The sequence below is a fragment of the Rhipicephalus sanguineus genome, chromosome 10 (assembly GCF_013339695.2).
Source record: "Rhipicephalus sanguineus isolate Rsan-2018 chromosome 10, BIME_Rsan_1.4, whole genome shotgun sequence".
In the NCBI taxonomy this organism is placed as follows: Eukaryota; Metazoa; Arthropoda; class Arachnida; order Ixodida; family Ixodidae; genus Rhipicephalus; species Rhipicephalus sanguineus.
This window is the reverse complement of record NC_051185.1, coordinates 7,259,453-7,387,578: the sequence shown is the minus strand read 5'-3', so window position 1 is coordinate 7,387,578 and position 128,126 is coordinate 7,259,453. Positions and strand designations below refer to the sequence as shown.

At 46.8% G+C, this 128,126-nt stretch overlaps 3 protein-coding genes across 4 annotated transcripts; all 3 read right to left on the bottom strand.

Moving 5' to 3' along the window:
- Window positions 1–24,175: 24,175 nt before the first annotated feature.
- Window positions 24,176–48,761, bottom strand: LOC119406936 (neuroglian). 2 transcript variants are annotated; one of them, XM_049419623.1, is made up of 8 exons: window positions 48,697–48,761; window positions 42,440–43,699; window positions 40,715–41,025; window positions 38,831–39,074; window positions 34,944–36,232; window positions 31,747–31,972; window positions 29,935–30,142; window positions 24,176–27,464 (listed from the first exon to the last, which is right to left on the bottom strand). In XM_049419623.1, exons 2-8 carry the CDS (start codon window positions 43,695–43,697, stop codon window positions 27,239–27,241), a joined length of 3,762 nt encoding a protein of 1,253 aa, XP_049275580.1. In that variant the 5' UTR covers window positions 43,698–43,699; window positions 48,697–48,761; the 3' UTR covers window positions 24,176–27,238. The 2 variants fall into 2 exon arrangements, with proteins under 2 accessions (XP_049275580.1, XP_037529652.1); XM_037673724.2 differs by having other exon boundaries at window positions 48,513–48,698.
- A 12,431-nt stretch (window positions 48,762–61,192) lies between these two features.
- On the bottom strand, window positions 61,193–78,657 carry LOC119406935 (neuroglian-like). Its single transcript, XM_037673723.2, is given in 8 exon segments — window positions 61,193–62,691; window positions 64,249–64,474; window positions 65,981–67,269; window positions 68,449–68,692; window positions 75,136–75,243; window positions 75,245–75,453; window positions 76,365–77,648; window positions 78,554–78,657. Coding segments are annotated over 8 exon segments (4,074 nt in total). The 5' UTR covers window positions 78,597–78,657; the 3' UTR covers window positions 61,193–62,020.
- A 3,388-nt stretch (window positions 78,658–82,045) lies between these two features.
- On the bottom strand, window positions 82,046–89,455 carry LOC119372315 (neuroglian). The gene is made up of 3 exons (XM_049419833.1): window positions 89,362–89,455; window positions 87,882–88,187; window positions 82,046–83,452 (listed from the first exon to the last, which is right to left on the bottom strand). Exons 1-3 carry the CDS (start codon window positions 89,453–89,455, stop codon window positions 82,737–82,739), a joined length of 1,116 nt encoding a protein of 371 aa, XP_049275790.1. The 3' UTR covers window positions 82,046–82,736.
- Between the last annotated feature and the right edge of the window lie 38,671 nt (window positions 89,456–128,126).

The window sequence follows — 128,126 nt, the reverse complement described above, 5'->3', positions numbered from 1 at the left end:
ATACGAAAAAATACGGTTTTCCCTTTAGTAAAATGCAAGTATACGGCTGCTATTGCATTTCTCCCTAGTGTAAGCTGGCCTCGAGCATGTGCGTTTCATTTGTAGTTTTGTATTACAGTGTGCAAGGACGACCGTTTCTCAGTTGGTTTTCTTCTTTTTCTTATTTATTATTATTATATTAGTCTTGTTTTTTTTCGAAGGGGGGGGGGGTGGAGCGGAGGAGTCAGCACTAATGGATAGAGAGAAGCAGTACTTTATTGAAGGTCCTTTGTGGGGTCAAAGGAGACTGCAACTATAGAGTTACAGTATGAAACCTGAAACCTTTAGGAGGCATATACAGTTACTGTATGGTACAGTATGGTTCTTTTGGTAGCCGTATGAGGTTACTGTATTATACAGTTACTGTGTATGGCTCGCTTTGGGAGCGACATACAGCAACTCGTAACTGCAACCATCTGTCAGCGCACCGTTCCTGATATACTGTTTTCTTAAAGCATTTGTCTAATTGATCTATTTCTAGTGGTTTTGCTCGAGTGGCTGCGCAGCATAGTTACTGCTTACCTGCCTTAGCCGGCGAAGATGTCACGGATCTTGACGCTGAAAAAGCAAGAGCCCGAGCGTGAAGCGAGCCAGCCTTTCAATTCCCCGTTAAGGCCACAAACTATCGATACCGAACTACGCTGAGAATTTTTTCCAGCATTGTACTTGTAACCCTCCAGTCACATAATTTTCGAGCACGCGTGATGTCAATCGCGTCGAGTTCATTGAAAACACATGCTCTTCCGCGCAGCGTGACCGAAGTTTCGACTTTCGTGCTGCTGTATACGCAGGAGTTCGTGCTTCACTCAGGCTCGAAAAGTGCTATGCTGATCGACAGGAAAAAGGCGCGGATAGGCACAACAAAGTATTGTGCTTCTAACTGGTGTCGAAGTTGAAAAAAAAATATGCAAAGAACAAGGCAATATACATAGTGCAAGGATAGAAAAAAAAAAACAGGAACCTGTTGCTCTTTTGGGTGAGATCTGACACATGTCACATATACAACTGTCTTCAAAGATACACACTAACTCTCTTTTTGTGATCACTATATTCTCCTCGGAGAGTCATGGGAGGCGTGACTCTGCAAAAGTGAGTTAACATGTACACTCTAAGAAAAAATCGAGTATTTGGGCAGTATTTCTGCCACACAACTGTGATCATCATCTGGCTTGCTGCGTTTCCTTTCTTGAAAAAATGTTTCTGGAGAGCTTTGATGAACCTGAGGCATGTACGCGCTATGTGCAGGGAAAATATTTGGGGAATAAAATTGAATATAAACTTCGCAGACAACATCCACATCGGGCTCAAGCCGACGCACTTTGTAATTAGAGCTCGGGCTGTCCTTTCTTTCTTTATTGCTAAATAATACTCTTGTAATAAGATTGCAAACAAAGCGACTTACTTGTCGTGGTCGTAGACTTGGTGGTTGTTGCGGTCGTGGTCTTTCTTTCCTTATCTACACCAAGTTATAAGAAGAACAAAAGGTCTTACGTGAAGGGCACAACTCTGGTTTCGCTATTCAAGTGCATGTTAAAGGCAAAAATGCTTTTCTGAGACAACCGTAGGGACGATTTCGACAAACTTCATTTCCTTAAAGTACAACCTCCCCCGCCGTCCTTCCTTCCCTCTCTCTCCCAATCTCTGGGTGACCGCCTCCGGAAACGCAACACAAAGCTTTGGAATAATAATAACTGTTGGGGTTTAGCGTCCCATAACCACGATATGATTATGAGGGGCGCCGCAGTGGAGGGCTCCGGAAGTTTCGACAACCTGGGGTGTTCTCTAACGCGCTCCTAAACCTAAGTACAGGGGCCTAAACCATTTTTGCCTCCATTTAAAATGCGGCCGCCGCGGCCGGGATTCGATCCAGCGACCTTACGGTCAGCACTCGAGCACCATAACCATGCTCGACAACTGTGGCGGGTAAAACTGCGGAATAGCTATTCAGCCAGTGAAATCATCAAAGTTTCTACTGTCAAAGTGTAATGTATGGGGCAGCGCTAGAACAAATACAAGGACGAGAAAAGACAGGACATGCGCTGACAGCGCATGTCCTGTCTTTTCTCGTCCTTGTATTCGTTCTAGCGCTGCCCCATACATTAGACTATGAACCCTAACCAACTCGCCTACCTTTCCGTTTTTCTACTGTCAATTCTGAACAAGTTGCTTTTACTGTAGCAGCGAAGAACATTGGACTTAAACTTACCTGTACTTGACACTCGGGTAGTTTCTCTAGCTGAAAAAAAAAGAGCTGTTTTACAGTCGTGTGTTTTTCTTTATGACGTAGTGCTATGCTTTAACCTTTGCCGGAGGCACAATCGCCTATTTTACAAAGGATACGTTAGCAAGGTCTACGCTCGAAGCAAGTACTAAAAAAACGATTATGCGGCGATCACGCTATGCTTAATTTGTTTGCTCGCGTACCACTGTTAGAGTAGAGACTTAACTACGTAACAATGCTTTTATAGTAGCATTTGTTTCTTTTCCATGGAAATAGCCGTGCTAAGCGAAACAAAAAAAATTAATGCAGCTTCGCACTAGGGGTGCCAAGGCTGAAGGAAGTGCGGAGCTGGGCAGTAGGGATGGGCAAATAGTGAATTTGAGGTTCGAAGCGAATCCGAAGCGAATAGTGATTTGGTCGAATATTTTCGAATCGAATAGTTCGAATAGTATTTGCCGCATATTATTAAAAAAAATTAGCATTTTTGTCATGACCCTTGCACAATATTTTAAGGAATGGAAGTAGGTATGAGTCACTTTTTGGTTTGAAATGAAGCAGCCTTGAATAGTATCAAGATTTGAATAGGGTGCAAGTTATAAGTGGTGCAATACGTTACAAATTTGAAAATTACTATACTTAACGCATATAAGCCCGTATAACACGCTTTCAAACTTAAAAAAGTATGTACATTTAACCTTGAAGTGTGGCTTCGCGGCAGTGCAAATTTCTCCTGGATAACATGTTTCACGGCCCAGCAACTAAATGTTGCAGTGAAACCACCTCTACAGGGGGTTATGTGCAGTCAGATGTGTACATATATTCGTTCATTTCGAATACTTCGAAATTTCGAATAATCTAAATTCGTATCGAAGCAAATTCGAACACTGTAATATTCGTTCGAATATTCGAAGCGCCCGAATATTCGCCCATCCCTACTGGGCAGCCTTCTTTTGTTCCCTTCGGTTTTCTCTTTCTTTCCTCCTCTCTTTCTTTCTTTCTTTTTCTCCGTTTTTTTCCGTCTTTTTTCTCTTTATGTCTATTTATTTCTTCCTCTCTCTTTATCTATTTCTTTCTCTTTCTTGCTTTTTCTATTTTTCTTCCCATTTTTCCCCTTTCTTTCTCTCTTTCTATTTCTCGCTTGCTTCCTCATTTTTTTTCTATTGTTATAAGTGGTTTTGCCTGCGTTGCGCCAAGCGACGACAGCATACGACAGCCGGGCCCCTAAAGTGTTCCGCACTTATCATCATCAAGGCGCTCCAAGAACAAGAGGAAGAAGACTTCTCCTTGGCGCGAACGCGCGCTCAATATGCTACAGATGGCTATGCTATTCGTGGTTTCGCCTGCGTTATGCCAAGCTACGACAGCATGCAATGACAGCATACGACAGCATACGACAGGCCGTGCCCCTAAAGTGCTCCGCACTTAAAACAGCTTTGAAGGATTATAGTAGATAACAGCGTCCCCAGGTGAATCGTCCCAAAGCTAGGGCATGTGCACTCTGACAGATATTCAAATATACTTCGCGACGCCTGCTTGATCCATCCACTGCTTTCAGTACCTCACGAGCATTTTAGATCTGAACGGCCACGTACCGAACATTTTACATATTAAAGAAGTCATCCGCAGTTATGAAAAATTAGGTGCGTCATTTCTTTTTTGTCACAGTTAAACTTAATGTCGCGCACACACATACACACACAAACACACACACACGCACACACACACGCGCACACACACACACACACACACACACACACACGCACGCACACACGCACGCACGCACACACACACACACACACACACACACACACACACACACACACACACATACACACACGCACGCACACACACACACGCGCGCGCGCGCGCGCGCGCGCGAAGCTTTCACTAAGCACTAAGCCACGCAAGCCTTGAAACAGCGAAACTGGACGATTATGGTTGCTTCTAGGTTGTTTCTATTGGCCTTAACTAGGTGATGAAGGTTGTTTCTAGATTGCTTCTAGGTCGTTGCTATGCTTTAGCTAGGGGATACTAGGTTTTTTCTACGTAGATTCTCAGCGCAGATAGCTTCGAGTTAAACCACACAGTCACAGGCACGAAACGGATGTCCAAGCTCTAGAGACTGAAACTCGCGCTGAAACCACGCGTTCGCACCTCTCATAAATCTACGGGCAACGTCGTCGTTGGTGTAGGCCTTCCATCGCTTCGGAGCCTTTTCGGAGCCACCGTTGCCTTTCCAGTTCCCTAGTGTTGGGCTAACTGTTGTCTTCTTCATTTTTAGCGGACCAGTGGTGAGTAGCGGGACTTACCCAATATCTGTGGCACATACCCCTTTATGAATGGTGATACGGCATACAACTTACGGCTAGATTAAACAACTTTGCTGCAAACAAATATTTTGCGAGTTCATTTCTGAGTGTCATGTTGGCGTATACCTTTTAGTTTACTTCATGTGTAACTGTCCTAGCCATACCATTTAGTGATTGATTTAAAGGGACATTAAAGAGGAAAACGATTTTTAGGGGCGAAGCTCCTTAAAGCGGCACCCGTTCGTCCCTCGTAATGCGTAACCAGTCGTAACGCTAGTACCAGATCTTGACCTCCAAGGTGGTGCCGGTGGGAGATTTCTCCTGTGCGTTGCTGAACAATAAAAAATTCGCAGCGTGCGCGTTAACTAAAAGCCGAATTCTTCTGTCTCTCATTCCCCATTAGCAGCCATTGGCATGTTCCAGTAAAAAACGTTAGTAGAAGTAGAAGCGTCTAAAAGCCGACTTCTTCTGTCTCTCATTCCCATTAGCAGCCATTGTTTACCTCCAAGGTAGTGCCTGGTGAGATTTCTCCTGTGCGTGATTAAACAATAAAAATTTTGTTCAAAACGCCGTTGATTGATGCAATAAACCAACGAAAGACGCCAGATGTTTTCTAAAAGCAAAACGAAAAGACGCCAGATGTTTCTAAAGCAAAACGAAAAGACGCCAGCTGCTTAACGAAAGACGCCAGATGTTTTCTAAAGCAATGGTTTTCTAAACAATGAAAATTCACAGCGTACGTGTAAAATTAAAGTGATCTGCAAGTCGTCATAACTCTCATCGAGCCTTTAGTATAAACGCGCTCGATCTCACGTCGGTGATGATGTACTGGGCAGAATTCACGGAAGATTCACGGTTTACCGATGAACCTCCGCAGCTTCGCCCACTCATCATCATTCACTCCGTGGATATGCTATGATTTTTTTCTATTATTGTTGCATTACTCTTTCACAATTTCAAAATCACCACGCTTGCCGCGAGAAGACGCTTGGTAAGCGAGAAAACGCGCAAAAATGAAATGCAGGTAGTGACGCCACCTTCAAATTCACGCACCGAACGCCGTGACGTCATACATTTTGACGACCTCTACTAGGGCCTACGTAGCTCCTAATCGGTAAAAATTAATTAGATTGACCTCTGAGTTGGCCGTACTCTTAACATACCAAGTTCCAGGAAATTTCATTTGTGCCAATGTCGCCAAATACGACATACATTTCGAAATCCGTGACGTCACGCGCGGAAATTTCTGCGCGCAATTTAAGAAAGGTGCTTTGACTTTCACTTTCTCCTCTATTAATAAACTTGTGATGGTGAAATTAACGACATTGGAATTCTAAGAGGACACTTTATCAATCTAAACTCATTCATTGTTTCATGTTATGTGTCCCTTTAGGCTCAGATTTTATGTCCTCGCTTTGATATTCCAGTGCTGAAAATACGTGTATTGGTTTTCCTTTCATTACCGCTGCCGGGCCTGTATATTTCCTTAACTCGGCACAAGCAACCAGCACACCGTTTATGGCTAAAATGAACTTATTTTGTCAAGGAAATATGTCTAATTACGACAAACATCACCAACAGTTTCTTCCTGAATTTCTCGGTGCCACAGTGTGTTGCTGTCGCTGAAACTTACAATGTGCAGTCGGCTTAGAGGCGCTCGTTCGTTTTCCTGCAAGTATTTGAAAAAAAAAAAAGGGAAGAGCCACCTTTACTACGAATAAATTTTAACACCATCTAGTGCAAAAAAAGAGGTCATTTAAGTAAGCAAAATAACCCACTGGCTGAGCAGAGCTGAGGAATATAAACGGCAGTAAAGCACTGACACCAACATCAGCATTTCAGGGAGGCTCGCACATGCGCAGTGCCGGCAGCTCCACAACGCAACCATACCTCGTTAATTCACAAAGGAATGTTGTCCCGTAGTCGATGCATACTACCATGTACTAAAATATGCGTGGGCACCTACGTTGTGCAAGCGTTGTCAGTGCAAACAAAATTTATTATATTAAAAACATTCATTAAAAAGTCAGCGTTTCGCCGCAAAGACGAAACCATGAATGCGATAGCAACGAATTGGAATGTGATACGAAGAAAGGTTAGCAGCTCACTCTTTTAGCAAATGCGGCCGCCGAAGTGAGCGAACTGACCTTCGTGCTGTCAATGGCTTCAACGCAAACTTTGGGGTGAGAGCACAACACGTACAAAGCTATGAGCCATCTGCCGATCCCCTCTAGAGATAAGCGCGCGAGCATACGCGACTGCGCCCTGTAAGCGAAAGATTTTCACCCGGTGGCGCGCTAGCCCCTCCGGCTCTTAACTTCAAACACCGTGACGAAGGACGGGCAAGGCGACGCCCTTTTACCGCGCCCTTGGGCGCTTCGCGCCATCTTGCGGTTGAGTGAACAAGCCTATGCGACGCTCAAGCAGCCCAAAAATGCGCGTACCGCGAACTGTAGGGGATCTCTAAAATTGCTCGCCACTGGCACTGAAGAGTGTCTATGCACGCGTGGCCGTGATGGCGGGTCGCTGGTTGGATAGCAGCGATGAAAAAAAATAAAACGTCTCTGCGTAACTACCTAAAGGGAGAGAACGAAATAAGGAGGGACGCACTATATGATAATTCAAGGGGAGGCGCTTTAGTGTTTCAAGCGAGGTCGGGTTGCCTTAGAACACGTAGTTATAAAGCGAGATTCAGTAAAGAACAACAACAACGCACATGCTGTGGGGAAGATAAGGACGACGGAGCATGTTCTGATTGAATGTGGAGATATCCACCCAGATGTTCGGGCACAAAAGCTTTGGGTTTTAGGGACAGCAATGAAAAGCTGAACACGTCCGCGATATAAATAAGTATAAGAGACGGTTCGAGTATTGGTGGCAGAAAAGTAGAGAGAAAGGGCAAAAATAAATAGTGGGAAAAAATAATGTAAGACCATTCTGCCGTAAGGGGTCGAAGGCTGGGCTGTGAATTTGTGCTTTTTTTTCTATGGTAAGGTAGAATTAATCAAAGTAGACAATTCATTAGGCCGACTTTTAAAAAAGGTGTTCTTTTTTTTCTTTTTCTATTTTTTTTGTCGAGCCTGGAGGCACACGTCTGCCCCGTTATAAATGGGACGCTCATAGCATTCATCAATATAGCAACCCCATTTCCTTTTCCATTACTTTATAGACAGCACCATGTTTGACGTCTGCATCCCAGGTCAGTGGGCATGGGCTGAAGATTGCCTTTGCGAGTGCTTCATGCCGCTTGAGTTACGTCGGCGAAAAGCTGGTGGAGATACAAAATTTCAAAAAAACATTTCTCATGTTAAAAAAATAATACCGTTTTGTAACTTTGTCTATGTTCAGCTAATACATAGAGCTTTCAATAGAAGTATCGTGCATATTTTTAGTCCGACCACCAAGGCAAGTTTTTTGGAAGTGAAATTCGCAATTTTTTTTTCAGACGATTTGCTACACCTTCAGTGACAATTATTTTTCCTTTGTAGTATGTCGAACAGGCTTCCAGTATATAATTAATTTCTACCCTTTGAGTTTGCCTTGTTCCTGGAAAAAAAATCAAACTTTGCAACTTTATTCAATTTTGCTCGTGCGAAAAGCCCTCGAAGAATCGATATACATAAATAAGTCATTATTTTTACAGTTACATCACTTCATTATCTTGCCGGAAATACAATTTTATTGAGTGCATCCTATAAGCGCCCTTTGAAAAAAATTGTTGTTTGATGCCCTTTAGCTCAGTCGGCGCAAAACTACACTCTCTCACAAACAGGCGGGAAAGTTTTTGGCAACAGAAATAAACAAGCATAACGAGTTTTGAACTTCAAGAAAAGTGTGGAAATTTTTTCAGCCATATTTGTGATGGTCGGAAAAACGCTGGGTGATTTGGCATGGAATGACCCATATGTGTTATCACAATAATAAACAGACGGAGACAGATAGATAAAGAGGTCATTTTTCTTCTGACGCGGACATCGTAAAACTTTGCCATACGGATATAGAAACTGTTGGATGCCACGATAGACTGGCGGGCTACTTGGTTCATGATCACAGAAACCAGTGCAAAAAGCCGCACAGTAAACCACTTTACACCATTAAGGGGGTTTTGCCCTGTCTATAACACCCTTACACCCTAGGAAAAGGGGGTTTTCACGTATCAAAACATCCATACCATAGGGTGTTTCCAACAGCCTAAACACCCTTATCACTGAAAAATGTGAAAAATAAAATCTACCAATCAGGGGACAAGCAATTACAAATGACATCAGCACAAAAGGTGCAGGCGCGCGCCAAACCGCACACACAACAGAGCGTATTGTAAAATACTACATAGACGGAGCGCTCGTGCAGTCGTGCTACACAGCCTTACACTGACCATCTGGTATATATAGCCATAGTATCTTAAGCCGCCGTTCAGTGCCGGTGGAGATATTTCTGTTCCGTATAAATGAGCATTAAATATTAAGAGAATGGGCGTAAATTTAATGTACGCTTGTAGATATCCCTAAAAGAGACATAGCTTTTAATCTAAACTCGCCTAAGATCCAACGACATTTTAATCAGCGAGTCCCAGTTATCATCTGGCACGCTGTGGTACGGGCCATGGGTGTTTCGATAACCCATAACGCCCTTACCTCCTAAAGGGTGTTTAGTTAGAGCATTACCCCTTAAAGGTTATTTTGGGGAAGGAAAACACCCTTACACCCTAATTTTTGCAAATTTTGGTTAGGCGAAAGGGTGTTTTGCTTGCTTGAAACCCCCTTAAGGGTGCAAAGTGGTTTACCGTGCGGGACAAAAAGTGGCTACATAAATAAGGTGCTGTATAACAACTGCATGCATTTATTATCATGATGTGCCGTTTACAGAGATATGTGGCATCAAGGGAGGAAACGCATAAAGCGACAGAAAAGAAAAATTTATCACTCACAAGGTACTCTGGTCATTGTGTTTGCGTACGCCTCTGCGTGTATAAAATTATGCTTGTTAACTCAATTATAGCGAGGGTGTTTACTGTAATGTAAACAGCCGACAGAAAAACGAATCTCGCTTTGTATCGTTGGTTAATGCGCTGCTGTCGGTACATGTGCTTTGTCTTTCGCCGCAACCGAGCGTTTAACATGGCATGCACGTGTTGCAATTGAAGTAAAAAACGCTAAGAAAAACGCGAAGATTTGCAGGGGGGGGGGGACTTGCTCGGTTATGGATCAAATTTCAAGATGGCGGCGGAAGAGCCTCTAGGAATAAAGAATGCACACCCGTGCTTCTAATGAAATGTTTTATTGAATACGCATGCATTCAAAGACTAGACAAGACTTGGGACACATAGTTACCGAAATCTGTCATACGTTCCTATAGTTTACGATTTTGAGGATCGCCAAAGGGACATTTTTCTTTTCCTTGGCATGCAAGTCTTAACGCTCTCCACATCACAGCAGGGCAACACGTATAAAATATTTTAGTTTGATTTTAGAGTGTTCGTCACCTAGCATTTGCAAGCCAGCCCCACCACATTAGACACTATCATGACCTGTCAACACAGTCGCCGAAATCGCTGTCGGAGTCACTGGACGACTATTCACTCATACTTACGGGCACCACGTGCAACTGACAGCGGACGACGGAGCTGCTGCTAGTACGTCACGATACCCCGTGACTTAGACCTACCTTCTCGGTATCAAAACTAAAAGAGTTTTTTTTTTTTTTAAGATAGGGGTATTAAAAATATTTTAAGTGCGTTCAGACGGAACGCGATACTCTTGTTGAGCTTCCCGACACAAGGGGTTTTTATCTGGAGCAACAATACGAAAGTTTCTAAAATTAATTTCAATCCTCCTCTAGCGAACCTTCCTAAAAAGTAAGCGAGGCGCTGTTCCGTTTCGAAGCAAGTTACAGGGTTTTACTTATCAAAACTAGCCTCGGGACATAGTGGATACATGCTCAAGCGCTCGCAATATTTCAAACTTTCAATCGTACGTTGAACGCAGATGACTATATACATACCTATAGTAGAACCATCCGTGACACGGGTTGGTCGCGCTGAAAATGTGACAAAAAGAAACGTTCCATGTTTTTCTGTAATTCCAGTGACTGGTACGTCTCTACTGGCAGCGCAAAAAAGATAAGTACAAGATGAAAATTCAGCAGTCGGCCGTTGCATCGCATTTTAAGAAAATAGATGGTGGGTCCTTTTTTGACCAAAAAGGTAAGCCTTTGCAAATCCTGTATTTTTCGATTTTTCATTAATTTGTAGCGCCTTGGCACGCGGCGCCGGTCAAGGAAGAAGTTGACTTTCGGCCGCGCGGCGGGTGCAGCGCAATAATAATAATAATAATAAAAACAGTTCGAAAACTTAACGCTGTCAGAGCTGGATCTTTCTTGTATTAGCTCCGACAGTTAATGGTGACCCGGACGTGATTAGAACACGCAACCTTCTGATCCAGCTCTGACAAATTCGTTGCGTTTTAAGAGAATTGATTGTGGGTCCCTCTTTGGACCAAAAAGGTAACGCCTTCGTCTTCGCGAAAAAGGCCTTCGCAAATCTTGTATGTCTCGATTTTTCATTGTTTCGTCGCATTTAAAGAAGATTGATCGTTGGTCCTTTTTTTGACCAAAAATGTAAGCCTAAAGCCTTTGCAAATCCTGTGTTTTTCAATTTTTCATTGTCTCGTCGCACTTTGACAGAACTGATTAAAGATACTTTTGAAATGTTGTATTTTCGATTTTTATTTGTTTTTTCTTATTTTAATAAAACTGATCATCGGTACCTTTGAAATGTTCTATATTCGATTCTTATTTGTTTTTTCTCATTTTAATAAAACTGATCGTGGGTACCTTTGAAATGCTGTATTTTTCGATTTTTATTTGTTTCCTCGCATTTTAATAAAACTTATTGTCGGTGCTTTTTTTTTTTTTTACAGCAAGGGTAAGTGCCTAAGGTGTGAAATTTCTGGATAACTGTAATACTCCATGTCGGCTTTACATGGGGTCCTTGAGAGTGGTTTTATTCAACCACCACTAAATATTTCAACAAAGTCATCATAGAAGGTGTTCTGCTTTTACTATTTTTGCGTCAACCATTCATATGGTTGAGATACATTCCCACTTAGCGAGCGTTGGTGTTTAGCGCAGTGGGTAAGACGCTCGCCTATGGAGCGTGAGGTCCCTGGTTCGAAACCGAACGCCCCCTAAGTTTTTTTTTTTTTTTTACAGCAATTCGTGTTACGTAAAAGAGGGATGGACAGATAGCCATAGCTTTCTCGTTGAGTCGGCATAGAAATGTCTAAGCATTGTAGCAACCCCATAGTCATCGACTGTGTTCATATACAGTCGCATCAACACTATTTCCAAGGTGTGCTAGTTGTTCATTCTATAAAGAGCACAACTACTCAGTAAAACGTTAGATCTAACCCGAATGTACTCAGCGTAATGAATCTGTGATAATGAGCACACTTCCTTTAATCAAGCAAACCTGCTTGGTTCATTGTTATGTATTTAAATAGGAGCCTTCTGAGGTACAGGTTGCCCTGGTGCGCTTGCTTCACCACAATATATGTGACAAGCGACAGGAAGTTGGCTTCCCAACAGCACAGATCGTGGGAAAATATTTTGGTACGTTTCTTGTACCCGTGGGACCGAATAATACGCATAGGAGGCCGGTCGCTGCAAGGTGTGACGTCATACAAAAGTTGAGCCTTATCAGGGGCGATAAGGGCCTAAACTTTTACGACTGCTTTTTGACATCGATTGCGGTGAAGCAAGCGCATCAGGGGAACCTTAGGCTCGGGAGGCTCTAATATGCGTTGTAGGTGTCAAGGTGTGACGTCAGACAAAAGTTGAGCCTTATCAGGGGCGATAAGGGCCTCAACTTTTTCGACTGCTTTTTGACATCGATTGCGGTGAAGCAAGCGCATCAGGGGAACCTTAGGCTCGGGAGGCTCTAATATGCGTTGTAGGTGTCAAGGTGTGACGTCAGACAAAAGTTGAGCCTTATCAGGGGTGATAAGGGCCTCAACTTTTTCGACTGCTTTTTGACATCGATTGCGGTGAAGCAAGCGCATCAGGGGAACTTAGGCTCGGGAGGCTCTAATATGCGTTGTAGGAGTCAAGGTGTGACGTCAGACAAAAGTTGAGCCTTATCAGGGGCGATAAGGGCCTCAACTTTTTCGACTGCTTTTTGACATCGATTGCGGTGAAGCAAGCGCATCAGGGGAACCTTAGGCTCGGGAGGCTCTAATATGCGTTGTAGGTGTCAAGGTGTGACGTCAGACAAAAGTTGAGCCTTATCAGGGGTGATAAGGGCCTCAACTTTTTCGACTGCTTTTTGACATCTATTGCGGTGAAGCTAACGCATCAAGGGAACTTTAAGCTCGGGAGGCTCTAATATGCGTTGTAGGTGTCAAGGTGTGACGTCAGAAAAAAGTTGAGCCTTATCAGGGGTGATAAGGGCCTCAACTTTTTCGACTGCTTTTTGACATCGATTGCGGTGAAGCAAGCGCATCAGGGGAACCTTAGGCTCGGGAGGCTCTAATATGCGTTGTAGGTGTCAAGGTGTGACGTCAGACAAAAGTTGAGCCTTATCAGGGGCGATAAGGGCCTCAACTTTTTCGACTGCTTTTTGACATCGATTGCGGTGAAGCAAGCGCATCAGGGGAACCTTAGGCTCGGGAGGCTCTAATATGCGTTGTAGGTGTCAAGGTGTGACGTCAGACAAAAGTTGAGCCTTATCAGGGGTGATAAGGGCCTCAACTTTTTCGACTGCTTTTTGACATCTATTGCGGTGAAGCTAACGCATCAAAGGAACTTTAAGCTCGGGAGGCTCTAATATGCGTTGTAGGTGTCAAGGTGTGACGTCAGACAAAAGTGGAGCCTTATCAGGGGTGATAAGCGCCTCAACTTTTTCGACTGCTTTTCGACATCTATTGCGGTGAAGCTAACGCATCAAAGGAACTTTAAGCTCGGGAGGCTCTAATATGCGTTGTAGGTGTCAAGGTGTGACGTCAGACAAAAGTTGAGCCTTATCAGGGGTGATAAGGGCCTCAACTTTTTCGACTGCTTTTCGACATCTATTGCGGTGAAGCTAACGCATCAAGGGAACTTTAAGCTCGGGAGGCTCTAATATGCGTTGTAGGTGTCAAGGTGTGACGTCAGACAAAAGTTGCGCCTTATCAGGGGTGATAAGGGCCTCAACTTTTTCGACTGCTTTTTGACATCTATTGCGGTGAAGCTAACGCATCAAAGGAACTTTAAGCTCGGGAGGCTCTAATATGCGTTGTAGGTGTCAAGGTGTGACGTCAGACAGAAGTTGAGCCTTATCAGGGGTGATAAGGGCCTCAACTTTTTCGACTGCTTTTCGACATCTATTGCGGTGAAGCTAACGCATCAAGGGAACTTTAAGCTCGGGAGGCTCTAATATGCATGGTAGGTGTCAAGTTGTGACGTCAGACAAAAGTTGAGCCTTATCAGGGGTGATAAGCGCCTCAACTTTTTCGACTGCTTTTTGACATCTATTGCGCTGAAGCTAACGCATCAGGGGAAGCCTTAGCTCTGAAGGTTCCTATTTAACCACGCAGGCACACCAAAGCGGAAACACCAAGAAAGGAGGTATGGAGAGGTTTGCTTGATTAAAGGAACTGGGCTCATTATCGCATGCATTCGTTACGCTGAGCACATTAACCGTATGAATAAATATCTTAACCGTATGAATAAAAACTCCCAAAAATTAATGAAAAAACTAAAATTTTCTGGTGAGGCCGGATTCGAACCCACGCCCCCCCGCTCCGATGGCGAGTGTCTTAACCACTCGGCTACGCATCCACGCTTGCAAGAAGTGAGTATATCTTAACCGTATGAATAAAAACTCCCAAAAATTAATGAAAAAACCAAAATAAATTTTCTGGTGAGGCCGGATTCGAACCCACGCCCCCACGCTCTGAAGGCGAGTGTCATAACCACTGGGCTACACACCCATGCTTGCAAGAAGTGAATATCTCTTAACCGTATGAATAAAAACTCCCCAAAATTAATGAGAAAGCCAAAATAAATTTCCTGGTGAGGCCGGATTCGAACCCACGCCCCCCCGCTCCGAAGGCGAGTGTCTTAACCACTCGGCTACGCATCCATGCTTGCAAGGAGTGAATATATCTTAACCGTATGAATAAAAACTCCCAAAAATTAATGAGAAAACCAAAATAAATTTCCTGGTGAGGCCGGATTCGAACCCACGCCCCCACGCTCTGAAGGCGAGTGTCATAACCACTGGGCTACACACCCATGCTTGCAAGAACTGAATATCTCTTAACCGTATCTATAAACTCCCAAAAATTAATGAATAAACCAAAATTAATTTCCTAGTGAGGCTGGATTCGAACCCACGCCCCACGCTCCGAAGGCGAGTGTCATAACCACTGAGCCACACACCCATGCTTGGAAGAAGTGAATATATCTTAACCGTATGAATAAAAACTCCCAAAAATTCCCCCAAAATAAATTTCTCCGAAATTCGACGAAGCTTTGTAAGCTCAAAAAATACAAGATTTACAAAGGCTGTAGGCTTACCATTTTGGTCGGAAATTCCCCCAAAATAATTTCTTCGAAATTTGACGAAACTTTGTTAATTCGAAAAATACAAGCTTTAGAAGGGCTATTGGCTTACCATCTTGGTCGGAAATTCTCCCAAAAATAAATTTCTTCAGAATTCGACGAAACTTTGTTAACTCGAAAAATAGAAGATTTACAAAGGTATAGGCTTAGCATTTTGACCGGAAAATTCCCCCCAAATATATTTGTTCTAAATTCGACGAATCTTTGTAAATTACAAAAATACAAGATATAAAATTAAGGGCTATAGGCTTATTATTTTGGCCAAAAATGGAATCAATATCGATTTTATCGAAATTACGTCGGTGTCAAAAAGGCAGAAAAGTTTAAAGAGTTGAAATAATCATGATATAGCTGGAATAACACATCTCGAGCTAGTTGGTTGATCATAACGAGGCGAAAGCAGTGCACACTTGACGAGGACGGACAGAGGGAACACAGCGCCTGTGCCCTGTGTTCCCTCTGTCTGTTTTCGTTAAGTGTGCGCTGTTTTCGCCTCGTTGTGTTATTTTAGACAATACAGATTTTTTAATAAAAATTCTATGACAGTCGGGCTCCTGTCGTTTTCGCACATGAACTATATGTCGAGGCGGAAATACTTCCCCGCAGCTGAAATTACGTTGACGCCAGTAATGCACAAAACCTCGTTAATTAACTTTTTAATTATTGACTTGAGAGCAGGTGTTTATATTACAAAGTTGTAGTGCGTGCCAATTTATGGCATACCTATTTTTTAGAAATTACAAACGTTGCACATAGTTTGAGCTACTCATCATCGAATTTTAAGGGCGAAATCGAAACTGATATCGTCGCATGACATTCCACTTTGTTGCTATCTTATTCATAGCGTCACCCTTGCAGCGAAACTGTGACTTCTTTACTGCACTCGTGTGCTTATACACAGTGCGAATCGCCAGTGTCCCTGTTGTCCACAAATATGCAGCCGCCCGCTGCTGAATATTGGAAGCTTTGCACTTGCATTCGGCTTGCGAAACCTACGTGGCGGATGGTCCGGCAGGCCGCCCGCTGACGTCGAAGTCGAAGCTTTGGCAGGTGTGCTGGAGCTGGAATTGTCCAAACCCACGCCGCTGCCGCTGCCCGACTTCAAGTGCTGAGGCGTGGCGACTGAGTAGGAAGTAAAAAAGAATGAAAACGATTCAAGAGCGTACATTTGATGCATTGGTATTAGGAGTTTCATGAGTGAACAAAAAAAAAAAAAAACAGTGGTCACGTTGAAGCCGGTCGAGACTTAAATTGAACAGAAATAAATAGGTAAATGCGAATAAAGATAAATAATGTGAACTGAAGTTAAACAAACGTTCAATGAAGCAGTCAACGCGTGTCGGTCAAGACAGAAAATGGAAATCGGAACTGAAATAGGGAAAGCATCACGAGTAACTGGATGTGACGTGGCGGACTGGAAGTGTCATGACAGTGTTGTGTGACGTGGAAGTCACGTGACGAATTCGGGAGGTGACGTCAAGGGGGAAAGAAAACAGAACGGGCCAGCGAGGGCACCGCACATGTCCCCCACGCGTTGAATCCGCTCACGATCTTGTCCCTTTAACACGATGTAATCTATAGGCCAGGGGCGTAGCCAGAAATTTTTTTCGGGGGGGGGGGGGGGGTTCAACCATACTTTATGTATGTTCGTGCGTGTGTTTGTATGTGTGCGTGTATATATGCGCAAGCAAAATTGAAAAATTTCGGGGGGTTTGAACCCCCCCAACCCCCCCCCCCCCCCTTGGCTACGCCCCTGCTATAGGCATAGGCGTGCGCAGGGTTCCCCATTAGGGGGAGGCGAGGTCTCACCGCAGCGCCGCCCCCTCCTCCCCCTGTTGTTCGATTTCGAAAAAGAAAGCTTCGCAGTGCATGTGAAAATGAAAATGAAGCGATGACGTGCCTCTCACAACGGCCTGCCTTTGGTCCCTAACTTTCTCGGGGTAAAGATGGGTATAGTAAGCAGCTTTTGGAATGCAACATCAGTCCTCGGCCGCCATTATTGTCAAAAACCTACGTGGTCATAAGCTTGCACCTAAAAGAATGACGGGACAGATACCACTGAGCAAAGGTATGGAGCAGACTTTGCGCCCCCTCTGCCGCACTCGTGCACACGCCTATGACTGTAGAAGTACGATAAGCGGCCCTGTGCGGGTGTCAAGAACCTGCACCAAAGAAGCTCACCTCCTGGCATTGCCAGCAGGCCGACCATGGCTGTGAGGAAAACGAGCAAGACGGCGACGCTGAAGACAGTGAACGCCAGCATGCCAAGGCCATGCCTGCATGTACCGGACGCAAAAGCGATAGTTGCGATAGGATGTTGAGATTTAACAGGCAAGATCTATCTATCTATCTATCTATCTATCTATCTATCTATCTATCTATCTATCTATCTATCTATCTATCTATCTATCTATCTATCTATCTATCTATCTATCTATCTATCTATCTATCTATCTATCTATCTATCTATCTATCTATCTATCTATCTATCTATCTATCTGCTAGCCAATCCTGCCGAAATTACAGCACTCGTGGTCTGTGCAAGGTAGCCACAGATAAAACCACAATAGCTCCCTACTACATGTCCTGTTTGTTTGGCCTAGCTATCCTTCCCAGCATGACAACTGCCATGCTCCATGCATGATTGCGGTACAAATGTCCCGGGTAAAATTACGGTATACCTCTATGTCAACACACCGGTTATTGTCAGGGGCGGATCCAGGTGCCTACTTTGGTCGGAGCGGTTCCATCATCCGATCGAATTAGGGGGGAGGGGGGGGGGGGTTGGAGTACAAAGGCTGAGGTCGCCGCCTCAGCAGCGTATTTTAGGGGGGTCGCGCCAATTTTCAACAGTCCAGAGGGGATTATGGCGGCGCCTAAGAAGCCTTCGTTGGTATTGTGCATATGGAAGCAGAAAAGGGTAGAGAGATGAGGAGCGAGGTAGAGAGCGGGAACAAGATTCTCCATCCCCTTTTTGGGCAGTGGTAGCCTAAGCCAACCTCTATAAAACTTGTTTGGTTCTAGAAACGTTGGCTAAAGCATCCTGACAAAAGGGGGCAAACTCAACAGGAAACCTGACAAAGGAGGTGGACGACACACCCTGAAAGGAGGTGGGTGGGGAGGGTGCGATCGTTCCTACCACCTCCCCTCTGGATCCGCCGGTGGTTATTTTGCAGAATACTTTTCTGCGGTGATAAAGAGGCGATTCCTCAGGTGGTTGCATAAATTATTCCTTCCGGCAGAAGCCATAAACCCTAAAATCACTCAACTCATTTAAATTTAATGAATGTCACATATTACAATGAATACTCACACGCGGAAACGTAATAGACCACGTCGAATGTCAGAGCCAGCGAATGACATGGTATAGTGAATCAACTCTTCTTGCGTTCTCAGCTGATCTGTTTATTTTCGAGATAATGACATCATATATGTTTCGTCTTTGCTTAGATTAAAAGCGCGCTCCGTCACTTTGAGTGCCGAGACCCATAAAGAAACCGATTGGAATCTAAGTACAGGTAAATTCAGTAATCGATTTACTAAATACACAACTGAAAGTGGCACCATCTACATACTACATAGCTGCGGAATATCGAGCGAAGGGATACATACACGTATACTTACATGGGATCTTCCGCCGCTGTAATTACAGGGTAATTTGCTTTTCTTTCTGAAGTGCATGTATGGAATCAGATGAGATCGACGCAAGCCGCCTGCCATTGACAAACACATACCTTCATCCCAATCGGGCGAACCATGTTCTCCCTCTGCTGCTAAATTAGTGAAAGGGGGAAAGTAAATTCGGTTACTCTTGCCCTCGAAGGAGGTATCTTTCCTTTTTTTTTTAAGTGAGAATCGCTACCACAGCTCAGACTTACGCTCGTTGTTGTGCATATATGCAAAGGAATCATCCTCTTCAAGGTCTTCACCTGCCGAGTGTTGCAGGGAAGAGATGACGTCCCCATTGTGTTTTATTTACAAGGTAATAAAGCGCACTCTAAACGCATGTACTTGTGAGACATGAAAATTCGAATAAGAGCATCACGCGGCTAAAACATCTGTTAAAGGAACACTAAAGTGAAACACTAAATAAGCTTAGACTGATAAATTATGCTCTGAAAAGTCCAGTGTCGTTAATTTTACCACCATACGTTTATTAATGAAGAAAATAAATGTCAAAAGTCTCACTTATAAATTTCCCGTCGAAATCTCCGATGGCGACGTCGTGAATTTCAGTGGGTTTTTTTTTTCTTCTAATTTGGCCATATTGGTTCTATGAAATTTCTTGAAACTTGGTATGTGCTCCATCAGAAGATAATTTGCTTCATTTTTACCGATTAGGAATTACATAGGCCCTAGCAGACGCCGTCAAAATCTATGACGTCACGGCTACTGGTGCGGGAACTGCAAGGTGGCGTTTTCTTCTTGCGCGTTCTCTCGCTTACCAAGCGTCTTCTCGCCGCAAGCGGGGTATTCTTATTTGGTGCAAGGTATGTGACCGAACTAGTTGGTATTCCATAGCTACGCGAACAACGCGGGAGAGGCACAAGGACAAGGGACCGACGAGGACTAGCGCTGGTCCTCGTCGGTTCATTGTCCTTGTGTCTCTCCTGCGCTGTTCACGTAGCTGCGTTTTTGGTATCATGAAAGAGTAACTTACAGTACGAGAAAAAAACATTGTTCTCTTTAGCGCCCCTTTAAAGGCTTCCTTATCAAGGGCGACAGGTCGAAGGGGCAGGCACTTTGTTTTAGGTACTTCAAAGCTTCGCTCACGTCTACACGAATTTTTTCAAGTTTCGCGTCATATTGATTGTACCCAGGAGGCGCTGTGTGGAGAAGTATTTCGTATGAGCCATGCACAGTAGAATGTGTGCGAGAAGCAGTCAGGGGCGGCGCCAGGATTGTTTACAGGGGGGGGGGGGGCACCCATGACAAGTGAGTTCTTTCATGTGGGCAGGGAGGCGGGGAACTTATGCGTTGTGTCTTGGCTGTGTTTGCTCTGGCTGCAGGGGCGTAGCCACGTTAGGGCACACCGGGCCCGTGCCCCCCCCGAAATTTTTTTTTGCCATAGCATACAGAGCAGAAAATGACACTCGACCACATCTGCCTGCTCGTCCCCACTACATATTTCTGCCTACGCCCCTGTCTGGCTGTGTTTGCTTTGACACGGGGGGGGAAGGGGGCGGCTCCCCCCCCCCCCCCTTCCCCCCCGTGCACCCTGCTGGTGCCACACCTGGAAGCAGTGCCTGTCAAAAACCGGTCTCGCGTATGTTTTCGATCCCGTGTACGCTACCGCGACGAGCTCTTGCGGCGGACGTGGTGTAAAGTCTGCATATTAGCACCGTGGGGGATAGAGTGACTTTAGACGGTAGCAGTGTCAGTACTCACGCATCATAGGCGATCGGGACACCAAGGCACAGGATTAGATGCTTCTTTGGCTGCCCGCTTGATGATGGTGATGACGGTTTCCAGATTATGACACATACCCACAACGGAGGGATGGAGCAGGGGCGTAGCCAGAAATGTTTTTCGGGGGGGAGTTCAACCATACTTTATGTATGTTCGTGCGTGCGTTTGTATGTGTGCGTGTATTATACGCAAGCAAAACTGAAAAATTTCGGGGGGGGGGGGTTCAAACCCCCCCCCCTTGGCTACGCCCCTGGGATGGAGCAACGTGTGGGAGCGGGCCAGCTGTTGGAAAGTAGACACGTAGGTGCCATCTCACCTGTGCTGCTGCGTCCACTTTCGCGCTGTCAGGGAATCAATTTATTAGACGCTCGCGTGGCTAGCTCCTCCGTCGAGTCCCCGAACTAGACAGCGTTACCTATCGCGCTGACATGTGGTGGGATGTGTGAAAGCCAGGGGTGACATGACAAGAACTTTATTGGAGTCCTGAGGAACTCGAGTCTGGGGAGCCGGAGGCCCCCAGATAAAGCCAGGGGTGTACCAGAAATCTTTTTCGGGGCCGGGGGGGGTTCAGCCACCCTTCATATGTTCATGCGAAATTTCAAAATTCGGGGGTAAGTTGGACCCCCCCCCCCTCCCGTTTACGCCAATGGTATGAGCTATCGGGCTTGCGCATGCTCATTGAAGGGGGAGGGGGGAGTGTTCAACCCCACCCACGCACCTTCAAAAATTTTCACTTTTGCATGTGTACAGGCACGCAAACGCACGCACGAACATGCGTAAACTATAGTTGAAGTCCCCCCCCCCCCCCCCCCCCCCCCCCCCGAAAAAACATTCTGGCTACGCTACTCTGCCACGCAGTACAGCGTAGCGCTTTCTTCGAAGAGTGGGCATTTATACATATACAGCGTAAGGGTGTATGACGTCACTCGAGTGTGGTAGGGAGGACTGGCCAAATACCGGTCGGTAATCTTAAACGTGAAGGTGATACCTTAAATATGGAGATAACGACCTCGTTTTCGAAATATCTGCATAAAACCTTTGAGGACGACTAAGTCAAAAGATATGTTACTGTCCTCAAAGAACCGTAAAACCGTTCTACCGGCGACCGCCCAGAAGGATATATATTAGGCCCATGTACACGGTTAATGTGAGCTCACATTCTGATGGTTACAGACACGTAGCCGTATAAAAAACGTAAGTGTACGCAGCAGGTGCCGCACGTGCTTAAGATGGTTGGATGGTATTCTCCAGGTCCCAAGGAAACGCCTCGGCGAGCTTAAAGGGGCCCTGCAACACTTACCCAAGTAATTGTCGAATGGTTCCATTAAAAGAGCTTACTGCCTCACGAATCGACTGCCGCAAAAATTCTTAGAATCCGCCAAGTACGAGCGGAGTTACAGGGATTTGTCGCACGCTGCAAGTGCTTTCTCTCCCCTTTCGTCCTAGCGAGCGCGCTGAAAGCTACGCAAGGAGGGGCATAGCCTCCTCTAGAGGAGGCTATGGGAGGGGGATGACAAGGGGGCAAGAAGATGCGTCCCTGCGTCAGCGCATGTCATGACCGTGAGCACTTTTTTATCTTCTTGAAAGAGCGTGTGTTTGGGCATGTTGGTAATTCATGTTTCACTTTTTAGCGCACGAACGAACAGGGGCGAAAAGCGACGCGGACACAGCGCTTTTCTTCGAACGCGCGGCTTACTTTCAGTGTGTGGCGGCATCCCGCGGCGGCCACGGTAACTATGCAGCTCACGATGCTCAAGTCAGCCAATGGCTGTAGGCTTTGGGTTTATGGAGCGGCCATTTATAGCTGATTTCGAGAATTGTAAATTCCAGGTGCGTCTCGCATGTTCTCGGGAGCCTCGACATACCGATCAGCAGCGTTTTCTGACCATGCTGAAAAAGTGTTGCAGGGCCCTTTTAAAGGACTTGTATTAAATAGACTTCCCTGGCGTTTCTATACTCGTGGTGCCACCAATACTTGACAGTGACTTGATGGTATCTGAAGGGACGCTAAACACAACGAATCAGTTCAGATTGATCAATCATTTTTAAGCACTTTACTATAGTTAATTCCACGATTATGGGTTCATTAACTACAGAAAAAATGAAGGTCAGATTTCCTTCTTAAATTTCGCACCGAACCTCTGCACACGACTCGGCGTAACATCACGGACTTTAAGGTGGTTTTTCATAATTTAGCCAGATTAGCTATAGAAAATTTCGTGAAACTTGGTATGTTGTCTGTGGCCTCCTTAGAGGACAATGAGCCTCAGTTTTAGTGATTAACAACTACGTAGGCCCTAGTGACGCCGTCGAAATCTATCACGTCACAGCAAGCTGGGGCGAAGACTTCAAAGGAGGCGTCACCATCTGCATTTTCTTTTCGTGCGTCTCCTCGTGTCAAGAGTCATGCTTTTGGTAATGGGAAAGAGCAATTTCAGCGTTCTGTTCAGTGTCCGTATAACAGCACATTTAATTCATGACAAGTAGAAACAGCTCTAAAGAAAATTACATCAGAAAGGGACAGACAAGGCTGGTTAGATGATAAAGAAAATGACATCAGAGAGGGACATACAAGGCTCGATAGATAAGGAAAATGGCATCAGAAAGAGACAGAATAGGCTGGTTAGACGATAAAGAAAATGACATAAGAAAGGGACATACAAGGCTGGATAGATCATAAGGAAAATGACATCAGAAAGAGACAGAATAGGCTGGTTAGATGATAAAGAAAATGACATAAGAAAGGGACATACAAGGCTGGTTAGATGATAAGGAAAATGACATCAGAAAGAGACAGAATAGGCTGGTTAGATGATAAAGAAAATGACATAAGAAAGGGGCATACAAGGCTGGATAGATGATAAGGAAAATGACATCAGAAAGGGGCAGACCAAGGCTGGTTAGATAAGGAAACTGAAATCAGACAGGGACAGACAAGGCTGGACAGATAAAGAAAATGACATCACAAAGGGACAGAAAAGGCTGGTTAGATGATCGATTGGTGCAAGTTTACATTTTGGCTATACTTCTGAAAGCAAGCTATTCTCAGTGATTGACTAGAAATTAAGGAAATGTTGTGTGTCATATGTATTAGTTCAGGAACTGCTGCTCCTAAAGAACCACAGCTATTTTTCAGAAGGATCATTCAGAACAGTTATCACATTCACAATTCTCTCTCTCGATTCCGATATGTGTTAGGCCTTGCATATTTGAAAGGAACAAATATTCAGCAACTTCTAATAGCGATTTCTGTAATTGAATGTCAATCTAAGAGCATGGACTATTCGATTAATGTTTGACATTTCGAATATTCGCACACGCCTTCTATATTTGTAATGTAGCATTTCAACAGTCCCACAACACACTTTTCAGTGCTTATGCGAGCATCGGCAACTGTTGACAAAAGCGAAATTCCTGAACAAAAGTATGAAAAAAACCCATAAACTGTGCGCTGTGCATTGCAGGCTGTGCAAAGTGCTGAGGTGAAGCGATGCTGTATGGTGAAACTTGAGGCAAGAACAGCAGCAGCGCCAGTACTCCCAGGGTGACGCTTGGGATTAACAATGGATCTGCCCGTAAAAGAAAAACCGACACCAAGTCTGTAGCGGAACGCCAGTTCTTTATTTTCTTCCAGCAAAATAACACAACTTGTTTCAATCGTGCCGTCTCTCACAAAGCTCAAAATACAGATCTGCAAAATGATGTACACCACGTCACATATTAAAAGTGGACACATAGTTACCTACCACACAGCAGACATCATTGGCGCACAAAGGACGTGGGATGGAACAAAAATAAATCTAAAAAGAAGGCGCGACGTCGTGTACACCTACTACTAGGCGAGAAAGGTACTCCAATATGAAACAGCTGACTCACAACACATGCACACAGAAGAAAATATGAGATTCGGCAAAAACAAAAACGAATGAGATTCGTCAGCCTCTCAGTGCGAATACCGTTGCGTACCCAACTGGACAGCGTGACATCACAGCTGCCCGTTGCACCACGAGGCCCGGCCAAATGAGCCAGGAGTGCATATATGAGAAACGTAATATATATGTATAAAAAAAAGATGCCAGCAACACTGTAGCCTTCAATGTCGCTCGTGAACAGATGCCCTACGTGACAACTTGCTCTTAAGTTTCGCTTAGGCAGTGAGAAAAAATGTCATAGCTGCTTGCCCTGCGCATTTGCACTGGATGGCATGGGTGCTGCTTCGTACTTCTACCGCATTTGATGTCCGTTAGGCACAAGTTATTCACTTCGGCGCCTTTAACAGTTTACATTCACTACCTTCTGAGCATCTGAATGAAATTCGTTTGACTCCACATGAACAAACAGTTGTAGAGAGCACCTGTGTCACAGCACAGAGCTTAGGAATGTTGTCTGATCCTGGTACTTGCGCAATCACGCCACTTCTAACCAATGATCTTGCTCGGCATGTGCTAGGTTCAGCTGCCTTTAGAGGTAGGTGACTGTAGATGTCCAGCTGAGCTGGTAGATACCTGAACTTTAAAAAAGCCTCACATGTGCTTTAATACCTCGGGAAACTGCCACACGTTAATAATACACAATGTAATAGTAATAGCTAGTAATACACTATAGCAGGCAGGCAACCAGATGCCTCATCTGCCCACCTTTTGTCCGACGTTAATAACAAAGCCGTGCTGACACCTTTTTGTTCGACTTGAATAAAAGTGAGACTGTTATGCTGCAAACCTGCAGTCGTCAGAAGCACTGACGTTTAAAAATTCGGTTATCTTGCAAACACCTTGCAATGAGATTCCCTGTCCTCAGATCTTGACCTCTTCACGACAAAAAGTAGTGTAACGTTACGGCCTTATCGGCATGACGATCAGCTTGCGGTGGACAGCCGAAGCATACACCCAAGCTGCCTTAGGTCGGATTCACGCGGCCATCAACTGCTCCAGCACGGCATTGTCGTCCGTCACGATGCAACGTTCTATCACCCTCGTCTCTTCAAAAACAAGACAACAGCGATGTTGAGAGCATCAGATAACGACAATGCCGTTATTTCGGCAAACCAATGAGAAAATGTCTCGTGACGGACACCAATGCCTTCGCGACGACGTGATGGAGCGTGACGGCTGCACGAGTCGGGCCTTACCCTTCCCCTCCCGTAGTTCCCTCCCGAGCAATGAATAAGGACGACACAACGGCACTGGTAGGCCTTCCTCAAAGCTCCGGGCACAGAGGAACCGAGATCAGCTAGCATAAGAGCAGCTGCCTTCTTGCAATATGTTTTTGTGTTTGTGGTGCCATCTAAAAACATGAAAAACGCACGTTACACTATGTACAAACTAAAAATAGCGCAGATAGCCTCTCAAAGACGATAAAAGACTCGTAAAAGAAAAAAAAAACGGGACGTGGAAAGGAACACAGTAGGCCTATCTAGAGAAGACTCTATAATGGAATGTGCACTGCAAGAGGCTGAAGCCCGGGTCTGTGCTTGGGCCCCCCCCTTCCATCAACCACACCTCTCTTCGGGGCCTTGTGACCGCGGAGGACGGTAACTCTCTTCCGTGCTGGGGGCCCGCGCAAGGTTGCCGGCAACAGCGCGGAAAAGCCAACCAGCAGCGCGCTGCACTCCCCCACTGGCTGCACCCCGTACCACACGCAGCGCACACCCGGCTACTTTACGTAACCCCTCAAGTTCTCGACACTGGTTTTTCTTGAGGTGCACTTTCGATGCGCTCCGAAGGTGTAGCAAACTTTTCGAGGTGAACACACTTTTACAACCTTTTGAAATACAACATGCCAAGACAATCGGCACTTATCCTGCACACACTTCCTTAAATTATCGTTGCACGCCTGATCATTTTTCACCAGGATCACCATATGGATGTGTCCATACTGCTCGCGACTTGAAAGTACCGGAAGCACATCTTTAAAAAGAAAGTGCTTGAGAGTTAGATTACGATTATTGTTTATAGAGACAACATAACATAAAAAAGGAGTACACTTTCTTTCTGAGAGTGCCGTTCTAGCTCACAGTAATCAAGTCAGCATGAGCCATTTTTTTTACATGTACCTGTCCAACACATACCACGTACCTGTCCATAAAGCTATCCATGTACAGGTAGATGGTGACAGGAGTGCGACTCAATGTACCACCGGACACCCAGTGTCACTGCGAAAGAACCTCAAGGATCTCGACAAATGTCATCATAAGACAAGACTACACCACGAAAAAGTGCTCAACAGCATTCGTTACTCTTGCAGACGTTGCATTTCCTTCTGCCGGTGCACGTGCCCAGCGTTTTCCAATCACTAGCACTTAAGAGGAGCAGAGGAAATGCTGTATGTTCCTGAAACGCTAAAAGTACACGCCTAAAAGAAATAAGACTAAAAGTGTTTAACACAACCTACGATATCGCGGCACAGTGACGATCCCTAAAAATCGCGCCCGAACGCCAACTTTACGAAGTTACCCTAAAGGATGTCCCGGTTGTCGAGAATCACTTGGCTATGCCAAAGGCAGTGATGCAATAATGCCCACAAAATTGAGGGCTGACAGATTGGCTGCAGCGTTTAACGCCTTTCTCAACCTTGCTCGGCTGCGATTCGAGACGGCAGGCAGGGTCGGAATGGGTGCAGCCAGTGGAGAGAGAGATAGCGGGAGAGCAAAGCCAGAGAGCTTTCAGACAAATGTGGCCAACGCCGAAGGGGACGTGGTCTCGGGCGGCCGTTGCTGTTGCAGTTGCTGCTGCTGTCGGCGCTTGGGTCCGTACTCGCCAATGAAGGAGCCGTCCTCGCCAAACTGGCCCGGGTCGCCCTCTCCATACTCCGCCATGCTGTCGCTATCGCTCTCCTTGGTGCTAGAGTGCAGCGAAGTTCGGCTGCCACGCACTGGTGCCTGCTGGGCACTGGAAGGCAAATGAAGACAACCTTGAGACCAGGCCATATCTGTTGCTGTTCATTTGCAGTCGTTACTGTTCGTATACAGTCACTGACTGACGGCTTATTCGGACATGGTCATTTATTTCGACACCTTCGCGGCACCACCACTCGTCCCATTCAAGTAATGTGATATCGCGACCGAAAATTCGGATGCCCCAGAGTGCGCAGTTCGATTTTTTAGACCCTGGCTGGCTGATCGGGTGTGTCGTGGAACGCCATGACCAGCTGTCAGCAATGTTCACAATATTTTTGCTAAGTTGCCAGCACTGTACGGTTGCACTGGCTATGGATGGAGGTCGCGCCAGTGTCAAAATACATGCAGCAATTACATTTGCCAATCTTGAAGGCTACGTTTGTTGGCTACGCATAATGGCTGTCTTTGGCTTTAGCCAGTCAAGTATCCAATGAATGTCTACTACGGCCAAACCACAGGCCAAACCAAGCCATGCTCAGAGTCAGCTGGGTGTGGCATTTGAGGGTTAGCATTGTTTGAGCGGTTTGCGTTATCAGTTGTTTCTGTGGCTAGGCCCAATGTGTGTCTTGTGCTCTTGTTTGTAGCTTGGTGTGCGAGGCCTGATCTGCTGAAATGGCTCCGTTGCCACCCGTTCGATCGGCGCCCTTAGGACTAATGAAGAAACGCGGCAACTACAAGACACTGACAATGGCCGAAAAAGCAGCGATCATTCATGAGGTGGAAAGCGGCCGATTTCAATCCGAAGTTGCTTGGTAGTTTTCGCCGAGTTGGACTACAGAGAGATTGTCTGTCAGGTTCTCAAACCAGCACAGGTGGACAGTGATTCTGATGATGTCACGCCACCCACACCCCAGCCATCAAATGAGGATTTAGCGTAGGCCATAACAGTGCTCTTGTCGACCTACAGCGATGGCCAAACACTGGTTGAAATACAGACCGACTTGGCCGCGTATAAGCGTGCATGTGTGCAGATGTGCACTGACAAGTTTTTCCGGCCCACTGGGCCAATAAAGGTGCTTTTTTCCTGGTGAATCCTTTCTTTGAACTCTATTATTCGAACTTTTCGGAGGTTACCGCCATGTCCGTATAAACGGTCAACGACTGTAATATAGAATATAAGCTACGAAAGGGGTAATTGACAACCATCCGTTTGTAGCATCAAGCCACAAGAAAGAAAAGCTTCTAGCTGAAGAAACATTCACCTGGTACGAGGATCGAACCAAATTGTAATATTCTGTGTCCATGTGCTTCGAGTTGTTGACTAATTCCCCTTCGTGCTACCTACTGCTAGCATCCTGGTTAGCTCAATTGGTAGAGCAACAGCCCTGAAAAAGCGCTGGTCCAGGGTTTGATCCCGGACCAGGGCGAAGTTTTTCTTCAACTGGAAGCTTTCCTTTCTAAGAAATACCTGTGGATTTCCAAGTAGCTTCGTGCTACTAATGGGTGGTTGTCAATTACCCCTTTCATAACCCTTCTAACACCTTGTGGGATTCCGCTGAATCCATTCGGAATATAAGCTGTAACAAACACAACACTGGCATCAACTTCAACGCATGTGACATGCTCTTGTGCTGATCGGTATAACAGCCATACTAGACTCAAATCTTAAGTCATTGCCAAGCACATGCATGTACAGTCATGAGGAACTGGAATATTGCAGCAGCGTAAGAAGAAGCACATTTATGATGGACGTTTAGAGGAGGCAGAATGGCAATGTGGTATAGCTGCAAGTGACTACAGTAACACCTCGTTAATTCAGAAAGTCGTGTGGCAGTGAAAAGCCCATCTGACAAGACACGTGCAGGTATAATGTGGCTGTACCGAGAAGGGAGTTGTGAGATAAGAGCTGCAGCTGCCACACTGCTTTTGTGCAAAATAAGAACAGGATTTGCAGATTACTTCAATAACTAAATGTGTGTTAATGCAGTAAGAATTTGTTTATTGTGTACTCGATACCCTCAATAACTTGAAATTCAGACAATTTTTTCGTTCTCACAAAATGCGAACTACCAAGGCTTTACTGTTCCTCAAGGGCGCTGGCTCAAGCTTGTCAAAACTCGAAGACTGGTTCGTGGTCAATAAGAATCATTCTGAGTACATTAAGTGCAAAAACAGTGACAATATGCAGATGACACGCTGACCTCTGATACATTAACATTGGTCTCAACCCTACAAATTCTGCTGAGGGCTGAAACGCATACGGTGATCCATACATTCATTGCCCAATGTCCTAATGAAGTACTTTCACAGCAAAGCAGTTGTTAGTGCACACTCTGGTGAACTTGTACATGCATCATCCGAATCCAAAGAATGCCACAAAATACTGAAACACAAGGGACATATAATGCGGCAGAGCTGAGCACGCGTTTGTTTGCATGTTGACATACCAAATGCAGAGTAAACCAGCCACGGCTGCACATCATGTGGTAAATTAATGGATCGCAGAGGTGAGGAACACTCACGGCTTAGTGTACTCGTGGAAGCCACCGTCATAGTCAAGGTCACGACCCTGAGCCACTTCCTTGTCGTGGACTGAATACTTGCCACCACGGTTACGCTTCACCAGGCACACAAGGATGAGAAGCAGCAGAAGCAGGGCCAGTGCACACATCATGCCAATGAACCAAGCTGCACCGGCCACAGCGTCAGGACTGCCTGGCGCCCGGATGGCTGCAAATGCATGTGCACAGGGCATCACTACAAGCAAGAACTGAGGCATGAAGTGCCACTGCAGTTCTACAGGTCAGGGGACAATGTAAGATGCTATAAACATGAGTCGCCTAGCTTCAGAAACAGTTCTGACAGATGGAACAACCTTTCCAGGCATGTACAGTAGAATCTCGTTAAACGAAAACTGAAGGGACCAGGAAAATATGTTCCGTTTAACAGCAGTTTCGCTTAATGAAAGATGAACAGGGGTGTGGAAGTCAAGTATGAAACCAATCATATTAGAAGCAGTTGTTCCATTTAGGCAGTGATTCCATGTAAGAGGTTTCCATTTACTGAGAGTCTACCGTAGTTATTTCTGACGATCACTTTCTTAAAACTCATTTTCAAAATTTTATCAGCTTTTCTTTACTTCTTTGTGTTGCATTTAATGCGGCATATGTATGCCACTGTGCTGTAATAGTATTTGCTGTCATTTTTTTTCTGCTAGTACTTCATTATGTATACTTGTAAGACCGCTCTCCTCTTCAATGCCTTTGGCTCCTGAGGATAATTAAATGAATACATAAATAAAGGATGTGGTTTTCTGCATGCAAAGTTGCAACTGGTTGTCAGCTCATTTCAACTGCATCATTTTGAAGTCGGCCATATGCCGGATCCATCGCATCCGTCCTATTATTCTGGGAAGAAGGTTTTCAAAGTGGTAACAAGGCATGGCTAGAACAATGTACATTACACTTGGGTGGCAAGTGATAACACCTGCTCTCTATTTTTTCCTCCAAATACAGTTAGAAGTCTCGTAAAACTTGTTGCTGGGCCAGATGGTGAATAGTTAAATATAGGAAAGCGGCGCAACACGCGACAAAGACGTAGACGAGGGAACAAGGGCATTGTATTTGTTCCCTCGTCTATGTCTTTGACCCGTGTTACGCCGCTTTCCTATATTTACAGGTAGAAGCTCAAGAAAGAGCAATACCATATAGGTGTATGCGAAAAACATGCTCTTTAAGCATAACAAGTTAATCTTTGCACATGGCACATGGCTGCAAATGCATGCACACAGGGCATCACTACATTCAAGAGGGTCACAAGTCCCATCGTCAAAACCCTTCCTGCAGCAACACTTCTTGTTCAGTGGATTCTCATCACATTATCTGACAGGTTTTTTTTCTTTCTTTCTTTCTTTTTCAGATCACAAAAGTTATGTACACTTTACAACGAGGTTATTGCAGAACTTAACATTTTCACACAATGGGATTCTGTGGACCCAGTGACCTTCCTCGGCCTCTCATGACATCCTCCAACCTTGTGCCAATTTCGTTTGCTATTTATTTTCAATACCGTTACTCACTCAATAGAGGAACAATAATCCATCACATCACCACTGAAGAAACAAGATCCGCAATAGCACTGAACTACTGAAATGTAATGCCGCGCCTTATTCTCATTACTTTTACAGCTGTAATGAAGTGCAACTGCCACTGCAGCTGAAACTTCTGCAAACGTACACCTAGCAAGTCCTCCAGTTTAGACTTCCTCGATTTGTGAAGGTTTGCAACTGTACTGAAGTGCAACTGTAACTGCAACTTCTGCAAATGTACACCTACCAAGTCCTCCAGTTTCGACTTCCTCGATTCGCGAAGGTCGTTGGTGTTTTCCATCAACGGCAATGACGCGCATCTCGTACAGGGCGCCTGTCTCCAGGCCCTTGACCAGGATGTTGTCCTCGTTCTTCTCCACCATGGTGGTCTCCCACGTCTCGTCACCCTTGCGCCGGTACTGAACATAGAAGTGGCTGCCCGGGTGGCCTGCCATGGCTGGCAACCATGTCACCTGCACATAACATTAGCCTACTTAACGGGTACCTATACCAATCTTTAAAGCCAAGTTTACTCTGCCATACAAATCTCCCCTATACAGAGATGGCTCTGAGCAAGTGGGAAGCTCAGTCAATGCTCCTCAGACACTTTATTTTGATTTTAAAGCCAACTTTCCCATGGCTCACACACTCAGATTGATGTTAGTGTGTTGTCAGGCTACAGTACCGATGCTGGTGACTTCATACGCAAGTATGCCTAGTTGCAATGACATCAGGTGCCAAAAAATACAAAACGGCTGCCTGTGCATCACCAAAACAGCCACAGAGCGAAGCATCCCTGGAAACGTCACGATATCTTGTGCAAGCACGTGACGAGAAGCTCATATTCTGTCGTGCCGGCAGGGTACAGAAGGAACCGAAAGTAGTTTTTTAGTTTTTATGAACACAATGTAATTGATTTTTCAGGGCACACTCACACTTACCAGCACATTTTCTAGGCCCAAAAACAGCATTGGAAAAACACAAGAAACAGCATTGGAAAACCTTCGTCGCAGTATCCCTTAACATGAAATTTCTGGCCGTTGAAGCCATCAACGTATCATCGCAGGAATAAAAACATTACTATACAAACCCAGTTCAGACTGTCGTATCATTAAATATCATGGGGCACTAAAACACAGCCTGATCTGGTACAAACAACTTCCATCTCCTGAGTTTGACCTTTGAAGTCCTCGGCCGTATCACTGCTATCAAAATAATCGGGGCCCAAATCAACCAAACGTAAGGTCTTACGTGACCCTTGTCAACAAGGACCAATTCCCACTGAAACTGTACTAGTCAGCAGTACTGACTATTTAAAGATGTGGATCTCTACAAGTAGCATGGAACAAACGCATTAAACAGAACGTGCTGGGTTTTCTTCAGTCAGATTTTTCATCTTAGTTGTACATTCTGTTTCAAAATCAATATTGCCATCCTTTGTGACAACTATATGTTTATTGTAATGACTTTTCATGCACCGGCTAAACATTCATTAATATTCTAGGGTATTACACGTCAAAACTACATGATTACGAGGCATGCCATATTGGGGACCGGATTCCTATCACCTGGAGTTCCTTATCATGCACATAAATCCAAGTACAAAGGAGTTCTTCCACTTTGTCCCAATGAAATGTGGCTGCCGTTGCCAGGAATCGAGGCAGTGTCCTAGAGCTTGGCAACACCACAGCTTAATTGCCGATACCACTCTGGGTAAAACAACATTTCAACACGTGTACACACCATATTTTCCACCCGACTGCTTGCTACAAAGGGCAAGACACTAATATTTATCATCATGAAAAGTTACTTCCAGTGTGCCCGAGCATGACTTGTACACACCTGGGCCTTGACTAAGTTTAGTACTGAACACATGGTCTGGACCGGCACAGGCTTAGTAACATGGGCCTGGGCCAGGCTTCATAAAGCAGACTTGGGCTGGGCCTGGGCCAAATTTTTTTTATTCGGCCTAGGTCCAGCCCAGCTCCAAGCATATTATTCAAAACACAAATATTTCGGAATTACGCAGCTGGTTTCCGAACGTCTGCAGCCTGACTTACATCCTGTAGGCATCACTATGCCTTCAAATGAAATACAGTCAACTGCCGATTTTTCGGACTCCCTAGGGACCGCAAAATCGTCCGAAAAATCGGGCAGTCCGAAAAATCAAATTCATGCTTTTTTTATTTAGCTGAAGCGGTCAAATCGCCCCAGCCACGTCTGAAATAGCTTTAATGCCTCCCAGTACAATTATCAGGCATTTTGGTGCGCGCCCAGGCTCTCGCAAATACATTCGGTACCTGCCGCGAACCCCGCTTAACTACGTACGTGCCAACCGCCACTTCTGCATCTCGTGATGAGCGCCGCTGATAACAGCAAAGCGCGGAATAGATTACGGCTATCTCGCATGAACGCTGTCAAATGTTCACCTTTAAGCGTTTGTAAACGATGACGCGGAACACAATGACTGTGGCGGAAGAGCGGACGACTCGTCCGGCTTTCTCTGATGCTTGTGCGCATGTAAACGATGTGCACACACATCGCCGATACGCAGCATTTGCTGCCGTGTGAAGCCGATCGTTTCTAGTTGTGTGCAGCACATCGCCAACTAAGCTGACGCTGTCACTTTACTGTTGCTCTATCGTACGCACGCATTTATCATGAAAGGGTTCGTGATGCGCACTTAGTTCCTGACCGCACACGGGCGCGGCAATGACGAGTTGGTTTCGTCCGCGAAGGCAACACGTCTATGCGGCGCACTTAGCGGTCTCGCACAAAGACGCAGCAGGAATGGCGGCGCGGCGTATTTGGGTTCTCGCCTATTAAATGCGTGCAGTACGCATGCAACTGCGCTAGGCCACCTGCACTACCGAGCAGTTAACTGAAGATGCTTATCGTAAAGGTTGTCAGCGATTGAGCCGTACTGGCGCGTTTGCCAGCCGCCGCCATCACGCCTCCTTGCATTTCCGCTGCTTATCCGTAACATCGCCGCACGGCGCCGCGATAGCGGCCCCTTTGAATTTCTGGTCTGCTTCACCCCATAACACTTCGGCATTGCGGCAAAGCTGACTTTCGGACTCTGCTACTGTCTCAAACAGATCGACTCGCGAAAGCGCTGGTTCGAACCTACGAGATAATAGACGCGGCAGAGGTGGGGGCTTCAAATAATGCCTTTCGGACCTGCAATTTGGGCAGAAAGTCCGAAAAATCGGACGCGGAATAGCTTCAGCGTCCGAAATTTCGGGCGTTCTAATACATTGAAGTCTATGGGGCTGGTGACGGTGCCGCGAAAGCGTCCGAATTTTCGAGCATGTCCGGAAAATCGGGCGTCCGAAAAATCGGCAGTCGACTGTAAGATTCACCATAGTTGCACGTCATCATTGAACACAATGACACTACTTTAATATGAAGCGACACATAACAACCTGCCAGCATTGATTTTACCTGCACAGCTGCATGTCCATCGCGGTCTGGCAGGTAGGCCCAGGTAAAGTCCGGCATATCCGGGACACGTTCGGACTCATCTGCCGTCTCCAGCTCGATGAAGTTGGGATCACCTTGACCTTGCGCAGTAGCTGCATGGATGGTAATACGGTACTTTGTGCGTGGCTTGAGACCCGCCAGTTTGGCACGTGACTCCAGGGGGTCACGCACAGGTGGCTGCCGCTCCATTTTGGGCCCAAGCTGGGTGCCGCGAACCTCCTCGTAGTAGATGTGGTAACCCGTCAGCACACCGTTGGTCTCCAGAGGACGCTTCCAGAGCAAGTAGATGCCCGTCGAGCCCATCGGGATACCCTCGAACGAAGCGACGGGTCCTGGAACGCCCTCAGGCGTCGAGAACTCTATGCTGTCCGATGGGGGACCATTGTACATGTCGTTGAACACCAGGACGTGAACGAGGTTGCGCGAGAATGGCCGGAACAGACTGACTGTCGCCGTCGTCACGTTCGCCGGAACCACCACTTCCCGCAGCTTCTCCTCGCCTTCGTCGGGGGTCCACGTCTGGATCTTGTAACCACGGAAGTGGCCCCGCACCGATTCGGGACTGACAGGACTCCAGGTGAAGTTGGCTGTGCGGGCGTCGACGACATTGGCCAGCTTGAAGTCCTGAGGAGCGGCCAAGGGTACATTCTCGCCTGAGTATCCGATCACTTCAGTGGCTGCCGTGTGCGCCTGGCCGCGCCGGTTGTGGGCCTCGACCTTGATGCGGTATGGCTTGAATGTGGGTTGGCCGTACTCGACGTGTCGGTTTTGTTTCCAGTCCTCGATGATGCGAGAGTTCCAGGTTGCGTCGGGGATATCGTCGCGCTTCCACAGCACCTTGTAGAAGAAGCCCGGTGCGTTGTGCTCTATGGGGGGCATGGGTGTCCAAGTGATGAGCAGATTGTCGAAGCGGTCCCCGCGGCCCATGACGCGGTCTGGGTTTTTGTGTGGCACGTCTTCAGGAGTCGTGCACCTCGACGATGCCCCTGAGGGCAGCGAGGGCCCGATCTTGTTGCGAGCCACCACCCGGAACGTGTAGTTTGCCCAGGGACTCATGGACACCTTGAACTTGGTGTCGGGGGCGGGTATGTTCACAAAGGCGTCCTCCCAGGTGTCGGGGCTGAAGGAGGTGTTGTACTGAATGGAGTAGGACAGGATTGGAGCTCGCCGATCTCCGGTCGGCTTCCACTCCACGAGAGCCATAAGGCCGTCACAGTCGATTTTGACCATCTGTGGCGGATTGGGCACATCTGCAAGATTCGTGAGAAAGCACAATGCGGCAAGTTTTTGTCAGAAACATGATATCAGAAGCATGTCAAAAACAAGCCCTTGTTTCTTTATTTTGATGTGATCGGGTTTCACCCAGAAGAACTGTTAGCACCGCTCAGTGCAGACTGCATAGCAATGTTTGGGAAGCTTTGCGATTGTTTCAGATTGTTCAGTTAACCTTACGCACAGGATGCGACTAGCCCCAGTTTATTCGAGAGCTTATGCGATCACCAGCGATAGCGCTGGAAGGTTAGATCACTAATATATAAAAGACAACGCGTTCCGCCGATAACCAGATTACCGACGGCCGACGACTGTGATCACCACTGTCAGTGTACGGCGTGACTTGTTTGTACTTTGCATTTTCATTTCATGGGCACAAGTTTGTCCAACAAAGCCTTTCATCTTAACCGACTGTATTTGCTTTCTTCATTGTCCCACCCACGTGACAGTATGCTACAGGTAGCCCAGTCGAAAAAGGCTATACGTCGGTATTGTTTATGGACAAACTTGTGAAGAAACGCACGTCAGTCTCATGCATGCTGTAGAACAGAGACTGCAATCAATGAAATCGTAGAGGGAGCAAACTTTTGAATGTTTTTATCCATTATGCATACAAATATGCATGAAAGAGAATGGAAGAAGGAAGATGTCCTAAGTTTTGTGTGCACACAAAGCACATGGGAAGAGAGACAGGGCGTGCAAACACAGACACAAGAGAGAAGTCAAGACACCACGGCGTTTGTGGTGTCTTGACTTTTATCTTGTGTCCATGTTTGTACGCCCTGTCTATTTAACATGAATATACTTACCAACTAGCTGAGCTCTCTGTTATTCTAAGCACATGGGTTCATATCATGTATTAGCCAGAAAGGTGTTGAATAGCAGCCTTGATGGTTACGTTTATGAACCTATGTACAGGACTGTCGCTCAATCGGTACAGTACACAAGTTAACGTTGGGGGATCATAACCAACTGACCGTGAGTCAGCCTTGCTTCCCTTTTTAATTTCAAATCTAAGTGTATAAACTGATCCGCAGTTAAATCTGTCATACATTTTCATTAGCTTCAGTGACTGCTGGGTTTGATTGTAGCCACTGCTTAATGTCACTGCTTGCCTAATTATTACAGTAATAACCAGTGGCCATGCAGGAAAAGTCACCCATATGGCCACTGTTACCGACTTTAGGCATCCAGCTTTCTGCAAACTTCTCTCTCGTTTAAAATCATTCTGGGAGAAACAAGACCCAAAGAACAGCTTTTTGGCAGGAACGGGACATTTGAAGGGTGGCGAACACATACTTTCAAAAGGTTCACTTCGAATTATTATTTGCTTTGATACTCCTTCTTTTCCGGCAGCCTCTCTCCAACTCATGGTACAGTTTTAATTTATTGCGCACATTTCACTTCACTGTCACGATTTTATCAGTAGAACCCCGCTGATACGTTTTTGAAGGGACTGTAGGAAATAAACGTAAGAGACGGGAAACGTAAGAGCCGAAAAACAGGAAAAACGGCAAAAAATTTAGTGGTACAGAATTTTATTTCAATTCTTACGAGCAGCTCGAAAATTGGCGCGCTCAGCCGCGATCTAGTCGATGGATAGAAACGCGGAGCTTAGGACGGCCTCATCCACAGAAATGTAATCAACGTATGTGATTTTTTTAACACCAACAGCTGTAGGCATGAAAGAACTAAACACACGCAATCACGACCGGCGCGGCGAGTCCGACCGCGAACCGCACGCACGACCATGCGAGCTCCAACCAGCTCGAACTCCTCCCGTTTTCCGACAAATAACGATGATGATGAGTCTACGCCAACGCGATGGCAGAAGTGAATGCCAATCTCGAAGGCCTTGCTTTCGCAAGCAATTACGTCATACACGCCATGTTTGTGCAATACAAATCTCAGAGGCTATGCTTTTGCCAATAGTAAATGCCAATCTCGAAGGCCTTGCTTTCGCGAGCAGTTACGTCATAGACGCCATCTTTGCAATTCGAATCTCGAAGGCCATGCTTTTGTTTGCATCAATTGAAAGATTCTGTTGCTTGCCCCTCTCATGCGGCTAATATTACGGTCAAACGAGGCCAAGCTGCGTGAAAATGCACCATGGCCGCTCTCTCTGGTAGTCACTCGGTCGGCTCCGGGCGCACTTCGTGACGTATCATACGGGAACGGTCCGACAGTTACGATGTAACAGCGGGGTTCCCAATACATTGTATCCTATGGGAGCTATGCCGGGACCGGCGGAAAATGACGTAACAGCCGGGAAAACGCAGCAGTGAGGAACGTAACAGCGGGGTTCTACTGTATGTACTTTACTCTCTTTTAGTGCATAAGAATTTTGGCCCATATATAGCCACCTTAAACTACCATTGATCGCACACTATATCATGCCTTGTTGCTCTTTAGCCATCACTGGCCCATGTGCCATAAAGCATTATATGTAATCGTGATCATCATTCTGGCAGTCTCCGCGACAATTCAACCACATTAAAAATGACGCCTACGATATTCCTGGTGATTACACCACTTTCAAAGCCACCAGGCACACAGGAAATGTGGTGAGCACTCACCCTGGACGGTGAGGGTGGCCTGTGCCCGATCGCTGTCGAGCTCGGTGCGGGCGACGCAGGTGTAGATGCCTGAGTCGAGCTCGATGGTGCGCGTGATGGTGAGCGAGTTGTCACCCGCCTGCACCATACGTGCATCTGCCTCTGGATCCACAGGCTGGCCGTTAAAGAGCCACTCGATCTTGAGCTCCAGGCTCGGATCTGCTTCCGCGTTGCACCGGAAGGTTGCACTCTTGTCTGCTGCCACCTGCATGAAGGAATGGGACCCACTGACACACGACCACGAGGGAGCGCGGTAAGCGAGAGGCGTACCGTAATATCAAGTGTTTTCATGTTTTCATATATTGTATCAATCTGTGCTATCATTTTACAACCACTTACAGTACTGTTGCCTATTATGATGTATGTTTTCTTTGTCACTCTTATCTCTTTGTAAATGCAGACTTGTGCAAACTTTCTGTCCAGTGGTTGTTTTCTGCTCTGTGCCTACTGTTGACATGTAAGGATGGCGAGGCCTGTCAAGCGGTGTAAAATTCGCTGCTTTTTTGTTGCCATCCCCAGTTTGTATGTACAAAATGAAATAATGAGTTGACTGATTGAATGATATCTTGGAAATTGAGCAATGTTGGCAGCCACCTTTTCGTAGCACTTATATAAAAAGAAACGCATACTATGCCCTGGCCCAATGGACAGAAAAAAGTCTACAACCAGTGCTGCAGCCGAAAACTACAAAAACGCTCTGTCTTCTTTTCAAGAAGCCAAAGCTGGGCTTTGGAAATTGAAGAAGGCTAGGGCAGCATCATCCAAAAGCTGCGAAGGTGACTATCCTGCAACTTATGCTGATAACTTTCACATGAAACTTGCAAGTTAGTGAAAATGATACTTTGCACTGCAGTGTGTAAGAACAAGTAAAAAAAATGATGAGAGCATTTTTTAGTGGACTTTACCTTCAGGGTCGGTTTTTATGAAAGAGATCGGAGTTCAAGCAGAAGAAAAGATAAAATGTAACTAAGGAATAATCAAATGCATAATCTACACGTCACATGTGAAGTGCATTTCCAATGTGCAGCCAGTGACAGTGCCGACATCAACATTTTGGGGTGTTCAAGCCATATCACACTCAATGTGACAGGTAATCCCCAGGTGATGTTGAGTTTCATAGACTGTGTGTGCATGATATAGCTAAGAGTAAGCTAAGTGGTGCCACCTGGAGCCATGATGGTAGATACAGGATACTCCGTACTGTTAGTCTCCTATTACTCAGGCGTGGAAAGACCATAAGCCACTATGTAGCTTTTACAATGTCCCCTAATATGGCCCCAAGAAACAGGGCTGCTACAGCCATCTACAATGTTCGTGGACATCATGCACCTTCACTATTGGTTTGGACCAACTTCTAACTAAGAACTCACATACAAATTGTCAAATAGTTATTGCATCTGTCATGCCCAGCTATCTCTCCTGTGCAAAACAACCTAAGTATGAACTGCAGTAGGGTACAGATCTGGGCTTGTTGGTTCATGATTACAAGTTGAAAAACAGCAGAGAAAGGACAGTGTTGTGGCCTGTGTCCTTTCTTCATCCTGCCTTTTAGCGCAGTTTTTCTACTCGTGAACATAAGTATATTATATGAGCATACCTAAGCCTACAGTAGAATGATGGGCTCCACAAGAGACCTTCATTTATTGCTATTTTGCAGCAGCTAAACCTGTTCAATGCCATAAAGCTTCCTAATCATATCACACCATTTAAACCTCTAACAGTCTGAACTGCCATCTGCAATCCCTAGACAATGACTCTGTGGCCACAAAGGACTGCCAATTACCTGTTCTGCTGATTTCACGATGCAAGCATTAAAAGCAAAATTCGAGGAATCAGCTCAGTTACCTCATAATTCTCTGGTGGCTGTGTGATGAGTGTCTTGCCTTTGACCTCTAGTGACCCAGATGCCGAAGCGTCACCGAATTTGTTGCTGGCATAGCAGGTATACTCTCCTTGGTCGGTGACTAGCAGGTCATCGATCTGTAGATCACCCGAGTCGAGAACACGGTATCGGCCTCCGGTCAGTTCCTGAGCTTCCTTCATCCACTTCACTTCGGGTCGCGGTGCCCCAAACACACGGCACCGCAGGGTCACCCTCGATGTTACCACGGCCAGCGTGAGCTGTTCGGGTGCTTCCGTGATGGTCGGTGGAAGTGCTGTGAAGAAAGCACAATGACAGTGGCAGAACTTCATCATCAGCAGCAGCATGACTATGCCCACTGCAGCACAAAGGCCTCTCCCATCTTTCGCCAATCAACCCAGTGCTGTGGTTGTTACGGCCACATTATCCCCGCAAACTTCTTAACCTCATCTGCCCACCTAACCTCTTGCCTCTTCCTCACGCGCTTGCCTTCTCTTGAAATCCAGTCTGTTACTCTAGTGGTTATGACCAGTGGTTATCTTGCCTACGCGCTACATGCCCTGCCCATGCCCATTTCTTCTTGATTTCGACTAAGATGTTCTTAACACCCGTTTGTTCCCTGGCCCACGCTGCTCTCTTCTTATCCCTTCATGGCAGAATTTACCCTTACCAATTAATGTTTGTCTTGAAAATCAGCCAGTAAAACTACCGAGTGGAGGCTACTTGTATGATATTGTGTGTAAACAGTCTCCAGTGTAATTGCAACGAAATGTTGGACTGTGGAAAAATGCAAAATTCAGATGGCACAGATACTGAGCAAGCTTCCTGAGAAATTATACACTTGAGGCACGAGCGGATGTACTATGAAGAGAGAGCAAAAGTGTGCTGTTTTTACATCACAAACACGCTTGGTTAGAAGTTGATGCGTGTTCAGTAATACCAAAACACGCTTGGTTAGAAGTTGATGCGTGTTCAGTAATACCAAGTTCTTTGTCCATGCCATTTCTTACACCAACTTACTTACATATGGCACTAATTCCCCACAACTACAACATCTAAGCTACAAAGCAGGTTTTAGAATATTTGTTATATAGGCCACATAGCATTAACAGTAAACATCAGCAGACAAAAGTGCTTACTTTTCTTATGCTAGTAATATGTCTACTGACCAAATTAGCACTCGTGCATGTCTGTTGTCGCTTTGTTTACCATTAAGGCTGTATCTCCTAAGTTTTGAAGATGACGGACTCTTTGTATCATCCAAACAAGACAAAAACAGCTATGAATCTTTTAAATGTGGCTGTAAGTATGCAAGATACATCGACAGCAGAATACTGCAAAACAGGTTTTCATTAAAGCACCTGTGGCAGAACTGCAGATGGCTCAAAGAAATGCAGTTCAAGAGAAGAAAGCAATTTTGTTCAGAACTAGCCAGAATCAAAGACAGGCAGAAAGGTGTGCCAGTGGAACTGAAATCATCGAAACTGGAATTGAAGTAGGTTTACAGATAATATGTCTGCCACTTGATGCAAGTATAGGAGGTAATAATGAGTTTCATCACATTACTATGCAGCAAAACTACCTGCACACGCTCACTCTACGCATGTCAAGCTAATAAGAATGATCATTCAAATTTAGAATTTGTCAACAGCAGACAGCTTCTCTCAACACAACAGCAGAAGGCAGAACGAAAGTATGCCGGCACATACCCAGCACGTTGAGGTAGAAGTCCCGGAAGGCATATCCATGAGGATTGGAGGCGTTACACTGGTAGACAGCTGTGTCACGCTTGGTAAGTGCCTCAATGGTAAGCAAGGGACCCTCGACTTTGCGGCGTGGGTTTGGCTCGGCCTTTTCTACAGGCACGCCGTTCACGAACCACTGCAGCTTAGGCTCGGGTATGCCCGTTGCTGCGCACTCAAAGCTGACGCTTTCTTCTTCGGCTGCATTGGTGTTGTCCGGCACCCGCAGCCAGTAGGGTGCCGCCTCCACTTTGACGTGCATTGCGTGCGTCTGAGCCACACCCACTCCGTTGTTGGCTTGGCACTCGTACGTGCCTTCGTCTTCGAAGCTCACCGAGCGGATTTCCAGCGTCTTGCCGTAGTTGGAGTAGGTGAAGCGCCGCGACGTGGGGTTCGCACCCCGCTTGGACCACGAGATCTGGGGCAATGGTGTGCCGCCGTAGATGCAGTAGAGCTTGAGCTCGTGGCCACGAAGTGCAACGAGGTTCGGGGGCGACAGGTATTGCTTCACGGGCGCGTGCTCGGCCTTTCCCGCACTCGATGTCGGCTCGACCTTCAGCTGGATTTTGTTGCCGATTTTGTACTCGCGCCTGAACACCGACGTGGCACTGCACGTGTACACGGCATCCGAAAGCGCGTCGCCCAGTTCGACACGCGAGAAGTGCAAGTCACCCTCGGGATCGGCGGTGATGCGTGACGAGTTGACGTTGCGGAGTGCACCGCTCGAGTACTGTATGAGCCAGAAGATATTTGGGCGCGGATAGCCCGTGGGAGGGTTACAGTCGAGCGACAGTGGGTCACCTTCCACCACGTAGACTTCTTTCGTGGTCTCCTCTGCAAAGTTGTTCAGTTCAGCCTTGCGCAGGAACACGGAGTTCGACACGGACGTGCCGTGAAGGTTGGTTGCGCGGCACTGGTACAGTCCTTCGTCCACGTCGTCGGGCTTGGTGAAAACGAGCGTGCCACGGCGGGGCTGTTGTGAGATTCGCTTGTCGTACGAGACGTAGTCGAACTCCTTGTTGTTCTTGGTCCACTCGTAGGTTGGCTCTGGGTGGCCCTGAGCTTCACACTCGAGCAGGAATGGCTTGTCCAACTCGTCTTGAGATTGCGACACCTGGTATAGCTGCTCGTGCTTGGGCTGTTTCACCATTGTGGGAGGAGAGGGCACCACCGCACCCACCACCGCTGCACCCAGCAGCAGCAGCAGTGCTGGCACAAGCGCCATCCCTGAGCAAGAAATTCACAGCGTCAAAATACGTTCCAAAGAGGAATTTTCATGCTGATGATTAAAACAATCTGGGTTTTCCATCTGATTGTGCAGAGTACCACAGAGGGCACAATGAACAATCAGAACCTGGAGTTCCTTAACATGCACCCCAAAACACAATACACAAGCGTTCTTGCATTTAAAGGAGTACTGACACGATTTTGAGACATCGCAAAAAGGACATTTTCCGTTTCCTTGGTATGCAGTGTGAACGCTGTCCACACACCGGTGTCAGAGAACACGTATAAAATATTTTAATTTGACTTTGAAGTTTTCGTCGTTGAGCATCTGCAAGCCAGCCCCACTGCAATGGACATTATCCCGACGAGTCAAGACAGTTCCCCCGAGTTTGCGAGTTATGCGTCCTGCATGCAGCCTAAATCGCAGAAATCACTGTTAGGGTCACTGGACGACAGTTCACTCATCGTTATTTATGTGCACCACGAGCAGATGACGGATTTGCCACTAGTATGTCTTGAGTTTCTGTATCCCCGTGACGTCATACTGATATGAAACATCACTGAGAAGCCGCCCCCTTGATATTGCCACATACGTTTCTTATCATTTCTTTCGCTTTATTCGGTTTTTCGCCCACAAAGGCTGTCAGCAACGCTCAGCGCAAACCGCGCCTCATCGTTCCAGAAGCTTCGAGGTTATTGTAGATCATTTTGTTAAGAATGCGCGCAAGACGCGAACACTCAAGCTTATTCTAGAGATTGCGCAACAACCACCGATATCGCTAGAAAGTTTGATATAGCCTGTATAAAAGCCGACGTGTGATGTCACATCGGCTTGACCGCTTGTGAGTTGATCGACGGTCGACGCTCTGTTCGCCGCTATCAGTGTATTGCTGTAGCCTTCAGTTTCTCGGCCACAAGTTCGGCCTAATAAAGAGTTTCATCTCGACGTGCTGACTGCTGCCTTCGTTGTCACGACCACGTGACAATATCGAAACCTAAGGTGTCTTTTTAAGTTAGCGGTAATTAAAATATATACGATGCGTTCCCAGGCACCACAATACTCTAGCTTTCTCGACAAGAGCATTTTTATTTAGAGCAACAATCCGAAAATTTTTTAAATTCTTGTCAGTACTCCTTTAAAGGGACGCTAGGGAGAAAAACGATTGTTGTCGTATTAGTAAATTACACTTTCCCAATTCCAAAATCACTATGCTTGCCGCGAGCAGATGCTTGGTAAGCGAGGAAACTAGGAGAGAGAAAATGCGGGTGGCGACACCACTTTGAAATTACCGCACCAAACACTGTAACGTCATAGATTTTTACAGCACCCCAGGTGGTCGAAATTCCCGGAGCCCTCCACTACGGCGTCTCTCATAATCATATCGTGGTTTTGGGACGTTAAACCCCAGATATTATTATTAAATTTTTACAGCATCTACTAGGTCCTATGTAGTTCCTAATCAGTAAAGAGGAAGCACAGTGTCCTCTCAGGGGACCATAGACTTTACATACCAAGTTTCAGGAAACTTTCTTGAGCGGATGTCAGCAAGATACGAAAAATACACTTTGAAATCCATGACATCACACGTGGAGATTTCGACGCAAAATTTAAAAAAGAAACTTTGACCTTGATGTTCTCTGCTATTAATAAACTTGTGATGGTGAAATTAATGTTCTTAGACTTCTCGGAGTACAATTTATCAATCTAAGCCATAAAGAAAATGCAGCGCAATGACACGAGGAGAAAAAGCAGACAAGTACCACAGACAGGCACAAAATTTCAACTAAACCTCACTGGAATAAACCAGGATATTTATAACAGAAAGAAGAAGAACAGATATTACGATTGTGATGTCACAAAACCTCTGGAGCAACAGAAAGGCAATCTCTTTATCAGCAAGTGCCACTGATGTGCAGCTAGTGCCTTCGCCCCATGCAATGTAAAAGCCTCGAAAATCTCCCTCTAAACTATCCCCGAAACATGCAAGAAACTCAGACATAAAATTTCGTTGAAAGTTTATGCCTGTCTGTTGCCCACGTCTTCTTTTTACCCTCATGTTTTCGCGCCGCCTTTAAGTATGTTAGAAGTGGAAATGTCATGCCGATGATTTAAAAAATCCGAGTTTTCCATCTGATTGTGCAATGCACCTTAGTGGGCCCACTGCACAAGTGTTCTTGCACCTAACTCCATCAGAAAAGAAATAAGCTAGGATTAAACTCAGGAGCACACACTCAGCATTCAATGTCATCGCCACAGGGGGTGTCATTAAAATATATAAATAAGCATTCTATGTCTAATATCGGTATCACGTACGACACTTTTGGTCACGACTAAGCCTTGAAAGGATAAACTTTTTTTTACTTCTACTTTCTTCCTTCCGCAAGATGTGGGAGCCAATAGACGCAAGCCAGTCGTGATCAAGAAACTCTATTCTGATAGGGCTTGATTGCGATTGAAAGTGCATAGTATGACACCAATATTAAACATGGTAACATGGAGCTTGGCTGCAGGCAACCTAATTGCACAAAGGGGTGGTAGATGACTGTACCATACTATTGCTGTATGGCAAGACAGTCAGAGAAGTATAAAGAGTGTCCCAATGAAGGAAAAAGAGGATGGGTGTTTGCAGCCTAGCCTCGCATAAAAAAGATGAACACGAATGTGTGGTGTATTTTCTTTCAGACACATCCCCCATATTTGCATTGTGTTACTTTTAATACCTTACAAAACCACAACTGCTAGCAATAATTTCATTTTTCAGGTGAAGCCCTACTAAGAAGACACTGAGATCGGGCTAGTTGGTACTGATCCATATTTTCAAGCGCGAAGGACACGTTACACAAACGAGGCACACGGGACACGGAAGCCCTACTAAATGGCTTAAGTCACTTCAAGTTTCAGCTCCAATTTCCTAACAAATCTGCCTTCACTGAACATTCATCTGTCAAACAGCATGGCACAATGTCACAAGATGACACAACAGTCAAAACAAGAAATCTTCTTTAACAAGAAAGAAATGCATATTCAAGTGAGCACTTAAACACACGAAGTTGAAATATGATCTCCCTGACCATTAAGAGAAAGCATGAAGAAACAAACACATACACGCACTGTAAACATGAAACACATGAAAGGGGGACGTTGAGATCTCCACCAGCCTGTGTTATTACTGTACAACGACACTTTGGGCAATCGGTGCGCTCTGCTTGCTTTCGCAGTTGTATGCAAAAAGGCCTTCGGGCGCAATGTGTTAGAGAGAGATTTGACTTGTTCGAACAGATTTCTTTAAAAACGAGCTTAAAATTTCCGTGCATAAAATAACACTGGTGTCACACGGTGCACTGCTGATTGCGATTAAGCTCGATCGAGGTCAAATTTCTCAACAGCAATTGGCTTTTTCTGCAGCTAGAATAAAGCAGCCAATCACGCTAATGAAATTCGATCTAGATCAGGTCCGATCGCGACTAGAAGTGGCTCTGTTCCATGTGTTCATTGTGTTATGTGAACTCCCAAGCGAGTCCAGTCATCGCTGCACTTTCAGAATGAGAATTAAGGCGGGCAAGCAAGCGCAGCAGGCAGCACACGATAGATCAGTGCGCTATGCGAATCCTCGATTGGAAGGAGTGGGGGGTAAAGGGTTCGATCACCGTTACACTTAAGCTTTACAACTAAAGCAGGAGAGACAGTTAGAAGCGTACGCTAAGACAACAGCAAACACACAAGTCCACCCGTCTTGGAAACGCCCGTCTTTGTAACTAGAGCTCGATCGATCGCAGACTAAACCGGTCTCGAAGGGCAGCTGCACACACGCCGAAGGGATACATTGAACGTGCAACCATCATTACAGACTATCGGATACCGGCGCGTACAATCCGGACGGGACGCGCGCGTTGTGATCGCGACCCCTCGTACAGCCAGTACTCGACGCTAATTATAGTGTCACGTAATTCTTCCAAATATGCTGACAAGGACGCTGTCGCACGTTTCAATCAACGATTCACTTCCGGCTCGGTTTCGCAGCACCCGGAAAGCGCGGGGCAAGAATGAAGGCACGCGGGTGCGAGCGCTGACATCGTATATATACTGATGTCACATGCACTTTACATCGGGATCGAGTTTCTTGATCGCGGAAGGGTGGGATGCCAATCGCGGTCGTGAAATTTGGCCCCGATCGAGGCTCGATCGCGATCGAAAGTGCCCGAGTAACACCTGTATAAATGGCCCGGTCTTGTTACGCCCGATGTCCGCGACAGTGACCGTTTTTTTCGTAGTTTCACATGGCCGAGAGAGCGATCAGGAGCTGAATCGAGTTGTTCGGCCACGCACTGCCGGCGATCCGAGCCGAACAATCGCACAACCGAGGCGTCATTTAGAAAGCATGCCGTTGCGATAACGCACTTTTCACGAGACAGCTCGCCGCAGGATAGGAAACATCATGAACGGGACAGACGAATGAGCGGCATCAGCCAGCGTGACACGGGGTCAACTCGCTACAAGCGACCAGAGGGAGGCCCATCGCGTACAGGCAGGGCCACGCCCCGAGCACTGCTCGCTACTCGTCCGGACAACGCACCGGCAGGGTCGCGTACGCCTCATCAGGAGCACGGCTATCGCTGCATCGCGGAAGGGATCAAACACCGGCACCACGAAACCCTTGCAGCCACTGATTCCCACGAACGACCGAGGGGCGCCCGGGGAACTAGGCCTAAGCGATACAGCCTCGTTTGGTTGCACCGGTCGCGACAGCCCGGATCCCGTTCGTGCGGTTATGAAGTGTGCTTCGGTGAACGAGGAAATGAAAAGGGGTCGGACCTAGCTTGAACCTGGGAGTGCCCGGTCCCGGAGACCTTGCGGGCGCTCTCCTCGACGGTCCACAGCACACACACTCAAGCACACACACACTCAGGCCGACGACAACTTCCGAACGGTCGGCGTCCCCCTTGACACACACAGAATCGTTGCCAGCGAAACGCGGGCAACACGCACATACACACACCTTCTTTCGCGCGCTGCCGTGGGAACAAACGCACGCACAACAACGCGGGCGAGACCGGTGACGTATACAACCAAGAATCGGTGACATCACGCAAAACAAAGGGCGGTGCCGTTGCGCATGCGCTCTTTGCTCCGTTAGCGTAGCAAAAACTGTGTAGTAGGTCAAATAGAAATGGGAAAATGGCCATTTGAACGGAGCCAACTTCCGCTAGGCGGCTAGGCGCTGCTATCGCAACGTGTGCTTCTTTTCGTTAATAATGGGTCATGGTACTAGCGAAATAGGAGACGGGGACGAGATGAAGAAACACGGGACCAAGCTTCTTCATCTCGTCCCCGTCTCCTATTTCGCTAGTACCATGACCAATTATTCTCGAAACCAACTAGCCCAACTTTCCGCCTTAGCTTTTCGTTACCTATTTGTACGGCACGATGAGTAGTGGTAATGACTTGGCAAATCTATCAGGGGCGTAGCCAAGGGGTAGTCAACCCCCCCCGAAAATTTTCAATTTTGCTTACACATACAAACGCACGCACGAACATACATAAAGTATGGTTGACACCCCCCCCCCCCGAAAAAAATTCTGGCTATGCCCCTGAAATCTATCGAACATTCAAGGGTACGTGCGAGTTCGTTGTACGTAATTTGCGATAATCCATCTTCGTAGTGCAAGAATTGGCAACAATTTGGCTGTCAAATAGCATTTGACAGCTAAATCAACAAACTGCAGCTTGAACCTGCAATCCAAGCAGGGGCGTAGCCAGAAATTTTTTTCGGGGGGGGGGGGGGTTCAACCATACTTTGTGTATGTTCGTGCGTGCGTTTGTATGTGTGCGTGTATATATACGCAAGCAAAAGTGAAAAATTTCGGGGGGGGGGGGTTTGAACCCCCCCCAACCCCCCCCCCCCCCTTGGCTACGCCCCTGAATCCAAGCAATCTATTTTACGGTTACTTACTACTACTTGTCAATAAATCGTACACATGAGTTAATAAGTGCGGTTCACTCAACGTGTTCAGGCCAACACTTTAGACATTCGGTTTCAACTCTGGATCACCTTTCAGTGCAATCTGCAACTTTGCAAGCTGCAACACAACGCTAGAAAGTTCTCGAGCATTCTGCGAGAGCTGCCGCTTCGTTTTGCGAATAAATCAATAATAAATTCACATTAAACACAGTATGAGATCCCCCCATGAAAAGCAAGCAAGTCTTGACATCAAGAGCAAGAGCGCCTCGATGAGCGCGGGAATGAGCGAGCGCGCCTCACCATGTGGCACACCCCCTACCGACATTTTGCTTGCAGTGCGCTCTTGCGGTGTTTTCAGATGGAAGTTCGTAGTGGATGCCTCGAGTTGACTTACTGAGCTTGCACCCTCTACAGCCGTTCAGACGCCGTCTGCTCGCTGTTGCGCTCACGAAGCCGCATTTAGCTCCTTTCAGTGGTAGCGTGCCACACGCATGACGGTGAGCGCGTTTAATTATTAGTGAATTAGGACGCCTCCCGTGAAGGTCGAGGCGTGGGCGCGACTCAGATATTGGCGGTAAGCCAGGTCATTTTTAATAAAAGCAGCACAGAGGGGCAAGGGGACGAGGTCACGCCAAGCGTCGCGTTTGCACCTCAGCCTCACACCGAAATTTGAGGTGCGGGGCAAATATATGACGTGCACTTTCCTGAAAGCGGCACCTTTGTTAGCAACGTTGGCTACTAATGAGTAGACCCTAATTTCTTTACGGAAATCTCGAACGCGCTGTTATCATGCGCTCTGTGTGCGCGGGTCGTCAGATTACGTAAACAAATTGTGGTGTGCGAACATTCGAATAGTCGGTATTCGTAAATACAATTTTCTAAAACAGTTTACGAATATTTCGAAATGTCAACAGTTCCCAAATGAACTCAAGATTGGCGCGAAAGTGCGATAAATTTCATCCCTGCGGGCACATCCATAAAGCATGTAGTTGTAGCAGGATATGTCACCCGGGCATTCGCACTCTGCGACAAGATCTGCGCACTCGAAGCAAGGGCGTAGCCTGAAATTTTTTTCGGGGGGGGGGGGGGGGAGGGGGGGGGGTTCAACCACACATTATGTATGTTCGTGCGTGCGTTTGTATGTGTGCGTGTATATATGCGCAAGCAAAATTGAAATATTTCGGGGGGGGGGTTGACCCCCCCCCCCCCTGGCTACGCCCCTGACACGAAGATTATGCTTATTGGCTCCTCATGATCATTTTGCATTTTTGATGCTAAAACTACGAATGCAATCATGTTAACATCGTATTAAATGAATTCTAAATATGATCGTTCAACATTCGATTCGAATCGCTTCCGACATTATTCTATCCGTATTCGATTCAGTCATAAGTATCACTATTCGCACGCCCATACAAACAAATTGGTACATTCCACGACTGAATCATTCAGGAGATGACAGCGACATAATTGAAAGCACGAAACATTCAAAAGCCAATTGGCAACAGTAGTTACTGAGCACAGGAAACAATTAAAAATGCTGATAACGAGCGCAAATGAGAAAATCTGTCTTCTGAAATCCAGAAGAGGAGCCACTGAGGGAAAAAAAAAAGCAACTGGAAAGCTTTTTGTAGTTCCGAGTGATCGATCTGTGCCGGCCTCGCTATGCTTACGTCGTTAATAATAATAATAATAATAATAATAATAATAATAATAATAATAATAATAATAATAATAATAATAATAATAATAATAATTATTATTATTATTATTATTATTATTATTATTATTATTATTATTATTATTATTATTATTATTAACATCTAAATGTTCTCCATCCAGCGAGTGGAAGGAAGAGTTCAGCTTTTTTCGAACTCTCTCTAAACGCCTATATAAACGGGATCATAGTTCGTACATTGAATTCTTAGAAAAAAGCGCCTCTGACAGGCCGGCTGAGTTTTGGAAGTATGTACGTAAACGGTCTAGCAAAAGCGGAGAGTCCTTCAGACTACTAGACTCAAATGGGGTAGAAGTGCATGCCGTCGCTGACTGTTTTGCCACACATTTCTCATCCGTTTATAAGGCCTCAGACTCCAGCACTGATATCAGACAACAGCCCAAGGCAGTTAGCTCATCCAGTGCTTTGTCGCTGGATGAAAATCTGATCAGCGAATGCATTAAGCGCTTAAAACCATCCTTATCATGTGGCCCAGATGGCATCCCCTCCGCCATACTAAAAGCATATGGTACTATATTTGTCCCAGTACTGACTACGATATTTAATAACTGCCTGGACACTTCCACATTTCCTAGCATGTGGAAAACTGCTCGTGTTTTCCCAGTATTTAAGTCGGGCTCTAAGACAGATGTTTCTAATTATCGCCCGATTTCTCTACTATGTGCCACATCAAAGATCTTCGAACTGGCTCTTCACAAAATATTGTCTTTTAGTGTGAAAAACTCATTGATTCCAAATCAACATGGTTTTCTTGCTGGCCGCTCAACTACCACAAATCTTGCTAGTTTCATCTCCACACCTATTTCTCAGAGAGGACAGGTTGACGTAATCTACTGTGACCTGAGCAAGGCTTTTGACGTAGTCAGCCACACACTGATTATGGTTAAACTTGCGAACTTTGACGTTGACTTGTCGATTGTGAATCTCTTGCACAGCTATCTGCTCAATAGATCTTGTTATGTTGCCGTAAATGGTCAAACCTCTTCTTTGTATAAAGTGACTAGTGGGGTCCCTCAAGGGTCGGTATTAGGCCCACTCCTATTTTTAATTTACGTTAATGATGTTTCTTTTGCCATTCGTAATTCTTCTTTCCTCTTGTATGCCGATGACATCAAGATATTTAAGGAAATTCATTCAGTTAACGACTGTCGCTTGCTGCAGTCAGATTTGTGTTCTTTTTCCGAATGGTGCAACGGCAATAACCTTTCTCTAAATACCTCAAAGACAAAATTCATGTCTATCACTCGCAAAACATCTAGCGTGTCATTTCAATACTTTGTCAATTCTGTGCCGTTATGCAAGGTTTATGAAATCAGTGATCTTGGTGTTGTTGTTGACAGCGCGTTAAACTTTTCTTCTCACGTTAAGCGTGCTGCTATGCGGGGCCTTCGTTCTCTCGGATGTGTTTGTAGAATATCTCGAGAATTCAGGTCTCCCATGGCCCTACACAAATTGTACACGGCAATATGTCTTCCGCAACTTGAGTATGCGTCCGTGATATGGAATGGCATTGCTCAATCCAGCGGTAACACCATTGAACGAGTCCACAAAAAATTCCTCAGCATATATAACCATCGCTTTGCTAAAAATGACTCTGGATCTCGTTCAAGTACTGCTGAATCATTATCACTGCCATCACTTCACTGCCGACGAAATCGTTCTGATCTCTTATTTCTCTACAAGATAGTCCACGGTATCATATCCTGCCCTGTACTTCTCAATTGTGTTAATTTTCGAATTCCGCGTAAGTTAACCAGAGAGAACAGACCGTTTCATGTACCCGCCTGCTTCTTCCAACACTCTACCGTTCACAGAATACAAAGTTTTTATAATGTTAATTTTCTTGATCTTGACGTTTTTCATAGTCCACAATCATTGTTTTTATCCGAGCTTTGCACTGTTTTGACATAGTATGGCACAATGTACAAAGTCTTCCCTTCTCCGTCTTTCCGCATAGTTGTATATGTGCAATCTAATTTTTTATTCCCCTTCAATATTTCTCATATTGTCTAATTTTACTCCTCCCCTTTTGTGTTCATTTCTCTTTGTCTACGTGTTTTTGCTCTTTTTATTTCTGAAGACTGTCTGTATTGTATTGTTTATTTTTATTGATTTTTTTTTTTGCGTGCGCCTGCACAAAGACCTCACGGTTGTTCCTGGGCACGTTAAATAAATGATTGATTGATTGATTGATTATTAATGTTGCATCATTTACTTGTGTACGAAGCAACTCCCCCCCCCCCCCCTGCCACCGCCCCTGACATGTATTCAATAAGTAATGCGAAAGCCTTAGACGCCTCATCAAACGCGAAAAGTGACCGTCGGTGGCGTCAGCACGAATGATGCAAGAAATCGTCGTAATGTGATGACGTCACCCTGTGACGTCACAGGTCACCAAATTTCGTGGCGTCACACATGGTGGCTTCAACCATACTTCAACACATGGCATCGTCGCTTGGTCAAAGGTTGGCCGACCCCGGAGGCACTGCAAAACCACGTGAGGTACGAAAAGTCTTCGGGGGGGTGTCAGTACAATCGACTAAGAAAACGAAGAAAATATAGCTTTCGCCTTCCAGTCGTCTTAGGCAAATACACTTTTTAATGCATTGCTTCAAGAGGAGGGGTGGTTAGTTTTGGTGGGCGCTCGTAGGGGGGGTCAAACCCTCCCGAAATGTTTCAGTTTTGCTTGTGTATATATACACGCACACATACAAACGCACGCACGAATATACATAAAGTATGGTTGAACCCCCCCCCCCCCCCCCCCCCCCGAAAAAAATTTCTGGCTACGCCCCTGGTGGATGTTACCCTGTTTGCGCAGTTTCGCGACCGCATCTTGCGGTGTGTGATTTAGGTATACAATGTTAGGAAAGAGCGGTGTACACGTCGGCAGCCAAGATGGGCTAATAATAAGTACCATCGCAACGCTTTTGCCATGCCTGGCGTTCTCAGCCGATCCATTTATGGGCCTTCCTGTCTGCTGCATGCGGAAGGCGCCGTGCGCAACCTACGCAATTCAACGATCCATTGTCCTGGGGGCGGAAAGTGTGTCCGCCAGACAGGAACGTATGCGTAAATGATCGACTGAGACAGCTCATTAGTGAAACGCTAGAGCGATGCCGGTGCCGCGGGACGTGCACATTGTGAAACTCCATAACGATGGGTTTGTAGATGTGTACCGCTCTTCATAGATTGCGCAATCAATAGCTTGCGGAAATATAGTTCAGGTTACGTCCGATATCACCGTAAGCGTACTGACATCTGTCAAGCCATATTAATAGTTAATTTTTTTTCCGACAACAGGTAATATATATATATTTTTTAGTAGACAAGACCGGCAAGATAAAGCACATGTTCACCGCATCAAGCGCGTCGTGATTGTCGAAATGCAGGTTATAGTTGGACAGATATTCATCCTGGTGTAATTGTCTAGCTGTTTGTTCCTGCGTCCGATTGGTCAGGAAACTTCGAAAAAAAAAACGTTAAGGCACCTTCGCTTTATAGTTGTGCCAAGCCTGAAGGAAGTGCGGAGCTGGGCAGTCTTCTTTGTTTCTCTTCGGTTTTCTCTTTCTTTCCTCCTCCCTTTCTTTCCATTTATCTTTTCCCATTTTTGCGTATTTTGTTTCTCTCATTATTCATTTTTATTTTTTACTTTTTTTCCTTTCTTTCTCTCTCTTCCTATTACTCACTTGCTTTCCCATTTTTCTATCTTTTTTTGCCTGCGTTACGACAAGCGACGACAGCATACGACAGCCTGGGCCCCTAAAGTGCTCGAAGAACAAGAGGAAGACTTCTCCTTGGCGCGAGCGTGCGATCAATATGCTACAGGTGGCTATCTACGCTATACATGGTTTTGCCAGGAGTATACGCCCAGCTACATGAGACGACGACAGCATACGACAGCTCGGGCCCCTGAAGTGCTCTGCACTTGATATGATCATCAACTGAAGACGCACGGTAAATGTACAAATTTGCAAGGGTGGTGGCTTGGGCTTGTTGAAAATTCGTGACGGTATACTACCAACGCGAAGACACCAGGACAAGAAAAAGAGGACGACACACTGCGCTGCACTGCGCTGCACACATCGCCCCTGACATTGGCTTAGCCAGGGGGGAGGCTAAGCCCCCCGAAATTTTTCAATTTCGCTTGCGTATATATACACGCACACATACAAACGCACGCACGAACATACATAAAGTATGGTTGACCCCCCCCCCCCCCCCCGAAAAAATTTCTGGCTACGCCCCTGGCATGAGCACTTGCAAGCAATTTCCATGTAAAATTATTACATTTTTTCAGTAAACTTTCAGTTGATAGTCAGCGCTCGTCTTGTCCCCGTTTAAGATTTCGCGTTGTTCTTGACGAAGTGACAACCTATATACAGCCACTATTTATTTATTTTTGCAACGACAGTAGGAGCAGCACAGAGCACACATGTCGCTCAAATATTGGCTAAAAATGAGAAGAAATGCTCAGCTCTGAACAAAAAGCGTGATTGCGATGAAAAGCTCGCCCATCGTCATTATATAGTCTTACCTGAATGTAGTACCCCGCCAATGGTGCTGCGTCTTCGGTGTCCCTGCTCAGATGGTCGCCGGAAGCGCAGTAAACAGAAACAGTTCGTTCGCGCCGACACTCGTAAGGCATGTGTGAGCTATTTCCCACGCCTGCATGGCATTGTTTGGTGACTAACTCTCCCACGCCTATCGATATAGGAAGACGCATGAGTTGAAGGCTGAGCGCTGCCTCATCACATAGAACAAAGAAAGTTGGACTTACACAAAAGAAAGATAGAAAAGAAACGAGCTACAGTCATTAGTGTTCTATTTCCCTTTACTGTGTCCGAGTGTGCACGCCTAACTTTTTGGTGACCTTTATGGAACTTTGAACTGTCTAGCTTTCAGAACCGGAAAGTTTCTGATATCTCTCACGAAAAAAAAAAAAGCTTAGTTGTGACACTTCATTCATGATGTAAACACACACACACACACAAACACACACACACACACACAAGCACGCACGCACGCACGCACGCACACACACGCACGCACGCACACACACACACAAACACACACACACACACACACACACACACAACAAACAGACACACACACACACACAGAAATAACTGGCCGTGGTGAGCACCTTTTAGTTCAATAATGGGGACAGACAGACAGACAACAAACTTTATTGGATCCTGATGGGTTACTGACAGGACCCCCTAACGGGAGGCCGTTGTAACCGCTGGCCGCGCCCACGTAGAGGACAGAACGCCGTGACGCTCCGCCCTTTCCTGGGCCCTCTGGATAGCCTGGGCTTGCTTTCGGAGTGCCGTGCTTCTGATAGCCTCCTCCCATTCGGCTTCGCTGGAGAGAAGGGTTTTAGGCAGCGCGGGACATCGCCAGAGCATGTGAGCCATGGAGCAAAAGGTTTCACTGCAGTCGGGGCAACCAGGGTCAATGTCCGAGTACATCTTACTGAGAATGCCCCGCGACGGGAAAGACCCTGTCTGCAACGTTCTCAGAGTAGCTGACTAAGCTCTGCTGAGCTTCGGGTGAGGAAGAGGATAGACTCTCCTGCCAAGCTGGTAATGCTTAGTGACCTCATTAAATGTCAGAAGTGGATCATTCTGCTGAGTCCCTTCCGGCCCCTCCGGAGCCTCCAGACCGTCTCCCCATTATTGAGAACGTGCGCGAGAACTCAATAATGGGGAAATATTTTTTTTTAAGGAGTCCTGACACAAAAATTTTCGCCCCGCGTTTTTTTGCTGCAATGTGTTGCTGGGGGCCTGTTAGTCATAAAACGGCACATCGTTTGCTGCAGCGCGCGACAGATAATTAATTACAAGCTCCTCATTACCGACACAGCCTCAGTTTCGGTTTGACAGAGCTCCAAAAACGACAAGCCACCGGGTGCAACTATCATCACCTAGCGAGTGAAACGCTCGGTCACGTGAGCACACAGAACAGTGACGCATTTCCGCGCGGTCTGTCGTCGTCTGGCTCATCGTCGCCTGATGGCGACGATTTTCTTGCGGCGGGGATGGAAGGAATTTTCGACGTGGCGAATCACTTCAGGTTTGACCCGCTGGCGAGGAGCGATTCGTCAGGAAGCGCGTCAAAACAAAAATGGCGGCTACGACGTCATCATAACTTGTACCGGCTGCAACGGTTACGTAGGGGAAGTAGGGGGGTCACCTCAGGTCACCTCCGAGGATGTCAATGCACCAGGTGCGGCCTATAATTCTGGATCGCGCTCGCGAACTTCAGAATTCATATAAAATACCTTCCAAGGTTTATTCGCTGTCGATATTTTACAGATGGTACACGCACGTACACGGGAATCGATCCAGCAGGCTATCTCGGCCGCGAAATTTTGTGTCAGTACCCCTTTAACAAGAAAGTGTTTTATGCCGGGGTCCATCAAGACTTCAGTGACGTATTTCCGTCACGGAAATGACGTCGAAAAAATGTACACAATCAGATGGCAAAAAAAAAAAAAGCTCCGTCAACTGGCATCGAACCCACGACCGCTGGGCCCCCAACAACAGATGCCGGGCGCGCTATCCACTGCGCCACGGTCACAGACTCTAGAAGCTTTACAAACGCGCCTTTTATATCTACCACTCTCCCGGTCGGCGGGGTGGTGTTGCCCTCTGGGAGCGGTAAGGTAAAGTAATTCGTCATTACTGTGGCTTCCGTGATTAGTACCTGCAACGCGTTACACGTTCGTCCCAGAGCCGCATATTCCCTTGGTTCGTCCCATTCGGCGCGTAGCGCAATTTTGTCAATGCCTTAACACACCGCGAGGTGGCGACCTTAACGCAAGCGTCGTAAAAGCGTCGGCCTCGCTCATAGCATCACGCTAATCAAACCAAAAAAAAAAAATTGCAGTGGCTTAGCTCGGCTATATCAAAGGTTCAGCTGATTATTCTGAGTTTTCCAGATTGTCTAGGATTAGCTTGATTGTCATGCTTACTGCTGCTCCAATGACACACATTCGGCCACATCGTACAGAACCGGTAGACCTGGCGGCATGACCGGGTAACGATACCCATTGGTAACGCTAAAGAGCGGAATGTTCTGCTTAACGAGAAAGTTCTTGCACGTTGTACAAACCCGCGCCACGGTTTCACCCCACTCAGGCGCCGCCACTAAACTGGACGTTTCACGCATGGCAGTACTTAGCGGCGTCATGTCTTTCATGTGCCATAGTCTTTCACACACGTCGCACACGTATCCAAACGGATTGTTTACAAAGTCCGTCACGAAGGTTCGAGTCGCACTGGCGCTTTCGCTAAGTTTCACAGTATAGGCAGTCGATCGGCGAGCCTTGACGTCATCGACGGCGTCTTGTTGTTGCTGCTGCAGAGGTGGTCGGGCACGTCGCTCAGCATCCTGGCGACGCCGCTTTGCTAGACGTTCCTCCCTCTCCTCCAGTGTCTCCGCAGCACGTTTAGCCTTCCTCTGTTCGTTCTTCGTATGCTGAACCGCTAATTGCCAGGCAACTACTTCGGGATCCGATGACATAAGCTTCTCGGCTCTTCTGCGCCGTTGAGCAGCATTTGCGCTTTCCTCCATGGCGTTACCCGCCTGCAAACGCCGGTCAGAGGCGCTATCAAGCGGCACCAGCGCATTGTCAGACGGCGACTGCACAGCGAAGGCGAATAGCTGCGCGCCGCCATGGCTACGACGTCACCCCTCTCGAATACGCAGAGCAGAAGCGGCGAGTCGTGCGCGCCGGCGCCAATCTGTCTGCCCGGATACGACGCCACTCCTCCCGCTCTCCGCCACCAGCCGTGGCAAGCCGTGCGCGGCGACGGCGGAGAGCGAGTGAGATGCCGGCTCCGCTGGCTCCGCACTCATCCTCGCGCATGCGCAGCACGGCTCATGGTGACCCACGCGAAACCTGCTCCGGCTAGGCAAGTGTAGCTAACGCTACAAAATAGCTCTGCGACGCGCGCCTGCCTCACCTGGCTGTCACACAGCGTTCCCCGCGTACGCGCTCGCCCCGAGAAAAAATGCGGCCGGGCTACCGGGGTGGCACGACGCGCTTTGCGTTTCCCTCTAGTCCGGCCGTGGTGTTCAATCACATTTTAACATGCCGCAGGATGGCGACCAAGTTCCGCGTCCAATATGCGACGCTCTTCTAGTTATCACACCTCGTTCTCTGATTACGCTTTCACCGTTAACTATTACTGCTACCACAAGGGTTTGTTTAATCATTGAACATGGACGTTAGTCGTCGGCATGTAGATGTACCACCAAGCATCAAAGTGGGTGTATCCAGGTTAAATGGTGCTATAGCTGCCAGACATCAATATACATCGTGCAAACTCTCATATATCAATGTACAGCAAACATTCAGTTACTTCTATAAGGGCACGTTTTACTTTCGTGTTATTCCGATTCCTATGACGCAGGGATCAACCATGTTTTTTTCATTTAAGGTCATATTTAATAATGACCGTTCTGATCCGCTTGCCGATACGCTGACCTGCATATAACCGGTTGCTCCACCGTTCGCAGAAAGCCCAACGTTTCCAGATGAATTTGGTCTGTTATTCAAGGATGATCCGAACAACGCCAGGGGTATATCGTTATTATTATTGTCCTTACAGCCGTCGTGGTCAAGGTTTTTGTGTTGCCTTTTTCGCCGGTGTTTATGCGGTGAAGGCCGTGTACATGTATATGCTCAGAAGCGTTCCTTCAAGCAGGTTGATGTTTCTCGACGTGGTCTGCATGTGCCACAATTTCATCCTTAATTCGTAATTTATGCTCTATAAATTGCCCTCTTCTTAAATTTCCTGTAAATTTTTAACACGACCCAATTCTAGGCCAATCCACCAACTCGGTGTGAGCCATGGTGACTATATGAACAAGAAAAATATCAAGATTATATAGCTTAAAACCTCCTCGCATAATTATATTTAGAGTCAGCCAGACTGCATCGTCGAAGTTGATATGGTAATCATGCTTTTCAGAGTGTTCAGCGGGAGCGTTGCCCTCTACATCGAAGCTGCGAGCGACGTACGCACATGCGCATGAAAAACAGATGTCAGAAATAGTATGTTAGCTATAGCGGCCACCCAATTAAAGCAGACAAGTATGACACATTAGTTTACAACGTAAGTGAAATCCTTGCTAGGTGTACGAGAGTTTTGAGAAAAATATCTATTGTTTGAAACATAAAGGTATCTCACACGTTATGAGACAGTACTGTTATGTTTCAAACGATCGATCAAGTTACATTGTATGATAAGCAGAACGTAACTTTAGAATACATGAATGACACTGCTTATCGACGCAGTCGTCCTGTTAACTGAAACTGTTTTCGATTATCAGCCTGAGAAAACTAATGGTACATTCGACTGGTCGTTTTCGAGCGCTCCGCAGGCACTGAAAAAAGTGTGTAAAATAGCAACTAACCATTGCTACTAACATTATCGGGTCCAAACATGATCAGGAAGGAGAAAGATGACTTGCATACCTGCTTGTTCTCGTTGAAAAGGTTTAAAGCTGTTGAATTCAACAGTTTCAAACACAGTCAGAGCGCTCTCAAACGACCAGTCGAATGTACCATAAGCCCACTATGGCTCTAGTGTTGCATTCTCGTTGTTTATGCGGAAAACATTATTGACAAAGACTCGTTGCTGTTCCGGCCTTTTATGGCCCCAACACTGTGTCTGTTGGGCTGTGCAGATTTTATTTGATGTGTTGGGTTGTTAGTCGGCTAAAGCGTACTCCTAACAATCCAACATGGTTCATGGGGCAGTTAATCTATGCACTAAAACAGAAATCACTTATATATATGTGCATAATATATATAGTAAATACATAAACAAGATTTTATTCCTTGTAATGCGCTGCTCTTCCGGGCAGCCGCTCATTTTCTCGCAAATTTTCGAACACTTGAGAGGAATTGCGACCCTGATGCAAACCATAACGATATTATCCATGCATCTTTTTTCTCTTGTACCCTTTAGTAAATAAATGATGTCCAAATAAAATGAACGTGCGAATGCGTGGATGCGGCGAGATTCATCACTCAAAATAATGTTCTTGATGGATGCAGTAAGGATGCACGCATGTATGACACTATAGTCAAGAAAACGAAGCACGTTGTCACAATGTCCATAGAGAACTAGAAACAGCGCGAACCACAGGACAACTGGACAGAGACGAACTAAGCGCTGACTTAAACCAAAGTTTTATTGTGCACAAGGCAGTATATATACGCACACTGATCATGAAAGGATGCGAGGGAGAGGACAACAGTTTTATGTCGATAGACCTGACAACAAGGTGTATGCGTTAACAAATCCATGCAGTGAACTCAAAAATGAAAAAGCCGTCATTCACGTGAAATAAATTCCAGCTCCTTGGTGAGGAGCGCCATCGAAGGCACGCTCACTCACACTGACGTATGACCTTCTTTTTTTGCCGATGCAATATGCCTCATATATTTCTCGTGCTCGCTGGTCTTGTGCGCAATAAAGCTTTGAATGTAGGTCAGCGCTTAGCACGTCTCTGTCCTGTTGTCCTGTGGCTGACGCTGTTTTCTCGTTTTCTGTGGAGACGTGCCAACCGGCCCAGATAAGCACTCTAGTGTCACGGTGTGCTTCAGAACACCTTTTGAAAGTACGCAAGAACCGCGCCCATCATGTCCGCGAGCTTCGCCTTGTCAGTCGTCGGTACCACAATTTCTACGGGCAAGACGTTCGCCTGACCAAGGCGGTTGTGTGCTTCGACCCGTACGCTATAAGCGGTAGTCCTGGACTGGCCTCGTAGGACGAGCCTTTCCTGCGTCCAGTCCTCGACGTCATGCGAGCTCCAGGCGGCATCTGGAGGGTCGTGCCGCTTCCAGGACACCCTGTAGAAGAATCCCGGCGCGTTGTGATCGATTGGTGCCATGGGCATCCAAGATATGACGAGATCGTCGTAAATGTTCCATCGGCCCGTCACAGAATCGGGGTTTTTGAACGGCACGCTCTCAGGCGTCACACACGTTGTCGAGGATGGTTCAGAGGGCGCAGAGGGTCCCACCTTGTTTCGTGCCAGCACCCTGAAAGTGTAGTTGGCCCAAGGACTTAGTGGCAGTCGAAAACTGGTGTTCGAAACGGGGATATCCGGAGCGGCGTCTTCCCAGGAACTCAGAGTATTGTTGAAGGAAGTTCTGTACTGTACTGAGTACGACAGGATGGATGCCTGGTTGTCGCCTCGGGGTGTCCACTTTAGGAGCGCCATGGAAGCTTCGCATTCCACGTGCTGTATCTCCGGGGGATTGGGGACATCTGCGTTAACAGGTGCACACAAAAGCGGGAAAGCCCTTACAAGTGTACAGAAGCGCAGAAGATAAACAGAGACACCTAAACTTTGTCGGTACAGCCAGCTATGTACAAGGTCGTCCACATCTATGTGAACACAGTACAAGGACGTATTAAAGGCCTCACATAAGCGGATGTTTAATACAGAATGCAGAAAATTATTAGTGTGTTTATCGATGCCATCATTAGACGTCCGATAACCGGCATTTTCTCGTGAAGTATATAGTAAGCGTACTAATTTTACCGGCTAGATGTGGTCCTAGATGTGGTCGACCTTGTACAGTCGCGCCCAATGGAGTTGCAACAGGCTGCCCGTTGTCAAAGCGGCGCCAACACAGCACAGAGGCGCCGACATAAAAAAAAACAATCAGTGACGTAAACACTGTTTCGACTACCGGTATTTGCAAAACGAATGCCGGTGTTACCACGTTTGCCGGTGTTACTGTGTAGGCTTGGGGAACCTTTAACCATGACAACCGTGTTGCAACTCATATTGAGCGCAACTGTACATATTCCACATGACTTATTCTGAAAAGTGTGCAAGTACGATTTCGATGCCAGTAAATAGGGTGGGGGTGAAGGGGCTGCTATACCTAATCAACCGTTTCAAAGTGCTAGAAGCCATTCTAAGCGGCGTGTTTACGTATCGTAAAAAGCGCAGCAGCAGAGCTTCTAGTCGCCGTCACATGAGGGAGTGTCACGTGGCCTGAGTAGAAACGTCCCGAATGACGTCATTAATAGAGCGGCACGCAGCTGTCGACTCTGGTTCTGGCATTAGTGACGCTGGCAAAATAGTGGGAACAGCTAAGGAAGGAAAGGCGTAGATTACTGGCCCTTCGGTGACATGGGCCAACCAATGAGACTGGCAAAATAGCGGTACTCATACAACGCCAGGCAGAACCTTTGCATTTCCCTCAGAATTTTTTGGTGGTGTGACGTCACACACACGCAACGTTTCTGTGCAGGTCACGTGACTCTTCCGCATATGATAGTGACCGGAAATTTAGCTGCAACGCTTTTTACGATATAGAAACACGCTGTCAAGCTAAGTCAAAATAGAAATATCAGTAAGTTAATTTTTGTCAATGAAAAGTACATTAATAAGCTTTTGCTTTTTAGAATTTTAGAAATCGTGTGGGCGATTACAGCGAGGATAATACAATGCCGACAGTGCTTTAGTAAAGTGTGTTGGCTCAAGTCTATAACAACACTTTGCCTCAAGTCCCCATAAGCTTAACAACCCTAAAAATTAATCGCAGAGCTGCGGTATGTAAGTTGTAAAGCTTTGGTTTGAGCTAGTTCGTCATACATACTTATGCAAACTTCTAGGAGCGAAGCAGACGAGGTTTAGGAACACTGCAGGAGAAGGAACACTGACGCCCATCCTGTCTACTGTGTTCCTTGTCCTCGTATGCACAAGTACGCAGATTCCTGCATACAGACACTTCAGTGATTTTCATGTGTTCGTAAACGCGTCTATCAGACATTGGTTTCTAAGCCATCAGCAACGACGTTCTCCCTTACCGAGAGTTCCTGTCCACACCTCTTCTATCTGCGAGTACTTGCGGTACTTTCCATCGACGACAACAATGCGCACTTCGTAGAAGGCGTTCTTGTGCAGGCCCTCGAGCAGTATGGCGTCCTCATACTCCTCAACATCGGTGTTCTCCCAAGTCTTCTCACCCTTGCGGCGGTACTGGACGTAGAAGTCTCTGCCAAGGTGTTTGGTCATGGCCGGCAACCATGTCACCTGTGTATCACATCCGGGTATTTAACTTCAGACTCGTCACCGCGGCATTTGCTTATCGACGTCGGCTATTCCTGAGCATTTCAGGTCGTCATGCATGCCTATTACCATAGGCGTGCGCACGGGAGGGGGGTGGGGCAGCCCCCCCCCCCCCCAGTCGACTAAGAAGGGGGGGGGGGTGCGCAAAATCTGCCTCGTACATTGACTTAGTAGGGAGGGGGCGCCCCCCCCCCCCTGATGGGGAATCCTGCGCACGCCTATGCTTTTTACGTAATTTAACGCCAAGAGCTAGCGTCCCTGACGATAACTGCTTCTTTATCATAGCTGAAACGAAAATTGCTGAGTATTCATTGTATATAAGAATGATTAATATCATTGTTATACGTTAAAATAAGAGTTTGTAGGCTGTCTTGACACAAAGTTGCTTACATGTACCGCATCAGCGACTTCAAAACCCGGATATTAGGCTATTTGGCTGCATCTTCGGGCTATGGATACATACAGGTTTTTCTCTGATCCTGCTGTGCATAAACTTTTAACACCTGGTGGCACGTCCCCGTAGTTCTTCACTTGCTGAATGGATTCCAGCCAGTAATGTTATCGGAAGTATCGGAAAAAATATAAACAGCTTATGGTTAAATCAGTGAGCATTCATGGTTCGCGGTTACATATCCCTGTGCGAACCCTCCCTTTTAAACTACAACAGAACGACAAAAGTAGATCATTCAGTAATAGATTGATCAGTTAACTCACTTGAATTGTCATTTAACTGCCAATGTGTTATTTTGCTTTCTAGTTTTCCCTTTTGTATTGGTAATTGATATTATTGACAGTGAATGACGTTGCATCTTTATTATCAGGTTGATTATTATTGTTACTATTCGTTTGATCGACTTGTTTCCATGCCTTTGATTATTACTTGTACATGTTTTCCATTAGTTAGCATTATCATTATTGTATAATAATAATAATAATAATAATAATAATAATAATAATAATAATAATAATAATAATAATAATAATAATAATAATAATAATAATAATAATAATAATAATAATAATAATACCTGGGGTTTAACGTCCGAAAACCACGATATGATTATGAGAGACGCCGTAGTGGAGGGCTCCGGAAATTTCGACCACCTGGGGTTCTTTAACGTGCACCTAAATCTAAGTACATGGGCCTCAAACATTTTCGCCTCCATCGAAAATGCAGCCGCCGCGGCCGGGATTTGATCCCGCGACCTTCGGGTCAGCAGTCGAGTGCCATAACCACTATAGACCACCGTGGCGGGGCTTATCATTATTGTATGTATCTAATTTTTCGTTAGGTATAATCAACTACTACCTAACTAATATGCTTATTGTAAACATATGTCTTCGTATAATTAACGTATTCATGTAATCATATTTAGGATGTTGGCAGTTTTTTTTTCAACTTCTCCGACCATCTCCTGTAACATTCCTACCTGCCACATGTTTTCTGACATAAAACTTCACTTCACATACCCGCACATTTGCGCTTCCGTCGTCGCCTGGCAGGTAGGTCCACGTGAAGTCGGCTGCGTCGGGGAGATTATCAGACTCGTCCGGCGTTTCCAGCTCAAAGAAGTACGGGCTTCCCTCTCCTGCGTAAGTTTCCGCACGAATGGTGATGCGGTACTTTGTGCGTGGATTGAGACCCGTGAGCTTGGCGTGCAACTTTTGCGGGTCGGTCACACGCGGGCGCCGCTCGGTCATGGGTCCCAGCATGTTACCGCGCACCTCTTCGTAGTAGATGTGGTAGCCCTTGATCAAGCCGTTTGGCTCCGAGGGAGGCTTCCACAAGAGATACACGGCTCTTGATCCTAATGGCCTGCCTTCGAACGAGGCTACTGGCCCCGGGACGTCTTCCGGTGTTAAGAAGTTGAGTGTGTCTGATGGCGGCCCGTTGTACATACCGTTGTACGCCAGTACGTGGGCTAGGTTGCGCGAGAAGGGACGGAACAGGCGTACCACGGCCGTGTTCACGTTGGCCGGCACTTCCATCTCCCGCAGTTTATCCTTCCCTTCGTCGATCGTCCACGTTTGGATTTTGTAGCCGCGGAAATGACCACGCACAGACTCCGGGCTCACGGGGCTCCATGCAAACACGGCGGTGCGGCCATCGCGAATTTCTTTAAGCCAGAATTCCTTCGGTGCAACCAGAGGCACGTCCTCGCCCGAGTATCCCACGACTTCCATGGCAGCTGTGTGTGCTTGACCCAGCCGGTTGTACGCCTCAACCTTGATACGATACGGCGTGTACGTAGGCTGACCGGACACGACGTGCCGGTTCTGCTTCCAGTCCTCGATAACGTGTGAGTTCCACGTGGCACTGGCGATGTCGTCGCGCTTCCAAAGTACCTTGTAGAAGAAGCCCGGTGCATTGTGCTCTATGGGGGGCATGGGTGTCCAGGTAACGACCAGGTTGTCGGGGCGTTCTCCGCGTCCCGTGACATGGTCGGGGTTCTTGTACGGTACGTCCTCGGGAGTCGTGCATGTCTCAGACGTTTCTGAGGGTAGCGATAACCCGATCTTGTTGCGAGCCACCACACGGAAGGAGTAGTTTGCCCACGGACTCAAGGACAACATGAACTTCGTTTCGGAGGCAGGCACGTTCGCAAAGGCATCTTCCCATGCGTCAGGACTGAAGGAGGTGTTATACTGAATGGAATAGGACAGTATGGGCGCCCGGCCGTCACCGGTGGGCAGCCACTGCAGAAGAACCTCGCGATTACGGCACTCGACTTGCAACAGTCGCGGTGGACCCGGCACATCTGCAGGAAGAATGGAAATCAAAACAAGGTCAGTCATATCGAAGGCATATAAGAATTGGAGCTGCTGTTGCGAGGCAAATATATTCATTATTGTATGGCGCCGTTCGGCCCCCCTATAACACAGCAAGGCTACGTCTATTCCGGCGATGATGCGGAGGTAAATGTAATGAATTGTGCGAGGGAGAAATATTCTGTTCAGCTCGAATGATCTCCATGAAGCTCTGCAGCATGCCGACCGAGAGAAAAGCTCCTCGACAATGCCAAAAACAAAGCTTAGAAGCGAAGCAGTGTGTCGATGCTACGATGTTATGTGACGGTGTCATATTATGCAAGTTAACCCTATTAACGGAGCGAAATTTACCAGAAATTATTCGATTTAACCGTAGCACAGCCGTTATCTACAACATATAAATATTTTCTTCCATATTACAGCACATCAATTGTTGATCGCTAATAATGGGCGGTATCATAGGCATGCAGACGGCGGGGGGGCACCCGCACTCCTTTCCCTTTTTCATCTAAGGGGGGGCGCCAATTCTGCCCCACACCTTTACTCTCATGCCTTTACTGCACCCGTCCTGTATACATGTGCCTTCTTTGTCCCCGTTTCTTGCGCTGCCCTTCAATACTATGAGCCAACTGGCCCCAACAAAAGATTTACTACTCAGGCGGACCTTTCACCTCCTGTTTTTAATGCGCAAGGTTATGCCTACGCATGTTTTTCACGATAATGCCGACCGAGGATACCTGATGTTGCATCCACAGAACTGTTTATTAACCACCTTTACCCCCGGAAAGCCGGGGACCAATGGCAGGCCTTTGTGAGAAACACGTCATCGCTTTATTTTCATTTTTTCATCCATTGCGGAGCTCGCGTTCTTTCCGACTCCACCAAGCGGTAGAGGGCCATGCTTTCCGCTCAGGTCCACGGCATTCTTGACTAGGGACGCCGCACACCTCGAACGATTCGGCCGTTGGCTCACTCCACGGAATAAAGTTTATTCATCATCCTTCTCCTCTACTAAGCGGGAGGGGGGCTGCAATTAAACTTCCCCCCCTCCCTACCCCAATGGAGAAACCTACACACTCCTACAGGTGGAATCATCAAGGTAAGTGATGTTAATTCAACACTCAGTCAGACCCCGAAGTTTGACTGCACTGGGGGATGGGGACACTTACCCTGGACGATCAGTGTAGCCGTTGCGCGATCGCTATCGAGTTCAGTGCGAGCCACACAGGTGTACGTGCCAGAGTCGAGCTCGGCGGAGCGCGTGATGGTCAGCGAATTGTCATTCGATCGAACCAATCGTGGTTCAGCGTCGAGGTCTAGGGGCTGGTCATTGAACAACCATTCGATGCGTAGGTCCAAACTTGGATCCGCGTGGGCATTGCAGTGGAAGGTCGCGGCTTTGCCAGATGCCACCTGCACAAGGTAAAAAGACGCACTGGTGCTAAAACTTGAAAGCACGGAAGCGGGAGTTAGCTTGAGAAGAGGCATTTCACGACGAAGAGGGCAAAAATAAGAAGGGTTTATGACTGGACGAGATTTAGTGGAGAGAGAAAAAGATAAAGGAAAGACAGGGAGGTTAACCAGAGGATGTTTTGCTACCCTGCACTTGGGAAAGGGAAATGGGTGCAAAAGAAAAAGAGAAGAAGAGTCACTTAACGAAATTCATTGCTGGGATAGTTCGTACATAATCTTAAATACCGCTAGCGCGGATTCGACAAGGGACAAAGAAAGAACAGTGATGCACAGGAAATAGCGCTCGTCCTGTGCATCAATGTTCTTCCTTCACCCTGTGTCGAATCTGCGCTATCCGGTATTTAAGAAGAAGAGGCTGTGATGACACTACTAAATCATGGCTATAGCATCGTCCAAGTACTGCACACCAACTTTGTGAACACTCACAATTTGTCATTAAGTCCGATTTCTCGAAGAAACCGCAACATTCTTAGAGCGGCTCGCGTCCAAGACCGGTTGGGCCAGTGCCTTAGGATTTTGTTCTCCGTGAGAAGGCGATTGTCTGACTGGCCTAGTGTGGCTGAGAGGGCTGCTCTTTCGAAGTTAAAGCGGGTGCACTCACAGAAACAGCCTGATTGTGTCGCTGTACCCGCAGACTTAACATAACGGATTATGAGCTAATCCAATAATACATGAATAGATATTTGAGAACGAAAAGAGACGATGCCATGAGGCGCACCTATCCTAAAGCGTGGGAAAAGAAATAGGTTGGCAGGTCAGCAGCTAAAGTCATGTAATATTTTAGTTTGGGGAGATACTCTGACATCAACCAAACAAATAAAGAACTTGGAGGTCACTTAAGCTTCGCATCTAAGAGTCCAACGCGATAGCGCATCTGGGCCCCGTTCACATGTACGAGGTTTAAATTATAGGAACTGAAACTAACGGCGAAATTTACAAATGGGTCTTGACTAGCTTCTCCATAGTATAATAAACAGCGCGAAAAAAAAAAAAAAACAGAGACAAAAGGGAAGAAGGACACGGGACGAGCGCTAACTGAAACATTGATTACGCATAACCATGCTTAAGGTAACGTGCAGCTGAGGGTCCGGTTAGAAAAACAAGAAACAAACAACCAGCATGGTCCCTCAATACTTATAATGGTCATGAAACTCTCACGTAACTCAATGGGAGAGCTTCATATACCGCCCGCACTTTCCGTGCCGCGGCGCTGGTGTAGCTAGAAGTGTGTAGCAGGTCTACCGCCGCCGCTACATGTCCTCAGATGTCGCCACGGCAATTTGCAGGATACGTTCGGCCGAAGAGGAGGACATCGACCACCTCGTCCTGCACTGCACGGGTCTCTCTCCCCGACAGGCCGAGGGCACCGACCTTCCGACAGCCCTGGGGTTTACCGACTCTGCTAGCAGTGCCACCAGTGACAAGGGGGACGCAGCGACAACAACCAAGGAGAGACTGCTCCAATGGTGGCTCTAAACGCAGCGGTAGCTACTGTGCCACACCCATCGGGTGCTGTGGAGACAGGTCACGGTGGAAGGACACAAGAGACATTCACAGTGCTGAACTTGTGTGCCTTTCGTACTGCGTGTATATTTATTTATTATTTGTTTTTGTTATTTATTATTCTTATTATTTATTTAATATTTAATTTATTAGGCTAGGACGCCAATAAGAGGTCCGCCCGGTAAAAAGGGGAATTAGCCACACACATCATCATCATCATCATCATCGGTGGGATGAGGAAGCCGGCTGCTGCTGGCTGCCATTAGCGGAGTGTGGGCGCGGAATGGTGCTGTTTGTGCTGGTTGCACCCCTATTTTCTTTTCGTGGTCACCTCGTCGTGACAGCGATGCCCAAGACATGCTGCGTGCCGAGCTGTCGCTCGGGATACAAGGGCACCGTCGAAAAAGTCTCCCTGTTCTGTTTACCAGCCGACGCAGAACAACGTGACAAGTGGAAACGTGCAATCCCGCGACAGGAGACTGTCGGATTTTCGTTCAACTCCAAGTATACGTTCCCGTGTGCGAAAAACACTTCGATGCAAGTGACATTGTACGTGCGGACGTGTGCACAGTGAATAGAAACATCATTTCACTGCCTCGAGATCGACCAAGACTGGTGGAAGACGCCGTACCTAGAATTGTGCTTGTAGTGTGCGTGAGTGTGGAGTTTTATGTGAAGTGCGGTGTTCGGAGTGTGTGCGTTTGCATTCTGGATAATGATAGAAACTAAAAAGTGATGCCGTGGGCCAAAATGCAATATTTTGTTTTACTTTGATAGTGCTGTTTGCTGGTGCTGTCGCTGAATCGAGAAAATTTCTAGAAAGGTTCAAAAAGAGTAATGCAGTTTTATGTATAATTGATCAGTTTAAGCTGAATAACTGGGTTGATGGAAGCTCCGGGTTGATTTCGATTTGCGCTGGTGTTTACATAGAAGGAACAGGGTGGCTAACTGGAACGCCAACTTAGAACTCGTGGTCATTGCGACAGTATATGGGAATGGATAATAGAAAAAAAGAGCCGCGTATATTAGAACTCAGCAGTGTTAAGAAACCTGCATGCGTAAAATCAAAACCTTTCGCTTGAAAATCGCACATAGTGCCTATATCTAACAAAAGCAGCTCACAGCGGTTTAACCTCCTTATTTTTTTATCTTCAAAATCAAAAGCGCAAATTATGACACCAAAGAAAAAGAAAAGGAAAAGAACACGAGCATCCCTCTCCCTTTTGGGGTATCTCAGTCTGCGCTTTTGATTTTTAAAGCTATGTTTCACTAACGATATCCCTCAAGAGGTACTTCAAAGCTATTAATGCCAAGTCAGCCTGATATACAGGCTTGTTTATTGGCACGCGAACTTCTATTTGCAGCTTCGTGATGCCCTGTAGAATAAAGTGACAATTTTAGTCCGAAATTGAGCGTTACGTGAAGCCGGAGCACGGCTACTGCGCAACCTCTAGCGCAAAATATGTTAACCTGTCAGTCATCTAGAACCAGTCACAATGTTAGGTTTAAGCCCGAAAGCGACAATGCAGGAATTGAGAAATGTAACAATACCTTGGTTTGGGCGAGTTGGTCCATCATTAGAGAAAACTTGAAAAGAGCGAACGACGAAGACGAAACACATGCAACAGGACTGGCGCTTAACTTGCAACTGGCGTTTATTGAAAACAAACAACACGATATACCCGCGCATCAAGCTCACGCATATGCACGCATCATCCCACAAGAGATAGCGTGGGTCTTTCTTGAAACATGAAATTCGAAAACAAATCTACGGTGTGTCAATGTACGTCGAGAGAAAAGCTACTTCATTTTTTATATAGATTTACCAGCGCAAAAAAAAAGACGGAACATTTAGGAAGGACACACACGCACACTTAATCTTATCTTATCTTATCTTAATCTTATCTTAATCATGAACCAACTCGCCCAAGCAACCGTTTTAGCAAAGTTTACTTCATTTTCTTTTAACAGCAAAGATGGGCAGCTGACACACTTATCACCTACTTTCTTTATCAGGTAAGCCTCGACGATCTCGCGTTCTGTTTTTGAACTGCCTTTTTTAGAAAAGTGGTGTTGCGAAACGAAGGAGTGGCAGAACATTGTTTGCAATGTTCTGCCAAGTGGCTACCGAATCCCTTTCTGACATCGTTATTGTGTTGTCTCGCATCACACCAGTTGCAAGTTAAGCGCCAGTCCTGTTGTATGTGTTTCGTCTTCGTCGTTCGCGCTTTTCACGTTTTCTCTAACGAGAAATGTAGGAGGTGGTAGAAACATTTATTGCCAGTGTGTGAACGTGGGGGCCAAGCCCCCTACATGGCACGTGGGTGCTCCCTCAATGTGAGGGGGCACCCTTACAAAGCGAAGGAAAGTCCCTGAAGCGCAATCCTCTTCATCGCGCAGGAGATGATCCGGAGCTGATCGAAAGCAGAAGTGCTGGTCATGATGGACTCCCAGTAAGACACCGCCACAGCCGGTGAAGGGGGATGAGGGAAGGTGGGGCATGTGAGGAGGATGTGTAGGAAATCTCCTGGTTTGCCGCAAAGTTTGCATGAAGAGAAGAATTGGTCTGGGTATCGGGCGTTTAGTAATATGGGGTATGGAGCAGTTTGAGTTTGTAGGCGTCGCCAATGTGCGGACTGTTCTATGGTTAGGGATGGGGCTGGGGGGGTGTATACTCTTCGTTGGTCCCGATAGTACCAGAGAATATCTCGAAAGGAGAGCAGGCGCTCCTCGGCCGGTGGAGGGGGCTCCATTTCTCCTGCCCGGAATGTGAGACCTCGGGCCAGGGAATGAGCCTCCTCGTTGCCAGGGAGGCCGGCATGTGCTGGCGTCCAGACGAGTGTTATGGAACGCTGGAGCTGCCAGAAGCGTAGTAGGCGAGCAGCGGTGCGGGAAATGAAGCCATTGGCATAGTTCAGTATAGCTGATTTTGAGTCGCTTATGATTGTGGAGGCAGATGAAGAAACAAGTGCAAGCGCGATGGCTGCCTCTTCTGCCTCTGTGGAGGAATTGGTGATGATTGAGCACGACGTTAGAAGCTTTGCCTGACTGTCAGCTACCGCCAGGGCCATACGGGATCCTGACGCGTATTCCGCTGCGTCCACGTAGACCACGTCATGGCCCTCGCTATACTGTTTCTCGAGGGCCCGAGCCCTTGCCGTTCTGCGTTTCTCGTCTCGCACAGGGTGCATATTCTTCGGGATTGGGGGCACGTTGAGGTGAGAGCGGAGGTTAGAAGAAAGAGGGACCCCCTCGGGTGAGTGTGTAATTGGGGTTAAGTTTAATTGGGACAACAGAGTGCGCCCAGCCACTGAATTAGACAGACGAGATCTTTGTGCCGTAAAGGTGGCTTCCGCGAGTTCCTCAAATGTGTTATGTACACCTAGTTTGAGGAGTCGGGCATTGGATGTGCTGGGTGGAAGTCGTAGAGCCGTTTTCGTGCAACTTCGTATTAGCGCGTTAACCCGGTCTCTCTCCTTCTGTCGGAGGGGTAGGTAAGGGAGGGCATATGTGGTGCGGCTTATGATGTAAGCCTGGGTGAGGCGTAGCGTGTTTCGCTCGCGTAGGCCAGCCCGACGGTTCGCGATGCGGCGAATCAGTCGAGTGGTCTGCTGAGCGTGTGTTTGGAGAGTCCTTATGAACGAGAAATGTAGGAACGTCACGAGCACACGCGCCACTTGACAGACACCCCCAGTCAAAGAAACATTACCAGCAATCAGTGACTTGGGCAATTTGACAACGCGCATTATGTACCATATTGACAATGCTAATCACTGCTATGATTTATTAGCGAGAACACGGAGAAGGAAAATATCTGAAGAAGTGTATTTGACGGCAAACGCTTCCGCGAACGCGCAACTGCCCTACCAAGCGCGGCAGATCAATGCCCTACTGCTTACGGTGGCGCCTCTGGTGGCCATTTTCGTCCCTATATGGAACTTTCACGGGAGTTTCATGACTAGTAAAAAGTATTGAGGGACCATGTAACCAGTAACAAAAAGAAAAGAAAAATAGCACAGCGATAACTGTCTCCATACGCTCAGATAATCCAGCTCTTTGTCAAGTAAGGCAATCGAGGCCTGAGCGACGCATGTACCTGACAGAGCACTGATGAGGGCAGCCTCCACAATTTCCCGCTGCGTCTGCCCCCAGTTACGGTACAAAATAGTGGTGTTTCCAAACAAAGGAACCAGGGGCGTAGATAGAAATTTTTTTCGGGGGGGGGGGGGGGTTCAACCATACATTATGTATGTTCGTGCGTGCGTTTGTATGTCTGCGTGTGTATATACCCAAGCAAATTTGAAAAATTTCGGAGGGGGTTTGAACCCCCCAACCCCTCCCTTGGCTACGCCTCTGAAAGGAACAGATCCGCATTCACGACAGTGTAGCGACAAGTGCGAGCTTCTCCACTCTGAAGCGGCGTGCACCTTCAGCGTCAATTTTCTATACAAAAAGTCATATTTTAGCGCAAAAGAAGAAAACAGTTATATATGTGTATATGCGTATACTCCTGTAAGCATGATCTAGCGATACGACTTTCTTTTGTACATTGTTGTATCTACATTTGAAAATTTTCAGCTAAATGTGCCAGCAAGAAACCTAAATTCTGGGCCTTTACTCGCCAAAACTACGGTATGATTATGAGGCACGCCGTAACGGGGCACTCCAGATAAATTTTGATCCCCTGGGGTTATTAAACATGCAGCTAAATATATAAGTACATGGGTGCTCTTGCATCACGCTCACGTCGAAATGCGACCGCCATGGATGGGAATCGAACCCGCGCTCTCGAGTTGAGCAGCGTGAGAGCCACTAAGCTACCGTGGCAGGAAACTGTTCCGACAAGCGAGTGCTCGAAATAAAATGGAAGATTAAGTCACCTCGTAGTCCTGTGGTGGCTGGGTAATGCGCGTCCTGCGCTTGACCTCCAGTCTTCCAGAGAGGATCTGCACATGAGCACGAGATTTGTCGCTGACAGAGCACATGTATTTCACCCTGATCCGCGAACGTGAGGCTATCAATCTGCAGGTCTCCAGAGTCGAGGATGCGGTAACGGCCTCCGGTCAGTTCCTGCGATCCTTTCGTCCACTTCAGTGCGGGCCGCACAGATTCTAAAACGCGACACCGCAGCGTCACCTTCGACATCTCCACACCGACTGTCAACGGTTCGGGCGGTTCCATGATGAGCGGAATAGACTCTGAAGAACACAACACAGAGCATAGCTTCGCAAACAGGCGCGACAAGTAACCAACAAAAGAGAAACAAAATTATGTAGAGCGAAAGATTTAAAAAAAGACGGAAAAAAGGAAAGTAATGAATGAAAACAACGAAATTTCATTCTAAGTTCACCTCACCTAGGCATCTCGCAACAAGCACGACAGGTACTGTTTTCTATGTATCAGAATTCGCAATTAATCTTTTGCATTCTATTTAAACATTAAAGGAGGGTTTCTCTCTCTCTCTCTCACTCTCTCTCATTCGGAGTGTCGCGCCTCCCACTCCCCAAATGAGAGAGAGAAAAACCTTTGCTTAACGTTTAAATAAAACACAAGAAACTCCCCGAAATGGACTTTGGAAGCCAATTGGCGATCCTCGGCCAGGCCCAGCGAGCCAGCAGCCAGTGGGGAAGAAAGGGGGGAGGCAGCTTTAATAGGGGCTCTGCTCACAGTAACCAAAAGTTGATTTATTTTATTAAAGTGATTTTTATCGAAGTTGTTTCTCTATCTATTCTCTCATTCGAAATAAATATTTTATGATTTTTATTATAGTGATCAGCAGCACCGTTTTACGTCAACGCTGAGATAATCCACTTGTTGTAGCTTACGTTAAATTGATAACTCAGCTTTAATAGGCCAACAATGTACTATGCTGGCCCATTAAGGTTGTTTAACCATTTCCCACAGGAAGCTTCTCCTACTGAGCTACTGAATGTGCAGCATAAAAATGAAGCGCACGGTGAGAACAATCAAACTGTTATCACTGGAGGCCAAAATAATGCACCAGTCAACATGTTGCTATAGAACGCCGTAATAGCACTGCATCTTAGCACTGCATAGCAACCCAGCCTGCATGGCACTGTAGCTTAAGAAAACAAAAGTCATCACTCACCGACAACATTTAGGAAGAAGTTACGAAAGGCGTATCCATGAATATTGGAGGCGTTACACTGGTAGACGGCTGTGTCACGCATTCGAAGGTGCTCGATAATGAGCGCAAATCTGTCGTTGCCCAGCCTGATGTTGCTGTTGTCCTCCAGCATCTCGATGGGCACACCGTTCATAAACCATCGCAGCTCGGGCTCCGGCACGCCTGAGGAAGAACAATTGAAGGTGACGCTCTCTCCTTGAGCTACGATGGTGTCGTTCGGCACTTGAAGCCAGGTGGGCTCCGCCTCCACCTTCACGTGCATGGCGTGCGTCTGTACCTCGCCTACACCGTTACTGGCCTCGCACTCGTAAATGTCTTCATCCTCGAAGCTTATCGAGTGAAGTTTCAGCGTCCTGCCGCTGTTGGAATAGGAGACGCGTTGAGGCGACAGATCCCCTCCCCGCTTCTTCCACAAGACCTGCGGTTCCGGTGCACCTCCGTGTATGCAGTAAAGTTCGAGCCGATGGCCCCGCAGTGCTAGAATTTCTGTGGGTGACACGTACTGCTTGGTGGGCGACGTCTGTACTTGTTCAGTCCCTGGTCTGGGCTCCACGCTCAGCAGGATCTTGTTGCCGAGCTTGTACTCGTGCAGAAACCACGACGACGCGAGGCAGGCGTAGACGGCATCGGGAATAGCGTCTTCCGTCTCGACGTGCGAGAAATGCAAAGCACCCTCGGGGTCTACGGTCATGCGCGAGGAATTGAGAGCCCGGATGGCACCGTTCACGTGCAGGATTACCCAAGAAACATGCGGCCGCGGGTATCCCGATGGAGGGTCGCAGGCGAGGGACAGCGGGTCACCCTCCCGGACGCTCACTCGTTTCGGTGAGTCTTCGGGGAACTTCCCGAGCTCGGCCTTACGCAATGAGACGGGGTCGGACACTGCCGTGCCGAGTCGGTTGGTGGCGTGGCACTGGTACAGCCCTTCGTCCGCGCCCTCGGGGGCGGTGAAGACGAGCGTGCCACGGCGGCGCATTTGTGTGATGCGGTCCCCGTGAGAAGCGTAGTCGAACTTCTTGCCGTTTTTGGTCCATTGAAAAGTGGGCTCGGGATCTCCCGTGGCCTCACACTCCAGCAAGAAGGGTGTCTCCGGGTCGTCCGCGGAGTGGGGCACACGAAAGAACTGCTCGCGCGCTGGCTGCTTCACCAAGGCGGGCGGAAAAGACACATCACCAGTCGCTGCCGTCACAGCAAGCAGCAGGACTGCCAGCAGTGGCAGCAGCGATGTAGCCGTCATAGTCATTCCTGCATGCAACATCGCGAGTTGTAAATAGGTGGGCAGGTGGAGCAAGTTGGTGTTGCATTTTCGCAACTAATCTAACGCGCAGGAAGGATAGCAGACGAAGAAAATGTCAAACGACCCGAGCGCATTGTTCTTTATGTGCTCAAGAAAGTAATAACCGACACAATCCACGGAACTGAGATCTGTCATCGCTGGCTTCTGTTTTTCATGTTCTACAACGATGCTCGCTCCGCAGACTCGCGAGGCTTTTGTCTCTATGCCAATACGTTAGCATATCGTCACCGAACACAAGACACGGTCACGTGATTGCAGAACTCTCCTGATCTCGATTGAAGTTGTACCGGGTGTTACACGGATTCACACCAACGGTGTTCTTGGTCATTACCAACCTCTAAAAGCCGACTGAAGCTCACCGGCCTACCCAAAAAATCGCCAACCACCTCGGCTAACTTTTATGGCTAGGATGGGTCACTCTGGTACGACAACTTGTCAAACTAGATATTTGAAAATGCTCATAGTTAACAGCGCAAAAGGACAGGGACAAAAGAGAAGACGAGACGGCCCGAGCGCTGTCTTTCAACTGAATGCTTATTGGAAGGCACATGAATATAAATATACAAGCTGTTACAAAATGTAGCGAACGACGAAGAATTCAATAATTCTTTAGCTTTTGTAATAGCTGGGTACGCTTAATCCCACATGCTTCACAATAAATATTCAGTCCCCCCCCCCCTCCTCATCGAACAAAAAAAACGTTTTTGCAGTTTTTTTTTTTTAAATAAAATGGAGAAAAACTGCACTTGGACATCCATTTACAGCTCACGGTACATAGTTTGATGCACATATAGCCACTGTTCAGAATTTTTCTACTACGCGTGATGTTGAAGAACAGTGGTGAATTGCTTACTTGTTGGACGGTTTTCAGGTGGAAAGGACTTGTTTTTCGGCATCACAAGCGTCTGTCATCCCAGCCGCAGTACATGTTGGGAGTACGAATGAGCTAAGACATTTGACAGTCTATTTGCGGCTGGATTATCTCGTCAGAGGAGGTCGAATGAAACGTGATATGCGTGTTGACAGCAGCTCTCCGGGGGCTGTTGCCGCAAGCCCTTTGAGGTGTCGTTGATAAAGCGAAGGCTAACTTGCAACGTTTCGTCGTTTTAACTTGCAAGTGTAACGTTTCGTTCGTTCTGCTGCGGTGTATCACTGGGAGGAAAGGAAGAAGCCGTAGACAACTCATCCCGATATTGCAGTTGTTTTTATAAGTACCGCTTAGTCGCCAGCGACGCCTTCTGACATCGTGAGTATTTCAACGGCAATGAGGCCTGCTTAAGTACTGACAGGGTCTCTAATGCATTTGCCTAAGATGACTAGAAGGGGAAAGCCTTCTTCTTGTCAGTTGAATATATTTATCATTCCCCTCACGCAAAATTGCAAAAATAATAAGCAAAAATAAAATAATAAAAAGAAGTTGCAAAGCTAAGTCGAAACGAGGACACCGTGTCGTAAAGGGCTATATAATTATGTTCATGCGAGCGTTTGTGTGTGTGCGTTCGAATATACCCATAGAAACTGAAATTTCAGCAGAGGGGGTAGGGGGTGTTGAACACTACACCCCCCCCCCTTTCTCTCTCTCTCTGGATATACCTATGCTAGCAATAGTTCAACATTCCCAAAACGCGATTACGATCAACCGTAATAATAATATAATAATTGTTGGGGTTTAACGTGTCAAAAACACGATATGATCATGATGGACGCCATAAAGGAGGGCTCAGGAAATTTTGTCCACTTGGGGTTCTTTAACGTGACCTAAATCTAAGTTCACGGGCCTCAAGCATTTTTCACCACCATTGAAAATGCGGCCCCGGCTGCAGGGATATCATAAACCGTAACACGACCCGTAACACGACCCGTAACACGACCCGTAACACGACCCGTAACACGAGTAATTCATGCACACTTGACCGATCGTTCCAGTTTCGTTTTATAATAGCAGTCGTGGTAAGATAATAACCCTCTCCATTCAACAATTCTTTGTGTATATTATTTATATTTCGAGAAGCATCCTTGTAAATCACCGTAACGTTGGTATGTTATGGTTACTTTTGTCATGTATTAACAAACAAACAAACAAACAAACAAACAAACAAACAAACAAACAAACAAACAAACAAACAAACAAACAAACAAACAAACAAACAAACAAACAAAACTTTAAAAAGAATATCTTTTATTAGACTCGCAACATACATACAGAAAGAAATAATGGCAAGTGGCGCGAAAAATGACAAGATGTATGGAAAGAGATGTAATGTAGGAGAAATAGCAGTCCCCTGCCGAGATGCTCTTTTCTCGTCGTTCTTTCTCTTTCTTTTTTCTTTTTTTTTCTTTTTTCGCGCTCCACTCGGACACGGGCAGCAAGGTGTCGTCCATGAGCCGGCTACGGTGCTTGTGTGCTTTCAACGCCACTTCCTCGTTGTCTTAAGAGCACCGATAGACACTTAACCTTACTCACATTAGGCACGCTTGGCACGCACGCACGCACGCAGAGAGAGAGAGAGAGAGAAAGCACGTGCTGCATCGACAACAACTTAACGCAATGTTTGCACAGGCAGTAGAAAGCCCATGAGCTCACAGTCCGGTTTGACATGCCAAACGAACAAGAAACAAAACGGTGATTTCGGAGAGTTGGTACAGTAAGGATGGCGCTGCGCACCCTACGCGAAGGACAGGCTAAACCAGGAGGAAAAACGACGACAGAGGTATGCCATCAAGCGAAATTTCATTGAACCCCATGCAGTAGGGCGTTGACCCCAATCCTCACACGCACGAAATACGAACATACAAAACAAGATGGGTTTTACACGCTTCACGCGCCTGCTCTGCCAAGGCTCGCCGTAAGTTCAACTAATTACGACCTTTTACCAGATGTCCTTGATAGCCACGTATATAATTACGATTTAGTGTCTTGAAATTCATTTTTGTCAGTACCTTACAATCAGGTAAATGACGTCATACAAACTTAGGTTCAATGCAATTTATTCAAAATTATTCGATGATTTTACCACGCTGTTCATAAATAAGTTGTCTTGAAGGAGTAGTGAACTACAGTAAAACCTCGGTGATGCGAATCTCGCAGGGTTACCAAAAATATTCGCATCATCCGAAATTCGTATCACTGGAAAACATGGAAAATTAGTATGCGACAAAAGAAAGTTGGCATACGTTTTGATTCAGTGTTTCCCAGGGCCGCAGCGACGTCATGAACAGCTCTGAATGATTGCCAGTAAGGTTTTAGACGTCAGCGATCATACTTGTACTCGTAAATATACGGTGCATGCGCGCGTGTGTAATTAATGAACCACACCAGATGTGCTAATTGTGCCCCGTGACCGCTAGTAGCCCCTTCCTAATCTTACGACGCTTTTCTGCATGACACCAGTGTATTGCGGCAAAAGTGACTTAAGAAGCGCTTTGCACACGACAGATAGAGACCAAGCTCCTTCGCCCAGACCGTCCGCTTCGTCTTTTGGGGTCTTCGTCCACCTTTAATGGGACTTCATGACGGACCCGCAGCCTAAGTTTCAGTCTTGTTTCATATAGAACGTCTGATTGCGAGGACATGGCTTGCATCGACGTGGCAGGCACGTGTTACTGCTGCCTCGAGCACAGGAGCACGCGTCAACGCGTCGGAAAAAAAAAAGCGCGACGTCAACGTCATCTGTAATCTAAACGCGAAGGTGTCTAAAGGCCTCTAAGATTCGCGCGCACTATCTGGGAGGCAACAAGGCACCGTTGATGGTCGCGCAGCGCGCATACCCGCGCCCGCGCGTGACTGCTTCGTCTTCCGCGACAGCGCGGGCAGCACCTGTTTGTACCTGCGCGCTAGGGCACGTTCGCATCAAACGTCGCGGGGTGCAAATCGGTTCGCAACAACCGTACTCCAATACATTGCAGGCTAATGGGCCTTGGCCGGGACCACAGAAAAATTCGTATGACCCCGAAATTCGTACGAGCCGTGATCGTATCACCGAGTTTTACTGTATTGCGAATTGTGTATTTTAAATTGGTTTGGCGCTGATTATTGTTAATAACTGATAGGTAAAGACAGTAAGCTGCCGAGAAGAAATCATCTGAGGATGAATGTCAAATTCAGCGGATGGTTTCCTCGAAGAGCTGGTAAGATGTACTGCTGGTTATCTCTGTTGGTTAATGCTGAGGCTAGTATATATAGATAGTAATGTAGCTTGTAACAAATTGAAGCTTGGACGAGTTGGTAAGGATCCATTAAGAATGTATTAAAAGCGCATAGACGATAAGGAAAAGCGACAGAACAAACGGAGACAAAGAGCGCTGCCTTCCAACTGCTTTTATTTCAGTGAAAAAGTGCACATGACGAGGGAAAAAGAACTAAAGAGAAAAAGACCTGTGGACTGGCACATCATGAGGCAAGCATACAGTCACATTTGCCCTAAATTTCGGCAGTAATGCTTGATTGGATAGGGCAATAGAGGGAACCGCTAATTTTATGAGGAATTTGAATAGAGGAAAACTTACTCATTCCGTCGTGGTTCAGATTACCCTGTTGTCTTGACATTTTATAACATTTATTATGGCAGGTTTCTTTTCTTATGTGTTCCCCCAAAATTTAAATAAAAGTGTGTTTCTTGTTACTGCGTATTTGTCGAATTGCAAACTAAACAATGGTTATTTCACTTACGTAATACATGCAATCGGAAGTGAAGGGTTGTTACTTTCTGTTCTTAAAACCTCTGCCTCACTTTCATAATTTTTCATGTGCGTGTTCCATATGTGCAATACGTATTTCCCTTACTTCATGCTGAAACTGTGATTCATGATTATGTAACACCACTCGTGCTCTGCCTTGTAGAAGAGGAGTCACGTAAAGCTACACAAACCGTTTGTCCGCGGTTCTAAACATTTTGGTGTTGAGACAATTCAGAAACAACGAAACTGAATTCATTTGAGTTTATTTGAATTCGCTGCGATGCACGCTAAGGGTGGGGCGAACAGCCTAATAGCTTCAAAGTGAACGGCGACAGACCTCACATTGCTTCCTGGACACACTATGTCTGTCGCCACATTCCCGCGACGAATTCAGGCATGACAGCCAGGACGAAAGTTACCATATCTACGATACTATATAACTTGGTCTTCGTGCGCTGCCCCTTGTCAGCCGGGCTGACGAGAAGATCCTTGGCGGCAACCCTTGCTTTTCCATGCACGTTGTGCGCCTCCACCCTGATGCGGTATGTAAAGTCCTTGCGCAGACCTTTCAGTGCCAACTTATTTTCAGTCCAGTCCGTGACCAGTGTTCCGCTCCAGCTCATGGCACTCGGGAAGTCGGCATGGTACAGCACCATGTACGCGAAATCGGGTCCGTAGTGCTCTTCGGGCGGCATGGGCTTCCACGAGACGACTAGGTCGCCCGAGTCGTCCCAACGGGCAGTCACACGTTCGGGGTTCTTGCCGGGAACGTCCGTATTGGTGCCACACCGCACCCGCGAAGGCTCGGAAGGCGGCGACGACCCGACCTTGTTGTGCGCCAATACTCGGAACTTGTAAATGGTCCTGGGACGTAGCGACACTCTCCACTCCCTGTCGCTCGCTGGGATATGCGTAGCGACGTAGTCCCACGAGCCACGCTTGTGGTTCGTAGTGTACTGGACTGAGAAGAACAGGACCGGCGTGGTGCTGCGGTCGTCATCCCGGGATGTCCACTTGACTTGCGCCGAGAGACCGTCGCAGCTAACGCTTTCTATCTCCGGGGGTTCAGGAACATCTGCATAGACACAAGTTAACTATTTCAACATGCACTGCATCTTACATTTTTCATTGACGTTTGGTCTGAGGGTTCCGACCTCGGCGGAATCTATTAGCGTTTCGCTGGGCGGAGGCGCACTTCTGCCCTGCTCGCGGACGGGTTAAATGACGTTCGTATAACGACGACGTCCAGAAAACAATGCAAACATTAAAAGAATAGGATAACAGAGAGATGAAGTAGTCTGTAGGTATTCATGTTAAAAGACTGGGGGTGCAAACGCGGACACAGGAGAGAAGTCTACAACACAAATGCAGCTTGTGTTCTCTTGACTTCTCTGCTGTGCCCGTGCTTGCACGCCCAGTTTCTTAAAAGAAGTGACTGCAAATATCAATGTAAAAAAATTGGGGAGATCCCGCGCCTTGTTGGAATCGGTATCATGCGACGCAGTCGGCGAGTGATTGTCCATGCTGCACTTATTGGCAGTGAGCCAAGCGTTAGGAAGTGGATCGAGGATCTACATGTTTTTGTAAGTGTAGTAGTCGTGTGCACACTGTGGGCTTACGAGGAACGTCGACTACACTGGCGTTTAAAGGGTAACTTATTGTATGACGTAACTTCATAGCACTCACGTTAGAGCAGAGACGTCAGTATTATTGAAATGAAGTGCATTTTACGGCGCTATGCTGTGAATATCATATGCAGCTTTCGTTAGCGTATTCCTCCGGGGTCGAGCAACACTTCAATATAGATTGCTGAATCATAGAAATACAATGTATTGTTAATGAGATTGCTACAAAAGCGGAGTCAACACTGGAACCACAATTGACGTTAACCCGACACGACGCCTGTATGATAGGAGTAAATATGTAATGTTTAGTGATTTGTTATAAAATTAGATAGCCAGCACTGCAACCGCAATTCACGTCGCACTGACATTACGCCTGCATGGGGTCTTTTTCCAAAGCAGTTTCAAGACCTCCCGTGGCTCTGTGGTACAATACCTGACTGACATGCAGAATGCTTGGGTTCGATTCCTGCTAGGATCCTTATTTTTATTCTTTACATTCGTCGGGTCAACGCTGCCAATCTCGGTTTTTCTTAGCGCTTTGGTTGGTAACAACTTTATTGATGGTCCGGCAGAGCTTTCGCCGACTGGGCTTTAGGTCTCGCCCGCATTTAAATTGCCAACGTCTCTTCTCGCCGTACATGTTCACTGTCAATCACCTGCGGCGCATACCCATACACCGGGGCCCGAGGTAAACGGGTATGTGCCACAGGTGCCTGGGGGAAAGGGTTTAACGACTTGCGCGACGGCATTTTCACGTTATTCATGTCATGACCAGATAGTCATATTCGTCAAACCCTGCTGCCCCCCTATACTAATTTTGGTCTACACTAAGTTAAGGAGGCTATTACGAGAGCACCCAGACGTAGGCGGATAGATAGATAGATAGATAGATAGATAGATAGATAGATAGATAGATAGATAGATAGATAGATAGATAGATAGATAGATAGATAGATAGATAGATAGATAGATAGATAGATAGATAGATAGATAGATAGATAGATAGATAGAAGCACTCAATGTGTCTGGTTCGCTAAGAAATGCTTCGCATTTAAATAAAATACAGATATCCTTTTCCACTTTTTTAAACATTAGATACAGCATTTCACTAGCACTTCAAAAAGACTGTGGTGAAAATGCAGATAGGACAATAATTTTAATTGTATATAACGATTCTGCCAAAGGCCTGAGGATGAAATATCCTCAACAGGATGCTTTAAAGAGTCCGCACGAAAAAAAATTGTTCCAGAAACTTGGGAGAGGTTTTCTTTGTGGAAAACTTAGTTGTGCCACCCTGGAAGAAGTTACTTCTTAGGGTTCGCAAAAACAAAACAATGTAATACACGCCTTTGCGACACGGCGTCCTCATTTAGAGGGGCGACTTAGTTTTGCCGTTTCTGTGCACAATTCACAAGGAAGAGACCACAGACAGTGAGCTAATAGTAAATTAAGCATTCTTGTTCTCTAAAGTTATTTTACATCACCTCTGGGTGAAATAGTTTGCTACACACGCATCGCTTTGGTGAAGGCAATACCGTGTTCAACGAGGCGTTGGACGTGACACGCTTCGGCTGGAATTAAACAAAATAAAAATGGAAACCTTTTTGGGAAAGCTCGCTTCCAGTAGACAACTATAGCATGCAATGAGTTGGTCATTGGATTAAGTGGGTCGTTGAATTCAGATTATGAAGAAACATAGCATGACTGACTGTACAATAATTAGATAATTTTCTTAATGCATACCTGCCAAGTTTGGAGAAACGGAATCCGGGAGATCTACTCAACGGGGGGGGGTCTGCGATAGCAATTATATGGACACTGTCAGCGGGATTTTGCGGTCGCCGCTAATCTGTACAGAGTCCAAAGCGACAACATCGCTTACGCATCGTCTGTTTCACGTGCGAGTAAATGCGCGCTAGCGCTAGGGACGAACGCGGTTGAAGCAGAGATGAAACGACCCGGCCGTCACCGTCGCGCGAAGGGCACATGCGATAACATCGCTCCGCGTGCGAGGCCTGTCGTCGCTTGCTTACCAGTTATTTCGTCGGGCAAGGGACCATAAAGGGCGCCGTTGAGACGGGGACGGTCGCAAGCGCTGGTGAACACGCTATCTCGACAGACATCGGTAACGGCTACCCTTTAAAGTGCTGGGCTCTCCACTTCCTATCGTGTTTCTTCCTCGTTCTCAGTTGCGCCACAAACATTTCGTTAAGTTTGAACAGTGCTTTTAATAGTGACAAGGTGCTTGCCGTGTGTAGATATGTTGACGACTTTTTGGTGGTTATGAAGAAGCAGGAGGGTATTAGGGTGAATGGTGTTGATTTTAGTGGTTTTTGCAGCCTTTAGTGGTTTTTGCAGCCGTTTATGCAGCCCCCTGCAGTTTTTGCCAGCAAGTACAACGACTACGGTCATCAGGCTGTTCAGACACTCCTGTGATGGCTACCGCGGAGTCGTTGCTTCAGAAGGTGAAAGGCCAGGGCAGGAGGAAAGCCACACACAAAAACGACACAAGGTCTGAGGTGATCCCCTATATCCACAAAGTAGCGCATAACCTCAAGAAAGTGGCGAATAGGCACAACGTGCCGATCATCTTTTCAGCGCCGCGCAAGCTGTCTAAGCTGTGTACGCGTATCCCCGGTGAGGTAAAAAAGACAAACTGTGGAATCAGGCACACTAGGTGCTACGTAGAATGTGCGGTAGGGGTGGTATATGAATTGCCACTGAGCTGTGGTAAATCTTACATCAGCCAAACGGGCAGGTGTGTCAACCAACGGGCTCGTGAGCATGAGTTTACGCTCACAAATGATAAGGGGGCGCATCTTCCTGCGCACTGTGCAGTGTGTGGCTGTGTGCCTTTGTGTGCTCGTTTGAAGGTACTCGGACGAAGCAGAGAAACGGTTGCTCGCGAACTGTTGGAGGCGTTCTACACGAAAATGAAGGGCGCAGATTGCGTTAGCCAGACGTCAGTGTGTTTGCGGGAGCGGGAATTTCAATTGCTTTGCCGCAATATGCAGTCGATCTTCTGATGATTAGCTTTGCGATGTGTGCGCAGGCGCGCTTGTGACGTACGCTCTGTATATTTTCCCCCCAATTCTTTCGAAATAAAATCAGTTGGTAGAGCGCCCGTCCCGTCTTCATGTCTCTTGTGTCCCGTCTTTTTTGCGCTCTGCTTTTATTTTATAGACAGTCGATCATAATGCGTGTCGCAAAGGGATAATATGGTGGCGCTCGAAGTACAGTTCTAATTTGTACAACCACCGCAAGCACGCCTATCCAGAGCAGATGACAATGAAGTGACAATGAAGTGACAATGAGATGACAACGCACACATGTAATAAGTCATTCATTCCCCGAACCTCAGAGGACTGGAACGATCTTCCAGGATCAATCACGTCGATTGTTCATCATTCTCATTTTCATAACGTTTTAAGCTCAACTGTCCTGTTGTGCAACCAGCCAATTATGTAATTGTGTTTTTTTTTGTTTTGTCAAACTGTCTCATTCTTGCTTGCTTGGTTACGACTCGTACTGTTACTTATATTTTTAGTTAACATTGTATTTATAGAACAACGTTTGTATTATGTTTTTTTTAATGTACCACTCCCATCTATAATGCCTCTGGCGCTGATGGCAATTCAAATAAATAAATAAATAAATAAATAAATAAATAAATAAATAAATAAATAAATAAATAAATAAATAAAGTTGCAACTCGGGCTTGTTTGCACGGTATATTTGATAACAATGGTAGCGCAAAGGAACAGGACACAAGAAGGCAACAAAGCGCTGTGTGTGTCACTTTGTTGTCCCGTTTCTTTGCGCTACCATTGTTATCACAGATGACAATGGCCGGTTGAGGTCACAGCTGCGTGTACCTACCCAAAACAACGAGCGTAGCGCTCGCTCGGTCGCTGTCCACTGCCGTTATCGCCACGCACGCGTACACACCGGAGTCGGTCTTGACGGTTCGCGTGATAGTGAACGAGTTGTCACGCTCAAGTACCAGGCGGGGATCAGCGCCGAAGTCGACTGGTTCGTCGTTGAAGAACCACTTCACGCTCAGCTGCTGGCTCGGGTCTGTCGTGACGTCACAGCGGAACACCGCTGTCTCGCCAACCTTGACCTGCGAGTTCACCCGGACAGCAGTAGACAAACGATAACGATGCGCCTTAATAAGGCTAGAGCCTTATGAGCCTTATGCGAACGTGGCCTTGAACTAAAAGCCTGCGTGGGAGAAGTGAAGCAAAAAATAGACCACGTGACATCTAGGGGAAGGAAATACCACGTGACGATCACGAAGACAGCAGTCGGCGTGTTCAAGACTAAACTTTTTATTTGGCCTTGGGTCAGCACTTCTCGGTGGCGTCCAAATCATGAACGAAGCAGCACCTCCACCAGATGTCACGTACGTGTGGTTTTGATGGTGAAGAAGGCTGCAGCAAGACTGGGAAATACGGAACTCTTTATTTGGGTGAACTTGCGCCCGGGAAATAAACTCAAAATACAAGCGATACACGCTGTGCACTGATAGCGGCGAGGACAGTCGTTGGCCGTCGAGTAAACTGATCTGAGGTAAGGCGCGTCGACATTTATACATGCGGCATCGAAGGTTCTAGCGTTATCGCTAGTGCTCGCGAAAGCTCTCGAATAAACTTGACTATTCGTGTTCTGTGCGTAGTCTTAACAAAATGATCTCGAACAATCGCGAAGCTTCTCAAACATTGTAGCGTGGTCTGCGCCGAGCATTGATAACAGTTTTTTGTTGGTGAAACCCGAATACATCAAAGTAAAAGAAATAAACTCGTGTGGTAATATACCAGGTGTTTCAAGAAATGTGCCCGAAATTCTAAAAAATCAGGGAAATGCGACATTCATTCGATGCCTTCCCAATCGCACATGGGCTTCTATGGAAGTATCGCTACTAGTTTACATATACCTTGGCTCAAGTCACGAACCTCTGCCTCCCGTGTTGCTGAAGCGCAGTGTGGTAGTTGATGCATGAGCACAGGCGTGTACCAGTGTTGATTATGTGCTTGCTGATGTCACCTTTGCGCGGGATTCACGATACGCTGTGTCGAGGTATACGTTAACAACTTCAGCAGCCACAATGACTTAATCATGATCATGGACGTTAGTTGTCGCGATGGAGATGTGCCACTAGGCGTCAACGTTGGTGCATCCACGTCAAACGACGCTATAGCTGCCGAACACCAATAGACATTGTACAAGCTCACATACATCACTACACAATAAGCACTACTTCTGGAAAGACACGTTTCACTTTCGTGTTATTCCGAATCCTGTGACGAAGGGATCAGCCATGTTTTTTTGCGCTATTCTACAATGTGACGATACCAACCATAGCCGATACAAATTGTGAAAGGAAAGGCAAAAACGCTCTCGATCACCTCTTGGTATTGCGGAGGCCAAGTGATGCGAGTCTTGAGCTTCATTGCGAGGCTTCCGGTTGATACAGTCACAGATAACAGGAACACTAGCAGTGGTGGCACCATCGCACGCGACATTCTAGCGTGCATCATGGACCGCAATCGCAATATGAAGATCCCGTGAAACCTGTTCGTGACGCAACAGTGATACTCTGTGGTGCCCTTTTCCAGTGCAATGAAACGGGCACTACCTCACTCTGTCCGAGGCCTGCTTTGAGAGACTACGATTCACAAGGAAAGCTGTATTTAGAGTGAGATCAAGCCTTGCCGCAATGTTAGTGGCATGGCAGCCACATTAAACACGTTATCTGTTATACTTATGTTACGCAGAGGTCTGCAGCCATCTGATACGTAAGCAGGGCAGCGCGCGCGCGCGCGCGCGCGCGCGCGCGTGTGTGTGTGTGTGTGTGTGTGTGTGTGTGTGTGTGTGTGGCACGCTACCCCCCTGCTCCGTTACTCCATCTCGGGTGGCACGCAGACGCGTTTCATATCATACAGATTCCGTGTCATACAAGTCAAGTCAGAGTGTGGACGGGGTGAAGATAGCACACACGTGTCGACAGATTCGACCTTGTTTACATAAACCCGATACAGCGAGCGGACAGCGTTGTCACGATTTGCCTTGCCAGCAGAATCCCTGGTATACGCGATTCTGAGCGCCTGTAGATGATAAGAATGATAATTCTTGGAGGTTTTGGAGGTTTACGTGCCAAGACTAGGGGTGTGCGAATATTCGAAAATTTCGAATAACGAATCGAATAACATTCCATTCGATTCGGTACTCGAATCGAATAGTGCATGTTCGAAATACCGAATCTCTTTTGAATATTTTTTCAAATAATCAGCAACGACGAAAAGTGATCGAAAGAACGAGACGACAGAAGAGCGAAAGGTAACTTTTCTTGTTTTCATCATCGAATATTACCCAGGTGCATGCAGCCCACGTACTTACGGGACTATCGACGCTATGTTGATCACAGGACGAAGGCGTTATTGCTTAAAACACCAGAGTCGCCGAAGCGACAGTGTCATCAATCCACTACCTTGACCATGTCATTCATGATGATATTAACTCAAGAAAATTGTCTAATATTTATTTACCAGTTTTATTTAAAAGCTGTTGACAAAGTACCACCTTGAATACTGCAGTCACTGCTATATTTCAGCCTACAGTTACCAAATATTTCGAGGGCTCTAGCTGTTGCTCTATATGAGCTGGGCTTAGTTTAAATAACTGTGGTATTTTTTTGTCGGATAAAAGTAATCCTAATAATCCTTTGTTAAAACTTTTGATTACTTCTTTTAATTAAAATGTTGTGGAATTCTCGGGCGGTTTTGAAGATTGTTACCTTACCAGTCTAGGGCTGCTATGAAAATGGTTGCCTTATTATTCGAAAACTATTCGAACAGTATTCGATTTGTATTTGTATTAGATTCGGTGTCATCACTATTCGATTCGTATTCGATTCGGTTCTAAAATTCACTATTCGCCAACCCTAGCCAAGACCACTGCATGATTATGAGGCACGCCGTAGTGGAGGTCTTTGGATATTTTCGACCACCTGGGGTTCTTTAACGTGCACCTAAATCTAAATACACATGCCTCTAGCATTTCGCCCCCGTCGATATGCCCCGTCGATAGCCCCCGTCGACAGCTACGTTTCACCGACAAGTTTCGACCCTTGGTTTCCACAAACTGCTTTCTATCAGTTAAATATAACTCAACACATTCGAGTTCACGGGAAAGTGGAAGCTTGTTGAGAGGAAAAAAAAAATTACACCCTCTCCCGCTAAAGGGAACCATGTGTGGATGCGAAGCAGTGGGGAGATCGTTCGCTTGAGCGGGATATGGTGTAATTTTTTTAGGAGCTGGTTCGCCAGGTTCTTAAGTTGGGGCGAGGTCCCGCGCCGTAAGCTGCATCCATCCATTCAAAGCGTCGTGAAACGCGAAGAGTAACGCTACACGCACCCTGCGCAACTGCACACTTTGTTGACGCTGTTGTTGATAATGATAATTAATTATGCCTGCGCGCTTTGCAATTCATGGGCCTTCGAACGAACCACTCGTCGCGGAATTCACATGTCTCGACGCCTGGTGGGATGTTTACGCTTTTGCTACGCAATATTAAATGTGTTAATGACGCTCCTCGCGCTAGATAACATTCGTATAGTGTTTTTTTTTTTTTCGAAACAATTTCGAGTGGTAGAATACCTGCTTGCCACGCAGCAGTCCTGGATTCGATTCCCACTCGAACCGAACATTTTTAAAATTATTTTTTTATTTGCCTTATCTCAAGAATTTCCTCACGGATAACGACGCCGACACTTCAGTTTCTGCGAAACGAGCTCTCTAATGCGATCGCGTTAAAATTCTTGAACACGGGGTGTCACTGAAGTGAACGTTTGGACAAGCTCTCTTGTCTTCTTCTGATGTCTTGAAGACAAGACCACCTGTCCAAGCGTTGGCCCTAGCGACAACCCATGTTCAGGAATATTTTTTTATCTCAACACATGTGATAAGATAAAACGGTAATCGTATGTTTTCAACTTTAGAACTAATTTAGTGTGTGGAAATCTGTCAGACACCTTGGAAGAATTTAGGTGTACATAAATCTGAACAAAACGATCTAAAACGGCTAAGAATTCGTGAATATTTGTTACCATTTGTGTTGTGGGCGTTCCCTGCCGAAAGCCATGTTAGAAAGGAGATGAGACGTTATTATCACTGCAAAAGATTGGATATTGTGATCCACTATATGCTCTAGTAACTTGCGACAAACGAATGTTAAATAAATTGTACTATAAGTAGAGATTATTGACTTATCTCATTTTTTAATGGTCCGGCAGCACAAGTGCAATTTTCCAGTCGTCTGTAACATGAATATCACGTAAGAAGGCAGTTTCGCTCCCTTTACTTAATTTCAAAACTCAGCTACGGGTCCGCATCGCGTGTCCCTTTACAGAGCTCGTTCCGCAGAAATTCCGGTGTCGGCGTCGTTGGTTGTAAGGGAATAATCATCATCTCGTCCGGGACCGAAAAATCGAGAAAGACGCAAATAAAATAAATAAAAAATCTTGGTTTGAGTGAGAATCGAAAGCAGGCCGTCTGCGTGGCAAGCAGGTGTTCCTCCACAGAGCTCCTCCATTTTTTGTCTTTATTGCAGAATGTAACATTCAAACAAAAACAAACTAAGCTTCAAGCTTAGTGTTATAGCTTAAGCGTAGTATGCCACGTGCCACTCCATTGCTTGGAACTGCACTGAAATTAACTTTAATGCTTCACAAACATACGCGTCCTGTGTACAGGTGTCACAGTACGAGATGTAATAGCGCAGTAAAACGGGGTACAAGCGTATATTGCCATCGGGCGTCACACCATGTGAACTGCATAACGAGTTGGTGGTTTAAAGCCGGCCACCCATAACAAAAGGCACACACACCACTGCGCGTATTCCCTTACGAACACGTAGTGGGTGGATCGCAACTTCGAAAAAGTATCACGCGCGTAATTGCTGCTGGTTTAAAGCATGCCACCCATTACAAAGAGCATACACATTAGTGCGCGCATTCTCTTATACACACGTAGTGGGTACACTGCTGTCATAAAAGTGCTGTTGAAGAGGGCGGAAACCTTTACCTTTACTATAGGTATGTCGAGTGTGTGTGTGTGTGTGTGAGAGAGAGAGAGAGAGACCGGGCGACTGAACATAATGACAAGCGAAACAGAGCACGATGAGGATGGGGCCGAATATGGCTATCGCGTTCAACTCTTAAAGGCGAAGCTTAAGCGTCCCCCAATATTTTTCTTTTTTTAAAGCGAAGCTAGCTGTTAAGGCTAGCCGTAATTTGTGCGGCCTACGGGTATGCGATGCGGCCTAAGGGAAAACTATCATCACCATAAACGGGTATGTGACACAGAAATTGGGTAAATGCCACTACTCCCCACTTGTCCACTAAAAAAGGAAGAAGAAAACTATTGTCCTCAAACGGGTATGCCGAAAGAAGCGAAGCCAAAGAGTGAACTCGACAAGCTGGCGGCCCACTCTACCGACAACCTAACTACGACCAAGTTCTGCCTACTAACAACTAGAATAAGCAGCCCGTTGATCTATGAGAGGTGCGAACGCTGGGTTTCAGCGCGAGTTGCTGTCTCTAGAGCTTGGACACCCGTGTCGTGTCTGTGACTGCCTGTGGTTTAACTCGAACCTCTATGCGCTAAGAATCAACGTAGAAACAGCTTAGCATCACCTAGCTAAGTCCTATAGCAACGACCTATAAGCAACAGAGAAACAACCTGCATCACCTAGCTAAGGCCTGGAAACAACCTAGACGGAACAAGATCAGTCTTCAGATTTCGTCCAGTTTCGTTGTTTCAAGCCTTGCGCGGGTTAGTGCAAGGCTTGAAAAGAGCGCGTAGACCAAAGCTCAGACAACAGAACAGTTCTGGAAGAATAACGAACGCGTTACTTCCACTTGGCAGTTTCGGAAACTCTCATTTCCTTTAATTGGGCCGTCTACGCTTTATCGCGCTGCACAGCTGCAATGATACGGTGGAACACTCGCGCAGCTCCTTTTTTTTTCTTTCTTCAACTTTTCAAAAAAACACCTACAGCTTCACATTTGAGTAGTATTTATCATCCGTTTATTTCGATAACAGGCAATGCCTTGTCGGCCACGTTATATTATTTTTCTGATTGCGTATCCGGTTTCCTGTGCGACTGCGAAGCTTCGATCGCGCGTTTCGAAGTGGCAGCATGATCTCTTGTTTTGTATGGTTACGGACGTACAGCTGTGCACACGTTCCCGTTTCTCATTCCGCTTGCCATGTCCTCAGTCGCTCTGCGTAACCCAGAACAAGTTCGTGCGAGTGCTGGGCAAGCAAGTGAAACAAGTGAATGAAGTGAATGCCTGAGTAAGTCTTAAAGGGACACTAAAGGCAAATAACAATTTATGTCAGAGTGAAAGCTCAATGTATGACAACTTCTAAAACGGCAATATTATCAACAGCAGTGCCCTACTTAGCAGAAAATTAAGCTAAATGTATCACATGATGAGCGCCACGAGTGGGACATTTTCGAAGTGATCCCGATGACGTATGAGAGTCTGCCTACAATAAATCACTAGTAATCAAACTAGCAGCAATAAAAAAAGAACCTTCCGTGCATCAAGAGACGTAATAAAATGCTGTTTGTTCGTTTCCGTTTGATTCATGGAAAAAAGAACCTCTGTGGCGTTGCCATGGGGAACGGCGCGCGTGATTCAAAGGTTCCGTTTTCGCCGAACTGCGCTTCGCCCGGCGCCCTGCTTCGCTCACGCGGTCGCGTCTCAGTGGTAGTTTCGGGATCGCGTACTGCCGCGTGTGTTTTGCGCGCTCGTGAAAGTCGCTCTGACAGAAAGTTCAACAAAATGCCGCATGCATCGACGCCGGCACTACGAGCCCTCAGCAGCATACCGCATTCATCGGGGCTCAAGTCGCTGAATTGGAGCCCAGCGTCGCGAGTCAATGTCTCGTTGTCGAGTTCTCCGTCCCCATCCACTGCGGCGATTGCGGCAAGCTTCGATGGCCTCGATGGCTTCGATGGCCGTTGTTGCTGCTGTGGGTCCCGCTACTTTCGCTCTGATGCTACTAGTGTCGGCAGCCGCGCAGTAAAGGCGGGCAGTGACGTATGAAAGTCGGATTTCAGGCGGGTGATTTGAAGTGCGCTAACGCGGTGCGGACCACTAAAACGTGATTTTATTTTAAAATAAGCACTTCCTTGGCATAAAAGTAGCACTACGAGGTTTCTGAACCGCTATTTCAACAATCAACGTCGACTTAATATTTGCCTTTAGTGTCCCTTTAAGGTATGTCGCCACCTGTTCAGAGATATTTTAAGGTTTTGACCCAAAATTGATTGCTTTGTGTCTGCTTTATGGAACACAGTGTAAAAAGACACTTCAAGTGTTTGGAGCAAAAAAAAATTGATATTGACAGTAATAAAATAACCAAAATTACCGTAAATATGTCCATCACGCCAACATTAATGAAAACCATCAAATAATGCAGCCAAAGAAGGTATAGTAGAGGACGTTAATTGCGCTGGTTTAAGTGTATTGCAGTGATTGTGATATAGATGCAAGTTGTCTTTCGTCTACTTTGCTTTCTCCACATGTACATCACAATTGCTACAATACACTTAAACCAGTGCAATTAACGTCCCCTACGATACCTTCCTTGGCTGCATTATCCGCTGCTTTTAATTAAGGTTGTGTCAAACAAAAAGAACGATCCCTCTAAATTCCCTTCCTTCATTCATCACGCCAACAGTCATAACAACGAGTCCAATCGCACGAAAAGAAAATAGCTTCGCAGCATTATAGATGATGTAGGCTGTGCAACGGACTAGAATCTTCGCACTGTCGTCTAAATATACCGTAAGGCAAAAATCAAAGCAGAGAATGGTCAAGTACCGTTTTCATTGGAATAAGGCTCTTTGTCACTTCTTTTGAACTACATAACGATGTTCGCTGAACATGGATTTACTGACTGCTGTATAGTGACCTGGCTAATGGCGAAAGTGGCCGGTCGGTTTTTTAGTTCGCGCGTAACAAACGTGGGGCAAATCTGAAAGGGCTGTTTCTGGACATATAGTCCCATTCGATATCAAGATGCAAATACGCACTCGCAGCAATATCTCATTAGAACCACCGAATGAACGCTTCTTTACCTACCAACCACTCAGTGCAACACAAAAAGAACGCCAACGTTTATTAAGACCTGCAAATAATATCACATGGGGTTTGCTATCAGCGATTCTTTTTTGTTCTCTGTATCTTGCTTGATTGATTTCATTGTGTGTAATAAAAAGCATGTTTAAGTGTACAAATGCGTTTACCCGTCAATAACGTCCGGACACACATATACAAAGTTACCAACCCTTTACTTGGTTTTTGCTGCTTGCAGGTTCCTGCTTGGTTCGTCCTTCAGCTGTCACTTAATCAGTCACCTGCCATAATGTCTATTCGGCTGAAACGCCTAGTATTCTTACTGGCAGCATCATTCCTGTGTTACTACGTCGTGGTGCAGACGAGATATTTAAAGACGCCAGAGCTTATGGGCCACTCTTGCTCGAACCTGTACTTACGAGTGCATAGAAATGACACGAAACTTCTGCCACGTATCTTGAGGTGGACCTTGTACTTTCGTAAATGGTTCGAGACACTAAATAATACAAGGATCGGCGAAGTGTTAGTGGAGAACTGTGCGGCTAAGTGCCTCGTGTCTCATAGAACACAGCGACGCCGTCGTCTTCCAAGTGCGGAATATGAAGATCACGCAGCTCCCGTCGAAGCGCTTCAGCTGGCAGAAATGGGTCTTCTTCATGATGGAGTCACCGCCACACACCGACTTCATCTACTTCAACTACGTGTACGGCATGTTTAACTGGACCAGGAGGGACTCTGACGTTTAACTTCCATACGCTAGGGTCGAACCCCGCCGCCCCGACGCTACCCTCAACAGGAGAGACTTGAAAGCCCTCTGGAAGTCCAAGAACAAGAAAGCTGCGTGGATGGTCAGCAACTGTTTCACTGACGGTGGAAGGGAACGCTTCGTCGCTGAATTGACGAAACACGTGCACGTTGATGTGTACGGCAAATGCGGCGACTACAAGTGCCCGAAATCGCGAGGCGATTCCTCTTACATTGACTTCGAGCAACATTACTTCTACGTACTTGCTTTCGAGAACTCGATGTGTGTCGATTACGTCACCGAGAAGCTGTTCAATGCACTAAGGCACTACGTCATACCAGTCGTGTTCGGAGGCGCAAATTACAGCCAAATAGCGCCGCCTCATTCCTACATCGACGCTCTTTCGTTCGAATCCCCCAAGCATCTGGCCGAGTATCTGGTAAAGCTGTCAAAGAATTACACGGAATGCGCCGCTTACTTCACCTGGAAAGAACGCTACGATGTTGATTTCTGGCATGGGGGATTCTGCGAGCTGTGTAAAAAGTTGCACAATAATGTGGCTCGTCAGCAGACGTCGACGTACGAAGACATAGGATCGTGGTGGTTTGGAAAAGGAGGTCAATGCTGGAGCTGGGGTAGGCTACAACTTACACGTCCCCCTCAGCTATCCGCATGGAGGCGGTTTCGATGGCAGTGGCGCTTTACGTACAGACGATGGCTACAATGGCAAAGTACCAATACTACGTATAATCAAAGCGCCACCTAAACATAGTGTAGAGTGGAATAACGTCACTGTACGAAGGATGGCAAGGACAGGCTCGAATTTCGTTCATCGAGGAGCATCGCTTTCGGCGTAACTGTCAGCGGTGCCCAAGATGTATATGATACACATTGCACACATCTGCATCTTGACATCCTGGACACCAGAAGAGCTACGAACAGGAAGAGTGACAATTTCTCTATCTGTGTTTCATTTAACATATTGTCTTTTCAAAAATCAGCATAACGCTGCGTCTTTTCTTCTCACCCACACGCGTGCCCGCTTATCGACGTCAGTTCCGTGACGAACATGATGTGAGTGAATCCTTTGTGAACCCCGCAAAATACTTTCGTGTAAAAGCATGAAACGTGGCACAAGTGACGTGCAAGGTACAAGAACTCGCCCCTGTTAGTGGGTATGCGCCATAAAAAATAGATCACGATCATCATCTTGTAGTAATATCGAATGAGAAGCTGGCATGCGACGTTCTTCGGGCTGCGTTCTTCTGCATTCGAAATGTCCGACACCATTGCTTCCGGGGACGTGATGTTTCGGCGCATCCTGATGCCCATGCATCGGACGGTATTGCTTTTCCGCTTTTAAATGCCAAGCATCTTTTTGCCAACTAAGCGCACTTTGACCTTTTCTATCTATCTATCATCTATGCTCCTACGTATTGGTGCACACGTCGTCGTTTCGGCACCTTGGTGTAAACTATCAGTATCTGCATGGCGTGACATGATGTATTTCAAACATGAATGACAGACCTTGACATTGATACACCGTATACATTTCGTGAATGAACATAAGTCACCGCTTGAACGGCACAAAAGGCGTGATGCATACGCGTAAAGTGCCGGGGGCGTTTAAATAGCATCGCATATTGAAGGAAGGAAAACTTTTTAACGGCTCGTTTTTTTTGTTAGACACAATTTCAACGAGAACTAACAAACAATAATGCCAAGGAAAGCATAGGAAATGTTATTTGTAGTAATTACGATGTGAATATGAAGAAAGTAAAGTGGACGAAAAGATAACTTGCCGCCGGCAGAAACCGAACCTGCGACCTTCGAATAACGCGTCCGATGATATGCCACTGTGCTACGGCGGCGGTCATGCTCACGTTCACTTTATTGGTTATATATGGGCATTTAAACCTATAGGAGTGTCAGTCAGTGCCGACCGCAGCCATGGCGGCGAGTGTGGAACACTCTTTCTGCCTGTTGGCGTCACGTAGCACGTGTTTTTTACGAGCTGGCACCTGATATTCAAGAATGTCAAGAGTTACAATGTCATGAATGAACGAAAGAGGGTGAATGGATTGTGAGCTTCGTTTTCTTGATGGACACAACCGTATGAAGTCAGCAGATAATGAGGTCAAGGGAAACATTGATTGTGTGATTTGCAGATTTTATCTGAAATCATATTCTGAGATTAAGGGAAAATGATTTAAAGTGGACAAAAAAGCCCACCGCCAACGGGGGCCGAACCCGGAACCTTGGCATTACAAATGCTAAGGTAATTGTGGGTTATCTATAGCTCTTTATATAATTTGCAAGAGTACAGACTTCATTATGACGTATATAATATCATGAGCTGTTTGCTTTCACTACCTCTCATTTACTGTTTCTTGCGTGATTGGTCACATTTCTCCTGCCTCTTACTTGCGTGGTCACTCCGAAATTAGTTCGAAGTGGGTAGAAGAAAACCACGTTTGTGTGTGCCTGTGGATTTACCTGTAAGTAATTTCATTGGACGCATATACCAAGATAAACAACACTTTTTTTCGTTTTTGCTGCTTGCAGGTTCCAGCTTGTTTCACCCATCAGCCTCCAGAAGATCTGTGCCCTGTCACGATCCCTGTTCCACAGAAACGTTTAGCTTTTCTGCTGGCAGTGCCGTTCCTCTGTTTCTACGCACTGACGCAGGCCAGGTATTTAAGGATGCCAGAGGCGATGGGTCATTCTTGCCCTCTCGTTAACTGGCCAAGCAACAGCAATGTGACGAAGGTCGTACCGCGGATCCTGATGTGGACCATATTTTTTCGTAACTGGTCCGAGACACTGGACGACTCCAGAATCGGCGAAGCGTTAGTGGGGAACTGTGCAGCCAGGTGCCTCATCACAAACGACCCGTGTCTGCTAGAACACAGCGATGCGGTCGTCTTCCATGTGCGGGAGATGGATATGAAGAATCTTCCGTCGAAGCGCCTCAGCTGGCAGAAATGGGTCTTCTTCATGGTGGAATCACCCCCACACACCGAATTCGCTTTCTTCAACTTCACGTACGGCATGTTTAACTGGACCATGACGTACAGGAGGGACTCCGATGTGTACTTGCCCTACGGTAGGATTGTACCTCGCTACGCCAACGCCACCGACTCTAAAAGAGACTTGAAAGCCCTCTGGAAGTCCAAGAACAAGACTGCCGTATGGATCGTCAGCAACTGCGTCACCTCGGGTGGTCGGGAACGCTTCGTCGCCGAATTGAGGAGATACGTGAACGTTGATGTGTACGGTTTCTGTGGCAACTACAACTGCCCGAGGTCCCGTGACGATTCTTGTTACCGTGACTTCGAGCGGACTTATTTCTTCGTACTTGCTTTCGAGAACTCGATATGCGTGGATTACGTCACCGAGAAGTTCTTCAACGCCCTCAAGCACTACATCGTACCAGTTGTGTTCGGCGGTGCAAAGTACAGCCAAATAGCGCCGCCTCATTCCTATATCGACGCCCTTTCCTTCCGATCCCCCAAGCATCTGGCCGAGTATCTCGTAAATCTGTCAAACAATTATGCAGAATACGCCGCTTACTTCACTTGGAAAGAGCACTATGACGTTGTTTTGTGGCATCGGGGATTCTGTGAGCTCTGTAAAAGGTTGCACGATAATGTCGCTCGTCAGCAGATGTCTCTGTACGAAGATGTCAGATCGTGGTGGTTTAGAAAAGGGGGGAAATGCTTGAGTTGGCGTCTTGTACAATTTACACCTTCCCCAAGTGCACGTGGTTTTACGCACAGAAGATGGCTGCGATGGTTAAGTACCAACAACACGTCTAATCACAGCGCCAGCAAAGAACATGTACCGGCGTAGAATTATCATCTTGGAAATCAGTGTGCTGCTGGTTATGTTTCTGCTCGTATCTGAAAGAAATATTTCAAGTGTGCATAACACAATCAATTTACCATTTCACTTTGTGCTATGTGTATTTTTTTTAATGTGTACAGCTTTCACGGAATAAAACGCCATATCAAAACTTTAGGTATAAAAATCGGCAGATCCCACGTACCGTGGGAATCGATGTTATGCGAAGCAAGCGCGGGATGGCGACTGGCATAATTTTTCATGTTGAGCGAAACGTTACGGAATGACTCTAGAGAAATGTGGAAGTGGTATAAACACACTCATATGCTGAAGAGTCGCATGTGTTTTATATAACCAGTTGTTAACAGTTGCGTAACGATGCCGACAGCAACATGGGTGTTGCCTTCACCAGACGCGGTAAGCTGATATGTAGTGCTCATATTCTTCAATACTGGCTAGCGCGAATCCGAACAGCGCAAAGAAGAAACACAAATGCACAAGAAAAGCGTTACTTGCAACTAAGCTTCATTCAGCAAAGTTCCCCTGGATATACACACAGCCGAGTGGCACACGCAGGCGCACTGCACGTACGTTACAGTCACAGTTGCAGTTGTTACAGTTGCGTTACAGTTGTTATGCTTGTACTTATCTGTTATGATGGGAACACACGCACGTTTCACGAACCCGTGTGTATGTGTAGAAGGGGTTCTTGACAGTTCTTGATCAAGGTCATTATCACCGTGATCAGTGAGCACCAGCAGCTGGACTGGACTTGTTAATCGGATCCATTCGTGATCGCGGCTACGAGGGGTCTAAGTGTAGTGAAGTTCGAGGTATAGCATAGCTGGTGGAAATCCTTGATGCCTCTTACGATGAAATGATCTATGACGCCTCCTGTCCTGCACGTGGCAACAAGGTCTTTTGATGCCCTGTCCACATCCAAGCCGTCTTTCACACAGTATAAAGACCAGGCCTTGTTGGGACTTGAGAAATGAGTGTTGAAGCCACTGGTAATGATGAGAGGCCTGGTTCTCTCGGCAGATTTCTTATAGGAAGCATTGACCCCGGTTTTTGCGTAATCCACGTGGTCCACGTTGCGGAACACGTAGACGACTGGATTGTAGTTGAGCGTCTTCAAGGTTTGTTCTGTCTTCAGCTTCTTCACTTTCCTTGTGTCCGCCACGGTGGTGTAGCGGTTACGGTGCCGGGCTGCTGACCCGAAGGTCACGGGTTCGATCCCGGCTGCAGCGGTCGCATTGCGATGAATGCTAGAAGCCCGTGTACTGTGCGATCTCGGTGCACGTTAAAGAATACCAGATGGTCAAAATTAAAGCCATAACAATTATTATTATTATCACTTTCCTTGCGTGTCAATGTGTGTGTGCGCGTTCACTGTGTTGGTTAAGACTTCGTATCACCTGTGGCACATACCCGCATAACTTAAACTCTGGTATGCGGGTATGTGCCACACGTGACTGAGAGAAAGGGTTTCATGACGTACGCGACAGGTATTTTGCGTTATTCATGTCATGACCAGTGAATCGCGTGCACCATACACTGATCCCCTGCTATGCCAATTTTGGTATATTAGAAGTTATATAGACGACCAGGAGAGCGCCCAGACGTAGGCGGCTAGATAGATAGATAGATAGATACGTAGATAGAAACGCCCAAAATGCCTGAGGTTCGCTAAGAAATGCTTCGCATTTAATAACTGGTATGCGCAAGTTCTCCAAATAACCGCGGCGTGTCCAGGTTTCCTTATGCATTTAATGGCTGCGCACAGAAGAAAGTCCGAACAAAAATACCTGGGTATCTATTTGACTAATATACCGTAGCAATAATTTGTATGGCTTCATATTTGCAGCAAAGCGCTCAAAGCAGTCCTCAACCATTTGGCCAAGCTTTTTGGATAAAGAAGAAAGGCGACTTGTGTGTGACACATCAGTGGTTTTGCGCATGTCTGAGTTTGAATTTTGCTCGTCGTTGCTTGATTAGATATGCCTTTCTATTGCCCTCGTGTATTTTTTTGACGTGTAGTGACTGGCTGATGCAGTGCGGTGTGCGCATGTGTTGGCGCGGCATATACGTTTTCTGCGTTTCTTCTGAGAATAAACCAGTTGTGAGTGACGCTCTTTCCCTGTGCTTCTTCGCCCTTCTTTCGGTGTTTTACGCGTCTAGTTTTTTCCCTCAGTACAAGCTCTCGTATAACAATGCACTATAAACAATCAACTACTTCTACATAGAGTTTCTATGTACTTCTGTGACGACACGTTTCGCTTTCGTGTTATACCGATTCTTATGATGGAGGGATGAGCCATCTTTTTTTTTTTTTTTTGTTCTTCGCGCGTACATACGTCGCGACGCTTTCTCAAATCTCGCTTGCATTCCGACGCGTTTGATTGTCTGATTTCCTCGCTCTTGCCGACGAGCAGGCGGGCTGCAGCCGTCCGGGGTAATGGACCCCGGACCAGGACGGATTTTTCGGCAACCAGGAGGCTTTATTTCTGAGAAATCCGTATGGATTTCCTTGTGGCTTCGTGCTACGAACGGGTGGTTGTCTATTTTCCCTTTCTTAACCCTTACCTTGCGGGATTCCGCAGAACTAATTTGCAGAATGTAATTGATTAACCGAATGTATAACAAGTATTAACGATGTAATAAATTACTGAAATTACTTCATGGCTACGTATGTGCCATCAAGACTTAAAGGGACACCAAGGAGCAAAAGGATTTTTCTCATATTCGTAAACTACTCTTTCAGGATACCAAAAACACCAAATTTGCTGCGAGAAGACGCTTAGTAAACGAGACAACGCGCAAAAAAGAAAATGTGGGTGGCGACGCCACCTTGCAGTTTCCGCACCAATTGACATGACGTCACATATTTTGACGGCGCCTACTAGGCCCTACGTAGTTCTTAATCGGTAAAAATGAAGTACATTGTCCTCTGAAAGGGCCATAGACTAAACATACCAAGTTTGAGGAAATTTTGTTGGGCCAATGGCGCCAAAATACGATAAGTACACTTTGAAATCCGTGACGTAACGCGCGTAGATTTCGTCGCGAAATTTAAAAATGAGACTTTGAACTTAATTTTCTCATGCATTAATGAAGCTATGATGGCTAGATTAACGACATTAGAGTTCTCAGAGTACCATTTATCAATCTAAACTGACTCATTGTTTCTCTTTAGTGTCCCTCTAAATTTGGTGTGTTTGTGTGTCTCACTGTGTGCCAGTGAATGCAGGTTGTTGAATAGCCAATTCTCAGCGGCCTGCTTTCTTTAATCACTTGCATTTAATATAATGCCTTCAATGAGCACGTGCTCAGGTTCTTCTTTCGTGACTAGTGCAGCGTGTATCTGTTCCAATGAAGTTAGTTGGAGTACAGTGCCGGTCCTGTCCTGTCATTCATGGTAAAAGCAGCGCAGAAAGACGCTACCACGTCAAGAACGACACAGGACAAGCGCTGTACTAACAACTGTCGTGTTTATTAAAGAGAAGAGAATAAATATAAATACACGTAGTTCCGCTGCGTGCCCATCCTCAACGTCGGAGATGTTTGTCACATCTTTTCAAGTAGGTCGATTTCACAATCGCGAAGATAGATGGACAGGGCGGCAATGCAAACATCATGGTTTTTCCTAATGTGGAGGGCTTCGATGATTTCACGTGATCTTTGATCCATGTGCCTGAAGGTAACATGTGTGATATGAAACAAAGGTTCACGACCACGTGAGCGACAATGAGAGGACAAATGTGAAGTAGGTGTGCCAGGAAAGGAAGGACAGCGCTTAAAAGACAGGAACAAGTAAAGAACGATTAAAGTGCCGTTTTTCAGTTCGTGATGCAATACCAACAGGCCAAACGCCGTTCACTATTGTAGGTGTGCCCTTTAATGTGTTGTTGTGCTGGCGTAGCCTCTCGTTAAGGCAGGCGCAAGTCTGTCCTATATGTATATTTTGCCACAAGTTAGCGGGATATTACGAACCACACCACATACACACATACACACGTTACAAAACGAGTGCGATGCTTAACGGAGCACACATTCTTTTGCGACTGACCTGTCATCTTTCTATCTACAGTGGCGAAAGCTTTCCAAACTTTAACGCGAGCGGAAAACAAGTCAAAGCCTTCTGCAATTTTCTTGAGCCGTTTCGTTGTGACAGCCCATGAACGTATGGGACTACAGCAGAATTCTTAAGCCTATATTGATGGAGCTTGTGCGCTGTCCGGGCCATGCAGCAGACAGCTTTAATGATTTCGGCAACCTGTGCGCAATAGATGATAAGGTTGAACCACTTGTCCTGTGTCGTTCTTCTTGCGGTAACCGTATTATTGCGCTGCGTTTACCATGAATATAAACCAACTTGCTCAGTTTTGTACGCCGTTGCAGTCATGCCCTTCTGTGTATTGTTGCAAAGTTAAGCGCTAGCAAGGTATTTACAGAAGTGCGCTTTTGTGATGTGCGCGCGATGAGTGGTGGTTCCTCTGCGTGAGGTGCGAGAAGCAGAAGACGACGACGACTGTGATGCACGTGCAAAAGAGGCGCGAACACGAAGAGTCTCGTGCGACAGAGGAGAAGAGTGGAAAGCAGACGGTGTTCGATGGCAGACAGTCGGGTGACCGCGTCCGAGTGTCCAACCACTGCGAAGCGTTCCAGGAGCTGATGCTAAGGACTTCACCTGGCCGTGTGCGCTCTCCACCTCCATCGCATCGCGTAAAGGCTCTGGTGTCTTCGGTAGCATTCGCAAGGCAGCGCCGACCTCTTCGAAGCCGTCGCTCCACTTGTCGGCTTGCTTCTCCTCGGCTTGCTCGTGCAGCCCGACCCTTCATCCAGTGGGTGAGCTTGCGTCGGAATATGACTCTGATTCTGTACAGTCGCTTATTAGCCAGTTCGTGTTCTTTTTTGTGTTTGCGTTTTTTTATCTGTGTGCGTGCCTGCTTTTGTTTCCAAGCGTGTAAAAGTGCGTTGTGAACCTGGAACAGCCTCGTCGCTTGGTCGGACCGTCAGCGTTCCCATCCATATTTTAAGAACCCAAACCGTTCTTATGACAGTTTTAAAAGCATTCAAAAAGATGGCTGATCCCTCTGTCATAGGAATCGGTATTACACGAAAGTGAAACGTATCGTCACAGAAGTAATTCATTGTTTATAGTGCATTATTATATGAGAGCTCGTACAATGTCTACTGTTGTTTAGCAGATATGGCACGGCTTTATGTGGACGCACTCACGTTGGCGGCTAGTGGCACATCTAAGAATGAATACTTACCAACTAGCTCAGCTCTCTGTTATTCTAAGGCACATCTCCGTACCGACCACTAACGCCCATGATCATGATTTAACCTTCGCGGTAGCTGAAGTTCTTAACGTATACGTGGACACCGCATATGGTGAATTCCGCGAAAATATGGCATCAACAAGCGCATAATAAACACTAATACTCGATATGCACTCCTCCAAAGCGTCGTGAAATGCGAAGAGAAAGGCTACGCGCGTCGTGTCTTCCCTCTAGCCTGGCCGTTAATTCTCAAAGGGCGAGCAGGGAACGCGGTGCGACAGCCAGACGAGCATCGGGGAGCTATTTTTCGATATGGATGGATGCCATGAGCGAGGCGTGGGCTAATGCCACCAACTCGCAGTGTGGTAAAGCGTTGACGAAAATGCCCTTCTATTGGAAACGCGCCGAATGGGACGATTGTAGCAACGGCGCGTTTTTTTTCCTTTTTTTTCGAGCCTGATGGCACACATGTCAACGCCCCGTTAAATGGGAACGCCCATAGCATCCATCCATCCAATAGCACTGTGAAAGGAATCTGTGAAAGATAAAAGGCGCGTTCATGTAGCCTCCGTTATGTGTTTGGCGGTAGCTCAGTGGGCTAAACGACCGTCAGCCATCGTAGCGGACCAAGAGGTCACGGGTTCGACTCCTGTGAACGGAACTTTTTCTTATAGTTTTTCTCATTGCCATCTGATGACGTTCATTTTGCTGACGTATTTCCGTGACGGAAATGCGTCATGAGAGTCTTGGTAGACCCCGGCATAAAACACTTTCGTGTTAACGTTTTCTTGAAAATAGTGGCATTCTTGGCCGTTAGTAGCGAATTTGCGCTTTGTTTTGTTTCAGCGTCACAGGAGATATTTACGTGATTGTTGGCTATTTTTGTCGTAAAGGCTATGTTATGTATGCTACGTTTGATTTTAACATCACCATGTATATACATATACCGTATTTGATTGCTGGCAATGTTGTCTTGACTGTTAGGCTATGTCTTTGCGTTATAATTCGTCTACACGAGCTATGACTTCAGAACTTCACATAAGGGAACATAATTCTTTGTATTTTTGAGACGTCATAGTGTCATTGTGTTCTTGATGTTGATGTTTTATGTACTGCGGATTTTTTATGTTCGGAAATTTTGAATTCTGTATGCTCAATGTTCGACACCCTTAGGAGCTAAGGAGTAGACGGCGCCTTATTTGTGCCTCAACATCTCCTTATATCCTGCCAATAAAATAAAAAAGGCTGGAAAACTTTCATGACGACAAATGTGCATCACCACATATCCCCACCACGTGTTTTGTTAAATAAAGTTAAGTACACCTGACAACACAATCTATAGGAACACTAGAACCGATTTCTTTTCTGCTGGTGAAAAGAAACTACATGGGCTGTCATTTAAGGAGATAAGATTCAGTCTACAAGCATGAAATGAAAGTGCGTTAGCATGAACTGTGGTATCGGATAGTTTTTGATAATAAATTCAGTTTTAACGTGATAGCGTTAAAAAGCTCGTTACGCAGAAATTCCGGCATCGGTGTCGATGTCGGCGTCGTTGGTTGTGAGCGAAAAATCAGCGTTGTCCATGACCGAAAAAGATGCAATTAAAAAAATAATAAAAATATTCGGTTCGAGTGACAATCGAACCGAGGCCGCCTGATTGGAAAGCAGATGTTCAGGCACAAAGCCCCGCCGCTGCTTGAAACTGCGTCGAAAAAAACATGGCTGAACCCTCCGTCCAACGCCTCCTATATTTAGAGGAGGCGCTGCTCCGTCATAGGAATCGGTATAACACGACAGTGAAACGAGTCCTTACAGAGGTAGTTCAATGTTTACCATACACTGATATAAGAGAGCTTGCGCAATGTCTGTTGGTGTTTGGCAGCCAAAGCGCCGTTTAACGTTGATGCACCCGCGTTGACGTTTGGTGGTACATTTCTATACCGACGACTAACGTCCATGATCAATGATTAAGCAAACCCTTGTGGTAGCTGTAGTACTTAGCGGTGGGAGCGTAATAAGAAAACAGATGGCTGATCCCTCTGTCATAGGAATCAGTATAACACGAAAGTGAAACGTGTCGTCACAGAAGTAGGTGATTGTTTATAGTGCATTGGTATATGAGAGCTTGTACAATGTCTACTGTTTGGCAGATATATCACCGCTTGATGTGGATGCGCTCCCGTTGACGCCCAGTGGCACGTCTGCGTACCAACGACTAACGCCCATAATCACGATTCATCCCTTGCGGTAGCTGGAGTTCTTAACATATACGTGGACCCCGCATATGGTGAATCCTTCGCAAATATGGCATCTACAAACACATAATAAACATGCACTCCTTCCAAGCGTCGTGAAACGCGAAGAGAAACGCTACGCGCGTCGTGTCTTCTCTCTAGCTTGGCCGTTAATTCTCACAGGGCGAGCGGGGAACGTGGTGCGACAGGCAGGCGAGCGTCCGGGAGCTATTTTTCGATATGGATGGCTGCTATGAGGGAGGCTTGGGCTAAAGCCACCACCTCGCGGTGTGGTAAAGCGTTGACGAAATTAAACTTCTATTGGAAACGCGCCGAATGGGACCGTCGGAGCAACAGCGCGTATTTTTTAGGGGCGAAGCTCCTTAAAGGGCCCCTCACCAGGCCACATAGCAAATTTTAGTTGGACGCTTGAGGTTGTTGTATGCCGAATGAAGAGCAGTATGCCGCAAGAATTTTTCAAATCGGTTCATTACGAGCTGAGAAAAACAATAATTTGTAGCGGCGCGAAACCATGATGCGAGGAGGCGAGTTTCAAATCCTTGCCACTCGCCCCGTGTAGCCTTCGCAAGCCAATTCCCTTCCCTGCCCTCTTCACTTGACACATACGCATGAACACGTCATGCGCATGCATGGTCACGTGCGCATGACATGCCCGAACCAGCCCGAACAGGCGAGCGGCGTTGCACGGCCGCTAACTTTTTTTTTTTTTATGTAGCGGCCATGGGCGTTTTGTCGGCGTTCTCTGGTGTGTACTGCCTGTTTCTGCGGGACGGGCATGAAAGTTGAGACATTTGTACGGGCACGAGAGTGGCGGTATTATGAGCCAGTGCCGCATTAACGTTTACTTGGACGCGGTAGAATAAACGAGCATAATGAGTGCTCGAACGCGCCAGAACATTACTTTCGTTTCCAGGGCTGGCGTCTGCTCGATGCGCTAACCGCGGGTTCACGAACGCATGGGAAAGGGAGGCGCATTAGCCCCGCATCTCGCTGCAATTCACGAAAAAAAAATGAAAAAGACGCACACGTTCCTTTTGTATGTCTCAATATTTCTCTCATTACGGGTGAGAAACAGCGCTAAAAAGACGGGACAAGAAAGGACACGAGACCACGGCGCTGACTAACAACCAAATGTGCTTTATTCCTTCAGTCAGCATAAATATACTTCACCACTAACGTAATGAAAATACAGAAAACTCAGCCTGCGCAGAGGCAGTAAGGCGATCAACGAGACATGAATTCTATCTCCTTCGGAAGGAGGGAAATCGAGGGGAAGCTTACACATGCCTCGCCGCTATTGTAGATGTGATAAGCTTCTGAAATGAGGCGCGCGCGCTCGTCATGGTATTTTGACAAGAAAGTGGTATCGTTAAAAGATGGATGGCAACCGCAACTGTTACAGTGAAGAGATAACTGACTATCGGTAGCTTGTTTTTGAACCTTGTTCAAATGCTCGCCCAGCGGCACGTAATAGTCCAGCTGCCTAGGAACAAGCATCGTAGTCCAGGGCAAGGTCAAGGGGTCAAGGTGCTCGGTGATGCCTCGATCCCGAAGAACGTGGCTGATCTTCTGAAGCTCGGGCCGAAATTTTGTGAGCACCCTGATCTGGATAAGACAGAGCTGCTCAGCCTGGTGAGAACAGCTGCTGGCAAAGCAAAAACGGACGAAGCTGACAGGTGTATCAGAGAAGGCGTTGACTGCCTGCCTCAGCGGGTTAAAAAATCACAGCATATCCATGGAGTAAATGATGATGAGTGGGCGAAGCTGCGGAGGTTCATCGGTAAACCGTGAATCTTCCGTGAATTCTGCCCAGTACATCATCACCGACGTGAGATCGGGCGCGTTTATACTAAAGGTTCGATGAGTTATGACGACTTGCAGCTCACTTTAATTTTACATGTACGCTGTGATTTTTCATTGTTTAGAAAACCATTGCTTTAGAAAACATCTGGCGTCTTTCGTTAAGCAGCTGGCGTCTTTTCGTTTTGCTTTAGAAACATCTGGCGTTCTTCCGTTTTGCTTTTACAAAACATCTGGCGTCTTTCGTTGGTTTATTTCATCAATCAACGGCGTTTTGAACAAAATTTTTACTGTTTAATCACGCACAGGAGAAATCTCACCAGGCACTACCTTGGAGGTAAAGAATGGCTGCTAATGGGAATGAGAGACAGAAGAAGTCGGCTTTTAGCTACCGCTGCGAATTTTGTATTGTTCAACAACGCACAGGAAAAATCTCCCACCGGCACCACCTTGGAGGTCAAAGCGTAAGACTGGTTACGCACTACGACTACGACTACGAGGGACGAACGGGTGCCGCCTTAAGGAGCTTCGCCCCTAAAAAGGCAACAGAGGTAGGCTTCGCACAGCGGTTACCGTTCTTCGAGAAGCGGGGCTGAAACTGCTCCTCTCCGACAAAGAAGGAGGATTCGTCGTGTTGCCTCGAGGTCTCTACAAAGAAAAAGCAGACGCGGCCATTCTTGGTAACTTCAACGAAGTAAAAGGAGTGGTTCCTGCGAAGGTAAAAACAAAGGCCGTTCAACTATGCGAAAAAGCCGGGCTTGCAAAACTGGCATCCTCCGTAAAGGCCTGCAAAGAGACCAGCCTTTCGGCCTTCTTCAGCGCCAAGACCCACAAGGAACAGTGCCCGTTCCGGGCCATTGTTTCTGAGCGCGGAACCTGGCAACGAGAAGTGGGAGTGTTTCTGCAAAAGTTTTTGTGCCTCCTTGATGTCGACGACCCCTACCTCATAAGGACGCCAGGTACTGTTTCTGCCTTTCTCCGGGATGAGTGTCCAGTGGGCGTGCGTGCCTTTTCCGTGGATGTCAAGGACTTATATTATTCGTTGCCTCAGGAAGATGTGTGTACAGAAGTTAGCAACTGTATTGACAAATATGGGGCTCTTAGGTTTCAGAACGCAAGTGGAATCACTGTGGACAGGTTTTTAGAGTTTTTAAAGTTTTATATGCGATCCACCTTTGTCTGCTTGGAAGATAAGCTTTTTATACAGCGGAAAGGTGTGTGCATAGGCTCTTGCATCGCCCCTGTTCTTAGTGACATTTTATTAGCTAGCTATGACCGCAATCTTGAGAGCAAGCTAAGTAAGACGAGCACGGTAAAGGTGATGCGATACGTGGATGACTTTTTAATCTTTTACAGCACTAACCCTTCTGACGCGCAGCCTGCTGCTGCTACAATTTTTGACGTGTTCCTCACGGAATTAAGTTCTTTTGAACTTACCACTGAGCATCCCTCAGACAGCAAACTGCGCTTCTTAGACTTGGAACTCTCGTTCTCAAATAGCCATTTATGTTGGAGTTATGCGCCCAGATCTCAAAAGAGCCTTCTCCCTTTTTCCTCTGCGCACTCGAAGATTGTTAAACGCGGAATTGCAAGAGCTTGCATGAAGGCGGCGCTAGACAGGTCCTGTGACCACCAAGTTGAAGCAAGTTTTCTTTCACAAGTAGCACGCCTGAAGCTCGCAGGTTTTCCAGCAACGCTTTTGACTAACATTGCCGAAAGCCTCGTAGCAGGCTTTAAAAACAAGCGCTCAGCTGCTATGCAATCCGAGAAAAACTCGAAGCAAACTGTTGCGGTTATTCCGTACGTGCATGTCACTAATCCCGTTAATGGGGACGGCAATCGCCGGGCGGATTCTAAGGGCTGGCGTCAAGGCCCTCCGAAAACGCACCACGAAAGCGCGGACAATTTAGAGTTGGTCCTTTGGTGCGCCAGCGAACGCCGGTTGTGGCCCAAAGACCGAGTCAGAGCCGAGAGTCGATAACACAAACGAAAACGATATATATTCTCAGTTCAGGCAATACAAATAACACAAACACGTGCACACTCGGCTGGTACCAGTTACAGCTTCACAATATAACTCAGATGGTTGTTTACACAACGGGAGCTAAACAAACAGATCACACGCTACAAATGCAATCGCATGCATTACAACTATTCAACGACAGTTAAAGTCCTGAATAGATAATGGCGTATCCAGTCCACAATACTTGGACGGTAATCGAATGCTTCTCTTCAAGGAAACACTCACGCCAGCTCCAGCGTTGATCGTCGTAGCTCAACCGTCGTCGTGACTTGTCACGGCTCACACGGTGTCGTCATCGGATCCTTCCAGAACGACGAGCGACTGACCGCACACCATCATAAACACGTCTTCTTTGGCTAACGGAGCCACACTTAGCGTAACTTCACCATCACCGGGCCACTCCTTCACTCACTGACTTCTCGACTCCTGTCTCGACTCTCTCACTGACTGCACTCCCTCACTACTGACTGACTGTCGTCGATTGCACGCTTTTATCCCTTCTTCCCCGGTTTCTAGAAGCGTCGGGAGAGTTCTTCCGCGTGCAGTACAGCCGAGGCTACAGAAGGGGCGAGAGCTTTCTCGTAGGTTCGAATCGCGGCGGCATCGCTCTCGGATGCGTCACCCTTTCCTTCTAGAAAGATCCAGGCTTTGCCGGGCGTTTGATCGCGTCGTCTGTGGCTGGCTCCAGTGGGTGAGGAGAATGCGGCGCGCCGGCGTCTTTTGATGCTTGTTTTTTCGTCTTTTGCGCTTCTTGGGCGAGCGGTTCGCGCCGTTCTGTCTCGTAGCAGTTTGAAAGCGGCCTCGCGCGCGCTTTATAGACGTCAGACTCTGCCCAGGCGGCGCTGCGAAAAACACCGCCACCAGCGCCCTCATCGTAGCCCTGGCACTAACTGGGTAGTGCAAAGAGAGCCGCCCGCAAGCGAATGTGCATAGGCCGCAATATAACCCTCCTCTTTCGTTGGTGTCGAGGCGCGGTTTCCTGAAAATCAAGGACCTGGAAAGCTTCTTCAGCCAATCCACGCTTCAGAAACAAAGGAAGTTGATCAAAGCGAACTGCGATTACAATGCAAAATAAGTTTTAGTTATTCCCGCGCGCTGCAACTCGCAAGTACAAACGAGCATCACACGACACCGAGTTCGAGGCAAGCCCTCCGACATCCGTTCTCTAGAGCCTAAATGCGTTAAAATCGGGTATATACGTATGCCACAGCGATAAAGTACCTACATACACGATCAATTTACTTAGCTATGCATCTTACGATCAGTGGTACAAAACTCGGTTCATCAGGGGCGAACTCCGGCGATTTTCGCCTTTTCAGTTGCATTCACCCTTAATTAATCTCTCGCTTCCTGTGCATTGGAGTGTTTTATTACGCATCCTCAAATGGTCTCTTGATGGTCGTCTTCCGTTTGTATGTACTGCAAATGGGGATACGTGCGTGTCCACTTTCGCGGGGTACAACCAAAGGCAAAACCGTGGCGTCCGAGATAGCTACGGCAACCGCGGAGGACACGGGCGAAACAAACCTGAAGGGGGTCACGACCAACATTCTGCGAGTTACTTGTATGACGCACGTCGTGTGAGCTAGTTAGAACCAGAACTCTAAGCCTTCAAAACGTACGCACGTCCGCGATGCTGTGTTGTGACGTCCAACTCGTCGCGGTGTGCGTATCACGCGTCTCCAGTCTGCCTCTAGCTGCTCACTTCATGTTACACGACAAGCACCGCGGTCAGAGCCTCTGCTGAGCTTCATAGTCAAGGTTACCACGGTTTTGCATCAGGGCTGCAAAACAACAGCAGAGCCACACATTCATGCCACCGGCTGAGAACGCGGGTACTTCGCTTACCCAACACGCTCGCAACGGCCCGTATCCAGCGCTCTCGCCTTTCTTCTTCGTACAACTATGGCAATCGGTAAAACTGAACGTTGTTATTCCGTCTTTTACGTCCGTGGCAATTCACAACGCAACAGTGCGTCTTTTGCGGAGTTTCTTCGTAGCGTGCGGAGGGCTCTCGTCTGCTGCTGTTTTCGCCGTCGTTCAGGCGAGTGATCCAGCAAGCACTTCACGACGGCTCGGTGGCGCGTCCGACTAGCGGAGAACAATTCACAGCTCTCGTTCTAAGTGCTAAATGCGCAAACACCCGCGATATTAAGCTCAATCGTTGTTTCGCACTCGCTAGTTGCGCCTGGTCCCATAGCAAACTGTGCGAGAGAGTCGGTCTATGCACTACTCAATACTTCTCCGACAGGTGGCGCCACACATCTTGGAAACTCCAGAGTCTGACGTCTATAACCCGCTAATTTGTGACAGTGCACAAAGTCGCGCACAATCTCAAGAAAGTTGTCAGCAGGGCAGGCGTTAGGCTGTTGTTTTCTGCCCAAAATAAGCTTGGTAGCCTGTGCCAGCAAGTCAACCGAGAAGAAGAGAAGAAAAGAAGATGCACTAAGAAGCACAGGCAGAAGTTTGTTGAATGTTGTCAAGAAGTTGTATACAAGATTCCACTTTCTTGCGGGCGTTACTATGTCGGGCAAACGGGGCGGTGCGCTAACGACCGCATGCGCGAGCATTCGAACAAGGTTCAAAAACAAGCTACCGATAGTCAGTTATCTCTTCACTGTAACAGTTGCGGTTGCCATCCATCTTTTAACGATACCACTTGTCAAAATACCATGACGAGCGCGCGCGCCTCATTTCAGAAGCTTATCACATCTACAATAGCGGCGAGGCATGTGTAAGCTTCCCCTCGATTTCCCTCCTTCCGAAGGAGATAGAATTCATGTCTCGTTGATCGCCTTACTGCCTCTGCGCAGGCTGAGTTTTCTGTATTTTCATTACGTTAGTGGTGAAGTATATTTATGCTGACTGAAGGAATAAAGCACATTTGGTTGTTAGTCAGCGCCGTGGTCTCGTGTCCTTTCTTGTCCCGTCTTTTTAGCGCTGTTTCTCACCCGTAATCATGAACCAACCAGCCCAAATGCGTACCCTTCTACATTTCTCTCATGTTTTATTATTCTATTCAACCAACAAATTACACAAACTACACATGTCGTGACAAATAATTATCGCAGTGTCACGTGCTACTGTTGGCGACGTCAGAGCACAGTCGTCTACGTAGAGGAGCGACGTCACACCACTACCATCTACGTAGGGCCATTTTATCATGTACGTCATCCCCTCATTCTCTAAAGCGCGCGCCCGCGAGAGCAAGGGCAAGCAGCGTTCACCTTGAAATTTGACCCATTTCCGCGGCGCGTAGCGTTGCAAATTTTGGCAGACGTGATCGTGAACGCCCAGTGTAAACATTACCCTCGTTAGCTCAAATTTGTCGAACCTGGTGAGGGGCCCTTTAAGGCGGCACCCGTTCGTCCCTCGTAGTCGTAGTAGTCGTAGTGCGTAATCAGTCGTAACACTAGTACCAGGTCTTGACCTCCAAGGTGGTGCCGGTGGGAGATTTTTCCTGTGCGTTGTTGAACAATAAAAAATTCGCAGCGTGCGCGTTAACTATAAAAGCCGAATTCTTCTGTCTCTCATTCCCCATTAGCAGCCATTGGCATGTTCCAGTAGGAAACGTTAGTACAAGTAGAAGTGTAAGTGTTAGCTAAAAGCCGACTTCTTCTGTCTCTCATTCCCATTAGCAGCCATTCTTTACCTCCAAGGTAGTGCCTGGTGAGATTTCTCCTGTGCGTGATTAAACAGTAAAAATTTTGTTCAAAACGCCGTTGATTGATGAAATAAACCAACGAAAGACACCAGATGTTTTGTAAAAGCAAAACGGAAGAACGCCAGATGTTTCTAAAGCAAAACGAAAAGACGCCAGCTGCTTAACGAAAGACGCCAGATGTTTTCTAAAGCAATGGTTTTCTAAACAATGAAAATTCACAGCGTACATGTAAAATTAAAGTGAGCTGCAAGTCGTCATAACTCATCGAACCTTTAGTATAAACGCGCCCGATCTCACGTCGGTGATGATGTACTGGGCAGAATTCACGGAAGATTCACGGTTTACCGATGAACCTCCGCAGCTTCGCCCACTCATCATCATTCACTCCGTGGATATGCTGTGATTTTTGTTCTTTTCGAGCCTGGTGGCACGCATGTCCACGCCCTGTTATGAAGGGGACGCTCATAGTATAAATCCATCCATCCGTCCAAGAGAGCGGTGCTAGAGAAAAGAGTGAAAGATAAAAGGCACGTTCATGTAGCTTCCGTTGTGTGTTTTGCGGTAGCTCAGCGGGCTAAACGCCCGCCAGCGATCGTCACGGACCGAGAGGTCATGGGTTCGACTCATGTGAACGGAACTTTTTCTCATAGTTTTTCTCTTTGCCATTTGATCGCGTTTATTTTGCTGACGTATTTCCGTGACCGAAATACGTCACGATAGTCTTGGTGGACCCCGGCATAAAACACTTTCGTTAGAGTGTACTAGAACAGGGGAGTGCTCGGAAGGAGCTTCGAAAAGTGAAGCCCAAACAGGGTCAATCTGCTTGCAGCGCTGTGATCGGTAGTCTGCAATGTGTCATCGTTTAAGAGTTGCGCGTGGCTCCGCCGAAGTGGTGCAGGGGTAGAATGCCCCCTTCGTACTCAGAAGGCTGGGGTTCGCATCGCAGCTGTAGATGGTGGCATTGTATTTTTAGTGTCACCTTTCATAGCTGTATTGGTTTTTATTTGTTTCTTAAAACTAGCTTCACTTGCTACGTGTTAGTTGAAAAAGTGACGCAAAATGTGAAATAAAATAGAAGAAATTCGACAGTGAGCGCAGTTATTTGCAGCGCCACCCTCCAGGATTGAATGAAAACGTGAAGTACGGCCTCTGAGATTTTCGCGAATACGAGACTATAAACGAAATTTCACATTTCACGTTCATTTTTGTAGCAATACATAGCAACAGAAGCTAGTTTTAAGCAGCAAAGGAAAACCAACACAGCTGTAAAAGATGACACTAAGAATAAAAACCCACCATCTACAGCTGCAATTCGAACCCAGCCCTTTTAAGTAGGAAGCGAGCATTCTACCTCTGCACCACTTTGGCGGAGCCGCGCGCTAGAGCGCGCGGGCATCAAGGCACCTTACCGCGCGCAACTCTTAAACGACGACACGTTGCAGACTACCGATCGCAGCGCCGCAGGTGGATTGACCGTGTTTGGGCTTCATTCTCTGTACATTGGTACTGCGGCCATTCCAAGCACTCCCCTGTTCTAGTACACTCTACTTTCGTGTTAAAAGCGGTGTGACAGCCAGAATTAACACCACGGCCGGACTAGAGGGAAATACAACGTGCGTCGAGTCTTCCCTATAGCCCGGCCGCGATTTTTCGCGGGGCGAGCGTAGCGGGGAGCGCGGTGTTACAGCCAGGCAAGGCAAGCACGCGTCGCAGAGCTGATCGCGGAGGTCATGGTCAAGTGTCATTACTTCACTTTACTGCTCCCAGAGGGCGACACCACTCCGCCAACCAAGAGCACTGCGAGATGAAAGTGTGAGATATCAAAGGCGCGTTTGGAAATCCTCCAGAGTGTGGGACCGTGGCGAAGTGGATAGCGTGCCCGGCAGCTGTTGTCGCAGACCGAGAGGTCGTGGGCTCGACCCCCGTTGACGGAACTTTTTTTCTTTGCCATGTGATCAAGTGCATTTTTGACGTTATTTCCGTGACGGAAATACGCCACTGAATTCTTTGTGAACCCCGGCATAAAACGCTTTCGTGTTAAAAAAAACACTATATGAATGTCATGCAGCGGGAGGAGTCTTCTAACGCAGGTAATATTGCGTGGCAGAAGCATAGAATCGCGCCAGGCGTCAAAACATGTTAATTGTGCAACGAGTGGGTGTTTTAAAGGCTCAGACATATTTAATCAACACCGTCAGCAAAAGCATAAAAAAAGTGAGCAGCTGCGTAGGTTCGTGTGTTGCCTTACGGACGTGTAGTGGGCCCTACGCTGATTCGCAAAAGGAATTACGGTGTAGTAGGCACTCAGCAACTGCACTTGCAGTATGTATTCTAAGATACTTTGAAACGGCCAACCTTACGCGCAAGGACGTTCGTTTTCTTATGGCACGGTTGAGGCAGCCACGTAGAACCGAAGCCAGGCTAGCAGTTGAGAAGGCAGTGGGCACGGGGCCCGATTACGTTATTATCGCTTTCTACTCTTGAAGGCGAGGCTCAAGCGTCCTTCAATTTTTAGATGCGAAAGCATCTTTTGCTCGGGCAGTGTCCGTTCTGCACACGGTGTAAGAAAAATAATTTAGGTGTGGACACTCCGCCCGACGGAGCGTCCACATAATGTTCGCCTCTTTCCTCCTCTCGGCCCCCATGTCGCAGCGCCTCCCACGCAACCGCGGCCGGCGCATGTACTATAGAAGACGAGCTGCGTGCGTAGCGTCCGTAACGGCGTTGCGCACGTGAGAAGTCAGCGAGCAGAAAGACTACTCACGCGCTCTAAGCAAGACGCCGCGCTTTTACGTACGCAACGCTGTTTGGGACGCTATGTGCGTCGGGTGCACGGTTTAGCGAGAAACGCGGTATGCGTTCCTTGCTCTATAGTCGGTGACAACCTAAGAATAAATATAAGCTCCGCCCACGAGGCCGCATTGCTCATATTTTGCATGCCTCCGCGCTACAAACGAAGTAGTTCCTAAACAATGGCAATAATTTTCACTCATATAAACCTTATTTTGCAATACTGCACTGATATTGATATAAAGAAAGCAAAGCTAGATAAAATAAATTGTGAAGGCACGGAGTTCAGCGTCAGCATAACAATATATGTGTTGTTTAAATCGCACCCCCCGCCGCGTTCATCTCGGAGTCTATACGAAGAAGTAATGTACATCTCAAGGGCGATGTTTCTGAGCAGCACCTAATGTGGTATTAAAACAAAGAATACCAGATTTAACATAAAACTTAAAATAAAGGAATCGTTATTTTACGGTTTCACAGAACAAAACAGGGACATTAATCACGTTTAATAAGGTCGTTTGTAATTTTTTTTGTGAAACTCTCGCCGCCAGTTTTCAGTCTGCTGTAACTATGGCAACTGTGACTCAAAGCGAAGTATGGCGAAGTGGTGTGAGATCGGCTTTGTGAATTTAGACTCTGGTGTTGCCGTAAATACCGCATTTGCGCCTCTAGTCGCCGTGCTTGTAATCGTGTTTGAGGAAGACGCCAAGGCTTCATTTGACGTCTTGTTTCAACGAAATAAAAGTGTGTTGCAAACATGGCGTTTAACTGTGGGGGCCATTGCGTGCGTTGCCGTTCACGCCAAGGAGGTGTACGCGGCTAAATTGGCATTGACTAAAAGCTTTACGTGGGATTGTTTGTTGCTTTGACAACTTGCACTGGCACTGCCATTACCCCTTGAACGTTCAAGGTTTTAGTTTATTATTTATTTATTTATTTATTTATTTATTTATTTATTTATTTATTTATTTATTTATTTATTTATTTATTTATTTATTTATTTATTACATACCTGCGTCCCCCCAGTGGGCATTACAGCAGGAGGGCCCACTTTTGCTAGACGAGGGGCCCCTACCTTCTCTATATTTGTGCGTCTGTGCGAAGGTATATATGTATCTATACGTGGATTGTGAAGAGGCTGTCATCGGTTGCCGTAAGACAAATAGGAAAAGGATACACGCTTCTCAAAAGAGTTTATTTGTCAACGTTTCGATCGGAGACCGATCTTTATTAACGAAACATTTACTAGGCTTCGATGCGTTTTTATAGCATCGTCCTCCGTGCAGGTGAAGCGACAAAAAAATAAATAAGAAAAAATGTAGAAATGAAAAAATCAGGAGCCAAAAGACGACAAATATACACTCGGACATTGAAAAAGCACGTGCATCCTCGAACAAAAAAATGGAAAACATATAGATGTCTACATAGATAATCTCGGTGGACACAATCAGTAAGTACATTCCTTTCATACATTGTCAAGCCCAAGGAGTCAAGCCCCAGCTCTCCGGCTCCCCCCTCCTCATTTGTTCGTGAAGCATAGTGAGGGGGTGAGGCTTCACAAGAAGGGATAAGCGCTTAAAAAAAGGGTCTATGCACTATAAGCTTCACGAGTTTAATATAAACAAATTATCACTGCGTAATACATGCACACAAAACACACGAAATGCTAAAAAACGCACGTTAGGCAAAAACAAGGATTCCAAATATTATATCGTGAAGTATGATGCAACGCCATTAAAAACAAAAGCTTTTTTTTTTTTTCACTCAATAATAGTTTTAGCGGCATCACTTCAGTTACGATCACGATCCATGCAATCGACGTGTCACAGCGAGTGCAATAATTCACGGTTTGTAGACAACGATTACCTCGCACGGCGTTTCTCATTGCAAGGCGTTCGTGCATCGAGCGCGACACTTACGCGACGGGCGCTTCAACCTAGCACATCATTCTGGGCTGGTGGAAATAAATTCCGTTGATCCGACGCAACTGCCCCAATAGGCACACGTCACATAATCACAAACGCATCAGATGACCACAATTATCTTCTTATAAATCACAGACCACTGCATATTCTCCACACCAGGTTTGTTTACTTTTGCAATGTGTTGCGCTAACGGGCTATGTTGGTCGCTTTCTTTCTCTCACGCTTCGTCCGCACATACGTCGCTTATATAGGCGCACAGCACGGCGCATATCACAATAGATCACCAAGATTCCCACGTCGCGAGCTCGAAGTAACACACACACGCGCACATGTGGCAACGCTAATGCCATGGCTTTTGCGGGCGGTAAATCGTACACAGACGCGCACATTCAGACTTCACTTTCACCTCACTGCACACGAATGAACACGACGACAATCGCCGATGTGGTGACCCTCAGGCGATATGCTTGGTGTATCCGAGCGATAGAAGGAACACACGCCGTGTTGCAACTTGACGCTGCCGAAACGACGGAACGCGCTAAAGCGTTGTAAAACACTCCGAGCTGCCGCCGCTTCGGTGCACTTCAAACGCGGCACAGTCACAAGCTTCTACTGCACCGGATGACGACCGGCGAGGACGATGCTGGGTATGTGCGAATAACAGTAGGAAATGCCATCTTCTGGAAGAAACAAACACCGCATGAAATTCGAAATGACGGATCTCAGTCTCGATGCAGTGGTACTATGGTGGTACCTCGTCTCTCGTCGCGAACGGCGCCATGTTGCATTTTTCATTGGTTCGTCTTAACCGTTACGTCAATGTAAAGATCGGCCGTAGTTGGACGCGCATAATACAAATGGACAGCGGTGCAGTTTACTTTTTATTCTTAGCTTGTCACCGACTATAGTTGCTAGCGTGCACGGTTAAAAAAATGCAATGAGGTGAAAAAAAAATGAACAAAAACGCGCGTTCGCCTCGTCGCAATAGGTTTCTTAAGCCCCCATGTCGCAGCGCCCCCCACGAAACTGCGGCCGGCGCATGTATTAAAGGCGAACATTATCTGGACGCGCTCTCCTTCGCGGCGGGCGGAGAGTGTCTACACCTAAAGTATTTTTCTTACACCGTGGTTCTGCAGCGTCTGCACCCATATTGCGCCGGCGCGAACTCTCCCCCCTCTCCTAGCGTAAGCGCGAGGAGGTGGGAGGAGGTGGGGTGGACGAGGTAGCCGAGCGCTGCCTCCGCTTCGTTTTTAGATGCGAAGTATCTTAAGGCGGAGCTCAATCCGGTGGTGGTGGTGGTGGTGGTGGTGTGCGTTCTGACCACCCTACTGCGCATGCGCATACCCTCTCCACACACCTCCTCTCCCCTCCCCTCTCCACACCTCCTCTCCACTTTCCCTCTCCCCTTCCCCTCTCCACTTTCCCTCTCCCCTTATCCTCTCCACTTTCCCCCTCTCCCCTCCCCCTTTCCACTTTTCCTCTGAAACGCGGGCTAGACATGCCGAAATTCTCTCCTGCTCAACGCCGCGATGAGCTCGAGCGCATGCGCGTTCCCTCCCCTTCTCTCTCCTCTCCTACGCTGCCCCCCTCTCGCCCGCCTGTAGGCCGCGTTCCCCGCTCGCCCTGTGAGAACGGCCAGGCTAGATGGAAGATACGACGCGCGTAGCGTCCCTCTTCGCGTTCCACGACGCGAGGTCGGTAGCATGCCCAACGAACGCCAACGGAACGCGATCGTGCAAGTGCTCCGGCTTCGCATCGCCTCATGGTCCCCTTTAGCGGGAGATGGTGTAATTTTTCCTCTCCCGTTTCTCTCTCTCCGCCACAGCTGTGCGCTCGTATATAATGCGGCGCTCGCTCGCTCCCGTTGCACTCTCCTCCGCAACAGCGCTATGGACGCTCGCGAAGCTGAACGCAAACGGCAACGCCGGCAAGCGAATCTCGAAGCTGCGAGGCTGCGAAAGCGCGCGTTCGCTGTGCTTCCGTCATTAGGCTCTTTTAGCTGAGCGTCGCTTACGCTCAGCCCCGCTAAATAAAAAAGAGGTGCGACCTGCCGAACGCTCTTTTGCGCCGGTGACAGCGCTAGTTCTTGCTCCCGCCGCCGCAACGCTGCACAACGGTAAAGAAAACCCGCTCGCACAGGCGGCCAGCCGGCTGCGTGCATTCGTTTTAGTGGTCATTACAGTGGCCTCACGTTGACCTGTGATTGCCTTTCGGCTAATTATGTGCAAGACATGCCAGATGACGTATCAGCATGGTTTCCTACGCGGTTATTGCTGCTATACGCGTGAGGGGCATGCTCCCATGAAGACACACCTATAAGCGTGCTGTACAGCGCCGCTGACAAAGGATAGATGGATGAATGTAAAACTTTATTGAACAATCGTTCTTTTTTTTCTTCTACTGGGAACAAAAGTGGTCCACTGCTGTTCGTTGATGTCCTCAGTCGTTTGAATGCTCTAGCTTTTGTTATCTGCGTGGACGACTTCCTCATTGCGAGGGTTTTTTTAGAGATGCGTGATTACTTTCTGCTCTTCAAAATAAATTAGCGTGACTTGGAATATCTCCCACGTGTACACTTGCTAAATGTGGTGTATATCTGCTTCGCATTGCACTAGTAAGTGCCATTTTTAAATGGCACCCGATTCAAACAAGAGTTGTTACCATTGAACTGCATTACCGAAATACAGTAAATGCAAACGTCTTGCCTACATGTTGTAGTAAAATGGCAAGTTGGGCGAGTTGGCGCGTACTCACGTCCTGAAGAAACAGCGCAGATGAGAAATGAAAACAAGAAATGGCGGAAAGACACACAGCGCTGCACACCGAACTGGAGGTTCATTGGGTTTTAACTCTCGCGTTTTAACGCGGTCTTCCACGGCAGAGCTGTGTAGGCGGCCGTCCAGTCCAGAGAATCCTTCCGCGTTCGACGTCATTCCACTCACCAGGCTTTCTGTTTCAACAACTTCCGCATGCAAGGGATTGACAGAATTGCGGAGAGCTGGGCTTGTTGGTTGTACATGATTAGAAAAAACAGCGCAAAACCACAGGACACAAGAGGAATGGGACGCACACAGCGCTGATTGACAACTTCTTTTCTTGAGCTTTGGCACTCGTCTAATTAATATTGTTTGCTGTTCGATATGGAACGAGTAGGCAAAACACGAACAAGTGGTCTACCTTTGAATGAGGACGCGGCTAGCTTGTAAGCTGGAAAAGATGAAAATATGGTCGACACGGCTGTCGGTCGCAGCACCTTGCGCTCTACCTTGAAGTCATACTGCTTGAAGTGAACGAAGTGAATGTGCGACTTCTTCGCAGTGACCGATCTCCACCACGGCGACAGGTATTGGCATCGCAGTTATGGTGAAATGTCCCATCACATTAGGCACTCACTGATAGAGCCAACGCAACAAAGAAACTTGCATATTTTCTACCTCGTAAGCAAGCGTACGGCTGCTCATTTCCAGCAAGAGCGTTTGCTTGCGCTCGCCCGAGCCAACGCCCCGAGCGTTCGCTTACTAGCGGCCGCGGTTTACTAGGGTGCCTTGATGCGCGTTTTGTTGCGCGTTTTGTCCAGGGTGAGGACATCTGCGGCGTCTACTGCGGCGCGGCTGCCATATTTTAGCCCACGGCTTCTTACCGGCGTCTCACCCCTCTACGGCAGCTGCGCTGAGAGGCACGAGACGCGGGGCAAAAAATGGCGTCGTGGCGGCATCAGCCCCTTCAAAGAATGGCAACACCCTAAGGGGGGCGCACACATCGAGGCACACTACGGTTTACCGATGTGCAGCGCCCCCGCGGTAGCGTCTCAAAACTCTGCATGTCACGCGTTCCCCCATTGAAAACGCACCCATTCGGCAGGCCGGCTCAGCCCCTCGCAAATTGAGCGTATAGAGAAAGTGCAGGAACTGCATAGATTTCGTGTTTTTGACGAGCGCGTCTTGCCGAGACGCGGTGAGCTCGGGTGCAAAACGACGGCGAAACCAAGTGGACGCACCTTGACGCTCCGGTCAGTTGGCTTCACGAGCGGAGCGAGAGATGCGTTCTACGTTCCGCCGGTCACACGATCGCTCTGCGCACGCGCACTACAGTTCTTGTGGTGCTAACTGAGTCACGCGCACTACAGTTCCTTGTACGCGTTCGTGTGCATTCGCCGGTCTGACCGGAGCGGACCGTGAATGCCCAGCTAAAAGTGCCTATTCTCTCTCCGTGCAACAGTGTGCGAAACGCCATGAAGAACGTCAATGTCGGCGCTAGTTGCAGCGGCAGCGCCACCGCCGCGGAGCAGAAGAAAGCTCGGGAAGCCGAACGTAAACATCAGCGCCGGCAAGCGGTAATTCAAGCACCTCGACAACCAAGTCACATAAGAGAAACGGAAACTCGATGCGCACCCCCCCTTCCCCTTCCCCCCGATGCTTTCGCATCTCACCATGGTTGCCTGTAGGGGGAGATGATGTGTAAGTTTTCATTAAGAAACGCATTTTCTCTGAGGCTTATTTCTTTCTGCGCCCCTCGTGTGCTCTCCGTTTCAATAAAACGACTACATACATTGAGAGGTGTTGTAACTTGTACGAGTTAAACTGCAACAAGATCAAAAGTTGGGCTAGTTGGTACAAGTGCATCGTTCAAGCAGCGCGAATAGGTAGGCAAAGAAGGCAAGAACACACAGGATGAGCACTCGTCCTGTGTCTTGGCTTTCTTGTCTACATCTATTCGCGCTGCTTGAACGATGATGTTGTACGAGTTGTAGAGCAAGAAATATTTATTTTACAATTCCAAGTTAAAACAACCTTGTTTTTCTTCTTCGTTTTTGCTTCTTGCAGGATCCAGAATGATTCACCTTCCGCCTGTCATCATGCTTATTCAGCGGAAACGTCTCATCCTCCTGCTGAGTGCACCGCTTCTGTGTTACTACGCAATATTACGAATGGGATATATCAGCATGCCTGAGCTGAATAGTCATTCCTGCCCGCTCGTCAACTCAAGAAACAACAGCAATACTACAATGCTTATGCCACGGATCCTGCTGTGGACCTCGTACTTCAGTGATAGGTACAGTTCACTTGACGATACGAGGATCGGCGAAGTGCTAGTGGCTAAGTGTACATCGAAGTGCGTCGTCACAAACGATCCCTGTCTCCTAGGCGATAGCGACGCCATCGTCTTTCATGTGTACGACATGGAAATCGAGAATCTTCCACCGAAGCGCTTCAACTGGCAGAAATGGGTCTTCTACTTGATGGAATCACCACCACACACCAACTTCATAGACTTCAAGTACACATACTATATGTTTAACTGGACAATGACTTACAGGAGAGACTCCGACATTGACGTTCCATACGGTAGGGTTGCACCTCGCGACACCAACTCTACCCGCCCTAAGAGAGACTTGCAAGCCCTCTGGAAATCCAAGCACAAAACTGCCATTTGGATAGCGAGCAACTGCTTCACGGACGGTGGAAGGGAAGAATTTGTTGCCCAATTGAGGAAATACGTGGACGTTGATGTTTACGGGAAATGCGGCGACTACAACTGCCCTAAATCGCGAGGTGATGCCTGTTACGTCGACTTCGAGCGGACGTATTTCTTCGTACTTGCTTTCGAGAACTCGATATGCACGGATTATGTCACCGAGAAGTTTTTCGACACACTTATGCACTACATCATACCAGTTGTGTTCGGCGGTACAAACTACAGCGAAATAGCGCCGCCTCATTCCTATATTGACGCCCTTTCCTTCCAGTCCCCTAAGCATCTGGCCGAGTACCTCGTAAAGCTATCGGAGAATTACACAGAGTACGCAGCTTACTTCAACTGGAAAGAGAGTCACGATGTTACGTTGGAAAACGGATTCTGCAAGCTTTGCACAAAACTACACAACCATGCCGAACTTCAGCGGATTTCGTGGTACGACGATATAGGTTCGTGGTGGTTCGGCAATGGAGGCCGATGCCGGAGTTGGAGTCGGGTACAACGTACTCCTCCGCTACTTCAACGCATGAAGAGGCGTTGGCGGTGGCGCCTTACGTACAGTCGTTGGCTACAGCGGCCAAATACCAGCAATCCGACTAATCAAATTGCTTACGACACACCTATGAGGACATAGAGTTGAAGAAAGACATTGCAAAGGGCTGCAGCGACCATCTCCGGTTGCGCTAAAGAGGGACCTCCGTTAATCTGGGGGGTGTCAGCTGGCTCTAAACATCCATGAATGTGCATACAACCTTGCAGGTTTGAATTCAAATGAAGAGTCAGCAAAAAAAAAAAAAAAGAAACGGTATGACATTTTAACAAGCCCCCCACCGCTACCCTAGTTGAACGATGAGGTTATAACTGTCATAAATGCGTAAGCATTTCTACGCGAAATCAAAGTGAAAATACATGCCCGTCCTTCTGTAACGTAACACGGATCGCAATAAGGCAATTCATGAATAAAACAAAAGAAATTTTCTTGACTGTGCTGAGCGTCGAACCTAGGGCCCCACGTTCCGGAGCTTACCCGTTCCAGCTGGCCACCCGTTTATAGTCGTTTTCTTTTTCGTGTTTTTACTTATTTTGGCACAACTGGTCGCCATTTTTTTTACTTTACTTTCTTTCCTCGTTCTCTTCTCCTATCTTCCTTTCCTCTATCTCTTCCCTCCTCCCGAAAGAATACGCAGGTGTTGTGCCCCTCTAGGTGGCAGTTGTCAGCCTGCTCTTTCTCTCTTTCCTCTGTGTCCTTGTGTATTTGTGTATGTAAATAATAATAATAATAATAATAATAATAATAATAATAATAATAATAATAATAATAATAATAATAATAATAATAATAATAATAATAATAATAATAATCAATCATTTATTTAACGTGCCCAGGAACAATCGTCGGGTCTTTGTGCAGGCGCACGCAAAAAAAACAATAAAAATAAACAATACAATACAGACAGTTTTCAGAAAAAAGAGCAAAAACACGTAGACAAAGGGAAATGAACACAAAAGGGGAGGAGTAAAATAAGACAACACGAGAAATATAGACGGGGAATAAAAAATTAGATTGCATATATACAACTATGCGGAAATACTGAGAAGGGAAGACTTTGTACATTGTGCAACACTATGTCAAAACAGTGCAAAGCTCGGATAAAAACAGTGATTGTGGACTATGAAAAACGTCAAGGTCAAGAAAATTAACATTATAGAGACTTTGTATTCTGTGAACGGTAGAGTGTGAGAAGAAGCAGGCGGGTACATGAAACGGTCTGTTCTCTCTGGTTAACTTACGCGGAATTCGAAAATTAACTCAATTGAGAAGTACAGGGCAGGATATGATACCGTGGACTAGCTTGTAAAGAAATAAGAGATCAGAACGATTTCGTCGGCAGTGAAGTGATGGCAGTGATAATAATTCAGCAGTATTTGAACGAGATCCAGAGTCATTTTTAGCAAAGCGATGGTTATATATGCTGAGGAATTTTTTCTGGACTCGTTCAATGGTGTTACCGCTGGATTGAGCAATGACATTCCATATCACGGACGCATACTCAAGTTGTGGAAGACATATTGCTGTGTGGAGGACCATGGGAGACCTGAATTCTCGAGATATTCTACAAACACATCCGAGAGAACGAAGGCCCCGCATAGCAGCACGCTT

Bases quoted from the DNA above. Each gene is read 5' to 3' on its own strand.
- LOC119406936 (XM_049419623.1), bottom strand. From the start codon at position 43,697: ATGGCGCTTGTGCCAGCACTGCTGCTGCTGCTGGGTGCAGCGGTGGTG. The intron at 39,075-40,714 runs GTAACTGAGCTG...TCCTTCATGCAG, and splicing joins AGCCACCAGAGAATTATGAG to GTGGCAGCAGACAAGAGTGC. The intron at 31,973-34,943 runs GTAAAATCAATG...TGTTATGTGCAG, and splicing joins ATGGACATGCAGCTGTGCAG to GTGACATGGTTGCCAGCCAT.
- LOC119372315 (XM_049419833.1), bottom strand. From the start codon at position 89,455: ATGAAGCTCAAGACTCGCATCACTTGGCCTCCGCAATACCAAGAGGTG. The intron at 88,188-89,361 runs GTTGGTATCGTC...AAGGCTCATAAG, and splicing joins CACAATTTGTATCGGCTATG to GCTCTAGCCTTATTAAGGCG. The intron at 83,453-87,881 runs GTAGGTACACGC...GTGTCTATGCAG, and splicing joins CGCTACGCTCGTTGTTTTGG to ATGTTCCTGAACCCCCGGAG.